This window comes from Chionomys nivalis, chromosome 4 (assembly GCF_950005125.1).
Source record: "Chionomys nivalis chromosome 4, mChiNiv1.1, whole genome shotgun sequence".
Classification (NCBI taxonomy): domain Eukaryota; kingdom Metazoa; phylum Chordata; class Mammalia; order Rodentia; family Cricetidae; genus Chionomys; species Chionomys nivalis.
This window is the reverse complement of record NC_080089.1, coordinates 55,267,026-55,411,204: the sequence shown is the minus strand read 5'-3', so window position 1 is coordinate 55,411,204 and position 144,179 is coordinate 55,267,026. Positions and strand designations below refer to the sequence as shown.

Here is a 144,179-nt window from a genome sequence, read left to right as displayed (position 1 = left end):
AATGCTCCAGGGTAGGCCTGGATGAGTCTGGGACCAGTTCCATACTGATCTGGGAGCGAGCAGCCTCCCTGAAAGCCCTTCTTGATGGCTGGATGTTGGTCAATTCGTAAACACAGTCTTCCTCTCCTCCAGCTCCCTCTTGCCTTTGAGGCAATGAGACCAGGGACCTTTCAAAAAGTTTTCCTGAGAGGGTTGTGCAGGGTCTTAGGTGGGAAGATATAGGATCTCCTGTGTTCTGGGGACATTTCCAGCATTCACCATGTATAGTCTTATATGGGTCACATAGTCATCTGTACATGAATAACACATATAATGTATATGCACATACATTAGACACACATGCTCACACACAAATGCACACATGTACATACACACATTTGCACAACATATATTCAGCACCCACACAGTACACTATACACACACGCATGCTTGCACACACATGCGTGTATGTGCGCGTGCACTCACACACACACACACACACACACACACACCATTTGTACCCCCAGGCTTGAGTTTCAGACTCATCTATCCTTACGTTTGCCCATATTACCCTCGTTATCCGTGGTCCCTGGTGCAGACACAACCCCCTCTGCAGTCTTCCATTGCCTCCAAAAGCCAGGGTGACTCAGTCAGGACACATCGGTCTGGCACCCCATTCTAGGTACCTTCATCCCCGCACACAAAACCGAGGACCACAGTGAACAGAGGAGAGCATGGGGGTAAGGTAGCAAGGAAATGGGTCAGGCTGCTTTCCCAATTCGTAGATGAGTCCATTTGAGAATCCACCGGGGCAAAATTCCATGTTTATGCTCATCGCAGACCGGCCTTTTCCAACTGAAGGGAAAGCCCAGGACCCCACAGCTAGCAGCATCCGGAGAGCAGCAACAGGAAGCAGCTCCATCTGATCTGGGGCTTGATGGATGGAGAGGGTCCAAAAAGATAGTGACGATAGGGGCAATCCCTGCAGGAGGAGGAGGAGGTAAAACCCAAGAGTAGGCCCCACATGCCTTCATGTCTTCCCTCACCTCCTGCTCTCCTAGGGACTCAGATGGCAGTGGTATGGCTCCCACAACCCTGGTCACAGAGATATACGTATCCTTATAGCCCAGGCTAGACAGTCCTTGCTGGCTCCCTGATGGTGAGCAGTTCCTGGGAAAGGGAAGAGCTTAGGAGAGCCAGGCTGATTGGCAGCAAATGGGGTGGGAGGCCATAAATTCCGCTGTGCAAGCCTACCCTGCTGCTCTGCAAGGGAACTTAATTTAACCACTGCTGTCACAACAGCTTTGTGAACCTGCTCACCAGGCCCCTGGAATTTATGACCCCAGAGAGACCTTGTTCTTCAGGCATTGAATGCCTGCCCCACTGAGCCCAAGGTCTGCAAGGGCTAAAATCTTGCCCTTCAGGGTGTCTCGGACAAGCGCCATCTCCCCTCCTGAGGCGCCCCAACTCTAACCACATCCTGTTACTTACAGCAAGACTGAAGGTCTCTAGGATGAGGTGCAGTCAGATGGCTCTGCTAGGCTCCATTTTGGGGTACATAGTGTGTGTGGGTCCTCTTCCATCCTCTCCAGGGCTCCTCAATGTGCCTGGCCTCCCTCCCCATCTTGCTTCTCCTCTTAAATGTGGTCCTTCTCATGGGGCTGCAGACCCTTGTCACGCTGGGTCAGGGAGCAGAACATTCATTGACTGCACTGGCAGCCAGAGGCCCGCAGCAGCTCCTCGGGCATCCAAATGAAGTTCCACCAGGCCTGCTAATCAGGCTGGATTATCTACATAATCCTCTCCATCCCAAGGCCCCACGCCTGCTTCTAAATGAGGAACGATGATGTCTCCTGACCTTGGGCCACAACAGGGAGACCAGGAATACTAATGCTTTGTTGTTCTTCCCTAAAGTCACCTGAGCTTCCTGACACCTTCCTCCCCATGTGACATCCTGCCTAGGGTACCCCTGATGAACAGTAGCAGCGTGGAGCCTGGCCTTGCAAAGCTTCTGTTTGAACTTTGCAAGCTTAGATGTGCATCCCAGCTTCGTCTGTCTTTTGCTATGTGACCTTGGACAAGATGTGCAGCTATTCTAAGTCTGTCTCCTCACTGAGAGAATGGAAGGTGAGGTTTGCTGTGAGGTGAGAAGCCCAGGGGGCTGGGATATCATGGGTGCTCAGTGGACACTGCTCCCTTTCCAAAGTGTAATAGAATTACCAGGTGGGCTGCTTTACACTAGAAGACTACCGGAAGCAGCTATACTTGCTTCTGTTTCTTTAAACCCAGCAGGTGGGCCAGGCTAGGCTTGCCCAGTACTGCCAGGTCTGCCATCCAGCCCTCTACCCCTCCACCAGCTTACTGATCTTTTGTTTTGTATTTGACAGGACTTACTGTCTAAAACAGGCCCTGACTGGCCTTGAGCTCACTATGTAGACCATACTGAGATTCACCTCCCTCTGCCTCCCAAGTTCTGTGATTAAAGGAGTGCCCCACCACAGCTGGACAGAGCCCACTAAGCTTGAGTGGACCCAAGACAAGAATCTAAAGCAGCAGGAAAGGAGTGCAAAGACGGAAGGGTGGAGCCGGGTGCATCTCCCTACAGACCTGAGGCTCAGCTAAGCTGATCTCATCTGCAAGAGGTGGGGAGTGCTTGTGGTGGGAACCTGGGCTTCCTTCTACCCAACCTCTGAATCTATTATATTGAAGCCCTGCTCCCTGTGAGAACAGCTCTCTATAGGCTTCTGAGGGAGCCAGCGGGGTGGGGGGGGGCATGGGAAGCATCTGCCTTGGACCCCACATAGGTACAGGTCACCTCACCTGTCGGCAGCATGAAGAGCTTGGGCCACAGTGAGGGCTGAAGGACCCAGGGGACAGCTATCCCAAGTCAGCTTCCGTGCAAAGGCAGAAGAATTAGTGGATGCAGAGAAGACAAGATCTGAGAAGGGGAGGGATATCATGAATTCTCCTTGGGGTGCCACCCACCTTAAGGGAACAAGATCCATGGGCTTCTCAGAGGGGACAAAAAGTGTCCTTACAGTCACAAGCTCTCCAGGGACAGAACCAGGACCCCTGAAGCGCAGTTGGAGCAACATAGCTATACCTATGCTGAGAACAGGGCCAGCAGGGAAGGTGGAGCTGTGGAAGGGGCAAAAAAGGAGTCCACAAAACCCAGCGGGGCACTAGCATTACCCTTCCCTGCCCTTCCTATGGGAAGGGAGGAAGCAGAAAGCTCCGGGGAAGACACTGGGGTGACCGAAGGGTAGGTGTAGGTGGGGATGGCTTCTCGAGGCCTGGCCTCCACCCCCAGGCTTTGGGAGGCTGGGAGGGAGGGGCTCCCCAGCCCCTCTAATAGATTCCTCTTTGATCATGTTTTTGTGACCTTTGTAAAAGGCAATTTAAATTCTAATTGTCCTGTGAGTACCAAAGGAATCAATTAGAGACAAGAGCGGCTAATTGTGTGGGGGAAGCAAGTCCAGGGCAGGAGGTACAGGGAGGTACAGTACCTCCCCTCATCCCCTCCCCCAGGAGTCGCCCTACAGCCCCATCAGTCTCTCTTGCCCAGTATGAAGGTACACACACCCAACTCAACTCAAGTACTCACCATGTGCCAGGCGCCTAATCTAACACTGTGACGGGCAAGCTCCTGTTAGTCCTTATGATAGGCCCATGGCTAAGTGTAATCTCACCCCCACCCTACAGATGCCAGGACTCAGGGCCTGTGATCACACAGCTGAGGAAAGCAGACCCCGAGGTCTGATCTGTAGGTAGTCCGGCTGCAGAATCTAGATGCTTTTCACATCATGCTCGTCTCACCAGGGAGTATAGCGTTCTGTCTGCAGCCAGTAGGCTCAGGTGAGCTGAGCAGGGGACGGGATGCAGGAACAAGGGACCAGCGCAGTCAAGACAGCAAACACTTGTACCCGGACGACACTTGTCCTGCGGATTTCTGCTGTAACTGGGGAGACTTGGCAGGCCTGGGAGGGCCCTGATGCCTCAGCAGTGACTGAAGGGCTTTTACACAGCTGTTTGGGGGTGATCAAAGTTCCAGCATTCGCATTGTAAGAAAGCTGGATTGGCTGGGCTGGTATACCATGCGTGGCTTATCTGTTCCAGATCAGCCCTTCTTGACACACCTAGTTCTCCATCCCCAGGGAGAGAAAGGGTGTTGGGAGCAAGATGGGCCTTACTGCAGTCTTCAACCCCAGAGGCCAGTAAAACCTTCTCTCCAGGACAGGGACAAGGACCAGGGCTCAGTGTGTGATGAGGGCTATCTCCATGTATAATCAAGACCTGCCGCAGGGTGTGTACAGGATCAGGTTGGATGTGTGAATAGATCAGGGTTCAGTGTGTGACCAGGCTGGGTACTCAATGTATGACCTGGGTCAGGGCTTAAAGTATGATCAGAATCAAGACTCAGTATGTGACCAGGCTCTGGGATCAATGTGTAAGCTACCTCAGGCACCTACCTATTCTCTGGTCTTCCTCTCCTCTCCAGATGACAATCAGTACACTTGGTATTGATTTTGCCTAGCAAACAAGGTGTGAATGCTAGGTTTAACACTCCTCCTTCCTCTCCCATGTCCTCCCATGACCTTCATCTGTGCACCATAACCCAGGCCCTAGCATGAAGTCGCAAATGGCCTCCTTGCAATACAGATAATCCGTGTCCCAGAGGGACACCACATATTGGCTCTAGCAGTTTGGGCAAATCACCTACCTCCCTTCAGTCTCACTGCTCCTGGAGGTCCCTATAGGTATCTCAGCCTCAACCCCATAGCGTGAATGTTCCCTGAAAACCTGCTTCTCCCTGACATCACCAATATCAGTCAAATGCACCTGATCATCCAACTTGAAAATGACCTGGCCTAGAATCCCTCCTTGCAAGGCCTACCCCCTCCCTTCTGCAGCAGGTTTGAATATTTTATCTCTTAGATTCAGGCCCCCATCCACCGTTGTCTTCTGCCGCTGTCTCTAAACCGCATCCAGAGCACCCTTTCCCAAGGGTTCATCTGACCATGTCACTCCCTGGAGGGACCCAGAGAGAATGAAGCTAAATCAGCTAGTTGGGGCACATCTTCTACAGCTCTAGGAGGGGGGACCTCCCCTAGGAAGGGGAAAGTGGGCAGATATCTAAGTGAGAGGGGGAAGGGAGACAGGACATGCCCTGGGGCTTTTTATCTCAATCATTTCATTACTGCATAGTAAACGTATAAAATAATTGGTTCCACATCATACATCGAGGTAATATAACTACCATATTAACCCTCCCTTACCGACATTTATTCCCCATTTTTTCCATCTGTTGGTCCTCTTCTTCCCAATTTCTTCCCCTTCCACTTTCATGCCATATACATATCCATAGGAATATAGTACACACACACACATATTTATCTCTATACATACACCTCTCTATATATGTATATATATACATATATATACATATATATATATATACAAACATACATACATACATACACACACACACAGGGGAGGCGGTAGATGCCACAAAGCAGAGAAAGTGTACGATGCCGTCTTTCTTCTTTCTGAATCAGGCTTATTTCACTTATCATGATTTCCAGTCCCAACCATTTTTCTGCAAATGCATGATTTTGTTCTTCTTTTTTCTTAATCCAGTTCTTAAGGTTCAAAAGAGGGGTATAGCTGTGAAGGAGAGGGAGGAGGGAGGAAACGCGCAGCCCAGAGCCAGAGGCATGATGGCAGAGGAGGAGCAGGAGGTACGGGAGGCAGGCTTATTCCCTGCCCACACTCTCTGCTCTCAGTGGCGTCTCTAGGTTGCAGACAGCCTCAGTGGTTATCCTCTAGTCAGAGACATCAAGCATGGTAAGGAGAGGAGAGAGCTGGGGTTGGGGCAGTGAAGAAGCCAGCCTGAAGGCAGGTCTGGCCATGCCAAAGGGGCACAAGGTTATTCATCTTGAATAAAGCAGAGCCGGTTTCATGAGCAGACTCCAATCCCATGTACTTGCAGCATGTCTGCCCTGATCGCTCTCTACCCCCCTCAGTGCCCAGCTCCCACCTGTGTGCCCTTGAAGGCTCATGCTGGGGGAGGTGACAGAAAGTGACATGAAACAGATGGTCAGATTCAGAAGAGGGATGCCAGACTAGCTCAAGGTCACTTGGCTAGCTCAAGGTCACCCATCTGCCAGTAATTAATCCTGGGTTAGCATGCTGGTCTCCTGTTCTGGGCTGGTAGCCTTTGCTCTAGCAGCACACAGAGGAGCAGAGACTTGGAGGGAGCCTGAGGTGACACTGGAGGACCCCGGGGGTCTTAGGCTTGTGAAGAGCTGAGCAGGGACAGAGAATTGTTTATTCAGCTTGGTTGCCATCAAAGTCCAGAGCTGTGAAAACCTGGCAGCTCCAGGTCCCAGACCTGCCCCCGCCTCATCAAGTGATACTGGGCCCTTCCCTGTCACAGTCAACCCTGCAGGCCTGCAGGTGTGACAGAGGAGACAAAAATGAGCAGCTCCCAAGGGCCTTCCTGCCGCAGCTTGCAAGAGATCACAGGCAAGGGTCAGTGCAAGCCTCTCTGGACAGAGCAGAGCTGGGAGTCAGGGCCGCGCCAAGCCGGCAAGCTGGCAGGCATCGCTTGCCACGCTGCAGCCCTTCTGTCTGGGTGGAGGACACGGCTATGAAGTGTAAGTAAAACCCAAGGCTAATTTCCTCGGTCAGAAGGAGGAGGCACTGCAGCGTTCTCAAACCCTAATTAAACCCGCTCGGGCGGTGGAACACCAAAATCAGTTCCAAGATCAATATTGCTATTCATTTAGAAGTGTAACAAGGTTAGAGAGGTGAGCAAAGGAAATAATTAACTCATTTGCAGCCTTTTTAAACAGAAACAGTCATTTTAATCTCCAGGGTAATTAGCTATGCTCTGTCCATCAGTCATGACCACCACCATTATTTTAAGTATTTGATTAAGTAAGGAGGGAGGGGACTAAGGCACCCTTCTAGCCCCCAGTACCGTTTTCTGAATCTGGAAGGACCCCTGAGCAAGCCTCATAGGGTCACAAAGGGGCACTTCACCAAGGGTCAGCAAATACTGTGCTGAGAGTGACCAGCGGAGAAGGACCACCACATGGCAAGTGTCGCCAAAGTCAAAGTAGGCTGACAGGTGCAGGGACCCCCTCCACCAAGGGGTCATTGTCTCTTGCCAAAGAACAATGCCCCATCCAGAGACTGGAAGTGTTGAGGTCTCGGAACCCCAAGTTTCGCTCTGGTAATTGCTCCTAACTTTCTGAGTGACAGCAACACACCCCTGCCTCTCCTCATGTCCTGTATTACTGTAGATGTTCCTGGATAGTCAGAAATTGAAGATTCTAAGTGCCCGGGGGCCTCCAGCCACTGGAGGGCAGCAGAGGCCCAGGGACCCCAGAGCCCGGGGCTGGGCAGTCTCAGGCTGTTCCAGACCCCATAGCTTCTGCTCGGCTCTCACTGTTCAAGATCCCGTGGCTCAGTTCTGGGACTTGGACAGGAAGCTGAGTCAGACAGTCCTCTGACCCTGCTAACAGCCCAGGCTTGGTCACCCTGGCTGTTCAATAGGAACCACAGGCCCTGGCCCATCTCCCTCACATTCCAGATGGAAAGACAGACCCACGGAGAAGCCGGGTGTTGTTATGCTAGCCTTCCTGTTTAGTTTTTGTTAACAAACATGAGCATAAAATTCCTGGCCTGAGGAGCTTCCAGGTGCCCTCAGGAGAAAATTGTAAACTGTGACTACCAAGCAGAATGAGAAAGCTGCCAGACAGCCGGCTTGGGAGAGGAGGCCAGCAGAGGCAAACCCCAAGCAACCCGGACAGTCAAGGAAGGCTTCCTGGAGGAGACACCACTCCGCTGAATTCTAGTGAAAGGCAGAACAGAGTATTCCCCCCCCCCGGGGGGGGTGTAGAGGCCCAGGCAAGAGTGTGAGGAGGTTGGGGGTGGCGGGAGACACATATATAACTGGACAGCATAGGCCACTCCAGAGACCTGAGGGAAGAGAATGGGGCAGGCCTGCAGGGTAGCTATGGGTGTCTCAGGATAAAGGAGCTGGGCACTGGGTCTGGTGGCCACTGCCTTGCAGAGCCTGCTATGTCTCCCTGTGCCCAGCACTGGACCTGCCCCGAGGTCGATGATGTTATTTTCTCCAAGAGCCTCTCCCTGATGCTGTCTTCTCTGGGACTCATATGGGATGTGTGGAGCCTCTGGGAAGGGAAAGAGTGGAACTGTGGGGACAGAAAAAAAAATTACTACGGCTGAGAGAGACAGAGGGGCAGGTCAAGGCTATGACTGCCCTGGCCCATGCCAGCATGGCCATCATAAAAGCGTCCTCTTGCAAACCTCCAGCCCTGGGAGAGCGCATGCCCTCAAATAGTCCCCTTCATCTCTAGAGTCACCCCCTTTCTCTGTAGTTGCTGACTCTGTTCCTGGGGTTTGCAGAGAACTCCACTTGGAAGTCTAGTACACCCCTGGTACCTCCAGCCCTCCGTCTCCAGCCTGCCTAGCTCCAAGTCTGCTAGGCAGGTAGAGTACTGACCATGTTCATTGGTCACCTAGCAAGTCAGAAAGGCCAGAGAGCTTGGCTGGATCAACCAACTGGCACGTGACCTTCTGGGGGAGTTCTGGGTCTGAGCACTGGCTCCAAGGTTGGGGGGAGGGAGGAAGAAGAAAGCAGAAGTCCAGAGGAAAGGGGGAGGAGGGAGGAGGATCAGGCTGGGCCTGGAACTCTGTTGCTAGGGGCAACAGCATTGCATCCTGAGGAGGAACCAGATGCCGAGGAAGGCAGCAGATCCAAGGCTCTGCAGGCTTGAGGGTGAGGAGGGTGCATTCAGCCAAAAGCCCAGGAAGAGGCTGGGAGACATGCATACTGTGTGTATGTCTGTGTGTGCATGCGTGTGTGCGTGGTGTATGTGTGTGGTATGGTATGTGGTGTGTGTGGTGCGTGTGTATGTGTGTGTGGTATGGTATGGTATGTGGAGTATGCATGTGTGGTGTGGTGTGAGTGTGCATGTAGTATGGTATGTGCGTATAGTGTGTAGTGTGTGTGTGTGTGTTGGTGGGAGATCTTGAGTACTGTTCTGATCCAGGGCAGGTATTTCCAGTGAGGAAGAAGACAGAGTCTCCCCTCTACATTTGTAAGATCCTCTCGGCTCTCAGAACTATAGTGTCTCAGGGTCTCTAGAATTCAAGAGGTTGCTGAGGAGCTGGGGCTGGGGAATCCTGCTTGACCAAGCACAGGTCCACACCAGACTCCAGCCTGAGCCCCACCCCCACCCCCCATGCATGTCAGCCCTCCTGCCTGCTGAGATCCGGGAGAGGGTAGACAATTGTGGAGAGAGACAGTTCTCTGATGTCTTGATCTCAGACCCTTCCCACTTGGGTCCCTCTGTCTACTGAATAATGCACGCAATCTTGTCCTTTATTAAAATTGACCCACACTTAGGTCAAATATACAGAAGGGTCCCTTGTTAAGAGAATAAAAATGGGGGCTGCAGAGATGGCTCCGTGGATAAGAGCACTGCTGCTCTTCCAGAGGACCTGGGTTCAATGGCAGCTCACAACTGCCTGTAACTCCAGTTTCAGGGTACCCGACACCCTCATACAGACATACAAGCAAAATATCAATGTACATGAATAAAATCTTTTTAATTAAGAAAAGAGAATAAAAAAGGACCAAAATGATATATATAAAAAAAGAAGAAATGTTACTTTGTCCTGGCATTTATTGCAAAGCAGGGAGGGGTAGGTACCATCATTTTTCAGATTTGCAAACCAAGGCTTAGAGACAGAAAGCGGGCTAAGGGGATGGAACTGTAACACACACACACACACACACACACACACACATACCCCAGAGCCTTCAGGGAGCTTCTTATTCCTGCCAGAGCTCCCCCAACATCCAAACATCACCCAAATCCTGATCACCCATATGCCCAGTCCCTGAGCACTTCATGTAACTCAGTCATTGATCAGACAAAGTCACCGCTCCCCTCCCCCAGGCCTTTGAGTCTCCACCCCAAATCTGGTTAATGCTAGGTCCCCACCACTGACCAGCCTGTTGGCTTCCTGCCTGTTTCCTAGTCACTACAGCCCAAAACTCAGTGGTGTAGCCAATGTTCCTTTCCCTGTGCTCCTGTAGCTCAGGCATTTGAATGGGTCACAGAAGGGACAGCTTATTCTGCTGCGTGACATCTGGGGCCTTAGTGGCTGGGATCAAGATCATGCAGAAACTTGCCTATACTCCTCTGGCTGGAAGCTGGGCTAGGTTTCCCCCAGAAAACCTGTCCAAGATCTCTTCACTCAACCCAGACTTCCTCAGGGCACAGTGGCTGTGTTCTAGTCAGCACTGACGGGTTGGGCTCCAAGGGAAATGTCCCAGATAAGGCAGAAGCCACAGTGCACTTATGGCCTGGCCTCAGAAAGCCCACGTGACACCTCTGCAGCTTGCCTGATAACTCAAGAGAGATACAGGCCCATATGTCCAGGAAAAGGGAACAAGGCCACACTTGTTCAAGAGCCTGCGGGGTTGGCACAGGGTGGTGATTGTGGCCCTGCTCCCTCTCTCTTTGCCACATTCATTTCCTTCTTCTCCAAGCCCTGTCCCCTCTGTGCCCAGATCTGCCGTGTCCTACAACAACCTTGCCTAGACTGAGTTCCCACATGTCAAAGCATATTCACTATGCCTCTGGGGGAGGGGCACTTGTCTCCCCTACCCCACTTCTTGCACATGTGGCTACCTACTGGCCTTTGCTTTCCAGGGTGTTCTGCTGTCTTGCTGAGAACTCTGTGAGAACTCTGAGAAGCTTAGCGTTGCAGAAATCGCACCAGCATCTCTTTCTGATGACTACAGTCAGGAGCTCCAGCTCCAACTTGCCCCAGAGGACCAGGTACCTTTACCCACCTGCCAGGTAGATTAGCTTCCCACCTCCCCACCTTCCTTTACACTCAGCACAGCCCCAACACAGCTCCTTCTCTTTCCAGCCTAGGCCACACCAGCTCTTTCTTTCTCCACAGGGACCACCCAATCACCCCGCACTCAAGCCAGAGCACCCTGTGTTCTCCTGTGCTCTCATGCCCAGGAGGCTCTCCTGCCCTAGATGCTGGCTGCTGCACCCTTCCAGTAGGCAACACCCTCCAGCCTTGCAAGGCCATTTTTCCAAGTAGGTACTTCAAACAAGGAAAGCTGGCCTTGCTTTGTCTCTGCCATCTGAGTTCTTCATGTGGAGCTCTGTGGACCACCACCCTCTTCACACTTGGTCTCAGGGTTCCAACCCCTCTAAACTTTGAAGCTGTTCTGTGGGACAGGGCCACCTTTTCATGACCTCACAGAACTGACTGCTAAGCTTTTCTGTGGCAAAGGTCATATTCTATCACTCACTATCCAGTGAAGTGGTCATTGGCCATTTAAATTATGGCCAACTGTGACTAAGGAAATGAAGTGTGTGTGCGTGTGTGCGTGTGCGTGTGTGTATGTGAAAAGGCCAGAGGTTGACTCACCAATTCAACTAGACGGGCTTGTCGGCAAGCTCCGCACATCTCCTGCCCAGCACTGAGAGTACACACAGGCACTGTTGAGCTGAATTTTACACGGATGCTGAGGATTAAACTCAGGTCACCACGCTTGTGCAGCAAGCACTGTACCCACTGAGCCACCTCCCTAGCCTGGGGAACTGAATTTGTAGCTTGTGTTTCATTAATTTGAATGTAAAATGGGTCCCTACTGGCTGGTAGCTACTACCTTGGACTGTGCCACTCTGTGACATGTCTTTTCTTCCAGTAAACCTTTCCTGACCACCAAGACTGTTCAGAATGGGCTGGAGAGATGGCTCAGCCGTTAAAGGCTAGGCTCACAACCAAAAATATAAGACTGTTCAGAATGTACTAATTCCCCACTGGCCTGAGGGTTCCTTTGTCATGGGACCACAGTCCTTCAAGAGTCTCACAGAATAGGTGCATTTTCCTGACTCAGATCTAGGCACAGACTGGACCTTCTGAGTGTGGATATGCACACACACACACACACACACACACGTACATATGCATACACACATATATATATGTATGTATATATGTATACATGCATGCATGCATATGCAGGGAGTTTGCTAGTAGGCATGTGTGTGTACCCTTCTGACTTTGCCCGTGTGGTCTCTGGCCAGCTGAGAACCAGGGTCTCCCACACAGATGCTGGCACCCTAGGCTGGACAGGAAATGTGCCTCTGAATTGGCCTTTGTGAAAATCCAGTCCTGTTTTCATTCTAGTTCCTCAGATGCTCATCAGCATTGCAGATGAGCTCTCGTGAAAGCCCGGTAGACAGCGTCCAGTTTTCTGTGGGGACCACCTGCGCTTCCACACTGTGTGCAAACAGTTCCCTGGGCAGGCCCAGGTCACTAAAATGACCTTCTAAGGCAAAGACTTGGCTTGGGCTTGTGATCACTCTTAAACTAAGCTGTTGCCTTTCTTCAGGACAGAAGCAGGAGGGGGATTTTCACCCCACCTGCTGCACTGTGGTTCTGGGAAGGACTCTTGCATCTGGCCATCTCACATTTCAGGGGCAGGTTCAGGGCTAGAGGAGAGGCAGGCATGAAGCCCACCCTGCGGAGCTTCCTGGTAAGTGTTTACCTTCCTCAATTCCCATCATTTCCTTGAAAAAATGGTGTGTGATTTAAAGGAGGGTATCCCCCAATGACTCAACATTTGAACGCCTGGTCCCCAGCTGGCGGTGTTGGTTAGGGAGATTTAGGTGGTGCAGTTTTGCAGGAGGAAGTACATCACTGGGGGGTGGGCTTTGAGATTAAAAGGCTTGTACCACTTCCAATTGACCCTGCTTCCTGCTTGTGGTTGAGATGTGAGCTCTCAGTTTCCTGATTCTGCCACCAAGCCAGCTGCTTATTGCTTTGATTCACAGCTATGAAGGGCAGTCTGAGTCAGGGTTCCTTCTGGAACTGTAAGCCCAAACAAGCTCTCCTATTAGTCAAGATGTTTTATCACAGCAATAGAATCGTAACTAAGATGAGGAGACTCTTAGAAACCAGACGCTGAACAGGATTCCAGAGACCAGATCCATTTCCTATAGCATGAACAGATAGACTTAGATCTGGGTGTGCTGGGCCCTGAACAACAGAATGGAATGGGGGAGCCTCAAGTTAAGACTCACTCAGTTAAGGGTTCTAAACACCACAGCCATGACCCCATCATGGACCCCTCCTTGATGTCCTCCATCCCTCTTGTGGGGAGGGAGTCCTTGTCCTGCCTGGCACTGGGTGGTGGGTAGTTGCCCTCAGCTAGGGCCTTACTATCCAAGAAGGACTTCTTATGAAAAAGCAACAGACCGTAGAGGTGTCACTCTGTAGGAGAACACTTGCTTATCATGTAAGAGGCCTGGTTTCGTGTCCAGGAACCACCTCCTTTCAAAAATAGACCATGAATTGTTGCCCTTTGCAAGGCAGTGACCTCCACTTTAGGGGGCAGTGAGCAGGACAGCAGCTGCTGCCTCTGAGGTTGTCATTGTTTTCTGAGTCTCAAAATGACTGAAAATGTGAGTGAACGAGGAAGAACACAGAGAGAAAAATACAGGGACCTGAGAACAGAGAGAAGCTTCTCACCTGGGACTTTTATGCTGGGACTGAGGGTCAAGGAGCTTCTATACAACTGAAGGGAGGGACAGGGCTACTTGCTTCCTGTGTGTGCATGTGTGTGTGTGCTCTGTCTGTCTACCTGTCCAGACGCATGTGTGCAAATTCGTAAACATGTATATAGGTCTCACTACACAGCCCTGGCTGTCCTTGAACTCACAGAGATGCACCTGCTTCTGCCTTCCAGGTGTTGCTATTAAAAGTGTGGACCACCATGCTTTGCTACAGTGTGTCTTCCGAGACAGGGTCTCTTGCTGAACCCGAAGCTCACCGACTCAGACTGCCTAGCCAGGGAGCACCAAGGGCCCTCCTGCCTCTCCAGTCTTAGAGCTGGGGCTTATATGACCTGGGTGCTGAAGAACTGAACTTGGATCTTCACACTTTAGCCACTGAGCCATCCCCAGCCCTAATCCCTATCCATGTCTTATGAGAGGGTCTCCCTGTGGCAGCCCTATACTTGTGAGCCAAGCCCCACCCACAAAGGTCCCAGCTGTCTCTAGGATCTCCTCTTATCCCAAACAGTTTTACTGGCCTTGACCCCAAATCAGCTCTTCCCTGCCTCGTCCTTCCTTCCTCCCTTAGCTGCTCAGAGACTGAAGTCCTGAGCGCTAACCTGTGCTATAGAGCAATGGGACATCTTCTGTTCTTTTGTTTTGCTTTGCCGGCTGGGGGCAGAGATCCACCCTCAGTCGTCCAAACAGAGTAGCGGGTTTCCCTGTCACGTCCCATTACTTTTCCCGAAGGCGGTCTCCTTGAACAGACAGCAAAGCCACCGCCAAGAGCAGTCACTCACCAGCTGGTGCTGGGCAGCTCAGAAACTGCTCCCTCTAAACCATGTGGAGGAAAGGCAGGTGGGGGTCTAGGATGGGGTCATGGCTTCATGGATCAGCTCAATAGCTTTCCTTTTCCTCCTAACCTAAAGATTGGAATCTACCTCTGGGTGGAGACATCGTTTCGTTTGCTAAGAATGAATCCAGTTGGCAGGTCAGTCACCAGGTCAAGGGGCTACCAAGTGGGTATCAGATTGGCCGTGAGTCATGCTAAAGACATGGGTGGGAGGGTGCATATATCCCCTTAATGAAATATTGTGCTTTTCTTAGACAGAATCCTTGCTCTCTATATGGTTACTACAAGGCTGCCGTGAGGTTCTGTTAGGTCTGCACAGCTCAGTAGGCATAATGTTTCTTTTTTCTTTTTTCTGCCTTTTTCTTTCAGGCAAAAAGAAAAAGAAATTTAGAATTCAAAGAGAGAACCCAGGGTAACATGTGCCCCAAAATGAGGCTCCCAAAATTTCCAGTAGCATTATTCTCTACATATGCTTTTCTTTCAGATGCTGACAAGTATATTTTCTCTGATACTTAGAGATTTTTCACTCTTTGTTCTATGAAGGTATCCACCTCCCTTACACACACACACACACACACACACACACTTTCAGATGGCATGGCTTTCTCCTTTTCCTTCTTTCTTCTCTGGGCAGTTTTGAGATTTACAGATTTCCTGCCTGGGTTTGTTTGTTTGCTTGCTTTGTTTTGTTTTTAATTTTTTTTTTTTTTTGAGACAAGCTCTCACTATGTAGACCAGGCTGGCCTTGAACTCACTGAAATCCCTGCTCCCGGAGTACTGGAATTAAAGGCATTTGCCACTATGCCTGGCAAGGGATTTTCTGTTAAACTCTAGTAAAACTGTCTTTGAGATTCCTTTTAAATCTATTCTTAAAAATTCTTTTATTAATGAAATTTAGAATTCAAAGAGAGAACCCAGGGTAACATGTGCCCCAAAGTGAGGCTCCCAAAATTTCCAGTAGCATTATTCTCTACATATGCTTATCTTTAGTGTTGCTTCGTTTTCCAAAATGGTTTATGGGCCCAATCTGTCTTCATTCCAGGGAAGCCGGAAAGTGGAAAAAAACCCATGTTATTTTTTTCTCCCCCTACCCCGGCCCCCTACAGGGTTTTTCTTTGTAACAGCCTTGGCTGTTCTGGAACTCACTCTGTAGACCAGGCTGGCCTCAAACTCACAGAGACCCAACTGCCCGGCTTTAAGGGAAGCTGGGAAGTATAGTCATTTAGCTGGGTCAGTTGCCCTTAGAATAAAATTAGGGTTCTGATAGTGCAGTATTTTGAATAAGAAGGGTTCATATATTTGAATGCTTGCCACCAGGGAGTGGCACTATTTGAAAGGATTAGGAGGTGTGGCCTTATTGGAGCAAGTCCGTCATTGGAGGTGGGCTTTGAGGTTTCAAGAGCCCAAGCCAGGGCTCTTGCTGTCTGCAGATTTGGATGCAGAACTCTCAGCTCCTTCTCTAGCACCGTGTCTGCCTGTGTGCAGCCAGCTTCCTGCCATGTTGATAATGGACTAAACCTCTGAACTGTAAGCACACCCCAGTTAAGTGCTTTCTTTAATAAGAGTTGCCATGATCATGGTGTCTCTTCACAGCAAGAGAGCACTGACTAAGACAGACACCAAGGGGGGGCGGCGGGGGCACACAAAACCCAGAAGGCCTAGATAAAAGGTTTTCAGACTTGGTATCCAAGGAAAACACTGAGGCCATTGTCTTTTGGGTGAAATAACAACATAGCAAACAAACATCAGGATGGTGGGGGTTTTAAGGAGAGTTCAGGCCCACATGGCAGACAGGAGGTCCCTTCTCATAGGTTTCAGAGGAAGGGGGGAATCTGTTCCACGGGATTGACGCCCATAGACCATGATGTAACCAGGCTGGGCAACCTGGGGAAAGGAAAGGTCTTGTATTTTAAGGAAAGACTGTGTGACCTTGAGGATGGGGGTGGCAGGTGAGAAGAAGTGGCCCACTTAGTTCCTGTGAATCCCTGGTCTGGGCTGTGACCGCCCACAGGAGCTGGTAGCCTGGAATCTGTATACAGAATCTGCTGTGAGACAGGAAAGAGAAACCAATGTAGGGCAGATGGCATGTGTGAGCTGCTTTTAGTCTGAACTCTAAGATTGGAAGTGCAGTCTGTCATTGCCTCCTCGTTCTTCTGGAACCTGGGGACTGATTGGAATCTGAAGCGATCCTGACACAGTGTTGGGCAAGCTCCCTCACTTCTGCAGGATTCTCGTTTTTGTTGTGAGATGCCTACATTCCCAGCACGTGGAAGGCAGAGGCAGACAGTACGGGAATTCAAGAGCATTTTCAGCTATTTAGTGAGTTGGAGGCCAGTTAGGAATACATAAGAACCCAACTCAAATGTGCACATTTGTTTATGGATTTAATGCTGTTTGTGTATGGTGACTATGGTGAGGGTCACGTTCCTCTGTATGACCTCAAGCAGCAAGTAGGTAATACATTTTAACTGAGAAGAAATGGGCTCAGAAATATGGATTGACGTCTACAATGATTAAATGCAAGGCTTGATTTGTTTGTGAGCCGAACTTGATCCCAGGCCATACCTGAGACCAGGCATTGCTTACAGACTGAGCCATGATCCTGACATGAGCGACATATTAGATCTCAATTTTATTCCCCCATTTTTTAAAGATTCATTAATTTAATTTATCTATTTTTAAAGTGTCTCTGTGTGTATCTGGGTTCCCTTGAAAGCCAGAAGAGGGTGACCTTTAGACAGTTGTAAGACACTTGATATGAGCGCTGGGAACAGAATCCAGGTCCTCTGGAAGAAACAGCAGCTCCCTTAATCACCAAGTCTTCTCTCCAGACCTATTTTGATTTGGTTGGTTGGTTTTGGTTTGGAGACATTGTAACTTATATCATGGAATTCAGTATGTAGGCCAGGCTGGCCTCAAACTTACAGACATTTGCCTCCTCAGCTCTGGAGTTAAAGGCAGGAGCCACTATGCCCAGGTCAGACATACATATGTATTTAGACATTCATCATCCTTCTTCTTCTTCTTTTTCTTTTTTTTTTTTTTTTTTTTTTTTTTTTGAGATAGGGGCTTGTATAGATAGCCCTGGCTGAGCTTCCCACCTCCACCACCTCCCAAGTGCTGAGGTCATAGGCATGCATCACTACACCCGATTTGATCTTAGTTTTGGAATGAACTTTGACTCCATTCCTGGACCAGTCTAAGCTCTGACCCTGCTCTCTCTCCCTAATAAGGAGATCCAACTTCTGGACTTCTGGGCTCTTGCAGGGCTTGTATGGACAAGGTTGAGTTTCAGGCCGGAAGGCTCAGTCCCTCCAGACCTCCCAGAGCAGGGCAAAAGAGCAAACCCATCCTGCGGACCCAGCAGAGAGTCAAGTGGATGCTTTGGGAAGCAGAAGGAACTGGCCAGCTTCTCCCCAGTAATTTTCCCAGTGCAGACAGCTGTAATAGGGAAAGTATTGAAATTTAAATCCAAACCCAGCCTAACCTCTCACCGCCTGCCCGCAGCCGCCAGCCTGTAATCTTGAGCTGGCTATCTCCTCCTGGGGAGAACGACAAACCGACTCCAGGAAAGTGATAAATTTTCAATTTTATTTTAAAATATACCAGATGGGAGATTTTATTGGAGCCGTAAATATGTCAAGAGCAATGTTGGTGTGTGCTGGGCGATGCCCCCTCCTCAGGGCCTCTCTCCCTGTTTAGAAATTCCATCAGATTCTTAATAAGAGGCTCGAGTTCGGCTGCAGCAAAATAGTCTGTATATTAAAGCAATTGAATTTCCATTTGCCAGACAGCTTGCGCTCTAAGCTTCCAGGTTCCAGGGGTGTGAGGTTGCTAAGCTCATCCTAAATGAACCTAAACTAATAACTTCGGGCTGAGGTGGGGGAGGGGAGAGGGAGGGAGGGAGGGCGTTGGCGACATCAGTCCAGACTCTGGGGAAGGAAGGAAAGATCCGCCTTCATCTCTCCTGCTAGGACATCAACCAGGAATAAAACTCCTCACCAAGCTGAAGGGCCAGCTCCCTCCATTCTCTGTGGGGGAAACTGAGGACCAGAAGTGCAGCGACACCGCTCATTGGTGGCCTCTCTTCCCCGACCTCCAAGGCTTTCGCTGATGTCATCATTCGTCTGGTTATTTTGCTGGCCTCGTGTGGAGCGTGGGAGTTCAATGTGTTTAGAGGGCTGTGGGGGAGCCTGCTTCATCTCCTGGGTTGCCCCCCACCCCGAGACCCCCTTCCAGCATAAGTATCTACTTTGGAAGGTTGTTCTCCATCCTGGTTGCTTTCTTTCCAGCCCCTCCTCTCCAGGTCTTTCTGTGCACCTCCAGGGAGGGCAGGTTTTCACTGGATTTCAAGCATCCGGCCCAGAGACATTAGAGACGGTTTGATAAAAGGGTAGGAAAAGTGAAGTTCAAAAAGGGGGCTGGGAATATGATCCTAGAGCAATTTAGGAGTGGGATCTACAATCGGTCTGCTCAGTTTGCTGTGGCTGGCTTTAGTCGTGGCTCAGTGGCACTTACCCAGGTTAGACACAATCTCCAGTGTCCAGGGTCAGAGACTCAGCCAGAACACAGCCTTGCTTCTCAGCTTGAAACCTCCACTGTCAAAATGGGTTTACACTGCTAACTTCCAACGATAGTGAAAATTGTGGGTGTGCGTACCACTGCTGACGCTCCCAAATGTTGGAGATGAACCCCATCAAACACTGGGCATGATGCTGACTCCTAGGAAGTGTTCCAACATAGCTCACATTTCTGTTGTCACCAGGATTCGTAGTCCTGGATACATCTGTACTCACTGCCCCTCCTCGGGGGTCTGGGTCTCTAACTTATCTGTTATTACATCTGGAGACAGCAACTTCTAATTGAACAGTTTTGTTCACATTGGGAATGATATAGACCCTGGGAGCTATCAGAAGATTATCACATCCTGGCTTTTGCTTCTTTGCTGTATATACCCAGGGTCTGCTGTGATGGTTTGCTATGTCGGGTCCCCCCAAACCTCACTGGTTTGGTTTCCTTGCAATGGTGAGCGTTGAGGCTTTTGGGAGGTTTAAGTATGTGCCTCACAAGAACGATGACCTCATCAATATATTCTTCAGCTGACGGCTTCATAGATCGATGATATTATTGGAAGGTGGTGGGAACTAGGAGGGGGAGTCGCATTGAGGAAGTGAGTCGGGTCCCTGGGGTTGTGACGTAGAGGGATATACTTATCCCTGCCCTTTTCTGTACTCCATGGTCCCCACCATGAGATGCACAACTTTTCTTCATAATATCCTCCTGCCACGATGCTCTGCTCACTCTGCCTATAAGCAATGGCACCAGCTGACCATGGATTAAAATTCCTAAACCAAGAACCAAAGCTAACCCTTCTGCTTTGTGTTGATTTGCTCGGGGATTTTTGTCCCAATGACCAAAGTCTCTGTTTCTTCACTATGAGTGAGAGATCAGTGCTCCCCCTGTGTGTGTCTCCCTCCTTGGGGAGAAGATGAACGAATGTGAACATGTGCCCAAAATCTCAGGTGCTCCAGAGCAGACTTGGGACAGAACAGCCGTCTCCTCAGGACACACAGAGAGCCATGCAACAGAACCTTCCAGAAACATGTCAAATTCACAGTAGGTGCTGGATGTAAAGGACTGACTTGGAGTCCTTATACTGTCCAATAGGCTCCTTTCCCTTTCTGAGCCTCTAAGCTCCCTGCTATTGCCATGGTCCTCTGCGTGAGTGGCCCCTTCCTTCTCCACGAGAACTGGCCAAGGACAGTCCAAAGCTGGAAGCTGAGTGAAGGAGACCACGTCCTAAGCACAGATCCACATGCTAGCCTTTTCATACAGGCTCCATCTGTGGAGAGGGAGCTATGGAGGGCCAGATAAAGCAGATGCATCTTGTGGATGGATGTACCGTCTACCCATCCTGGCTACAGAAACCATATCTCCTAACACTATCGTTGATGAAGAAGATAGGGCATAGGTACAGTGGGGAAGTTAAGCCTGTGAGAGCCTGTAACCTATTTTCAGCCTCCCCGCAAGAACAAGGAAGGGGTGTGTCTTCCTATACTTTGTTTTATGACCCTTAAGAAAATGTTAGCTTATTCTGCTTTGAGACTCCCAGTAGCCCAGTAGCTGTCTCTTCTGTTTACTGCCCAGATCCTTATCTAGTACCTACTGTGCTAGGCATCACACGGTCCATGCTGACGTAGTCAGCCTTGAACAAGGCTGTGAGGTCCCAGCTCTGCTAGAGTTAGACTTCAGTGGAGAAGAGAGAAACGGTGCAAAGAAGCTCAATTTAAAGAGACGGAAAGTGATGCATCTGTGGGCTATAACAGAGTAGGGACCGAGGATGGGAGGTCAAGAGGAAGCAGTCTGAGGTGCTGTGGTTGGGGCAGGCTTTTGTGAGGAGGGGAGATTCAAATGAGACTGATTCCATCAACTCACAGACAGGGTGTGGTGGCCCAGGCCTATGATCTCAGCACTCAGGAGGGACAGGAGGTCAGAGGCATTCCTGGTTACATGGAAAGTTGGAGGTCAGTCTGAGATACAGGACACCTTGTCAAAAGAAAAAAAATCCCACAGAATCATATATACTATGTCCAATATAGAGACACCTAAGTATGTCTCTCTTCAGAAGCCCCCTCCCTATGCTTAAATCTAAATCTAAAACCTGTAGTATAGGAATGTGATGTTGGACCCCAGCCTGTGCTCAGGCCTCCACACCGTTACTTACATCACTCTGCTGGGACACTGTGTGTGAATCTTTGAATTAGCCCACTGGCCAGGGAAACCACATCTCACCCTGGAACCCTGGAAGGGACTGCACATCCAAGGGGTACCAAACCCTGTTCCCACCCAAGGGGTACCAAATCCTGTTCTCATTCAAGGGGTACCAAATCCCGTTCCCATCCAAGGGGTACCAAATCCCGTTCCCATCCAAGGGGTACCAAACCCTGTTCCTGTCTCCGGGAGTTCCAGAGTCTGACTCCAGGCTATCGCTGGGAACCCTCTGTCATGTGGGCTCTGGCTCTCTTCAGAGGTCCTGTCATGCTGTCTCCAGTCCCCTATTTGTCTATAGTGCCAATAATTCTCCTAATAAACTTATGAACACCCAGAAATCCTGCTGAGTGTCTTCTTGAACCACCTGCCCCCAGCCAAAGCCTAACACATACTGTATTTTATCCTTATAAATGGACTGACTTTGCTTCGCTTCAACTCATCTTGGAGTTCTTTTCTCCAGCATAGTCAAGAATGCGGTGTATAAGTAGGAGGTAACTAAGAGGAACACTGTTCCTGCTTCTGGTGGCAGTGTTGGGCTGTTCTCTCTCTCTCTCTCTCTCTCTCTCTCTCTCTCTCTCTCTCTCTCTCTCTCTCTCTCCATTGCTATGAAGATGTTATCCTTGTCTCCACTCAGGGTGCATCCCCAACCATCCCCAGCTACTTCCTGGATTCTACTGCTCTTTAACGAGCTGTGTGGCCTGGGATAAGTTATTTAACCTCTCTGTGCCCTGTGCCCCATTTCCTCAGTTGCAACACAGGACTGATAGTAGCCCTGTTTCGTAAGGCTGCTGTGGAGACACTGAGTTCATCCACCTGACTCACTTGTACTCATGCGTGGTACCAGTTCAGTGTGCCCTTTGCTGTGCGTACAGCAGTAGGAGGTACTGTTCGGAGACACAGTGTGCTCCCCTACCCTGACCAGTTTGCCTTCCTCTCACACAGCCCTTATCATGGAAATACAGGGATGAGGAGCTGCCAGGCGGACCCCTGGACCTGGATCCTTGGGGTAGATCCACTCCTGTGGCAGAGGCTTGTCCCTGAACTGAACTAGCCCTCCAGATCCGCCATCCATCGATCGTTGTCTGTGGAGGCAGCCAACCAGACATGCTCTTTTAACAGCTTCTTAATGTGATGGAGCTCAGTGAGCTTAGAGAGAGGCATGCCAGGGGCTGCAGGAAGCTTTCAAGGTCACCCGGCACCAGCCTGACCTTGGAGCCTGCCGCTGGCAGGGAACAGCCCAGGGGCTGCTGGGATGGGGACCAGGAGTGCCTTTTCTCTTCTGCTTGTCAAGGAGGCCCTGGGGGCCTAAACTGAGGGAAAGCATAGGAAAAAAAAAAAGAAGCAAGAAAGAAAAAACCAGGAAGAGGTGTTAAGCAATTTAAAGAGGCAGACTGGGGACAAGGAGAAAAAAAATCATGCTGGGGACTGTATCACAGTCAAACCCCCAACACACACACACACACACACACACACACACACACACACACATTCTTTGTCACTGACCAAAAAAAAAAAAAATGCTGTGACCATGGAACAGACTGGCAGACTGGCTGGGAAGATAAATGATGGCCCTTCCCCCCACCCACTAGCTTGTCTTGGAAGGACCTGCTATTTCCTTTCTCCTGTAGACAGGATAAAAATCTGGGCAGTTCCTATAAAGAGGCATGGCTCAGCTACAGACCAGACTGGGTGGGTCTTGCAATGTTGGGGCCACCAGCCAGACCACCCACACCCAGCGTTTCCTAGAGAGCACACAGCACTCCATAGCGCCTCCTGGTTGCGGCAGCCTATCCAGAGATGCCAGCCCTTCTCGGCTGCAGCTTGGGCCAGTGGGTGGTACAACATCCCCTGCGGGTCAGGCCAGGCTGTTATGAGCCCATTTCACAGAGGGTGGGCTGAGGTGGAGAACTGGCATGGCTTCTCTGTGTCTGTTCAGTCAGTTAACAGTGGAGGAGGGATTCAAAGGTACATCTAATTCCCTACCTGAGGGTAGCCAAGTTGACTCGGGAGGAGTCTTGGGGTCCTCTCAGCTCTGGGTCAGGTTCTCAGGGACTAAAGGAGCATGGGCCCCATCATGCCAGAGTGGAAAGACCACACTCCTTTCTGCCTACTCTCCTTATGTCAGCCCAGAGAGATGTCCTGGGAAACTTGAGGTTCAGGGTCACCCAAAGTCTGCCCCAGCTCAGGGAAGCCCAGAGCGACAAGGGACTTCCAGTTCACTGCCAGCCTTGAGCTGGAGACCAGGTACACTGGCCCAGGTCTAGCACTACACTATCTAGAAAAGGCCTGGCACAATCTCTGTGATCTTTGACTCAGTTTCCCCATCTGAGCAATTGGACATAAAGAGTCCAGACTAGAAGGTGACTCTGGCTGGCACCAACTGGCCACCCTAGGCTGATGCCCTCCAAAACAATAGCTGGTGAGCTGAGCTCCCCTGCTCCAGGAATTGGTCAGGAACTCCCAGCCTGAAGTTGCAGAGCCCAGACAGTGTCCAGAGAAGCCTGGCAGGAAGTAAACAGAAAGCCATGTCCCCAAGACCTAGAGGTCCTGGGTCCCTCGTTGAGCGGTCCTGGGAAAGCAGCTGTGATGAACAGATTCTTGGCCAGCCTGTCTAGACTGGCATCTGGGCCCTGAGGGACAGCCGGGTGCTTCCTCCCTCCCCCTTCCCACTCAGACCAGAGAACATGTTCTGTTCCCTGCAGAGCAAACACTAATGGGCAGGAGGTGTGGACAGGAGCTGTGGCCAGCACCAGGAGCCCTTCTGTAGGCTGGCCCTTCTGCAGGCTGGCTCTTCTGCAGGCTGGCCCTTCTGCAGGCTGGCTCTTCTGCAGGCTTGCCCCTCTGCATGCTTGCCCCTCTGCAGGCTTGCCCTCCTTCATTGTCCTCACTGCCCCCACAAATACCATGCAGCTGCTGTCTCCCATGGTCTTTTTATTTACTTTTATTTTTAAGAAACTATTTATTATAATAAGCATTCCAGAAGTAGAGGCCAGTGGATCTCTGTTAGTTCAAGGCCAGGCCAGCCTGGTCTATATAGCAATTGAGTTCCAGGATAGGCAGGTTTACATGGTGAGATCCTATCAAACAAAATAAAACAAACAACAATAAAAACTTTGATGTTTTATTTTTGTTGCATTGTATTTTCTGAGTGTGTGTGTGTCCCCCTGTGCGCATATAGAGGTTGGAGGACAATTTGTGAGAGTCCTCTCCTACCATGTATTTCCAGGATTCTAATTCAGGTCATCTGACTTGGTGACAAATTTCTTTATCCACTGAGCCATCTCACTAGTCAGGTCTTTCTTATTCTAAGGTCTTTCCCGAGTGAAGAACTTAACCCTAGAACACAGCAGAAGATGGTCAGTTGGAGGACAGCTGAGGACGGCAGGCTGTCACAGGGACTCAGAGGCCTTTATTCCTGGCTTCTCTTTACATCTGTGTGTGATCACTCTTAGCTGAGGTGACCTGGTGCCCTTTCTAGGCTAGCCACTCAAAATCAGAACTTGTGGGCAGCCACAAGGTTTAGAGCCCCAGGCCTGGAGGAGGGGGACTGGCCTAGCCAATGCAAGCCAGAGGCAGAGGGTGGTGCTGTGGCCAGGCTGGTCTCTCTGAGCTTTCTGCAGGGTCTGATCAGGCCGCTGCATGGGCTTGTCTTCTGGCAGGCGGCAGGGAACTGAAGAGCACTGGGGACACAGAGCATGTGACTCCTTCCTCCTCTGCCCATAGAGTTCTGTGTCCTGTCCTCAAAGTTACAATGCTGTAGGCTCCGAGAACACAGCTAAGTGAAGCCATGTCCTACTATGATGTAAGGACCCCTCTGAGTTCTCTGCCCCTCTGTCTATGCTTGTCCCCAGCACAGGGCTTGCACACAGTCCCTGAAATCTGCCAAAAGCCAGACTATCTCTTTATACCCACACCAGTTTGCTATCCCGATGGACTATTAAAAGCTATTCTACTTCTAGACCAAAAGACCCTTACCAGAAAGGATGCCTGGGACATCTTGTGTCCCACGACACATGGCCAGATCTGTCGGGATCCCCACCTGGATTCTAGCTGAAACCTGTTCCATCTGTCTATGTCACCCTGTCCAGAGGAGTGGGTTCAGGTGAAGGATAATGCCAGGCTTCCTAATCAGCAGGACCCTCTGGGGTTGAGAGGCATGGGAAAGGGACATTAAATGGAGAGGAGAGAGCAGGGCCCTGCCAACAGTCAGGTTCTGCTGGAGAAATCAAGAATTGAGCCTGGCCAGTATCTGCCATGCTTCTTTGTTGCGTGACAGCTGGCAAGCTGTGACCTCTCTGGGCTCGGGTCTGTCTGTGAAATGGCCTGGGGGCTGATCTCCCTGGGCTTCAGGCTTCTGTGTGACATCACTGCTTTGTCTGTCTGGTCTCGGGTGTTCCTCTGGTGTTGCTCACCACCCCCTGCCCCCAAACACCTGACACATCGCTAGGTGCAGAAGCCTATGTGGCAGGACTGTGCACCCAGCTCCTCACACAGGCTGCCAGCGTCTCACCCTCCCAGCCTCAGCCCATGCTGCCCTGTGAGTTGGAGTTTTTCCAGTCCATGCAGCCGCATGGATACACGGTCATGCCGCCACAGGACTCAGAATCTATAACCCTTCTCCCTGTGGAGCAAGCTAAAGCCTTAATCCCTTTATACAAAACCCATAGAATCCTTCCTCTGTCTCCAAGGGGAGGAGGTGAGGTGCAAATTGGCTTAACCACTGATCCAGGAAGATGCTTGCTCAGAGGACCAATGCAGCTGGTCACTTTGGCCACACACATGGCTGTGGCTACCCCATACAAGCTCGGGAACTCTGGGAGTTCAGGGATAGAGACCCAGGTGAAGGGTTGAGCCGTCTGTCTGGCCCTCACCTTGTCTCTTTAAATCAGTGTATTGGGTCAGGTAGCTAAGCTTAGATGGTGGAGTCTGTTGGAGCAGTCTTTTTAAAAAAAAAAAAAAATTACCGTGTGTGTGTGTGTGTGTGTGTGTGTGTGTGTCTGTGTGTCTGTGTAGTGTACATGTGCATATATCTATGTGTTTGTGTGAGTGCATGCACACACACTATGTGTGCGCATACACACATGCACACACACAGATACACATGCGTGCACATGCACACACATGCGTGCACATGCACACACGTGTTCTATGGTGCTTGTGTGTAGAAGTCAGAGGACAGCCTGCAGGGATTGATTCTCTTCTTACATCATGTGGGTCTCAGGGATCCAACTCAGGCTGTCAGGCTTGCACAGCAAGTGCTCTAGCCCGCTGAGCCATAGTGTGAGAGACTCCTGCAGGGTGAGAGTGATGGGTGCAGTGCTGAGGTTCTGTGAGGAGAGGGAGGCAGAGCCCAGCACTCAGCATTTTCCCAGGAGCAGAAGCAATGGAGCAGGAGCACTGCTGGAAGAGAGGTCCGCACGAGCAGACCTGGAAGTGAGGCCTGGAAGTGAGGTGGCTGTGCGTGGCGGGGGACCACCAGCTAAGGGTGTACGTCAGCGGGGTAGAATATAGACAAACAAGGATTGTGCCAGCAGGGCAGACCAGGCTGCCACAGATCCACAGATCAAGCAGGAAGTGACTGGAGGGGATCATATCATGCCTCCCCCACCCCCCGTCACTGGCACTCCAGTATCCTTTGCCCTGTCTTTAATTACGCCCCCATCAGTGCCTACCTTCATTCCAGTAGACTCTATATCCATCCCTTGAAGGCCCCAAGTCCCTGCATCATCCATGGGGGCCTGTGGCCCCTCTTGCCGCTCTGCTTCTGAGGAGTTAATCCCGGATTATCCTGAGCCTGATTACTAACCTCCTAATCCTTAGATTGCCTGCTTCTCTGTAGGCTCTGAGCATCTTGGGGGTCCAGGTAGGTTTCACTCACTTCTGTGTTCCCCAGCCCTAGCATAATGCAAGGCTTGTAGCGGATGGCTAGTGACCAGCTCCAGAACGCATCTGACCCTCTGAGTCAAATGTGCCCAGTGTCCCTGACTGGGACGGAGGTGGGAATGATACGTCACCATTTCAGAGATTTGATGGCACAAACGCTGCCAATGGATGTCACACTTGGTCTCCCTTGGAAGCAGAAGACAATGCAAGAAAACTATGTATCAAATTTGAGCACAATTTCCTTCACTGTTGACAAATTCGAGTGTAATCCTGCAGTTTCTGGTTGGGACTGAACAACTGGGGAGGCATGGGGGAGGGGAGGTGGGAAACACTGGGAACCTCAGAGCTGTGTGTGACCCTGGGCCCTAGAGCCAGATCCTCATCCCCTCCAATGAGGCTCACTCCCCTTGCCTGGCTCACAGAAAGAGCCCAGGCTTGGTGGAGAGATGGCTCAGTGGTACATGTGTTTGCCGCCAAGACAGAGAACCTGAGTTCCATCTCTGGAACCTATTTGGTAGAAAAAGAGAATCAACCCCTGTTAAGTTTTTTCTGACCAACAAACCGCTCCACTGACACAATAATCCAAATCAAACCAGATTAGACTGAATTAGAAGATGGCCAGGTTTAATGGGTGCCAGCACTCCCAGGTGCCCTTGCTCCAGGAAAACACCGAGAGGGGGAAAGGAGAACCAAAATGACCACGGAAAACTGGGAGACCATGTGTTCATTCTCTGGGGGGCAGTTTAAATAGTTTAATAGTGGGAGTGGTCTTGACCCTCCCCAGGGAGGGGGTTACCATTTGGGGGGCTTTCTCAGAGGTGGAGTTTGGACTGAGGCACTCCCAGGGGAAGGAGCTCTGAAATGGAACTTTCCATCCAACATTTCAAGATGGATGCGAGGAGGCTGGGGTGAAACTCCCCAATCAAACGTCCCAGACTTTTTTGGATAAGGATGTTAGGGCTGAGGTGACGCTTCTGACCAAACAACTCCCACAGGTTGTTCTGACTTCACATGCATGGAGTGGCACTTGTAAGTTATCACCACCCATACATAAATGAACGAGAGAGAGAGAGAGAGAGAGAGAGAGAGAGAGAGAGAGAGAGAGAGAGAGAGAGAGAACCTCTGCTTGCCCAGGCCTCAGTTTCTTCAGTTTCTTCAACCTGTAAAGTGAGGACAGTATCTCCCTAATAGAGTTGCTGTACAGCTTTCCGTGCCTGCGACAAAGCCCTAGGGAATCCCTTCAGGTTGGAAAGGTTTACTTTGGTCCTCAGTTTCAGAGCCTTCGGTCTACAGTCTCTTAGCTCTACTGCTGCTGGGTCCATGGTGAAGCCAGACTTCATGGTGGAGTGTGGAAACTCTCTGCTCATCCCCAGTCCGGACCTCCCTCACCAGAGACCATGTTTCTGGGGTCAAGTCCTTCTAAGGGTGTTAGGTTGAGCAGCTGACCCCCAACAACATTTGAGCTATCTTTTGGTTTGACTTTGGGAGGGTTCATGGTGGTAGAAAAGTCTTTGAGTCCCTACAGAAGGGAGTTCAAATGAGAGACAGGGTCAGGTCTTCCAGGTTGGTGGCTAGCTTAGTTTGGATAACATTGCCCCTGAACCAAGCCTCTCTAGAGTCCTAAGGTCCCTTACTCAAGAAATATAATCTCATTCTGTGGTGACTAATCTTGACAGTAGCTCCTCAGTGGAGGAATTACTTGCATCAGATCGGCTTGTGGACATTTTCTTGATGGCTGATGAATATAGGAGGGTCCAGCCCACTGTGGGCGTTTTCATCCCCTAGCCGGTGGGCCTGTGCTATGTAAGACCTGACCATGATCCAGGGAGCAAGTCAGTAAGTAGTGTTCCTCTCTGACTTTTGCTTCAGTTTCTGCCTCTAGGTTCCCACCTGACTCCCTCTGTGACCTGAAAGTGTAAGATTAAAAAACAAAAAACAAAAACAAACAAAATCCTTCTCCCCTACACTGCTCTCTGTCAGAGTTTGTTTTTTTTTAAGATTTTATTTTATGTGTGAGTGTTTTGCCTTCATGTATATGAGTGTAGCCCATGATGCTTGGAGCCTGGCAGAGGCCAGGAGAAGGAGTTGGGCTCCTAGAACTGGAGTCACTGACACTTGTGAGCTGACTCGCAGCTCCTGGGAACTGAATCCTGGCTCTCTGCAGAACCAGCGAGTACTTTTAAACTGCCGAGCCATCTCTCCAGTCCTTGATCAGAGTATTTTATCGCAACAGAAAGCAAACTAGAATAGACCCCACTAGCCATGCTCCAGGCTGCTGGTGACAGTGTCCCTCTGTTTCCCTTTAGGTGGCCTGTGAATGGCTCCAGTGCCCATCTCTGCCCTCAGCCAATCACCCAGACCCCAGATACCTTACTCAACTCCTGACCCATGTTACCCATCAGCCCCAGCAAGAATCAGAGGCCAACTTCACATTGGTGTTATGTCTTAGCTTCCTGGGTCCACACCCATGTCCTGCCAAGGGCATGGACCCAGCCCCTTTCTGCACAGTGTCACATAGTTCTGTGTGGCTGCCCACAGTTTATCCAGGTTCCTGCTGTTGTACATCAGGGTTGCCTCCATGGTTTAGTCATTTTAAATAAGGCTAAAACTGGGTATAGTAGAGCACACCATTAATCTCAGCACACAGGAAGCAGAGGCAGGAGGATCTCTGTGAGTTTGAGGTCATCTTGATCTACACAGTTAGCTCCAGTACAGCCAGAACTACAGAGAGAGACCCTGTCACAAAAACAAACAAATAAAATAAATAAGGCTGATGTAGATATTTTAAAATTAATTAACTCGTTATTTTTGTTTTAACAAATCATTTGTTTTACTTTATGTGTGTGAGTGTTTGGCTTGAATATTTATCTATGCACCATGTACGTGTCTGGTGTCCTCAGAGGTCAGAAGAGGGTGTCAGTTCCTCTGGAACTGGAAATAAGGATTGTTGTAAGCTGCCATGGGGGTGCTGAGAATCGAACTCAAGTCCTCTGTAAGAGCAAGTGCTCTTGCTGGGTGGTGGTGGCACACACCTTTAATTTCAACACTCAGGAGGCAGAGGTAGGCAGATAGCTCTGAGTTTGAGGCCAGCCTGGTCTACAGAGTGAGTTCCAGGACAGCCAAGGCTACACAGAAAAATCCCTGTCTCAAAATACAAAAAAAGAAAGAAAGAAAGAAAGAAAGAAAGAAAGAAAGAAAGAAAGAAAGAAAAAAGCAAATATGCTCTTAACCACTGAGCTGCCTCTCCAGGCCCTGTTTTCTGGGGCCTTACACATATTAAGCAAACCCTACCACTGAGCTACACTCCAGTCCTTATGGACACTACTTAAATTTTAAAAAGCTGGAGAGAGAGAGAGAGTAGCAGAGCATGTGTGCGGAGGTCAAAGTTTTGAGAGTTAGCTCCTTCTTGCCATTGTGCGAATCCCAGGGATCTCAGGTTGTCAAGCTTGGCTGCAAGTGTCTTTACACACTAAGCCATCTTGCTGGCCCAGGCCTATAGAGGCTTTTAGCAAGCCCTAGTATGGGCCTTTATTTTTTTGGCTCGCCTCTGTTTTCCTCTAGTGACACACTAACCAGCTGTGCCCTTGTCCGCTCACACACATGCACAGGTGGACACAGCCCTGGGCTTTCGTGTTTGTAGGAGAGAACTTCCTGACCCTGACAGGGTCTTCGCTGGGAATGCCTGTGGCTGTCAGCTGTGTCTGCTCAGGTGTCCTTCGCTCTGGCTGTCATCATTTTACTGGAAGGGAGTTTACTAGCTATCTTCCTTCTGGCCAGAAGACATGTAGGTAGTGACTAGAACATGCATTTTCTGGGTTGTCTATGTTCTTGTCCCTCTGACTGTGTCTCCCAAAGCCACCATGCCTGGAGCCAGCGAGATGGCTCTGCAGGCAAAAATCATCTGCGTCTAAGTCCAAGGACTTGAGTTCAATCCTTGCAACTCACGTGGAGGAGGGAAAGAATCTACGCCCACAGGTTGTCCTCAGACACCCACATACACACCATGGTGCGTGTGCACCTCCCCCCTAGTAAAACAAAAATGTAAAAAAAAAAATTCCTAAGCACTCAGAAGGTTGATACTATATATAATAAAGGCTACTTCCCAAGGGATTCGCTGAATACACAGTCTTACTAATGCTCATTAGAGGGCCATAAACTCAGTCAAACAGAAAACAAAACCCACAGGCTTCGGGCTGGAGAGACGCTGCAGCTATTAAAGGCCAAGATTCTCAACTAAGAAGACAAGAGACGAGCGGCCTGGGGAGATGGCTTAGTTGCTGAATTGCTTGCCTTGTGAAAACAAGAACCTGAGTTCAGTTCTCAGATTCCTTATGAGAAAAGCCTAAGGGTGGGTGTGGTGGCACAGTCAGTGAGTTTGAGGCCTGCCTGGTCTACATAGCAAGTTCCAGGCTAACCAGGACTAAGTATTTAGAGCTTGTCTAAAATAAGAATTTTAAATTAAATTTTAAAATCCTGGTGTGGTTACCTACATTTGTAATCTCAGCATTGGGGAGGTAGAGATGGGCAGATTCCTGGGGCACTCTGGCTGATCAGCCTAGCTAACATATCCTTAATTAATTAATTAATTAAAGCAGTTTTTGATACTTGAGGAATGACGCCCGAGATTGTCGTCAGGGCCTCCCATGTGTGTGTTCACGCACCATCCTATTATACTCTAATCTGAGACTGGAGTGCCAGGTGGGGGCCTAGCAGTGTGGGTGTGGCATTCACAGGTTAGGTGGAAGCTTTCTCTCTCTCATGCACGCATTCACATGTGCATACACACATGCACACATACATGTATGCACACACGCGTACACATGTGCACTCACAAACAGACACTCATACACACACGCACACACAGACAAAAATTATGGTGAAAAGCAGAGAAAGAGGAGTCAATTACCGTGAACTGGAAAGAGAAATATAAAGGGGTCCATTTTCCCCCGAGTTCTTTGTCGCGGGTACAGATAGGAGCTTTAGGATTCAATAGAGGAAGAGCTGGTGCAGAGAACAAGAGGCATGTATCGTTAAGCAATCTCAAGGGTGCTCCTTATTCATCGTTGTCTCAGCTCAGATCCTGCAAGGTGGTCGCACAAGAAGTTGAGGAGTTGCGAATGACTGTCAGGGGAGAAGGGAGCAATCTGGTGTTCACAGATGGTCTGCTCCAGGGTATAGCCTCATCATCAGAGGTGACTGTCGAGACCTAAGGTGCTGTGCTGCTCCTGGAACCCAAGGTGACTGCAGGATCAGGACGAGGACTCTGAGTCTTCAACCTTGAAGAGGGATAGGATAGGCTAATGGTCATCATGCCTACAGAGTCAAGCAGGAATCTGAGCCACAATGAAGGAGACAGACACAGACTGGGGGCGGGAATGCCAGCCTTCCACCTGCTTTTAGCTTCCTCGTGGGTCCCAGTGAGGAGCTGATGCTTTATAGCTAAAGTAGCCTCCAGAGTCAGCTCCAGCCCGCCTCCCCAGGAGTGACACCTTCCGTCGCCTCGCTGGTCTGTAACTGCGATGAGGGCATGAATGAGGTGTATGGGGATAGTGTGGGGATGACCCCGAAGTGCCCCAAAGTGTCTTAACTGTGAGAAATAGGTGAAAACTGGCCCTTCCTCTGGGGAGCCTTCCTGGATGGCTCAGCCACTCACAACCCTCAGAGTCACTACCTTGGCTTATTGAAACAAAGGTCCCCAAGGAGTTAGAATTCCCCCAGGAAGTTCATGCTTGGGGAAGGGAAGGGACTGGAGCCTGGTGGCAGCCAGGGGAGGAACCTGTCTCCCAGGAAGAGATTCCATGCAGTTGTGATCATTTCCCAGATCACCTTTCAGGAAAGGCTGGAGCAGGGACAAGGAAGGGTCAACATGGCACATACCACACCTTGAGCCGGACTGCTTAGCTATGCGTACCTCTCTCCCTCTATTTAAACCTAACCCTCATGTCAGGACTTAGAGATGACTGCACCTCTTTATGTGTTCCCCCTTTTACCAGTGTGGTCACACTGAATAAATCTCTCTTTGCTTTTCCCTGTTGTCTCTTTGATTGATGTATTTAGAATGAGTGGCCAAGACTAGCTTGTAAAGGCTGTGGAGGACCACACTATAGCCTTAAAAACTCTGGTCATGTGCATATCAGTGAAATCATATGGTATTTGGGGTTTTTATTTGGTCTGGATTCTTTGCTCAGGAATCTGTGGGAAACCTTATCCTTGTCTGGCAAGACTCTTAGTTCATTCCAGCTACTTGCGGTATAGCGGTCCCTTGTATAGCTACACCACTGTTCATGAAAGTCCACTGTCAACAGGTATTTGAGTCCTACTACTCAATCTGTTGGAGACAGACGTTTAAGGAATTTATTAAGGTTAAAGGGTGTCATGATATGAGAAAAGGAAAAGACCCAGGGTACACACGCCCAGACTTAAGGTCCCATGAAGACCCATAAAAAGGCAGCCGTGACTTGTGTTGAGGAATATTATTTTAAGGTGTGTGACCTTTGTTTATGTTGCATTTGTTTAACTTTGTGAAGCTGTGATTCTTTGCCTGTCTAAAACACCTAATGGTCTTAAATAAAGAGCTGAATGACCAATAGCAAGGCAGGAGCAAGGACAGACGAGGCTGACAGGCAGGGAGGATAAATAGAAGGAGAAATCTGTAAGAGAAAAAGGAACAAGAGAACTAGGGGAGGAGTATGTCAGGGGCCAGCCAGCCACAGGGTAAGAGTGAAAGCAAGATACACAAGTAAGAAAATGAAAAAGTCCAGAGGCAAAAGGTAGTCGGGATAATTCAAGTCAGAAAAGCTGGAAAGAAACAAGCCAAGCTAAGACTGGGCATTAATAGTAAGAATAAGTCTCCATGTGTGATTTATTTGGGAGGTAGGTAGAGGGCCCCTTAAGAGTAATAAGAACAAAAAACATCACACTACAGACTTGGCCAGGAAGAAAGGTGCCATCAGAAACTAACTTGGCCTTTTGATCTTGGACTTGAGCCTCCAGAACTGTGAGAACAAGCAGTCTGCTGTTTAAGCCTATGGCTTTCTGTTAGGGCAGCCAGAGTATAGCAGCACAGGTAGACCTTGGGGGCCATGACAGGCAAAGCTGCTTTAGAATATCCTCCTAAAAGACCATTGTAGGCACGAGCGCTTCTTTCTGTCGCATATGTCTCTAGGAGTATTTCATAGAGCAGACATGGGAAGGGACAGCTGGGGGACCATTTGAGAGCAAATGAAGTCAAGACACTGTCACTGTGTTCCTAACAATATCTAATCCATTGACCCCTTTCCAATTCCACTACGATGGCCTCTCCATGGAGAGGTTCACCTTTGATCACTTCTTGATTTAGTTGTCAAGTATCTTTAGCTGCCTTCAGTCCCTGGCAGTTCCTCAATCTTCACTTTCGTGACCTTGACACTTCTGAAGATTACAGGCTGGTTCTTTTGTTCTTTGTCCCCCAATTTGAGTTTTTCTGAATCTGTGTAGGTTCAGATGAAGCGAAGCAGTGCCCTCCTCACTGAGGTTGCCAGGATACATGTGTTCAACTTGTCCCACTACTAGTGATGCTGAGTTTTTATATCTATTTGTTGATTTTGAGTCAGGGTCTCACATAACCTCACATAACGTGGTTGTCCTGGAACTCACTATGTAGAGCAGGCTGGCCTCAAACTCACAGAGTTCCGCCTGCCTCTGTTTCCAAGTGCTGGGATTAAAGGTGTATGTGCTACCACACCTGGCCTGATACTGACTTACAAAAAAGATTTATTTTTGTTTTCTATGTGTGGGTGTTTTGTCTGCATCAGTGTCTGTGTGTCTGGTGCCCATGGAAGCAGCAAAGGATCATCAGATGCTGTAGAACTGAAGTTACAGCCCATTGTGAGCCACCATGTGAATGCTGGGAATTGGATCCTCTGGAGGAGGAAGAGCAAGTGCTCATAGGCACGGAGTCACCGCTCCAGTTCTGTCACGTTAACTTCCATCCTTAGGTTAAGATGGAATATGCGAGTTTCACTACAATTAACTAATCAGCATTTCCCACTTACCGATTTATAAGTAATTAATAAGCATTTTGTAGGAAGGCAGTTTGAGATTATGTAGTATTCTGTTTCCCATCACATCACCTAACAACCTTCACAGCTGTGTAAGTCACTTCTTGTGCGACGCAATGCTGAGAAAAACAGCAGTAAGGACTCACTGTTTCCAGGGTTTCCAGGGTCATTGGCTCCACTCTTCACTGGCTTGTGGCAAGGCAGAACAGTGTAATGGGAGGACAAGGCAGAGAAGAGCCAGACAGGAAGCAGAGAGAGACTGAGAAAGGAAGGGAGGACGGCAGGATATACATTTCAAAATCATATCTCTTTGCCCTGCTTCCTCCATCCTTGCCCAGAAACAGTATTAAATCATGTATTCCTCAGTGGATAAACCCACTGAGAAGCCAAGCCCTCATGATCCAGTCACTTCCCCAGACCCCATCAGCAGACAATCAACTCTTTAACACATGAACCTTCTGGGGGACATTTCAGATTCAAACCATAATGAACATTAATGATTCTAGCTTGAGTCAAATATTTCTATAATTGCAAAAAGCTGATTTTTCTACTTTTTTCCTATATTTATTAGTTTTCATTTTGCCCTAAGAGCTTTTCTTTTCTCACTAGTGGGTGTTTATTTACATGTGCATACATGTATGCTGCTGCACTTGTGGTACACATTGTATATGTGTGTGTATGTTCCTGTGCATGAGGAGTATGTATGTATGTGCACATATGCATGTTTCTGTACATGCGGTACACACATGTGCATATGTAGGCAAACACATTACTGTACACTGGTGCACATGTGTATATGTGTGTACATGCACATTCCCGTACATGTGGTACACATATGTGTATGCACACATGCTCCTTTACATGTGGTGCACGTGAGTATGCATGCTCTTGTTTATGTAGTGCTCATTTATGTGTGTACTTGTGTACATGCATGAATGTTCTCGCATATGGTGCATGTATGCGCATACATGTTCCTTTACATGTGTGTGTAGGTCTGTGTCTGCAGGGAAGCCAGAGGACCATCTTGGGTGTTTTTCTTTCTTGGGTGCCATTCACCTTGATTTTTTGGGAGAGACTTTCTCACCAGGACCTGGGGATTGCTGATTGTGCTAGATTGGCTGGCTAGGAGCCCCAGGGATCCATTTGTCTCTAACCCTTAGTGCTAAGATTACAAGTGTGGGCCAACATGTTTGGTTTCTTAGTTGGTTTCTCGGGATCAAACTTGGGTCTGCAGCAAGCACTTTACTAACTAAGCTCTAAGTCCCAGCCTCAGAGGCTCACAGGCTTTCTAGGACCACCCAGCCCCGCTCAGGAAGGGAGCAAATCCTATGCACTGGAGATGCCCCTACCTGCTGGAGCCATGGAACACTCGGCAGACCCCTGGAGGTGCTGGGAACAGGTAGGATAAGGATGACAGAAACCTGGGTAGAAATCTTCCAGAAAGGCAGGTCAGATCTTCTAGAAGGCTGCTGGGTACCTTGTGGTTGAAGGAGTCTGAAGCTTAGGTAACCTGGGCATGGTGGGTTGCATCTGTAACCCTATACTCTCAGGAGGCAGGTTTCTCTGAGTTAGGGCAACCTAGTTAGTCTACATGGTAAATTACAGGCCAGTTAGGGCTATATTATGAGCCCCCTACTTCCCGTTCCAAAAAAAAAAAAAAAAAGGAAAGGAAAATACCAAACTTGAATACAGAATTAAGTAGAAGACCTTGGAGTAAGTCTTGAAGCACAAGTTCCTTAGTTGACCCAGGCACGTCTCCATCCTCACCTGGAGAAGCCCTTGGCCAGCCGAGCAGGGTTGAGGAGTCCCCTCTCTGCAGAGTCTGGAATCGGCTCATTTTCTGCTTTCCTTGAGCTCCTAAGGGCAGGTGAGATGTCTTCTTTATACCTGTCTCCAGTAGAAACAGCATAATAAGCACGGAAGGGCAAACAGGAGGAAGCAGGGCAGGAAAAAGTAATACGGCATAAGGGAGAGTCATGTGTCGGGCAGCTTGGGGAGACACCCGTGGTAAAGTGATTGTCTTTGTACGTGTGGGGGCCTGAGTGAGCCACAGCACCACGTAGAAGAGCACCCCTTTAATCCTAGCGCTGGGGAGGTGGAGACAGGGGGCTCTTTGGGCTTCACTGGCCAGCCAGCCTAGCTGAACTGGGGAGCTCCAGGTCAATGAAGAGAGCCTGTCTCAAAAAACAAGATGGACAGCTTCTAAGGAGCAACACCACAGGCTGTCCTTTGACTTCCACACACGTTGCACGCCCCTCACCCACCCACAACTGCTTCACACAAATGACATGCCAGGCTGTGTTCTAATAATCTCAATGGTGGGGTTTGATCATAAAGTGTCCCCCAAGGAGGCTCATGTGTTGAAGGCACTGTCCTCAGAAGTAGGCCATCTCACACTTGGGAAGGAAGGTGACCACTGAGCAGTACTGCCATCCCTGAGCGTCCGGCTGTCCTGGCAAGGCACTCAGCTTTATTGATCAGAAGTTCTCAGCATTTTACAGTTCACAAAGTTTGTAGATGTGATCACCTCCAAGAACAAGTTGGAAAGATACATGTTTACTACTTCTTAAGATGCACGGGGCGGCTGGTGGAAGGCTTGCAACTCATCTTTGCTGAGTTATAAAGGGTGAGCCTGGCCAGCAGTAGCAGCCCCTCTATGAAGCCCTCCTGTGAGCCATAGCTGGGCAGGACTGTAAACCTGGAAGCAAATAAGGAACACCTAGTGACCATAAGGAAATAAAAACAAAGCTAGGCCTGAGCCACAATAAGATGAAAGAAACCTTATAGTGTTCAGTTTTTCCATTATGACCTCTTCAGAGATTTTTTTTTCAAGATGGGTCATTTCTCCAAATGTCTCACTCAGGGTGTGCCCTGTTTGGCTGGCGCCAGAGCACATGCATAGCTTGTCCAGCGGCCCTCCCCGTCCCACACTGGTGCCACCACCTCTTATCAGTTCCAGTGTGGACCCCAGGGCACAAGGTCTCAGAGGAGCAGAAGGACCTTCGGGGCAGGGCTTCACAGGTCTGGCTCTGAGCAGGGTATCTGTCTCTTACCGCTGTTCCCTGCTATAGATACCGGGATCAGTTTTCCTCGTCAGAATAAGCAAGTTCCTGGTAGTTGCCTCATGGGTACCCAGGGCACAGGCTTGGCATGTAACGAAATGGAAGGTAGTAGCCAGTGGTGGCAGAGAGCACCTGCTGTCTGAGGGCTCTCCAGGAGCCTCTGTGTGCTTTGTAGAGCAGAACCGTGGCAGTCGCCGGATGGGCTATGGGCACGGTGGGCGTGGGAGTCATAGTCTTTCCCACCCCTGGTTTGGCTCAGTGGCGGGCTCAACCTTAATTCTTGGCCCAGGTTCAGCCCTCAATCCCTGGGCCTGCCCCTCCCTCCTCTGGCCACCCTGGGGATTAGTCAGGAAGTATGCACAATGGGTCTATTGTTACTAGAGGAAGACAAAAATAGTTTGGAACTGCAAACTGGCAGGGGTGGGATGGGATAACCGGTTACAGCTCTAGGGAGCCTATTTTTCTTGAGGGGAACGCATACTTAAAAGAGGTGTGTTTGGAGTGGGTCACTCAAAAGCAATACCTCCCAGCATGCTCTCCCCTGCTCTCCTGACCTACACCTCAGCTTATCGTCGACCTGTCCAAGCCCCTCCTCGTGTCCACTGCCTTTGCCCATCTCTGCACCTTCACTCTCATTAGTCAGCACTCGTATCTTTGCAGGAGGATGGCTCATATCATCAAAACTACTCTGCCTGCACCCAAACAGAGTGGGCAACGCATGTCCCCTGTGTTTGAGAGGGTAGCAGAGACAGGCATGTCCCCTGTGGTTGGGAGGGTAGCAGGGACAGGCATGTCCCCTATGGTTGGGAGGGTAGCAGGGACAGGAATGTCCCCTGTGGTTGGGAGGGTAGCAGGGACAGGAATGTCCCCTGTGTTTGGGAGGGTAGCAGGGACAGGAATGTCCCCTGTGTTTGGGAGGGTAGCAGGGTAAGTGCCTCAGCCTTCTTACCTCTGATGATAGCATCTCCATGTGCCCAGGCTTCCCTGAGTCATAAGGACAAAGCCACCCTTCCTGGTGTTTTGTTGGTTGCCACACCCTTGCCTGGCATGGTTCCTCTTTGCTGACTTCTACTTTCCGATTCTGCCGTCTTTTCCCTTTTAGCTTCTCCTTTCCTTTCCTTTCCTTTCCCTTCCCTTTCCTTCCCTTTCTCTCTCTCTCTCTCTCTCTCTCTCTCTCTCTCTCTCTCTCTCTCTCTCTCTCTCTCTCTTTCTTTCCTTTCTTTCTTTTTTCTCAAGACAGGATTTCTCTATGTAGCCCTGGCTGTCGTGGAACTTGCTTTGTAGACCAGGCTGGCCTTGAACTCACAGAGATTTGCCTACCTCTGCCTCCTGAGTGCTGGGATTAAAGGCATGTGCTACCACTGTCTGGCCCCTTTCAGCTCCCTAATAAATTTTTCAGTCTGTTTCAAGATCATCTGACCTAAGATTGTCCCCAACCACTGGACCAGAGGCAGAGGAGGGAAGTGTCTAGAAGACATCAGTCATAAGCCTGGTCTTTGGAAGGTACTGGGGACTTCAAAGGAAGGTGGAGGGAAGAGGAGGGCCTGAGTTAGTCAGGGATATCCAGAGTCACGTACATAAACACAGAGATATCTTTAGTAGAAATTACTGGAGCCTGGCATGGTGGCACATGCTGTAATTCCAGCATTAGGAAAATGGAGGCAGGAACTGGGACTATATATATCTTTCAAAATACCGAGGCCTGGGGATATCGGTCCATTACAGCGCACTTGCCAAGTGCATGAAAGTCTCTGGGATCAAACCTGGTAACACACACACACACACACACACACACACACACACAGGAGGTGGGAGGTAGAGGGAGAGAGAGAGAGAGAGAGAGAGAGAGAGAGAGAGAGAGAGAGAGAGAGAGAGAGAACTGGCTTTCCAGATCATGGAGGCTAAAATAACAGAAATGAAAACAAAAGGCCCTAAGAGAACTGTGGTGTAAGTTCCAGCCTGAGAGTTGAATGTGAGCACAAAAATGACCAGCACTCTAGCACGAAGAAGCAGACTGTGCATTCCTGCTCAGCTGTCCCTGGACCCATGCACCCCAAGGACGGCTTTGGCCTCACCCAGGTTCCCATTCAAGTGCTAGCTTCCTAAACACACCTAGCAGCAGTGCTCAGCCAAACATCTGGGTACCTGTGGTCCCAGCAAGCGCAGTGTTTGGGTTACCAGCTCACAGCTTGGTTAGCTGCTGTTCCTCTACACAGTGTCTTCATCCTGTCCCAGCACAAACCCATTCCACAGGCCTGAAAAACAGGACTCAGTGCCCATTGGCGGCGGGTGTCCTCCCAAGCCAGGCTCTGCCTTACAGCAGCACTGCCCAGACCCTTGGCTTTCTTCCTGTGGGGATCTAGAGAAGAATAAACCACGTTACGTGTTCATCAGCAAAGGCATAGAGGCCAAGTGGCCATAATGAATAGCACAGTCAGGAGTCAAGAGGGTGAGCCTGCACCACAGCCAGGGAACCAATTGTCGGAGGGCATGCTATGCTGGATCCCAGGGAAGAGATGAGTGCTGGCCAGGAAGGAAGCAGAGTGGTGGTCGTCAGGGCTGCCTGGGAAGGACACCAGCACTACTCTAGTGTGTGGTACATGCCTATAATCGCAGCACCTAGGAAGCATCTTCGTATATAATCATAGCACACGGCAGGAGTGTTGCCTAAATCCAAATTCAGCCTGAATTATATAATGAATTCAAGGATAGTCTTTTTTACATGATGAGATTCCTGCCTCAAAAAAAAAAAATGAAGAAAAGGGGGAAAAAAGAGATGTGAGGCTCTGTAACCTTTGGCAGTTCTTCCTAGTGAGAGGTTAGCTAGAGGACGGGCTAGATTTCCAAGAGAATACACAAGACACTCAGTTGAAGTTGAATTTCATTTTTAAAAACGGGAATTTTTTTCATTCATGTGTGTGTATGCATGTGCCTGAGGATGTCAGAGGCCACCGGATTCCCTGAAACTGGAGGTATAGGCAGCTGTGAACTACCTGACAGGGATGCTGGGAATCAAAGTGTTCCAACCACTGAGACATTTCTTCAGCCCCTGAATTTTATCTTTAAAAAAAAAATGTATCGCCAGACATAGTGGTATGGGTGCTTAATCCCCATACTTGGGAGGCAGAGGCAGATGGATTTCTGTGAGTTTGAGGCCAGCCTGGTCTAATAAATAGCAAGTTCCAGACCAGTCAGGGTTGTATTGTGAGGCCTTGCCTCAAAATTTTAGTTAAATCTATCTGTCTGTCTGTCTGTCTGTCTATCTATCATCGTCTGTCTGTCTATTTATCTATCTATCGCTCATTACACATGGCTTTGAGCTCCAGAGAACCAAACACACACAGTGTAAAGCACTTCCAAGTACACTCAATACCCAGCAGTGATACTTCACTATGCCACATACTTAGGAGGCAACAGACCAAAAGGCCTGCAGAACTATTTGTAGTGGATGAGTGGTAGGGGTCGACACTTGAGCCCAGGTTCCTAGCTGCAATTTTGCTGTCTTCCCCGCCCCGCTCTGTCTGCAATGCTCAGCTCTCTGCTGCTAGTTCCCCAACAGTCTCCCACGTTTCTCCAATAGTTTTCCTTGTGTAGATGCCCCTGCAGCCACCTCACCAGAGCTGCCCCTTCCTGCAGGCCCTTCTTCTACCCTGGCATTTGCAGAGCATCCTGTGGTATACAATACCACCCACAATATGTCTTGTCCTGCTGACTTCCCCAACTGTGACTTCAGCCCCAGACAGGAGCACCTGTACTTCTTAGTCCATGCCAGAAGGCAACCCCAAGTGCCAAGGGTTTCTTGTAAAATGTCAGACTGTTCCAATCAAGCAGAAACGGGCCCTGAGCTGGCTCAGCTGTGGTCACTGGGAACAGGGAGCTAAGCCCTCCAGGCTTGTCTTTGTATCTTTTTTTCACAAGCATTGTCCCTTCTTAGCCTGTGAGTGAGGACACTATGCATTAGCCACTCTGGAAGCTCTAGACCGGAACCTAGATGCCTTTCCTCATTCCTTTGGGATGAAGCTAAGTGCTTGGATGCCTTCCTATGTCTGATCCAAAGATGGCTAGCAGAGAATGCCTGTCTGGCCAGCAGTAAACTTACCCTTTCCAAGTTCCCTCTAGACTTCCAGGGAGCCATGCTCCCATTGGGAAGCACTTTTGACAAGTCCTAGCTCAGTCTTGTAAATACAGCACCTGAATCTGAAGACCTAAGTTTAAGTCCCACCTCTGCTGCTTCTGAGATGTGTGTGCTAGACTGTCATGGACAGCTGCACAGGGTGTCCACTATCTGGCTATTAGGAGTAGGCTCTAAGGATGGCCGCACCCATATCACCTAGTATAGAACCTCCTTACTGCCCCAGAGAGAACGATTAAGACTTGTCTTTTTTAAAATTTATTTTTATTTCATGTTCATTGGTGTTTTCCCTGCATGCATGTCTGCTGTGGGACAATGGTTTTACTTTGTAAAGATTTGTTTCTTGTACTTGTTTAATAAAATGCTGATTGGCCAGTAGCCAGGCAGGAAGTATAGATCAGGCAACCAGGCAGGAAGTAGAGGCGGGACAATGAGAATAGGAGAATTCTGGGAAGAGGAAAGATTCAGTCTGTAGTTGTCACCCAGACCTAGAGGATACAGATGAGAATGCCTCGCTGATGAAAGCCACATGGCTAACACAGACAAGAATTATGGGTTAAGAGGTAAGAATTAATTAGTAAGAAGCCTGAGCTAATAGGCCACCCAGTTTATGATTGATGTAGACCTCTGTGTATTTCTTTGGGACTGAATGACTACAGGACCGGGCAGGACAGAAATCTCAGTCAAATTATGTCTGTGTGAGAGTATCAGACCTGAACTAGAGTTACAGAGAGTTGCTAGCTGCTATGTGGGTGCTGGGAATTGAAACCTGGTTCTCTGGAAGAGCAGCCATTGCCCTTAACCACTGAGTCATCTCTCCAGCCCAAAACTTGTCCTACAAGGTGAGTTAAATATCAAAGTTTCAGAATCACTGAGGTGTTATGACCCTAGGGCCATGGTGTGCGGACTCACCTGGAATCCTATGATATGACTCTGCCTGGGAGGGAAAACTCACTTTTCTCTGGCTCTTATTTCTCTGTCTGTCAAACGGAGGTAACAAAGCCTGTCTCTCAGCTGAGGGCTGGGTTGAGAGGCCTGTTTGACACAGCCTTTTTGGAGACTCAGAGGAACTGGCTGGGGTTGACAAAGCCACCCCTCCTGGGAGGTGAGCCCTACACTTTTCTTGTCCCCCAAGTACTTCCAAGAAAAGTTAATCCTTAGACTGTGAGTCTGGAGAGGATCTTAGTGCATCAAGTAGATACCTTTTTTTTTTTAATTATTTTATGTGTGTGAGTGTTCTGCCTGCATGTCTGTCTGTCCGTACACCATGTATGTATTGGTATCCACAGAGGCCAGAAGATGGCACAAGACAGATGTGAGCTGCCATGTGGGTGGGGGAACCAAACCCAGGTCCTCTGGAAGAGCCGCTGAGTGCTCTTAACCACTGAGCCATCTCTCCAGGCCCAGATAGCTTTTAGTCAATAGTTTTACAGATGATAAAATCAAGGAAGAGAATTGAATAGCAAAGCTGTTGTCGGTGTGAGCCGAGCCGGAGTCTGGCCCGCTGGTCTTCATTCCCATCAGTCCCCTGCAGATTTACAGAACTGTCCTTGCAATTTACCTGCCTCTGTCTTGTCTTCAGCACCCTGTGGGGATAAAGTAGAGGGAGCTTGAACAAAACCTCAAAATAGAATCTTCCTTGAAATAGGACACCTAAGCTGGGCATGCATGGTGGCTCACACATGTAATCCCCATCCTGGGAAGCCTAATGCAGGAAGATCACCATGAGTTCCTGGGCTACAGAAGTGAATTCCAGACACACCTGGCTAAAGGGTGAGACTTTGTCGCAAAAAATCAGAAGAGAATATACAAGTAGATTCTGTACAGATGCTATGGGGCCGTCCCTTCTCAGACGTAAGTGAGTGTTGGAAGGGAGATGATTCAGAAAGGAATGCTTTTCTTTTCTTCGTTCTTGCTTTTTTCATTTGTTTTTGAGACAGGGTTTCTCTGTGTCACCCTGGCTGTCCTAGAACTTGCTCTGTAGACCAGGCTGGCCTTGAACTCAGATCAGCCTGCCTGCGCCTTGCGAATGCTAGGATTAAAGACGTGTGCTACCACCACCTTGCTAGGAATGCTTTTCTAAGTGATGTGGCTATGCTTTGTGCTGGGTCCTGCGGTACATGTTGATATATTCCAGTTATGGGACCGTAAGACACCAGCCCTGTCCTCACACTGGTCCCAGGCTAGGAGGTCATGTGACATATGTACCCGAAAAGCAGACAACAACCAGTACAAGGCCCTGAAGGTAAGCCCGCCATCTCTAGGTGTTACTAGAGGGGCATAGATAAGCACGAGGAACCTCTGGACAGCACAGTAGAAGATTCTAGAAGATGTTGAAGGGATTTGGACTGAAAGAGAAAGAACTAGAAAGCACCGAGTGTGTTTGGGGACAGGGGGACTGGATTGGAGAGGGCTCACAAGCTTCTTCTAAAGCAGGCCCTAGAGTGACTGACTAGTTTGGGCTTTGCAGGCTGTAAGGTTTCAGTTTCCAGCCCTCAGCTTTGGCCTCGCAGCACAAACCAGAGACCGTGACAGGAAACAAATGGCCAAGGCTGCGTTCCACACTTTACAGACACTCGAGTGCCAGATCTCAGTGTCTTACGCGTCATAAAATAGAGCCCTCTTTTGTCATTTTTCCAATCATTTAAAGGATCAAGAAGAATGCAGAAGAATCAAGTGGCATAACAGTGCACACCTGTAATTCCAGGCCTCAGCGGTTGAGAGAGCTGGAGTTTGAGGCCAGCCTGGGCTATATGGTGAGGCTCTGTCTCAAACAAACAACAACAAACTAGAAGATAAAAATAAATAAAGAAGAAGCATTCTTTGTTTGTGGGTTGTATAGAACATGTAGACAGATCTGGCTCAGGGAACCTTACTTAGCCATTTCCGACCTAGGGGCAAAATAGAAGCTGGTCTGGGAAGGTTGGCTGAGGCTACATTCTGGGCACTTAAGTCCAATCTATAAAAAAAAAATCTAATTTTTTTTTTTTAAAATCCAAGTCAGAGGTTGGAATCTATAATATGTAATGTGTGTGCATATGTGGAGGCCAGAGGTTGACATTAGGTGTCTTTCTCAATTGCATTTCACTTTGTATATTGAGGCAGGGTCTCTCACTAGAACCCAGGATTTGCAGATTTGACCTAGCCTATCTAGCCAGCTTGCTCCAGAGTGCCTGTCACTGCCTCCTGAGTGCTGGGATCACAGGAGGGCTGCCATGTTCGCCAGCATTTAGGTATGTGTCAGGGATCTGAACTCTGATCCTTAGACTTGTGAGGCAAACAAGACATGTCCCCATCTCCTGGGATCTATAATATTTGGATATCCCTAGACTGGACCCCTCTTCCAAGAGCGTGGCTGTCAAGATCCCAAGGAGGGTGTGTGTAGACTGTATCTTTTACTGAAAGGGAAGGACTGAGGGGGGAGAGGCTGGGGTGGGGGTTAAGTTTGAGCTGCCTGAAAGACGTGTAAGTGAGATGTCAAGTTGACCACTGACGTCTGGACCTCGAGCTGAAGCTGGAGGATGTAGAGACAGGAGCAGCTGAGCCTCACACAGAGGATCCAGAGAGCCAGAGAAGTGAGGACACCCCCAGCAGGCAGCTTGTTGAAAGCCAGGAGGAAGGTGCTATTTCAGAAGGGGGCTAACTGTGTCTAGCACTGCTGAGACCCCGAAGGTGAGCACTGGGGATGTTGGTAGATCTGGTAATATGGAGGACTCTAGTGACCTCACTACCAGCAGCTTCAGTGGGGAAGTGGCTGTGGAGTCACGGAGGAAAGAGGTGACGTCAGCGAGTCTTCAGAGACAGTCTAACCTTTGCAAGATGGTCGAAGCGAAGCATTAGTCATCCGGACAAGTGATTGACTAACCGAACTGGTACTGAGCACCTCCTGTGTCCCAGGCACAATGCCAAGGTCCCCGAGACTGTAAAGACAGGAGACACCTGCAGAACCACACTCCAACGTACTTAGCCCAGAAGGGCATTAACAAGCAGGTCAGCAACAGGGATGTCAGAGTGTCTGGCTCAGGACCAGGAGCACAGAGTTGGTTCTGTGGGACCCGTGCTTGCAGATGCTCAGCAGTGGGACAGAGGCTTCCAAAACCCACAGAGTCGTAAAGGAAAGGAGGGGTTAGAAATAGCATGTGGTCAAATGTGCACACAGGGCAGAAGGGAGCTACGGAAGGTGGATCTGAGGAGTAAAGCGCTGCCCACCTTGACCTGCATGCCTCTGTACTTCGCTCAGGAGCAGCGGTTCTTTCTCAACCTTCCTCACGCACAGTTCCTCATGTTGTGGTGACCCCAACCATAAAATTACTTTTGTTGCTACTTCATACCTGTAATTTTACTACTGTTATCAGAATCATAATGTAAATATCCAATATACTACCCCAAAGGGGTCGTGACCCACAGGTTGAGAATCACTGCTCTACAGTACCACTTCTACCTGAGTGTGGTTGTGCACCCTTGACATTCCAGGTTTTGGGAAGTAGAAACAGGAAGATCAGGAGTTCAAAGTCATCGTCAGCTAAGTAGTGAGGCCAGCTAGGACTAAACAGGACCCTGCAAAGCAAGTGGGGGGTGGTGGTGGGAAGGGAGGGGTGGGAGGAAGAAGAAGAAGAAGAAGAAGAAGAAGAAGAAGAAGAAGAAGAAGAAGAAGAAGAAGAAGGAGAAGGAGAAGGAGAAGGAGAAGGAGAAGGAGAAGGAGAAGGAGAAGGAGAAGGAGAAGGAGAAGGAGGAGAAGGAGAAGGAGGAGAAGGAGAGAGTGAGAGAGAGAGAGAGTGAGAGAGAGAGAGGTTCTAAAGAGAGGAATAAATGGAACACAGCATGGATCCACCAGCTGCATTCCTGGTACCGAGCTTAGTACCTTAAATATTTTTTGTTTGTTTTGAGATATCGTCTCACTAGTTGCCAGAGTTGATCTCAAGCTCATGATCCTCCTGCCTCAGCCTCCTAAGTGCTGGTGCTCCTTAATACTTTGAATAAGTATTTGAAGTATAAGATAGACCTAAGTTTATAATCTGAATCTAAGGTGTAATTGCTTGGGTGACCTTGGATCCTTTAACCTAACTTAGTTTCAGTTCATCTGCACAAACAGAATTTTCCGAATGCTTAAATGGGATGGCAAAGGTAAAAGAAGGGTTGGGTTGTTGCTCTAGTATGAGAAAAGCTATGGATTCCATGTCCAGCACAGGGGGAAAAAAGAGTAAAAACAAAAGTCACAACTCTTATCTTATTTGAAGCAGAATGATATTTGAAGGCATCTTGCATCTTAGAAGTATTGCTTGTAGGCTGGCAAGATGGCTCAGTAGGCTTGCTGCCCAGCACAATTACTTGAGTTTGATAGTGGGATCCTGTTGTGCAATATTAGTTGAAAATGTGTTCCATTCATTTATTCTATGGAATGTTTAATGATACAATGATGTGTTGTATTCTTTTATGGTGCATTTGCTTAACTATGTGAAGCTGTCTTACTTTGCCTGTCTAAAATACCTGACTGGTCTAATAAAAAATTGACTGGCAAATAGCTAGGCAGGAGAGAGAATAAATAAGAGAAGAAGAAGAGAGAGGGAGGAGTGAGAAAAGGAGGTGAGGAGGATGCCAGGGGCCAGCCACCCAGCCACACAGCCAGCAAGAGAGGAAGAAGTAAAGAAAGGAATATGGAATAGAGAAAGGTAAAAGCCCAGAGACCAAAAGTAGATAGGTTAATTTAAGTTAAGAAGAGCTGGGTAGAAACAAGTCAAGCTAAAACCAGACATTATTAAGAGTAAGTCTCCATGTATTTATTTCGGAGCTGGGTGGTGGGTCCCTAGAGTCAAAGAGTAACACAAAGTGGAAGAGGACACTCCTAGAAGCTGTCCTCTGACCTCCACATACATGCTATGGCACATGCATGCTCCTGACCCCACATAAAATAAATAAACAATACACATAAAAAAATAAACAATAATGCTTAAAAATTTTTCCAAAGAAAGAAATGTTGCTGTTAGCTTGTGTGCATGTCTGTGATGCTAACACTTGGAAGGGTGAAACAGAAGGACTGAACTTTAGGCAAGCTTGGGCTACAGAAAGACCATCTCAAAGAATAAAAGTGAAAACACTTTAGTGATAAACAAGACATTGTCAAGGGCCTGAGGAGGGAAGGTAAGAGCCTGACAGACCAAAGCCAGGTGAGGCTCAACTGCAGAAGTGTTGAGAAACGACAAAGGAGGTCATGAGAGCCAGGGGCCTGAAGATTCTAACAGGGGAGTGATGGAGGGGAGAGGCATGGAAGGGGGAGGCCTGAATGGGAGGACTCCTTTCTGTGAATGGACTGATGAGGGCAGAGAGCCCTGGGCAGAACCGGAGGAAGTGTGTGCAGGGACTCACGGTTCTCCAGCTCCAGTGTCTAGTGGCAGGCACTCTTCACTAGGCTGTCAGATCCAGGGAGAGGTGTGGGTGTAGGGATAATTTGTTCTTCGTTTTGGACAAACTGAATTGAGGAGTCTCCAGGACAACAGATGGAAAAGGCCTGAAGGAGACAGAAATAGATTAGGAAGTCCAGAGAGGCAGATCCAGGATGTCCACACGTGGGAGGAGAAACTGGACGTCCAGATGATGGTCCGCAGGTCTGGGCTTGTGAATTAGCTCTGAGAATAATAGAAGGTAGAGCTCACATATAGCTAGCATACTTTATTAGTATAACACATGCCTTATTTTTTAAATTTATGTATGTGCACCCTGTGTGTGCAATGCTCTTGGAGGTCAGAAGAAGGTGTGGGATCCTCTGGAACTGGGGTCACAGGCAGCAGTGAGCTGGGAACCAGATGGAGTCCTCTGCAAGAACAGCAAGTGCTCTCACCCACAGAGCCGTCTCTCTAGACCCTGTTTTGTCTGTTTTGATGCAGACTCAGAGATTTAGGCTAGCAGGGATCATCTGGTCACTTCTGTTACCAGTCTTCCAAGGAGATAGACGTGACCAGCTGAGAACCAGAGGACCTGTGCCAACAGCTTTTCAACGTTCATAAGGCAGATAGATCCAAATCCCCATTTAATAGATGGCAAAAACAAGTCTACAAAAGAGGCAAATCTGTTTCAGGCCACAGTAGTGTTAACAATGGGAAGCAGCTTCCGAAGTGCTCAGAACTTTGGTTGTCCCAGCTGGGAAAAATGCTAGGCCTGCAAAGGAACTTCATGCCCATTGGAGTGGCATGAGGAGGGAGGAAAAGCACTTCAGGTTCAAGTTGCTAGTTTTGCAGAGTGTAAAATTACCGCACAAGTCCTAGAGAATAAACAGAGTTAACACCCCATTAAATACAATGGACTTTCGCTGTGCGCGCCAGACGTGCTAGGACTGAAACTAGCTGAGCAGGAGGGAAATGTATCACACCCGCTGCCTTCATGCTTCCAAAGAAGAAAAATCCAGAGCAGGGGGAAGAAAGCGCCGGCAGCAGCTCTGCAGGCTCGGGGCTGAGGGCTGGTAATGAAGTCTTTCTGGAAGGTAGGAAGAGCTGTGTGCAGTGTGCTATTTTTAAACCTGCTGTAGTGGCAGTTGTATTCCTGCCCTGGCACTTTCTCTTGCAGAGGAGGGGCTCGGGGACCGCAGCCAGGAATTTAGATGCTATTTATTGTATTTCCTTTTATCAGTCAAATGATTTTCTTATTTCCCACGTAGATAAAGATCTCGTGCTCACAGCTTCGGCTTGTTGACCTTGTCAGGACTGCTGTGCTGTCTGGAAATTGGTCCCAGAGAGAGAAAAGGGCATTGTTGTTAGGGGCTGCTTGGTGGATTGGGTTTTCGGTTCTCCCAGCAGAGAGGAGCTCACTTTGCCAAATATAAATAAATAAAAACCTTCTCAAAACAGAAACTGATTGTCTTATGCCTTCCTTTTTCTCGTGCAAAACTGAAAGGTTGTCCAATAAGTTTGCTTGAGTAGCCTTCTGCACCTGGCTTTTCAGGAGCACACACACACACACACACACACACACACACACACCACATACTCACACCTCTCTCCCGTCTCTCTCTTCCTCTCTCCCTCCCCTCTTTTTCTCTCCTCCATCCCCCATTCTTTCTCCCTCTTTACTCCCCCTTCCTCTTCCTCCTCTCCCTTCCTTCCCCCTCTCTATCGCTCTCTTTTCCTCCCTCCCCTTCCACTTTCTACCCCTCTCTCTTCCTCTCCCTTCCCTCCCCCCTCTTCCTTTCTACCCCCCACTCCATAACACACAGCGAATCTAGAGTCTCCTTGGCAGGAAACAGGGCAGAGGGGCGGGGCCCTCTCTGTCTGGCTTGCCAGCTCCAGGCGGTAGAGATGCCAGTACGCCTGAGCTGAGCCATGGCAGCTTCCACTCTGCTGGAAGCCTCAGAGCTAGCCAGGCCTCTGCCAGCATCTTCCAGGGGCACAGTGAAGCCGCAGGGCTGCCTCTCGGCCGGAGGACTCCTCGTGGGCACGCCACCCCTATTGTCTCGCCTGGCTGGGGGCTGCTGGCCAGATTCGCAGGCAGAAGTCAGCACCACTGCCTCTCACCTCGGAACTAGCTCAGCAGATGCTGCGGAAGGCTGGAGTTTTATTGCAAATCCTCATTTTTGGCTGGCTCACAGCTACAGAATATCAAAAGAACCAGCTAGTCTGAGGGCAGCCAGCGCCTTGCAGGCTCGCAGTGGGAAGAGTAAGGAGGTGCAGGCCTCCTCACGCTAGGGTGAGCCGAGGTTTTTACGAAGGCCAGCTTTCCAGACCTCACGGGTCCTTTTCCTCCACCGCGGTGCTTCCTGGTTGGGACAGCAGAGGGCGCTCCCTCCTCTGACAGCACTGCAACCCGGCCCGCCTTCCCACACATCTGGAAATGGGCTCTACCACTCTTACGAAATACCAAAGGGCCAGGGATCTGTCTGTGTGAGATGTGCTGGCACCCGAGTGCGCACGCATACACATCACTAATTCCACTTTCTCATGAGTTAGATTTCCCGTGAAGAGCTCTTGTGGAATGTGGAGAATTTGCCTCGCCAAGGCGGCCAGCACATCCTATTCTTGGGCTTGTCTGGCCCCGGTTGCAATGCTTGGACGCATCTCCTCTGGTCTTGAAGCCTTTGCCCTCCCCTCCCACGTGCAGTGGGGAAGAAAAACAGGAGGAGACCTCCCAGATCTTTTCCTCAAGGAAAGAGAATTTAAAAAGTTCAGCGCTGACCTTATAGTTATAGGCCTTCCTGATGTGGAAGTCCAAGACAACATCTTTCTAATTACAAGAGATTAGGCACGCCAAAGTGACAAGCTAAGGATGGAGGAGTGCGAGGCTGAAGCCAGCCAAAAGCCCTAGTTGCTATTCTGAGACTGCACCCCAGACTTCTGAAAGCTGCATGCATTTAAATGTCCACATTTTCTGCAGCCAGGAATCTCAACTTCTCTTGGCCAAACAACACATCCGTCTAATATGGTGTGGGAGAAATATGTTACATTCTTTATGAACAGAACGTTAACATCACCCAGAATCAATATTTATATCCAAGAACACAATGAACTGGCTTGTTTTGTACTGCATGAGTTTAAGATAGGGACATCGTGAAAGAGTGGGGAAGGCAGACAAGATGAGGTTCAGGCATCCCAAAAGGGTCCCCACCCCCACCCCCCAGTCCTCCTGCCTCTTGGGATTGAAAGAAGAAAGTAGAACAGCAAGCAAAGCAGGAACCAATGCTGAGGCCCAGGATGTGAGGCAGCATCCTGTAGGCAGGCAGGTCAAGGCCTCCTCTTGTCAAGTGAGGAGAGGAGGGCCGGGGCCAGGGCTGTATCCGGCCTTTCTTGCTGAACTCAGACTAGGTGCTGACACAGAGCAGGACATCTGGAGGAAAGTGACGCTGCTCCCACGGAGCTGCTGTTTGTGGACCAGGCAGTTACTTTAAGGTGAGGCAGGGACTGGGAGAGAGACCTAGCCTTCCTACAGCCATCAATGTCTTCGTTTGCTCCTTCACATTGATTTTTTTTTTTTTTTAACTTTTCTTCCTCTGGAGACAGCTTGGAGCCCGGAGTCAGCTACTTGTTCCCTGCATGTAAAATCTTTACCTAATTAAAACAAAAACAAAGGCCTTTCCCAGAAGATTTTGTGTTTCCCGGCAACATAGATTCTCAAAATGGGAGCTTCCTCTCCATCCTCAAGGCGAGGACTCAATGGGGCCTCCTTTTGCAGAGCAAGCTGGTCCTCTTCGTTTTCAGATGAGGCACTGGCTGGTAGCCCTTGCAGCAACAGTACTTGTCTCTTGTTAAATACCTGGAGCTCATTACCGTATATCCTGCAGCAGTCTTTAGGGCCTTAATAGGCATGGTCGGCAGGAAAGGTCCTTTGGTTTAGAGGGAAGATTAAGGCCTGATTAATCTTGGCCCTATTTGCTGTGGGCCAAGTCCTCAGACAGAGAAACCCCTCTTGGCAGAACCACAACATACATACATACATACATACATACATACATACATACATATATATTGTAGTCTCTAGCCTTTCCTGTGTGTTGTTAGTGTTTAGTTGTTACGGTGTGCTTGGTCTGTCCTGTTATTTTCACCCAGTTCTTTTCTGTTTTGAGACAAGGTCTCACTCTGTGGTCCTGGCTGGCCTGGAGCTCACTATGGATGCCAGACTGGTTTTGAACTCAGAGATCAGCCTGCCTCTGCCTTTAAGCGTTGGGATTAAAAGCTTTTGCCATCATGCCCAGCTTTTCATTCAGGTCTGGCAGATGACCAGTAAATATCCCAATCATATTTGCTTTAAAATCAGGTAAGATAAACAGATACTGCCATGCCAGAAGGAACGTTTAGCATGTTCTTCCCAGATGCACGCTTCCCTTGCTCAATCTCTTGCAGGAAACTATGCAAGCACATGCTGTAGCCACTGCAGAGATGCCAGCGATTTAAGCCAGTAGAAAAGCTGCTGCTCTCCCGTGCTCTTCTGGTGTCGAGGAAAGGGGAAAATAGTCAAGGTGGGCAGTAAGACAAAGCACAGAGCATGAAATCCTTACCCAGGGGTGGTAGATGTTGCTAGATGACTTTGCCTAAGCTTCTTCTAAGTCATCCCCGTGCCAACCCATGTCCAAACTTACCTCTCCAGCACTAGCCCATTCATAGAGATGCCTCCCTGACACTCACACCTTTATCTCCAGCTGGCATGCCACAAAGACCCCTCACTTTGGGCCACTTCCATCTGTGCCAGCCTGCCTTTCTCTAAGCTCTCCAGCTCCATAACTGGACCCTACTCATCAAAGCGTCTCTTTCCATCCCTCCCACCTCTAACCCGTGCTCCATTTCGTTTTTTCTTTACCTCTATCTGGGATTACAAGCATTCTCCACTATGCCCATCTTAGTTATGTTATTTAGGACTTTGTTAGGAAGCACAAACATGCCTGTATAACACATTTTTAATATTTTGAAAGCTATATTTTAATATAGTAGATTTCTTAAGGTGTTGTGAGACAGGGTCTTGCTCTGTAGCCCTGGCAGACTAGGAACTCACTCACTTTGTAGACCGACTGGCCTCAAACTCAGAGAGATCTGCCTGCCTCTGCCTCTTGAGTGCTGGGATTAAAGGAGTGCACCATGCCTGGCTCTTTTTTTTTAATGTAGTTGAAAACACACTCTTGGAAGAGCTGTTCACAGCCCTCACTGGATTGCCACAGGGATTCATGACAAAAGAAACCAATGGCTGGGAACTTGTGAGCGAGTTCATTATCTTCTCATGCTGCTGCTTTGCAAAAACAGCTGTGACTGTTTTTTCTTCTGCCTCAGATTACAAGTGAAGACCCTTAGCGCGGCATCTGAAGCTCATTATAGCCTACTTCCCTAATCTTTCACTGTCTGCAGTACCCGGGAAGTACTCGGGGGCCCTGAACATCGCTAAACAAGAGCTCACCACAGAGCTACCTGGCTCTTTCTAGTTTCTTTAAAAACATCAGCAACAAAACTATCTTGCTGTAGTGCCCCACTTAAATATGTCATACTGGCAAAGCCCTTTTGTAGACCTCCCTGTAGCAGCACACCATTGAATTCTTTATTTGTATTTTCCAGAACACTTGGCTCACAGCCGTTTGATGATTTCTTGGACCCCATTGTAGTCAGCTTTTGTATCTTTTTTCTTAATTCTTGTTGTATTATGAACTAGCTCCCAGAGAAGAGGGACTTCCTCAGCTTTTCATCTGAAGCACACAAAAACATTTGAATGGAATGAATGACTACATCTAAAACATTATTTTCCCAAGCGGTGAGTAAAATCCAGTGACCATATTAGTCTGCCTTAAAAAAACCAAACAAACCGAGAACTTCTTTACATAAATAGAAGGCTTCTTAAAACATCCTCCAGCCTGGAGATAAATGGGTTACCACCTCACATTCTGCTGCACAGGCCCAGCTGACGTGAGGAGGGCCATGTCATCGCAGCAGCCCGTGTCTTCTCATGTTACCCTTCTTTGAATGATGCCCAGGATATTTCTGGCCAGTCTCCCCGGCACACGCTTCCTCTTGCTTCCCAGCCTTTTCTAGCCATCAGCTTATGGTATGATTTTTATATCCTACACCACTCAGCTGCTTTTGGCCAATCTTAAACAAAGGCAGATGTGAGGTTTTATATTTTCTTTTCCTAAGGAGCTTGAGGAATTAAAAAGGAGGCCATTCCTTAATTTCATAGCTGAGTGAGCAGCTCGAGTGAGCCTACGTGCGTGTATGCACTGAGTATGAAAGAATGCTCGCCAACAGTGACCTGAAGTTAGCAGCTCAGGGAAACCACAGGCTTTTAAGAGCTGAAAGGAATTTTTTTTTTAAACTGATAGCAGAGAGATTTAAGCCAGCTGCTCAGGGATAATCTCAAATTTAGCTAGCCTAAAATGAATTTTTGTTTTGTTTTGAAAAGTGTCTCACTCTATAACTTACCAGGCTGACCTCAAACTCTCTTTCTAGCCAAGGATGACCTTGAACTTTGGTCCTTTGGCTTCCATTTCCAGAGTGCTGGGATTACAACTATGTACTAACAGTCAGTTTATGTGGTGCTGGGATGGAGCCCAGAACTTCATGTATTAGGCGAGTACTCAACCAACTGAGCTACACCCCCAGTCTTAAAACAGAATTCTTCATCTTTCCTTCACAACATTTTATCTCCAAGTCTGCCCCATCTCAGGTAATAGCACCCTGTTCTTGGCCTAATTGCTAAAACCCCAAAGCTAGAAATTAGTGTGTGTATGCATGTGTGCATATATGTGTGTGTGTGTGTATATATATGTATATATATGGGTGTGTGTATATATATATGGGCATTGCTGGGGTTCAAACTCTGGGTTTGTGTATGCTAGGCAAATGCTTTAATACTGAGTCACATTCATGGAATAATTTTTGATTTTTTTTTATTTATATACAATCCTTTAGCACCTTTGGTCCATTATAATTCTAAACTAACTTCAATCTATTGGACTTTTCCACCACCTGAAACTCACTGTGTAGACCGGGCTGGCCTCAAACTCGCTGCGGCCTCCAGTGCTGGGAATAACGGTGTGCACTGCTACTACCCATCTCTGTGCAGGGTTTTCTAACTAGGCTCTTGAGTCTTCCCTGGCTTCCTTGAAATTCTCCTCACAGCTGTGAAGAATCCTTAAGCAGCTATCTGCCCCTCACTAGTGTTGAAATCTCTGCAGACGATACTCACGTGGAGTAAGCTCTTCGCCGTTCCTCATAAGCTCTGCGTGACTGTAGACTCCAGGCCTTCGGCCTCACATGACTGTTCCAGCCTCATCTGTCTTTTTCCTTCTTCCTTTCCCGCCTCGGGATTGTGACCTTTGGATTCCCACAGTCTTACTGGCTCCTTCAAATCAGTTTTTCTCTAAAAGATAGTTTTTGAGAAAGACTTTACCTCTCCCATAGTTCTATCACTTCTCATGCTTGGCCAAAGACTGGGGGTGGGGGTGGGGGTGAGCGTGTGAGTACTTTACAGATCTCTCCTCCCAGTGGCAGATAAACCCCAGGGGTCTGGGACCTGGAACAGCTGGTGACATAAACATTCAATATCGTGTCCAGTTCTCAGACCCACCAGGCTCTGATGTTGCCCTGAATTCATACTGGTCTCATTAAGTATCTCTGGAACAGCCCAGCATGGTGGAACACATCTATAATCCCAGCTCTCACCAGCTCAAGACCATTCTTGCTACCTAGTGAATTCTAGGTAGGCCTGGGCTATATGAAACTCTAACTCAAAACAAACAAACTGACCCCAAAACAAAAACATTAAAAAAAATCTCAATAACAGTGTGGTTATGGTAGAATGTGGAGTTAGATTAAATATGTATAAAAAACTATTTAAATCATTGAAAAAACCTCACAGTTAGAATGTTGGATGTTGGTGGTGCACATCTTTAATCCCAGCACTCTGGAGGCAGAGGCAGGTGAATATTTAAGTATGAGGCCAGCCTGGTCTACAGAGCGAGTCCCAGAACATCCAGGGCTATACAGAAAATAACTTGCCACAAAACAAAACACAAGACCACACTTGGGGCTGGTATGGTGCCACAGGCCTCTAATCCTAGCATTTAGGAAGCAGGAATCAGCAGATCTCTGTAAATTCAAAGCCATCTAGTGAGATCCTGTCTCAAAACAAAAAAACCAAAACAAAAACCTTGTTTCTAGTTGCATAACTATGCAAATTACCTATTATCCCATTCCCCATCTTCATTTACTTAACTATAAAATGAATATAATATAAAGTTCTGGTAGGAATTAAATGACGAAACTCATGAAAAGTAGAACAGACTACTTAGTTGGCTTACCCAGTGTGTCTAGCTGTTGTTTCTCTTGCCTGAGTGCCCTGTACTTTATGACGGGCACTACTATAAATGTTGTCCATGGATAACCAGTTTAACTCACATAAAAACCCCACAGTTCTCAGGTCAGCAGCACATACACTAAACGGGAACAGTACAGTGAGAGCAGGGACCCTGTGCAAGGGTGACACAGGAACTTGTAGATCATTCCAGAAACAAGCAAACAAAATAAACAGACTACATAAGGCTGAGAGCGTAGCTCAGCAGTAAAGGTTTGTCTAGCGTGCCTGAGAGGGGACATGTTGGGAAGGAGAGGTTTAGGAGGAGTGGGAGGGGACGAGAGAGATCAGGGCTGAAAATGACCAAATTGTATTCTAGATTTATATAAAATTGCCAAAGAAGTTAAAGAAAACCAATTTCATGTATACAGATGGTTTTCTCTACATGTATGTCTCTGCATCAGCTGCATGGCTGTTGTTCAAGACCAGAAGGTGTCAGATCCCCTGGGGCTGGACTTATAGGTGCTATAAGCCACCATGTGGGTGCTGTAAACTGAACTGGGGTCTTCAAGAAGGGCAGCTAGTGCTTTTAACCACGGATCTCTCTACATTGTCAAAAAATTTAAAGGGAAAAAGTTATCTCAGGGCTGGGGAGATGTTTCAGTTGGTAAAATACCTGCATGAAGACCTGAGCTCTGAGTCCTAGCATCATGTAAAAACCCTGGTGTAATGGGCATGTCTGCAACCTTAGCTTTGAGGAGAGGGGAAAGACAGGTAGATACAGAGCATGCTGGCCAAGTTGCTATGTTGGAACCCTGCATGACCTTGAGAGAGACAGTAAGTTGTGATTTAGACAGGGCTTCTATGCCCTGCTTCTTTTGGCATCTCTCTCTCTCTTTTAATGAGACACACTTCGTATTTAAGTCATTGTTTTCTATTGATCTATGGTCTCTCCACACACACACACACACACACACACACACACACACACACACACACTGTCTCTCACAGTTACTTCATTTGAAATTCTTAATTAGAGCTGCCCTACATCAGAACTATTTAAGTACGTTTGTCCTTTCTATTGGTCTTCATCAGACATACATGTATGTATGTAATTTTCATACGTGAACATGTATTTTGCCTGCAAGTATATCTGCGTGCATGCGTTGTGCTGAGGAAGCCAGATGTCAGGTCACCTGGAACTGGAGCTACAGACAGATGTAAGCCACTGTGTAGGTGCTGGGAATCTAATCCTTCTGGAAGAGTAGCCAATGAGCGCTTTTACCCACTGAGCCATCTTAACACAGAAACACACCTTATGAATACTGTTGTAGCACTACACAATAACCTAAAGTGCAGTGGAAAGATGCGCTTGTGAATTCGGGTCACATGTAGAATGCTCATCAGTTTCACAGCTTCCCACCAATCCAGCAGTACAGATATTCTCTCCAGAAATTTGCACTGACTGCTCTTAATTTCCCAATGCCATTCCTATGTCCTCAGGCTCCTCTTGAGAACTTCCATTCCTGTTTCTGGCCAGAGTCTCTCCACAGACGCGTTCCCAGAAGACGTTTCTAATTCATGTTCATCTGCTCCTTCTGACTCTCCCTCCAACCCTCTTTCATGAGCTGGCATGGGAGGCCGTTTAAAGTTTATGTCCGAGCGCAAGTTTCGTGAAAGAGGAAAACAAACAACTCAGAGAGAAAGGCCCTAACTTGGACTCCTGGTCGGGAGGCAGGAAATTATTTCAGAGAGCAGGAAGTAGTTATAGCTTTTCCACCAAGCACTATTTCGTCATCCCCACCCTCAGGGCGCGACCATCCTGGTGCAGAGCGGTTAGAGAAGTGTTCATCCTGGGCAAGCATTACCACCTGTTTCTCTTGACTTTTTCCAGGCCTGTCCACCAGCTGCTGAAGCTGGGAGAGAAGCTAAGGTGTGAACAGGAAATGCCAATTCACAGTGAGATCGGTCTGTTTCCCAGCTGTTTGAGTTCTAAGAGTATGTGGTTATTTTCTAAGGGCGAAGAAGCAAAGGGGAGACAATGTGTCATCTTTAACATATGGATTTCTGCTGCCTACTCTGTTCCCTTCTTCCTCTTCCTTACTAAAACTCCTGTTATTGGGCAGTAATATCCACATAGTGATGATGTTTCTAGGGGTCTTTAATAGCCAGCTATAGTGATGTGGTTGGAGGTGTTGAGTGTGATTTCCAGGGAGACGGGGAAACCAGGCTTGCTGGTTTGTCTTGCTTCTCTCTCTTCACTTCATGCTGCCAGGAATTTCAAAGGGATGGCTGCTGGCCAAGTAGCTATGCTGGAATACAAGGTGACCTTGAGAGATACACTATGTTGTAGCAGACAGGAACCTCTGTGTCAGTCTTGGCCTGGCTTCTTTTGGCATACCGTTTTACGAGAGAGACACACTTCTGACTTAAGCCACTGTTGACTTGGGTTCTGTTAAATCTAATCAAACCCAGTCTTAACTCAGATGCTGTGATGATTCCTGGCACTTTTCAAAGTATGGTGGTGATTTCTCTTACCTAATTCTCGCCTTCTAACAACACTGTAAGACAGCCACGGCACTTGTGATGCCACAAGAGGAAGTCTGAAGTGACACAATGCAAGAATTGCCCAGTGCCACACACCTGGCTCCCAAGGAGGGGACTGGGCTGCCTTATCCTGAAGATTTCAAAAGCATGGTAGAAATTGACAATCCCCTTTAAAAATATTTTGATTGGTAAGTGTGGTTATTTTTAAAAAGCAGGAATTTAGGCACAACATTTCTTCAGTCAAAAGATCAACTAACAAGGGACTTCAGAGTCACTGACTTAAAAACATCCTTCAAGTTGGCTCCAGAATACTACTGCCATATAAAATTAATCAGAACTCACTGTATTGTTCCGATGCACACCGAAAGAGTGGCACTGTCAAATAGGTGAAGACGTTTTGAATGAGCCATTAGTAAAATGAACGTGTGACTCCAAAAGCCTTGCAGACTTGATCAATGGAGAGTCGACCAAGTCTTTCAGAGGAAAAAGCAGAAGTAGAACTTTTTTGTTATGATCTAAGCAAAACTGGTCACATGGATTCAACATAAAAAAGTTTTAATGAGACAAATGTCAAGCAAGCATATCAATTTCTTAAAGAAAATCTAAAAGTTTAATTACAAAACACTTGCACAGAAACCTGGCAATTCAACAGTTCCAAACACATGTACACAACATTTTTTTTTTCTAAAACCTGTCAGAAATAAAACCCCTCATCCCTTCCCCAGCTGATCCTGTGTTTTAATAAAAAGCAAGAAGGAAATGTGTAACACTGAATAGGTAACCGCTTATTTCTAGAGGAGAACATGTAGGTGCAGAATCAACCTACGAACCTATTGGAAAATAAATCCTTGTGCCAGCCTGAACCCTTCTCACCTCTCGGTGATGAGCATGGGGTGAGAGGAGGTGGCACAGACAGCTCTACAGAACATGACTGAATCCCAGTCACCCTCCAGGCAGAGGGCAAACTACTGGGAGAAGCAGTATTTGAAAGCAAGCTACTGCTTTGACATACTGTAGGATTCTAGTAGATTCTTTCGTTATCCTCTTGAATTCTGGTTATGCAAACGTAACTAGACAAGATGAGGTATCACATCTAGAAAGAGGGGGATGATGATCTTTGGACCAAGTCACAGTCTTATCTGGCCACAAAATCAGTGCTATGGGAGCGGTACAGAACTGCACACAAAGAGAAACAGCAATATGAGGAGGAAGGAAGAAAGGACAGGAAGCATCTGGCAGACACAAACTTCCAGAACCAGCTTGGGTGTCCTTCTGCTACAGGCAGTGAGTTCTACATGGGTTCAGCAGGCAAGCAATCTAAATGGCAAAAACAGGAGATGAGGGCAGGGAACCAGAACAGTACCCAGGCAGCAGAGCTGGTGGGCTGTACAGCAGTAATGGAGTCTTTTTCTAAAGGACTGCTATGTGTGGGCTTCAGTGCACGAAGTTTGGTGTGTTCACATTACTCTCTATTGTTACGATTGCTGTTCCCTTTGGACTAATAAAGCACACAGAAGAGAACACAGTGCTGAGAAGACAGTATGGTGCAGTCACAGGACGGAGGCTCTGGACTGTGCCCTGGCTTATGGGCATACTGTGAGGGACCACATTTCATCCCCCTACCTTTGGTGGCCTAGTGCTTAGATATTGGGCTCAGCATGCTCTGCTTTGGTTCCAAAGATCTCAGCTGCCACTTTTAGCCTTGTGCTCTGGAGCATAAAAGAAAAACCCAACCCAACCCCAAACCAAACCCCCAAAACCCCAAATCCAAAACCAACCCTGAGGAGAGAAAAAGAACCTGTTTGTTTTACAGTTAAACAAAAATCCCTTAATAAGGAGAGCGAAGGAAGGAAGCCTGTCTTTTCCAGATTCCACGGATTCGGCAGTTAGTGGCTACAGAAGGAAGACAAAACACAAGAGGATTCCACTGTGCCCTTTTGTCAGCTCAAGAGACTACTTCCACAGAAGTCCCCATCACCTTAATGCACAGATCTGTACACTGAAGGCAGAGCTGTGCACTTTCCACTTAGTTAGACGTTGGGCTGCTTTCCAACACCAAACGTGTACTACTTTCCCGTCCTCCCTCTTTACCGATGACCTTTTTTTCTTCAGCAAAAGTGCTCCAAAAGACACTGCCAACAGATGGGGACTGAAGAGCCTTGCTGTGGCGGGGACTCCATGTCAGAGCACGAGCAATGCTCAGAGAACAGCAGGCAGGACCAGGAAGGAAGGAGAGAGCATTGTCCTTCAGGGCAGCAATCACAGAGCCTGCTGAGGGCTGGCACCCACTGAGCACCATGTGGGGTGTGAAACACAGCCTCACTCCACAGGGTACCCTCAACAAGAAGCTCCCATCTTTGGAGTCACAGCGGGGCAGTGATGGGAGAAGATTGGGCCCATCCAATGAGAATTCTCCTTCAGAGCCCCACCGAGCAACAAAGCCCAGAGGTCAGAAAATGGAAATGTCTAACTTGGTGGGAGTGAAAGGGAAGCCCCAGAGGCATTTAGAAACGTTGACATCTAGGTAAGAAAACTGGAGTGGAATTGTAACAATGAATCTTCCTTTCTGCTGCAGAGGGAAGGAAGATGTCAGTCTCAGGGTCACCATTGTCAGAGGAATGTATGCAGATCCACTTCAGCAGAAATGGAAATAAGAGGAATCTAAGAAGTCTTGGAAGTCGGTGAGGGGCTGTACACTTTCAAAGCTTCACACAGGGCCTTCTACAGTTCACACATCCAATTTGCTGCTCCCTTATACAGCTTCCTGGGGTGAAGGCATTTCACTTACTAACAATTCTTTCATACGGAGGGACCTGTAGTCCTCTGAGTTCAAATGTTCATGGATGGCTTCTCATTTTGCACAAGTGGAATCATTACATCTTGGAGCACTAAGATCTGCAGAAAAGGAAAAAATACCAAAAAGGTAACTGCTGATCTGACAGAGTTAGGATTACAGATTTAAAAATGCTTTGTTTGACTTTTGAGAGGATTATAACAGGGGAAAATATGAAATAAAGATCTCGCAAGGCTGCACACAGGCATCAGTGAGATGTTTCAGACAACATTTCAATGAGAAATATGGCCCTGCTCTAGTCCTGGATCCAAGGGAGTCAGAGGCTGTCATCAAAATGCAACAATCAGACAAATCTGTGAGGGAAATTAGCAACCTACTTCAGTGCAGAGAAAGTAAGGCCAATTAAAAGCAGTTTTCTTTAAGCATAAAGCTAAGGCTATCTGCCTGTACAGGAAATGTGTCCATGTGTGTTTTATCAGCACATTTTTTTACTGATTTAAAACACAGTCATTGGGCTGGCAAGATGGCTCAGTGGGTAAGGCTGCCAAGCCCAGTGCCCCGAGTTCAATCTCTGGGACCCACATAGGGGAAGAAGAGAACCAGCTCCTGTAAGTTGTTTTCTGATCTCCATACCCACAGCGTAGCATGTACATGTTCACATGCATAGACACATACACACACACACACACACACACACACACACACACACACACACACACACACACAAAATGTAATGAAAATACAATACATAAAAAAGAATATCTTCTATCTTCAAACAGTCGAGTTATGTGGTTCAATAATACTGGGCAATACATGGATTGTTAACAGTCATAAAAGTGACCAACTCTCAACAGAAATAGCCTCCTGGTTCCATTTTTGTTTTTAGGGCTAGTTAGCGACAGAGAGGTGACAGCTAGGGTAATTCTTCTATTGTATATCTATAAAAATAAATTTTAAATGGCTAGCCAAAAGTCACTAGCATCAAATCCCTGTATTTGCATTAATGCTTTGTTCTATGTTTGGAGTACCTTAGCCCTACCTAAGAGCTATGCTTCAGAAGCCTCTGGATGACAGTTTAGACTGGCATCACTTACTCAAGTATCTTCAGACACTACATCTCACCTCTTTGGGATTCAGTGTCTGCATAACAGAACACTGGGTGAGCTGGGGAAATAGCCCAGTGTACCCAGGCATGAGGACTGGAATTTGAATTCCCAGGAACACAAAAAAAGCTGGGTGTGGTGGTTCACATCTATAATCCCAGTGCCGATGAGCCAGAAGCAAGTAGACTGCCAGAGCTCATTGGCCTGCTAATCTAGCCAAACGGGTGAGCTCTAGATTCACTGAGGGTGACAGAGGATGATTCCAGAGACTGGTCGCTTTTCACACGTGTACACTTGAAAGAGTGCACTATACATTACACCCACACCCCATGTTGGATTTCTAAAGGTCTTTCCAGCTCTGATATGTTCTCTAAAACTTGTAAACTGTGGCTACTAGCTTCACTTTATTCACTGGCTCCTGACAGGGAATGAAGCCTTTGCCAAGTTCATTCCAGAGTAATTAATTATACCATGAGTGCTGGGGACATGAGGCTAGCTGTCTGTCCATACATATCTGTATAATGAGATCAAGCTAGTATTAATCACAGTCTTTTTAATTGTTTCTTTTGATGGCTTGGTTATGTGTGCATGGGAAATTGTAAGAATCTGTAGTAACAGAACAGTTCACATTTTCAGGCTTTTTTTTTTTTCAAGGACAAAATACTTTCGGTTAAAATCAAGGAGACTGGTAATGGCCTAGGTTTTCGAAAGACTCTTCCGAGAGGAGCACTACAGCTTATAGCCTTATGGTATACAGCTTTAGGAAAGACGTACTGGCATATGCTCAAAGTGAAAAGCCACTTTTGGCTTCATACTCGAATTCATTGCCCTCTCCTTAGGTGAGGAGACTCCATGTTATCAATTACTGATTTCTTTCGCAATTGTCCTGCCGAGTCTCCCAGCTCTCTCTTTTTAAGCCTACAAGAGTGCTAATTGAAAACACTGTGTGAGAAGGAAGACGAGCTCCTGAGAATCCCAGGTCTAGATTTACAAGCTGTTCCCTTCATAAGCGGCAGCAGCGATGCCACTTCTTTATCCTATTGGGAGGCCAGTCATCTCTTAGAAGTAAGTCCACTCCATCTGGCAGCTCGCTAGAAGGACGATAATCTTGTTCTCCTCTAAGGATGACCAAAGTTAAAGTATAATGAATTGTCTTGTATGGTCACCATCCAAAGACTCAAACAAGATGGATAAAGACTATTGTCTTTGTTTCTGCTAGCAAATGCTACCTCTTTAGATGAAGAAATATGGGCCTGATGTATCCCATGTTTTGCTCAACTCTAAACCAAGGAAGAGTCCAGGTTATGCAGATGAGGGTGCTCCGTGCCCGGAGGAGATGCAAACCATGCCATTCCTTAGGAGCATTTTGCTACACTCCTGTGTTTTAATATATGGCTATATCACGATGTGGTTCAACCCTAAAATTTCCACCTGGATTATAGTCAGTGAATAAGAAACAATTTAATCAACAGACCACAGGGCTGCATATTTTGAAAATGCCACATTACAAGAGCATCCTACCTTTACAAATTGAAGTAAACAAAGCCCATTTTCATTTAAGAAATGTTATCTGGCCAGATGTGGCCACACAAGACACCTTTAATCCCAGCATTTGGGAAGCAGAGGTAGAAGTAGCTCTATGAATTTGAGGCCAGTCTGGTTAACATTGCAAGGTCCAGATCAGTAAGAGCTACCATTGAGACTCTGTCTTAGAAAGAAATGATATCTGATGAGTGGCCATTAAAAGTCTCCATGGGCAGTTCTCTTTTGGAAATGTACTTCCTGTCCCTTCCTTCAGCAGGATGGAACACTTGCTGCTACTCATCTGTTGACTTTTCACTTGGGTGTGTGTGCAGGTGTCCACAGAGGCCAGAGGAGGACATCAGATCCCTTGAAGCTGAAGTTATAGGCAGTTGTGAACGGCTGTGTGAGGTGATGGGAACTGAACTTGTGTCCTTTGGAAGAGCAGCCAGTATTCTTAACTGCTGAGTCAGCTCTCTAGGCCCCCTTTCCTTCCTTTCCTTTTTTTTTTTTTCTTTTCTTTTTTTTTTTTGAGACAGGTTCTTTCTCTGTGGTGCCGGCTGTCCTTGAACTCAGAGATCCTCCTGTCTCTGCTGGTATTAAAGGCATGAACTACCATGCTTAGCCTCCTTTTAAATTTTGTTTTAAAGATGGGGTCTTGGGGGCGGGGGTCTGGAGAGATAGCTCAGAGCTTAAGAACACTGACTGCTCTTCCAGAGGTCCTGAGTTCAATTCCCAGCAACCACATGGTGGCTCACAGCCATCTATAATGAGATTTGATGCCCTCTTCTGTCATGCAAGCATACATGGAAGGAATGTTGTATACATAATAAATAAATCTTAAAAAAAAAAAAGGTGGGGTTTTGGTTTGTTAGCTTTGGAGCTCACTATGGAGGCCAGGTTGACCTTGAACCCCTGGCGACTCTCCTACCTTTACCTCCTAAGTGCTGGGATTACAAGCCTAGCTTGTTTGTTTTATTGTGTGCATATGAGAGTACGTGGGTGTCTGTGGGGCTGCACATGCAGACTAGAGGACATCTAAGGCTGTCATTTCTCAAGAATCATCTATCTTCCTTTTTTGAGACAGGTCTTTCATTGGTCTGGAATCACCAATTAGGCTAAGCTGACTGGCCAGCAAGCTACAGGAGTCCACTGTCTCTTCCTCTTCAGTTCGAGGATTAAAGGTACATCACCACACCTGGCTTTTTTATGTGGGTTCTGGGATGAAAACTCAGGTCCTCATACTTACGCTGCCAACACTTATTGACTGAGTTTCTTCTCCATACCCTTTTGTTTGCTTTTTCAGACAGTCTTACAAGTGCTAGGCCATGATGGTCTTGAACTCACAATCCTCCTGCTTCAGCCTCACAAGAGCTGCGATTGCAGGGGTGTGCTACTGTGTTTGGCTTGCTTGCTTCCTTCCTTTCTTTCTTTTTTGGTACTTGGAGGGACAGCCGTGGGTGCTGGGAACTGAACTCTTATATTTCTGGTTGTGAGCCTAGCCTTTAATGGCTGAGCCATCCCTCCAGGCCTGGCTTTCTTTTTTTAAACTTTTCAAAAATCAAGACATGAATTGCTTCACTGAAGTTTAGTTTATACCAACAGTTAACATACAACAGTCATACTGCTATTGAGTGGTGAATAAGAACATTTCTTAGGTAGAATTAAATATACACATTCCCATTAACTAATAAATTGCACTAATACTCATCAGGAAAAAGCCAGACTCAGGTGAATGCTATTAATTTTGTTCCGAGAACTTTTTTGAGTAATTTACATTAAACGTTCTCAGACTCCTTAGGAAACCAGTAAGGGGCAAAGCTAGAACTGAGTTCTAACAACAAAATCATGTTGCTTCCATTAAACAGGACTGACACATGTAAGAGAAACCAGCAAGTCTGTTTTTATATTACTGAGAAAGATGTCTAGCGATTACACAGCAGGGACCTAAGTCAAGTCTCCACCTCACTTAGTGCAGTTCCAGACTAGCAATCTTGATGGTCTGAGGACACCCCACTTTTGAAGATGGGCAGGCATGCAAACATCCTATCAGTGTGCACTCACCAGCATTTAACGATCAAGCCTGTTCACAACCTCTCGGACTGTAGCTATGAAGTTTTCATTGTCTTGGGGATTAGCTAAAATTATGCTGTGCAGTCTGTTCATATATGAGTCAATGGTGTCCACTGTTGGCATTTCTCCACTTCCTGAAGTGAGATAAGAAGACACAGTAAGAAAACTTTCCTCATGCAGGTCAGTTACGCCAGCTACATATTTAATGAATCCATGTTAAAAAAAAAAAATCATGACACTAACATGGTTTGCCAAACAGACAGATTTTAATTGCACAGGAGAGACTTTCAGACTTCAAAGGTCGGGAACTAATCTTCGTATTTTGTGGTAGTCTGGATAAGCAATGTCCTCTACAGGCTTATGCATTTGTTGGGGACTGTGGACCCCCAGACCCTGAATTTCCTGTGCCGGTGTAAACAACTTGTTTTCCTGATGGCAGGGAAATGGTTTCTGATGGCCTGCAGCTGAAAGATCCCGAGAACTGGGGCGTGGTCAGAGCACTATATAAGCTGCCCCTGAACACAATAAAGGGGGCATTCTTGTTTTAAGGATTACCCATGTCTCTCTCTGTGTTTGTCAGTCTCCAGCCCCTTGTCCGGCTCGCGAACCATACCATAGTGTGTAGCGCGTAGAACAGGCGTATTGCTTTATATGCATCGTTTCTATTTTTTTCCTCCAAGACAGAGTTTCTCTGTGTAACAGTCCTGGTTGTCCTGGACTAGCTAGCTTCGAACTTACTGAAGTCTGCCTGCCTCTACCTCCTGAGGGCTGGTATTAAAGGCGTGTGCCATTACCGCCTGGCAGGTTTATGTATTTCAATACTTGGTCCCTGGTTGATGGCAGTGTTTCAGGAGGGTAGGGAGCCAGGTGGAGGCTAGCTAGAGGAAGATGTTATAGGGAGAGGGCTTTCTGAATTTCAACTGAAGTGATCTCTAATCTTCCTGCTCTAGCCACTATGCCTGTCACCTGCTACCACACTTCCCCACCATGATGGACTCTTACTCCCTGGAACCATAAGCTCAAATAAACTATTGCTTCGGTAAGTCTCTTTTGGTCATGATGTTTTATCATAGCAACAACAAATAATTAATGCATACTCTAAACCAGTGGTTTTCACCTGTGGGCTTCAATTCTTTGGGGGTTGAATGATCCTTTCACAAGTGGTCACCTAAGACCATCGGAAAACAGATAATCTGATTTGTAACAGTGCAAAATTACAGTTATGAAGCAGCATTCACTGAAAATAATCTTATGGTTGGGGTCCCCACAACATGAGGAGCAGTATTAAAGGGTTGCGCGTTAAAAAGGTTTAGAACTGATGATCTAGACAGATGGGCAATATAATACAGTGTCTACTTCTACTAGGAGTTGTATAACAAAAGATTTGAGACTGCCAGATTTTTCCCATGATCATAATTAAAATGAGAACAAAGGTAAGAAATTCTAGTGTTGTTTTCCTTTCTACTAAAACACCACTAAATTCAAGACAAACATACGTAGAAGAAAATGTTCTTCTCAGGATTTAAAACTTGATCACCCAATGGTTATGAATAGGTTTAATAGTAAAGAATACATTAAAACAGAAGTGGACAAAAATCTAGATGATCAGTCTGGATTATTTTAATAAATATGGATATTCTATGTCTCATTGAATTTTTTTTTTTTTTTTTTTTTTTTGCGAGATGGTTTCACTTTGTAGCCCTAGGTATTCTGGAACTCACTAGGTTAGACCAGGCTGGTGTCGAACTCATAGAGATCCTCCTGCCTCTGCCTCCCAAGTGTTAGGATTAAAGGTGTGGATCATTATGCCCTGCCTAGCTCCCATTGATGCTTGGGAGGCAGAGGCAGGCAGATCTCTCTCTGAGTTCAAGGTCAGCCTGGTCTACAGAGTGAGTTCCAGAACAGCTAGGGCTGTTACACAGAGAAACCGTGTGTGTGTGTGTGTGTGTGTGTGTGTGGCAGGGGAGGAGAATGTCTTGATGGGACATGTCCCCTCTTTATCTCTTGAGAGACATTTCAGTTTCTCCACATTAACAGCACAATAACATAAACAATACCCCATCCCCACCCCGACCCACTCTCCCTACCACTGAAAGTGTATGGAGAGGATGACATTACCAGGCAAGGGCATGCTGGCAAAGCTGCTGGTCAACATCTGTCGCAGGGTCTCCAGGTGCTGCTGAAGGACAGTGTTCCGGCTCCGCTCCTGAATCACATCCACCTCCAGCTTCTCTACTGCTGTGCGCATGCTCTCCACATGCTTTTGTAGGGCTGCATTCCTTTCTTCAAACTCCATGTTGGATTTACGAAGCTGGCGGAGCTCTGCCTCACGAGCTGAGGACACAAGCCCCCGCCCCCAGAACACATGTGGTAAGAGAAGGCGCCTCTGAGGAGTCCCAGTAACCCTCCTAAGGAAGTTCTGCTTAGCTGTCTCTCATTAGCTCCCTCCTCATCTCCCAATTCTCTTAATGACATTCCAGATAGCAATTTCAGCAATGAAACGCCTGGCTCCCCAGAGCTATTTCAATTCTTAAAGCAACACATTCTATACACAAGATTGCAACAAACAGCGGCAATTCCCAGCATTTTGTTAGATTTTGCTTTATAAAACTGCACGGAGAAGCCTGAAGCATGGCTCTCAGGGTGTCCAGGACAACTGGCTAAGCACAGCGGATGCCCATCTTTCTGGCAATGAGAGCAGCTTTGCCATTTCTTTTCTTCTTTCTTTCTTTTAAAAAATATTTTATTTATTTTTATTTTATGTGTATGGGTATTTTGCCTGTACGTACATCTATGTACCATGAATGCTTGGTGCCCACAGAGGCTAAAATAAGTGCATTAGATCCCTTGGAACTGGAATTACAAATTGCCAAAAACAAAACAAAATAAAAAAACCAAAAAAGTCAGGTGATGGTGGCACATGCCTTTAATCCCAGCACTTTGGAGGCAGAGGCAGGTGGATCTTTGAGTTTGAGGCCAGCCTGGTCTACAGAGTGAGTTCCAGGATGGCCAGGACTACACAGAGAAACCCTAACTTGAAAAGCCAAAAACCAAAACCAAAACAACCACCACAAAACAAACAACAACAATACTAACAACAAAAAACAAATCCCAAACCCCACAAAAACCAAAATCAAAAAACAAAACAAACCAAAATCAAAACCAAATTGCCATGTGGGTGCTGGCAATGGAACCTGGATCCTCTGGAAGAACAGCCAGTGCTCTTAACCACTAAACCATCTCTCCAGCTCCCAATTATGCAATTTCTTATTGTGTAATCTGGACTCCCATGCAAACTTTCATTTATATAGAGGGTTCTAGGCTACCTATCTAAAAACACTGCACTAGTGATTTATATTTATTTCTTTTGATCCAGTAACCAAAGAAACTTTGGCTGCATTGGCCTCGCTTTTGCTCACTGGTCACAGAGTGAAGTAACAGACATTGTTTGCTGCAGAGTCCTTTCTAGTCCTAAGGAGGGCTATCAGCCTTGCTTTTGAGCAATGAACTCCTGAGACTAAATCCCCTGTCAAAGACTCAAGGAACACACACACACACCCCACTGAAGTAATTACCTTTGCTGTGGTTCAGGAATTCTTCTGTAAATATAGGGATGTCAAAAACAGAGCGCTCCTTTACCTCTGTTTCTTTCTATGAATCAAGGTACAAAAGTTAGTTCTTAGAAGTTAAATTAAATAATAGTGTCCAAGGCACAAGGATCATGTTTTCCTTCCTTAGAGAAATAGCTGGTGAGCAGGAATCAGACCAGGAGAGCCTGGAGGGAATATAATCATTCATAAGAATGGAACTTCACAGAGCTGGAGCAGTTAGTATCAGAACTCTAGGTATATGACTGCTAGACAGTGAAAGACTAAAACAAACCCAGATGCATTTCACTAATGAAGACAACAGAAGCCCTTTCTTAGTACTGTGTTTAAATAGTCTACAGTAGAGAATTGTGAATGTGGCTGGATCAAGAATTGAAAAAGGGTATTTTAGTTGTTCTTATTGGTTATGCATTTAAGCACCATCTGAGATGGGAGTACGCAATGAAAATTTGCAGAGTGGAGAATAGGAATTCTAAGCAGAGATGTGCCAGCAATGAACAATAATAATGGCATTCTGTTGGTACTTCTATCTATTTATGAAGGAGTAGTTTATCTTTGGGGCTCCTGTAGACTTTTCTTCAGACAGAGGAAAAACAAACAAACCCAAGAATTCAGAAATAACCAGGCTCTACATATTAGAAATCTAAGGGTTATGTGAGACAGAAAAGAGAAAGAAAGCTCCAATTAATCCACCTATCAACCATTAACAGCAAAAGTATCATAAACTACTGTAAACTACTTCCAACCATGAGCTTTAAGAACAGAGCCAAGGGGCTGGAGAGAAGGATCAGCAGTTAAGAGCATTGGCTACTCTTCCAGAGGACCCAGGTTCAATTCCCTGATGGAGGGTAATTTTACTACGTTAAAATTAAAGCCTTTCTTTTTTGTTTAAACAAAAAAAAGGGGGGAAATGATGGAGGAGTTACTTTCATTTAATAAAGAAACTGCCTTGGCCCATTTATAGGCCAGCTCTTAGGTGGGTGGAGCAAACAGACAGAATGCTGGGAGAAAGGAGCCGAGTCAAGGAGTCGCCATGATTCTCCCACTCCAGACAGATGCAGGTTAAGATCTTCCCTGGTAAGCCAACTCGTTGTGCTACACAGAATATTAGAAATGGGTTAGATCAATATGTAAGAGCTAGCCAATAAGAGACTGGAACTAATGGGCCAGGCAGTGATTAAAAGAATACAGTTTCCGTGTAATTATTTCGGGGCATAAGCTAGCCATGCGGGCGGCTGGGTGCCGGGGACACAGCCCTGCCGCTCCTATTACAACAATTCCCAGCACCCACATGGCAGCTCACAACTATCTGTAACTCCTGTTCAGGAGAGCTGACATCCTCACACAGACATACATGCAGACAAAACACCAATGTACATAAAGTAGGAAATAAATAATTAAAACAACAACAACAACAACAAAAGAACAAGCCAATATTTGCCTGACATTTCTGTAATGAATTTGAAGTTGACGGCATAATGAATATAAGCTATCGGTGTTTTATATTCAAAATCTTGCATACCATAAACAGAAGAGTAGAAAGTGAGGAATCTATTGTGAAATCTGAAGATTCCAAAGCCTCTCAATAAGAAAGCAGTAAAGAAAACACCCAGAATTCATTCCTATAAAAATGTTAAGGGATAACATGTATCCTTTTGCCAAGTGTGGTGTCTATGGTGGATTACTATGAGTTCTAGGCCAGCTGGGGCTTTATACCATGTCAAGTTTCCCCTCCCCTTCCAACAAATTGTTTCTACTTGTTATCACTAACTTTTATCTTTGAATAAAAGAATGAATTGATGCCCAGTAAGCAGTTCAGCTGTGCGGAAACCTGAGTGCAGGGATCCTGTCTCACACTGGTGTTTGCCTAGGAAGGCGACAGACTGGAGAAACTGCCTTCTGATGGGAAGAGATCAAGACAGGCATTTAAGATGGGGATCTAGTGGTTCATATGCGTAATCACAAAACTTGTGAGATCCCTCTAAAAAACTGGATGGAGACCTGAAAATTTATGTGTTTACCTGAGGAACATTTCATTTCAGAGTGCTTAATTTTTACCACATTCTTTTGTTTTCCTAATGGAAGAAAACACCTTTATCTAGAAGAATTTAAAAATAAACAGCTGGATTACCATCAAAAGCACCACATTTAGACATACACACACCTCTTCCCAAGACAGTTCATAGCGGAGTTCAATGAGACTTAACTAATGTATGGGCAAGAAAGACTGGTTCTGAAAGGGATCTTAGCCACATTCCCAGTAGCTGTCGATAGACTGCAGGTTTCCTGTATGCTTTAACTTTATTACCTGGTTGTGACAGGAAACTTATGACACACAACCCCAACATACACACAGTGCCATAAGTCCAATCCTAAATATACAAGTGACTTAGGACAGAGCCCTGTAACTTTAGTTCTCTTACCTTGTTCAATTTCCCACTCAGTTGCACATTGACCTCCCCATGGGCCCGAGTATTTGCCATTCAGAATGCTAAGGGGTTGGTTGCTTAGCTCTCATGACTATGGCACAAAGGGACTTTCTCAAGGTCTTTACTCTCCTCAGAAAGGTAATTCTATTCTATTCTTTGCCAGAACAGTCCAAACTCAACTCATTATGTAAGGGCAGAGTCTAGCAGCAGTGAGGTGCAGTATACGCTGCCCCTTGGTACATATTCTTAAGAGTATAAAAATAAGAAACATTAAAGCAATTAAATGAAACTGTTCAGTCTCCCATTGCAACAGAGACATTCTACCTAAAGGAAGAGTGGTAATACAAACCACCAGCATTCCTCATTACTGAGTCCATTACTTGGCACAGAGAGGCCCCTCCTGGGGGCTTGGATATACTAAATGCTCTGAGGATTGCTCAAGGGATTAAAATCATAAGGATTATATTACCTCCTCATTGAAAGGGTCTAATTTGTTCAGGCTGGGTGTCACTTTGTCATTTTTCATAAATTAAAGGAGAAACAAAATTATGAGATGAAGATACTTTCTAGAGAATAAAGCTCACAGGCTCCTGCACCTAATGGGCTTTCTTTCTTTGGGAAGGGGTTTCAAGTTTCAAGACAGGGTTTCTCTGTGTAGCCCTGACTGTCCTGGAACTGATCCTCTGTAGACCAGGCTAGCCTTGAACTCAGAGATCTGCCTGCCTCTGCCTCTCTGAGTGCTGGGATTAAAGGTGTGCGCCAACACCGCCTGGCAGTGGGCTGGTTTTTGATCTGAAAAGACAAGAATATTCTTCACTTTGGATTTCCATTTTGTACACTCACCGAGTGGAAGGAAAAAGAACAGAGGGCTCTCTGAATGGAATCTATTTCAGCCTGTGATTTAGGACAAGGCTCAGGGCCAGAACTACAGAGAGTATGCCATGCATCTCTTGAGTGCGTTTTACTTGAGGACCATTCTTATTATCACGAGTCAGGATGCAGTGCCTTCTGCTATGCAGAAAGGCTTCCAGGAGAGCATTTGTCAGCTCTCAGATGATCCTGCTACTTCTGTCCAGGCATCAATGACTTAGGGAATCTCAGTCAATTTAGAAATAAGATCAGCTTCTTCACTATATGGAAACTGGTAAATCTGTCTTCACTAGCATCTGACTGACATCTCAGATTTATACTTTAACATGCACTGTGTTGCCAATAGTGGCTAACTGGGATGCAGGAAGCTACTCTACTGCCTCTAATTTAACTTCTTATCTTTTAAAATTTAGTTTATTTTTATGTGTATGTGTATGTTTTGCTTGCATGTGTGGCCATGAATCATGGGTATACAGAGGCCAGAAAAGGGCTTTCCTGGGACTGGAGTTACAGACTGTTGTGAGCTGCCATGTGGGCGCTGGTAATTGAAACCAAGACCTCTGCAAGAACAGTCAGTGTTTCTTGTTTCTGAGCCATCTCTCCAGCCCCTCTAACTTAAGTTGAATAAACTCATTTATCCTAGGTAAGTCATCCCGCTCACTAGCAAAATGGGGCAGCTGAGACTATGTCTGAGGCGGTAGTATTCTAAAGACTAAAAGTCTGTTCCATTGGAATCCCACTGCACTCTTCATAAGAGAACAAAGTACGTATTTAGAATCCATGATGTTTTAGGTATTTTATAAGAAACATTCTTTTTTTTTATTAACTCACTCATACATCTGCTGAAATATTCCAAATACCATAGCACATGTGAACATCGGAGGCCAACCTTGGGTGTCATCCTGGCCAGCCACTATGGTTTTTTTGTGATGGAGTCACTCTTTGGCTTAGAACTCGCCAATTAGGCTAGGCTAGGAGGCTACCATTACCTAGAGCGGTTTTGACGTGGGTGCCGAGGATCTGACTCAGGCCCTCATGCTTGCACAGTAAGTACTTTATCAACTGAGCCATCTTCCAGCTTGAAAACCGTGTTGTTTAAATTCCCACTACTTTTCTGTTATCTTTGGATTCTTACAGAAAACCATGAACATCATGCTGGGTGGTATGGTATTGGATAAAAATGTAATCCAGAATGTGAACAAGAGAAGAGCTTGAGAGAGTCACCAGGTCAGCTTGGCAATCTATATGGGAGAAGTATAGCAACTTTGAAGGTTGAAGCAAGCGAGAAGAAATAAAAGGAGCTAAGGAGGAAATGGAACTTAACAGGGCTTGATGACTTCAACTTTGAGAAGCAGAAACAGGAAGATAGAGAGAAGAATGTCTGAGGGTAATCCTGTGAAAGAACAATAGGAACACAGACATGAGGCAGAGGAGGATGCCTGGGAGATGGTGCGCAGGAAATATTCTGAAGGTGTTTGAAATGAGAAGACCCTGACTGCTGTGCTTGAATATGATCAGAGATGAGTCCCTGACATTCTAAAGCATGGAATGACCAGAGATTTTATTTTATTTTTGTATCCGTATATTTAACCACCTACCTCTATATCTGAAGCATATAAAAGCAACATAGTCAAACATACAAACTTATGTATTAAACACATACAGGCTGAAGGAAACCAGAGGGAAGAGGTCAACAAATAAGCACATGCCAGTGAGATGAGGACAGGAAAGGAGGTGCAGGGCCTGAGCTCCAGCCCACTGTGTGCTACTGACTAGCTGAGACTCACTTCATCCAATGCTGGAGCTCCTAAGCAACCCCTTTCTGAAGTGGATGACAGCATTTGTTGATGATAAACTATGGCCAAGTTGCAGCCTCTATCTGGCTTCCATTTCTGTGTCTGATTCTGAATCCCAACCATTTCTTGGCATTTAAAACTAATGAAATTCTTAGACTACAGGAACAGACTGGGGTTAGGAAACTGCAGTTCAAAGGCAGATTCATGACATAAGTGTCTACCATATGTTAAGAACCCCTGAGCCAAAGCAACTCAATCTGAATTATGGGAAAAAAGAGTCTGTACCATTTTTGAAAAAAAAAAAAAGAAGTAACAGCATTTCAAAAACCAATACTATTATAAGTATATATGGGTATGCAGACAGAAGGTTAATTACCTCATGATCGTGAGTGGCCTGTCGGGCTGCATCTAAAAATATGAAAGAATGAAAAAAAAAACATTAATCTGAAAAAGAAAACAATAACAAAACCCAAGTAGATGACTGTGCCAACCACAAAACTTGCTGGTATCTGCAGACTTTCACAACATATGATATTTTTATTCATGGCATAATTAACTGTCAGTCAACAAGAGTTAAATGGCAGGTATAAGGAGACATCAGATAGTTCTTACCTTTGAGGGAACAGGGTGTGAGAGCAGGTAGGAAACACATGCCAAAGGTCTGAGCAACCTAAATGTGCAAGTGTGGAGAAGATGCTGTGGCTAAGGGATGACAGACCAGTGTGGGTGGTGTGCCTTTGGCAGTGTTTCCTGGAGAGGGGAACTGGAGCAAGACTTGTGAGGATGTGATGTACCATTTCAACAGAGAAAAAAAAAAAGATCCCGTGAAGACATAGATGCCATCTCATTCACTATCACTCCCTCAAGGCCCACAACAGATCTGGTACTTAAACAGAAGAAGCTCAATAGAGCGTCCTTTGAATTCATGCATGAATAAATGATTAAATGGAGAGGATCATGGAAGCAGAGAAGAAGAGCACAGAAAAGGCTCAGAAGTGTTAGGGCAAGTTAGTTACATGGTTTCGTAGACAGACTTGTTCAAAGGTAGAGAAGCGCCTAACTTGGAAACTAGACCAAGAAAGGCAGCTAGGAAATAGAAGTTTTGGTGCATCAGCCAGATTGTTGATCTTAAATTCAAAAAACCAAGCAAAGTGTCAAAAGAATGATGTGATTTTGGTAAAATTCTAGGGTGAGGCCTCTAAGTGAATACAGGACAACAGAGAGACAACAGAAACACATCTTTCACATTTGCCACCATAACAGTTAGAATCATAATACTCCAACAAGTATGACAAACTGCACTTGGTTCTGATACCTTGCCTATGAGATTTGCCTTTCTGACGGTCCTGGGTTTTCCTACTGAAGACCTTGTAGGCCTCGGTCTTCTGATACTGCTCCAGTTCCTTCATGTAACGTTCCTTATCTCTGTCTGCTTCATCAAGGTAGCGCTAGAAAAGAAGTGTGAGATTATTTTCAATAAAATGAAATTAGCTTTTTAAAGAAAGAGTACAATTAAAACAAGAAAAAAGTATACAGTATGTTGTAGGAGAATCTGAAAGCAGGTATAGAATAAAATCTTTTTTTTCCCCTCCGAGACAGGGTTTCTCTGTGTTTCCCTGGCTGTCCACTCACAGAGACCTGCCTGCCTCTGCCTCCCAAAGGCTGGGATTAAAAGTGTGCACCACCAATACCAGGTGGAATAAAATCTTTCAATCATAAAACAAGCAAGGGCTGTTGAGGAGACTTGGTAGGGAAAGGTTTTTGCTGCCATCCCTGACAACTGCAGTTCGACCTGGGTGACAGAGACAACTTGTGTCTGAAAGTTGTATGGACCTCTGCATGTCTACACACACACATTAAATAAATAAATAAAACAGATCATTAGAGAATAAACGAGTGATTGACTTTCTAGACTGTGTATTGTTTTTCCTAGTTTAATGAAGGTAAGTTCTATTGAGAGCACCAACATAAAACATTCATGAAGATTACAGTCAACCATCTCCCTAGCCTTATAGATAGAATTTCACGTGGCTACTAGAGTTCTTCAGAGGTCTGAACTCCATATAGGCACATGTTCCCAGGGGAAGGGAAGGAATATTAGTGTGTTTTTCTACTCTCAACTCATTTTGAGGGAATGATCTCATACATCCATTGGCCCTTTTAAAAGCCAGATGAGTGGAACACTAACGCTGGAGAACACGAAAAGAATGATCTCATCCGATGGGCCTAAAAGAGACTACTCTAAGAGAGCTTTAGCTCTATGCTTTGATCATTCTGTGCTATTAATTATTTAAACAAGTTCACTGATCTCCAGAATTGTTTTGCTTAATGCTTTGTCCATTTCATTCATCAAATTAGGTGTAAGAAAGTATAAAAGGTGCTGCCTGTATATGAGCAATCAGATTCAGAGGTTATGTTAGAAATCCCCCCACCCCACAGATATAAGGGGTTGGCTAAATCTGGGATAATTTAAGGAACAAATAAAGTATGGTAATAAATTATAAACTGCTGAAAAAAAACATTATATCATAAATAAACTTTATGATATGAATTATTTATGATCATACCAATAACAAACAGAATACAGGCAACTGTTCAAGAGGAGGGAACAAGGCCCCTGTATAGATCAGAAAGTTGAGGACCAACTGGTAACTGAGTGTGGAATGTTGGAATTAAAAAAATTACCATTGTGTAAACATAATGATAAAGATTAGAAAAAGTGAAACTTATCTATAGATATTATGTCTAAGGGGACACCTTTCTTTTCTTTTTGTTAGCAATAGAAGCTGTTTTAGGGTTTTTGGATGTTCTTGTAATATTTTCATGTTTTTAACTTTTTGTGCATTTGAAATTACTTCAAAATAAAGTTGACCAAACACATATAAAAGCCTTCCTAAACAGCCAACAGTGGTTATCATTAGAGAACCACTGTTATTTCTGCTTTCTGTTTACACACTTACTACTACCACAAAAAATAAAACTTGAGCATGCATTAACCTTGAAATAAAGATAAAAAGGAAAATAATAAACTGGCAAGGTATCTGATGACCTCCTTGTTATAAACTGCTTTCTGTCAGCTTGCCTACCACAAACACAAAGCTTCAAATTGAAATTTAATCTTATCTCTTTGAAAATTTTGAATTAATTCCCAAGATATATTTTTCAATTTAGTTTTAGTCTTTCTGAAATCCATTTTAAAGAGTGCAAGCCACAAAAGAATTTAAGGCATAAAAGAAATATAGATGTTTCCGATGCCTGGAAGAGGGGGCTTTTACTGCAAAGCCCGTCAGCCCCGTTTCCATCCCCCCTGCGCAGTGGTCTTTCACCCAGTGCATGGCTATCTTGTGCTTGATTCCTTCAATCTCTCGAATGAAGACACTTGTTTTAGTTTGGCAACACGGTTAGTTTCTGTCTTAGAGGAGAGCGATCAAGTAGTTCTGCTTTATTTTCTGTTGTGGTTAAATTTGCTAGAACTCTAGTTAAAACAATCGGCAAAGCAATAAGATCTTTTTCTTAAATAAAATTCTTATGTGAATTGAAGAATTTTGGCAAATGATTTTTCCCTTATTTTTATTCATGACTTTCATTTAGCTCAATAGAATACATTACTTTGATAGATTTCTTAATTTCTTAAATTGAACCACTTTTCAAAACATTCTTCTGTGAACTCAGTATACTCATCAAATAAAATGTAGCTGCTTTGGTTGGGGGTGGATTCTAGAGTCCTTGCCACTCACAAACCTCCAACAACTTTTGGGACAGCGTCTACTCACTGTGCCAGAGAGAGGAACTACATGGACCCTGCTATTATGGTCTTCTATTCCCTCCCCATCGAGTTTCTGGTGCTTTCTCTGTTTCCATATAGAAACGTAATTCCTGTTTCTGTCTCCCTCTTTATATGACCCTCCTTCTATGAACATATTATTGGATCAGAGGCCATCTGAACCAGTTTGACCTCTCCTTAGTTAATTACATTTGCAAAGGCCTTGTTCTGAGACTGCAGACACAGATTTTAGGGTACATGCTCTCAACTTCAGGGCACAAGGCCAGCAGTCTGAAATCTCCAAGATGTGGCACTGGTCAACTGCCACAACATCTCAACATCTTCCTTATAGAGCCTTTTCAACATGAGATTGAACCGAGAACCCACATAAGGTGGTCAAGTGCTCTGCTCTAAGTTACCACTCAAACCCTTTTGTACTTTTCTTTAGTTTAAGATGGTCTCTAGCTAAGCTAGCCTTAAATTTATTCCGTAGCCCTGATGGTTCTGCCTCAGTCCCCAGGGCACTGTGACACAACTAAAGAATCAACTGTCCACCTTCTTGGCTTTTCTGATAGAAATATTTTAAAAAATATTTATATCGTACTATGTCCCCCCCCCCATGTATGAACATATGTCAGACCTATGTAGGTGCCTTTGAGGCCAAAAGAGGGTGTCTGATCAGTTGGAAGCTGAAGCTACAGGCAGTTGTCAGCCATCTGACATGGGATCTGGAAAATGACTCCAATTCTCTAGAGGAACAGTGAGTGAGCACAACCACTGAGCCATCTTTCCAGGTTCCAAATCATTTTTGAGATATAATCAAAACAAGCCAAGGGCCAGAAGCAAGAACCATCACCTGTTTCTCCTCAGGAGGCAGTTTACTCCACTCATTGCCCAACATTCTTGTGATTTCTGGAAATGGGACCTCTGGTCTCTTTGCTCGAAGCTGTTCTCTACGCTCGTTCATGAATCGAACATATCCTGTAAGGGGGGATTTGGGTGCATTGCTGTCTCGGAGAGGTTTCTTTCTTTTTCTCCCTTTGGACCAACCTCCTCGTTTACTTCTTTGCTATAAAACAAAGCAAAATGAAAAACAAAAACAAAACAATAATCACTCAAGTAACCCATCAACAATAATAACAAACACCAATATCAAAAGAGAATTCGAGCTGCATCTTCCCATGAGGCCCTGGAAAATCAAAGCTCCCAGATCAGTCAGGTACAAAAGACTACAACGCTATGTAAAGAGCTTCAGATATTTCAACTATAGACCCTTTAAGGCAGCAGTTCTCAATCTGTGGGTCGAAACCCCTCTGGAGGTCAAAGGACCCTTCCACAGGGATTGCATATCAGATGTCCTGCATATCAGATGCTTACATTATGATTCATAACAGTAGCAAAATTACAGTTATGAAATAACAATGAAAATAATTTTATGGTTGGGTCATATAACATGAGGAGCTGTGTTAAAGGCTGCAGTATTAGGAAGAGTGAGAACCACTGCTCTAAGGCATCGTGCTGCAAACTAGGGAAATAGAGCGCTATTAAATTTTATTAAATTTTATTAAATTTTATAAAAACAGGGTTTTTATAGGTAGCACAAGATGGCCTCAAACTCACTATGCATGTCAGGGTAACTGCAAATTCATGGTGATCCCCTGCCTCAGCCTCTTGAGTGCTGGGATTCTAGGATGCATCACCACCCTTGGTGTGTATAAAGGGCTATTTTGGTGCCAGTCCCAGAAGATGAGAATAGGATACCACGATCATGCAAGCTTTGGCTTTCCTTTACACTTCCTAACAGGGATTTCCACATGAGAAATTCAGCAGCACACACATGCACTGTGCCACAAAAGCAGACACTGTGACAGGAAACTAGAATAAGATGTCACATGCACCAAGTGCAAGAAGAGCTGCCGCATGGAGATTAAAAATAATTCACAAAAGTGTTGTTCACTGATACTAAAGACCAGTTAAGCCGGGCGATGGTGGCGCACGCCTTTAATCCCAGCACTCGGGAGGCAGAGGCAGGCGGATCTCTGTGAGTTCGAGATCAGCCTGGTCTACAGAGTTAGTTCCAGGACAGGCTCCAAAGCCACAGAGAAACCCTGTCTCGAAAAACCAAAAAAAAAAAAAAAAAGACCAGTTAATTTCCCATAGCAAATAACATATAGATATTTAAATTAATATTTAGGTATCAGGAAGCTATCAGTAACATATAAAATGAAGACAAATTCTTCAACCTAATGATTTGTTCCTTAAATTAGAAGTCTTTATATACAGATCAAATCAACTTTTAAGATGCTTAAAAAAATACTACATTGTCACTGATATTTTACCACAGCCTTTCTTCTTAGCCTTCTGAATGAGACCTAAGCATATCATGTTTTTGCTCCATAATCTAACAAACATAGTCTATCAGTTAATGTACCATGGTTATAGAATTCTTATTTCAGAGAAGAAAAAGGTAAACAAGATTAAAAAACAATAACAAAAGCATCTATTTACTGTTTTACTGCACTCTTTCAAATATATGTGAATGGTGATAGCCCTCCATTTGGCAAATAGTGTATTAGAGATTAGATTTCCAGTTTTTGTTTTATGTTTTTGGAAACCTAGGAGCATGAAGCTACTAAGGAGCCTAGAGATGTATAGCTCAGTGGAAATGTGCTTAGCATGAATCCCCAGCACTATACAGTCACACAAACACCTGTAGTGGCATTTCACTTGTATTTTCATGAATAAAACGTGCCTGAGGATTAGAAAAGTAAAATGGCCACACTGGCTAGCCTTATAGACCTGGCAGCAATAGCACACACCTTTAATCCCAGTACCATACTAGTTTGCCATGGAAACTAGAAGGTAATGGTGAACGCCTTTAATCCTAGAACTAGAGAGGACTATAAAACAGGAGGAGACAGCTCTCAGACACAGTCTCATTCTGAGATTTCTGGAGGTAGGATCGCCAATACAGACTGAGGTCGAGTTAAATAAGAGCCAGTGGATGGCTGTTTTGCTTTTCGGATCTTCAGGTTGAACCCCAATATCTGTCCCTGAGTTTTTATTTATCGTGTATCAAACACTCCCCAACACACACGTAACAAGTCAATGAAGAGCTGCTAGCATTCATTATCTTTATGAATGCTAACGGGGTAAACAAACAAACTAGTCTTTTCACATAAAAGAAAAAATTAATGATGCTTTTTTTTTTTTTTTTTGGTCTTAAAATCAAAACAGGGAAACGTGATCAGTCATCTATGAGGAAGTCTGGAGGTCCAACAAGGACATGACTGCTTATACCCATACTGAATCTTTGTGTGATTTAGAGAAAGATGGACCCTTTGGGGGGGAGGAGTCATTAAGTGGTCTGAATCCTTTGGTTCATGCAACTTTGTGCTGCCAGGGCTTGTGAGCAGAGTATAGCCATGAACAAGAGCATGAAGACCTTTCAGTAGCTACCTAATTAATTCATTCATTCAAAAAACTAATATTTGTCAAGACTGAGCACGGTGGGTACATCTGCATTACCACCCTGCAGCTTGGGTGCCTGGACCTTATATCAAAACAACAATAACATCAATAAATAAAAACAAAAATAACACAACTCCTGAGCACTGTGGAACATTCCATAAGAGGCAGTTACATTTAGTTAGACTGAGGATAAAGAGACTCTGTTTGTTTTTTTTCTTTTTTCTTTTTCTTTTCTTTTCTTTTTTGAAACAGGGTTTCTCTGTAGCTTTGGCGCCTGACCTGGAACTAGCTCTTGTAGACCAGGCTGGCTTTGAACTCACAGAGATTCGCCTGCTTCTGCCTCCTGAGTGCTGGGATTAAAGGCCTATACCACCACCGCCCGGCTAGTAGACTCTACTTGTAACTGTGCCATTAAAACCATTGATATGCCTCTAGGTATAACTAGAGATAGGTATGAGCAAACTGGGCAAGTGTCAGCCTAGGAAACTAAGAAGTGAGGTGGCAATCACTTCATTCAACAACCCCTTATATGCCTGTTGCTTTGGAAGCCCCACAGGACAGTGACAGAAATTTTTTTTCTTCTCTTTTCTTTTTTTTGGCTTTTTGAGACAGGGTTTCTTCTCTGTGTAGCTTTCTGTCCTGGAACTAGCTCTTTTTTTTTTTTTTAATTTTATGATTTATTTATCTTTATGTTATGTGCATTGGTGTGAAGGTGTCAGATCCCCTGGAACTGGATTTTCAGACAGTTGTGAGTTGCCATGTGGGTACTGGGAATTGAACCCAGGTCCTCTGGAAGAGCAGTCAGTGCTTTTAACCATTGAGCCATTCCTCCAGCCCTGGAACTAGTTCTTAAAGACCAAGCTGGCCTCGAACTCACAGAGATCCGCCTGCCTCTGTCTCCCGAGTGCTGGGATTAAAGGCGTGCACCACCACTGCCTTGCCATGACAGGAGAATTTTAGCTTACCTCATCTTCATGTCTCTGCTCATTGCCTTCTGCAGCATTGGAAGACTCACTCTGAAGCATCTGGCCCTGGGAGAGATCCTCCACAAATTCTGGGTTGTTGGTGGATGATGTGGCTGCGCTGCTGTATGGACCCTCGGGGTGTGTTAACCTGAGCAACAGGTAGAAGTATGTAAGTTTGGTATGGAAGGCAGCAAAAGTTTCTCTCATCAGGCTGAACACAAATTTCCCTGCCACCAAAAGCACATGTTAGTACTTGAATTACGTCCAACACCACAATCTGTATGAAATATAATGTTTCTGTAGACATTTCCTAATAAAACCAACTCTAATCTCTGTCCAAAACAATGACCCTTCCTTTCAACATAGACTTCATGTTTTGTTCTGAGTATGCAACAGAGCTTGACTTTTATATGTTACCTTTCATGTATTTCCTAATGGACCAGATGAGCAAGAATAGGGGTTGTCTAGGTACTTTGGTCCTTATCATAAAAGAGCCATTTCTTAAAGAGCACAGGAATAACTCTTATGGAATATAATAGAGGTTATAATTTCTTAGATTATAGATTGAGTAACAATTAGATCATTTGACTATCTGGTACAACACATTTAAATATAATTTTTTTTTTGTGAAGTATTAGAAATCAAGCCCAGAGCCTCACAAATGTTTGACAAGGCTTCTGTTCTGAGCAATAGCCATAGCCCAAGTATAAATGTTAATTAGGCAGGTAACTATTCTCCTTCCAATAATACACTCCTACTGAGTTCTTCTAAGAAACAGACAAGAAGGGTACAGAGAGATGACAGATGAATCTAAGACTTGCATGTGCTAGTAAATTATTTATTTAATTTTTAAAGAGGGATACTGGAAAGGTAAGAGAGGCAGGAAAATGGATAATAGATGAATATTTGATTATTACTCTGAAAGAATACACACTCTATAATCAGCAATAATCATAATGCAATGTAAATACTGCAATAGATGTTTAGAGAAAATGTCATAAGAGGCACTGGAGAGGGTCAGATAAGTTTTCTGTATGTGTAGAGGCTGCTAAGTAAGATCTTGAAAGATGAATAGGCACCTGATGTGGGATTCCCCTCTGTATGCCATGAATGTTTTATTCCCATTGGCTATTAAAGAAGCTGTTTCGGCCAATGGCCTAAGTAGAGTAAAGCCAGGCAGGAAATCCGAACAGAAATATAGAGAGAAAGTAGGTGGAGTCGAGGAGACACTATGTAGCTACCGAAGGAAAAAGATGCCAGACGCCAGCCAGAACCTTACCAACAAATAGGCCACAGCCTCGTGATGATACACAGATTAATAGAAATGGGTTAACTTAAGGTGTAAGAGCTATCTAGAAATATACATAAGCTACTGGCCAAACAATGTTGTAATTAATATAGTTTCTGTGTGATTATTTGTGTCTGGGCAGCCGGAACATACAAGCAGTCTCCGCTTATAGGCACAAATCAGGTAAACATCATCATCCTATGCAGAAAGAACAAGGTCTAAGAGAACAAAGGGTCCAGTTAATTAAGAGCTATGCAACACATAAAGGAGTTTAAACACAAGCAGGACAAAGAACAGAGGAGCAAAAGCTAAGAGACACAAAAGGTGGAGATTGGAGAGAACTGAATGAATGTATGATCATGAACAGTGAAGGAAAAGCAAGAGTCCAAGGTAATTCCCAGGTTTCCAGCAGGTGATTAGGAACTTAGTATTATCATGGACAGAATAGGATATATGGATGAGAAGATACACAGATGAGATGATGAGCATGAAATTCTTACAGCATAATCAGTGGAAATATCCTATGGACAACTGGGAAACATGTCCTGAGATACAGAGCCTGAACTGGCCATCTTCTGTAACCAGGCAAGGCTTCCAGCAAAGGGATTGGGACATCAACCCAGCCACAAAATCTTCCTTCGACCTACAGTTTGTCTACCCTACAAGACATAATGGGGTAATGGTGGCACAGAACTTGTGGGAGTGGCCAACCAATGAGAGGGAGCCCATGCCTGACACTGCCTGGATGGCTCAGTGACCTAGGACAGAATCAAACACAATTGGCTAAATAAATAAAAGTCAATGAAATGATTTCTAATGATATTCTGCTATACTCAAAGACTGGAGCCTACCCTAATAATCATCAGTGAGGCTCCATCTAGCAACTGATAAGAACAGATACAGAGACCCACAGCCAAACATCAGGTGAAACTTGGGGAACCCCACAGAAAAGGGAAAGGAAGGATTGTAGGAGTCAGAGGGGATGGAGGGCACCAGGAGAACATGGCCCATGGCCCACTGAATCAACTAAGCATGGGCTCATAGGGGCTCACAGAGACTGAAATGACAATTATGAAGCCTGTATAGGTCTGAGCTAGGTCCTCTGCATCTATGTTATGATTGTGTAGCGTGGTGTTCCTGTGGGACTCCTAACCATGGGAGTGTGTAACATGAGGGGGGCCTGCTTGTTTGTTGGGTTTCTGTCTCACCCTTTACCCCACAACTGTTTAGCCCCAAAGAAAAATCACACATAGGTCTCCATAAATTATAAGCTGATTGGCCCATTAGCTCTAGTCTCTCACTGGCTAACTCTCACATCTTGATTAACCCATTTTTCTGATCTATGTTAGCCATGTGGCTCAGTACCTTTTTCAGTGAGATAGATCACATCCTGCTGCTTCAGTGGTCTGGGCAGGAGTGGTGGGAGGAATCAGCTTCCTCCTTCCCAGAATTCTCCTGTTCTCATTACATCATTTTTACTTCCTGTCTGGTTTTCCCACCTATATTTCTTGCCTGACCAATCAGCATTTATTTAAAACATGATTGACAGAATACAAACAATTCTCCCACACCAGGAGTATGTGTGTGGGGTGTCTATGAATCTTTTGCTCTTGGGATCTTTTTTATCCTACTGGGTTGCCTTGCCCAGCCTTGACATGAGGATTTGTGCCTAGTCTTATTGTAACTTATTATGCCATGTTTGCTTAATATCTCTTATAAGCCTGCTTAAAGGAAATGGAGGAGGAGTGGAGAGGGGAAGGGGGGCAGGAAGGAGAGGAGGGAGGGGAAACTGTGGTTGGGATGTAATGTATGAAAGAATGATAAAAGATGGTGCAAGAGCTGCAAGGCAGCATCCAGGGGAACAATTGCTGGGAATTCTCCAGAAAGGCACTGAGAAGAAAGGACTCACAGAACACAGTCAAAATAATAGCAATTTAAAAGCAAGTGTTAGAAAGAATTAGGAGAATGCTACAAGAGAAAGGACAGGGAGACTTTAAGGAAGAAAGGGCAGTAACTAAGAAAAAAAGGCGTTAAAGTCAAATAAGACAGGTTAGCTGGGTGAGGTAGGGGATGCTTTTAATCCCAGCACTTGGGAGGCAGAGGCAAGAGGATCTCTGTGAGTTCAAGGCCAGCCCGGTCTATATTATAATCAGTTCCAAGTCAACTAGGCTACCAAGTAAGACACTGTAAAAAAAAAAAAAAAACAAACAAACAGACAGACATGCTAAAAACATTCTGTTAAATTTGGATCCCTGAAGGTTATGCAGCTTTAGGAGAATATAATTTCAATGGAACTATGGAAACAAATATCAGATTACAGTGGATGGAACAATGAAGAAAAGCAGATGCATACTTTATTGTAGATGAAAGAAATGATCTTTTCTGGCATTTTCTAGGAGACATACCAATGACTTTATATAGGAGGCTTCTAGATTGTTGAGGTCCTTTAATAAATGTATATTTAAAAAGTAACTATAAAGCCAACATTAACCATGCTCTTTAAAATGCAGTGCCCCTAGGGTAGGAGAAATGGTCCAGTGGTTTAGAACACCTGTGCTTTATCAAGGACCCAGGTCCAATTACCAGCACCAACACAGTGGCTAACAACCATCTCCCCAGGCACCAAGTATGCATATGGGTGCACTGACATACATGTAGTCAAATCATTCATACACAAAAATAAGTCCCATAAGAAGTGATCCTGAGATCTAGTTTGATCTTAGCAGGCATTACTTTTCAAATATTTTAATTAATCTGGCTGTTTAGGCTACTCCTGCTTTCCCTATCATTCATTTCAACTGTCACTGGTTTAGTACTTCCTAAATTTCAAACATTTTTCTTCCAGCAAAATATGCAAATCAGAAAGAATAGCAACCCTACAAATTCCTGACAGACATAGGCAGGTATCTGAAGGGACTAGTCACAGGTGCCCACTGTGCATGCTCCTAGCTAAAGCAACAACCCTTCCACTTCCACCCTTGACCTCAGTCCCCTGGCTGCTCAAGGGCAGATTTTCAGCAATTCTGCCCCGTCTGGCATCACTAGTTCTCTTTATAGGACTGGTATACTCTGTTAAAAGCGTGATTGTCTAATTCTTAAAGCAAAAGAAAATAAAAGGAAAACACTGTTTCTACCCAGCTTCTGGTGAAGGTCTTCATTTGTTCCTGCCCTCAACTTCTAATGTGCTAGACAGAGCAGGTCATATTTGCAAATTCAATTTTCTCCCATCCTCTTTTAAAGGCATTTCAGAAGGGATGCAAGTACACAATTCTTATCTAGGTCACCAGTAAATATCTTGTGAAATCCAAAGCCATTTCTCATTCGTCATCCAATCTACCAGAAGGATCTGGGACAGCCGTTAGTTTCTTGCCCCCTTGTGTGTCTGTATTCTGCTGCCTCTCAGCTCTCACTGTGATTTTGGCTTACTATTGCTTCTCTGTATGTCTTCTAGATGCTGGAGTCTCCCAGAGCTCAGGCTCTTTAGGGGTTTCCCCCCTTCCTTCTCTGCACAGTGCTCGGTCCTTTGGTGATTTTTATCTAGTCTCATGGCGTTAATTCTAGCTAGATGCCGATGATCTCGAACTTTTCTCTTTAGCCTAAAATGCCTGAAACATCAGAAACTGGTATGACACCGCCTGATTGACATCCCAGCTTAGAGCTCTAACAAGCACCTCGATTTTATTGTTTCCTGACCAAGTTTCCTTCCTAAGTGAGAGGTGACGCCATCTTTCCAGCTAGCGACGCCAAAGTTTTGAAACTGTCTTTGTCCTCTTCTCCCTTTTTACATTGCTCATCTGGCCATGCAGTCAAATCCTGTTTGGTCTACTATCAAATTACACCTAGAATTCTACACTTCTCACTAACTCCATTCCCACATCTTAGAAATACACTCCAATGAGGAGTGTGGTTTTTTTTTCTCCTTCACAATCTCACCAAAAATGTTCTTGTCAAGGCTATGAGTGATGCTCTTCAGGTTATCATGTCTCCTTGCTCCCTTCGCCCCACTGGAGTACAATGGTCAGATTATTAAGAAGTCAGTCAGATCTTATCATTTTCTTCAAACTCTCCAGTGTTTAGAGTGAAGCATCCAGCCCCTCCTACTCAGAGTACAGGCCTGTCGGCATCTATAGCATTACCTGCGAGCTTGTTAGGAACAGAATCTCTGCCTCACCTTAGATTTTCTAAATCAGAACCTGCATTTTAATAAGGTCTCTAGGCAATTCATTGGCACACTAAAGAAGCACCCATAGGGCCCTCTGCTTCCCCTCATCCTTTAATCGGCTGCTTTAGTCACACTGCCTTTCTAGCTTTTTCTGCAAAGTAAGAAACATCCTTACTTCTAGGCTTTTGACTTGATTGCTTCCTCTGCCCACAAAAATCTTCCTTAGATAATAACATGCGAGTGACCTGACTTCTTTTGGGGAGAGAGCACATTACTCAAATCACATCCTCATTAAATGCTTTCTTGGTCACTGTCTAAAACTGCTCCCCTAAATCTTCCTAGTCCCTCCTTCCTACGTTATCTCTCAATCCATACTTCCTAGTCACATGACTAGTGTTCTACTGACGTATCCTATGTACTGTCCCATTTTTCTGTCGGAATTTGAGCTATAAAAGGATGAAGAAACTGATAGGCACGGTGGCACAGGCCTTTAATCCCAGCACTTGGGAGGCAGAGGCAAGAGGATCTCTGTGAGTTCGAGGTCACCCTGGTCTACAGAGTGAGTTCCAGGACAGTCAGAACTGTTAAGACAGAGAAACCCTGTCTTGAAAAACTAAAAACCAAAACCAAACCAAACTAAACCAAACAAAAAGGATGAAGAGGTGGCCCAAGCCTATAATTCTAGCACCGAGGAGGCACAGACAGAAGGAGTGCCTCAAGTTTGAGGATAGCCTGGTCTACAGAGTGAGTTCCAGGATAGCTTGGAACACTTTCAGGTATACAATTGGAAAAAATGTTGCTTTGAGACAGGAGTTCGTTATGTAGCCCTTGCTGGACTTGAACTCACAAGATCAAGTCACAGAGATCTGCCTGCCTCTGCCTCCCAATGCTGACCTTAAAGGTGTGGGCCACCTTGCCTGGCCATACTAAATTCTTTTCCTGAAAGTCTAGGAGAACAATTTTATTTAAGCAGTGAGGTCAAAAGGCAGAGATATTAATGAGGTTGAGAAATGAATGTGAGAGAAGACAGAAATATATAATGAGTTATTTTTAAATAAAGAATATAGAAATAATTCATCTTTGGGATTAGCTAGTACTTGAATGTACTAGTGAATCTATTTCTTCTTTGGCTTCTAAATATCAAGAAAAGATTAAAAAAATAAAACCCTCAAGTAAAGCCAGGAATGGTGGCACATGCCTTTAATCCCAGCACTTAGGAGAAAGAGGCAGGTGGATCTGAATTAGAGGCCAGCCTGGTCTACAGAGCAAGTTCCAGAACAACCACAGTTACATAGAAAGGCCCTTCTCAAAAAACCAAACCAACCAGTCAAACAAAAAACAAACAAACCCCCAAAGCCAAAAAACCCAAATCAAAACAAAACAAAACCCACCTCTCAAGTGGACCAGAGAATTTTAAGGCAAGAGGTAGGTGCTGCTGTTAACTTCTCTCTAAATTCCTTTATAGGTTTGTTCAATGATTCCATGGAAAAGGGATGGAAGAAACTGTAGTATAAAGGAGAGCGGGCCCTTTGTTCCGTCCTGCCCGGCTAGCTTACACCCGAAATAACAACACGGAAGTTGTATTAATTAGATTACTGCCTGGCCAATTATATCTAGCCTCTTCTTGGCTAATTCTTACATCTTGATTCAACCCATTTCTAATAATCTGTGTAGAACCACGAGGTCGTGGCTTACCGGGAAAGATTCAGCATATCTGACTCTGGCGACTTCATGGCGGCTCTCCCTGCCTGCCTTCTTCCTCCCTGCATCCAGTTCTGTTTTCCCCACCTATCTAAGTTCTGCCCTATCAAAAGGCCAAGGCAGCTTCCTTCTTTGACCAATGAAAGAATCACATAGAAAGAAGAATCTCCTACACCAAGAAACAAGAAGTTGGTTAAAGCATCAAAACATCTTTTTTTTTTTTAATTAAAAACTTACTTATTTTTATGTGTATGGGTGGTTGTGCTTGTGTGTATGCCTCTATACCATATGCACACGAGGCCCTCTGAGGCATCAGATCCCCTGGAACTGGAGTTGCAGAAGGTTGTTGAGCTAGGAATGTGGGTGCTGGGAACTGAACCTAGGGGTTCTGGAAGAAGAGCCAGTGCTCTTGAGCACTGAGTCACCTATCCTGCCCCAGTTTCTAAGCACCATGAACAAAGAACCATATTAAAAAGCTAGAAGTTGGGCTGAAGGGTGGGCTCAGTGGAAAGAGCGCTTGAGGCAGAGTTTGGATCCCAGCACCCATGCAAACACTGGTAATAGCCCTGTGCATACCTGCAACCCCAGCACTGAAGGAAGCAGAGGCTGCACTGGGGCTTGCTAGTTAACTCCCTAGACAAAAAACTAGTGCATATCCCACATGCATGTACAAACCACACACAAGTCTAATCTCTGGGGAAAAATTTTAATAACTGTGGCAGCTTACAAAGAAAATACATTTGAATTTTAGAGTATTCCCTGTACCAGGTCCACCAGGCTCAGTTCACTGGCAGAAGGCTGAAAGCACATTACAAAGCAGGTTACAACGGCTCTCTTTGAAAGGCCCAACAAATGCATCTTCTACTCTTATGGTATAAAACTGCCTCGTTGGCACCTTATACTTTGTCAGAAACTGTGTTTTGAAGCCTCTGCAGAAGCCCAATGTTCTAAAGCAGCTGCTTACCCAGTTGCAGCCAGATCATTACTCTCCTTGGAGCCGTCTTCATCTGCAAAGAGGGGCGGCAGGGTAGAGCTAGTCATCAAGCTTTCCATCTCTCTGAAAGGAAGAGATAATCATAAAAAATTAATGGCTTAATTACTTCTGGTCCAAGTTCCACTAATTTAAAGACCCACCTTTTTTAGCTTCAGTACATCAGCAACAGTATAGAAACTGACCTAAATGTTTGTTTTCTTGACTTGGACACATCAATTTAAACTCCGTGGTTAATGGGCTTTTAACCGCAGTCTTTATCAACTAACCAGACTTAAAAACAAATTGGGGGCTTAGTGGGTAAGACTGGCAGGTGTGTAAGCAAGAGGACCGAGTTTAATCCTCAATGCTCACATACGGTTAGGTATGGCCCCGCAGAGTGCCTACAAACCCAGTGCTGGGAGAGGGGGCAAGCAGGAGAGTCACGGGGCTTACTGGTCAGCCGGACTAGCTGAAATAGTGAGTTCCAGGTTCAGGGAGAAGCCCTGTCTTAAGGGATTATGTAGGGAAGTGATAGAATAGGACATCTGATGGTCTTCTCTGATCTCTGCATGCATGCATGGATGTGTACAAGCACATACATGTATATACCCCACACATACATACACCACACACAGACACAAATAAAAACAAATCCAGTTTTAACAAGCACACAAATAAAAACAAGTCCAGTTTTAACAAGTAGGACATGCTTTGGAAAACTTTTTATTTATCCTCCAAAGTGTTCTTTAAGAAAGTAAAGCAACTTTTTATGTGTTATTGTGTGCGCGACACATGTGAGACGGTGCACGTAGAGGCCAGAGGCTCTGCTTCCACTGTGGGCCACTGTGAAGCCTGCACAGCAGGTACTTTTCCAGCTTCACCATCTCCTCAGTCCTTCACAAGTCTTTGTTTTGTGGAGATTTTTAGGTGGTGTGACTCACAATCACCGAAAACCTTGAGCAAGATATTTTGATCAACCACTTTTAGCTAACGTCTCAGCAGCAGACAGATGAAGGTACTGATTTAACTTCCGGAGTTGTTGAGAGGGATTGAGCTGAGCGTACTTCACAGACAGAGAAAGGCTAGGACAGCAAGTGTTCTGAGTACTGCTATGTATACAGTGTTGTTGTTACAACATTACCAGCTCTTAGTCCCACATGAATCACGCTTGGATCAAATGGTGACAAACCGAGCCCTTAAAAAAGGAAATAGTGCAAAGGAAGTAGAGGATGGAAGGCATACTGATGTGGTTCTGAGTCAAAGAAACCACACTTCCAGGTCAGAACCGTGCAGCACTTCATTGTCATAACCCACAACATAAACAGCGTGCACCTGGGTGCAGGAAACAGCTCTGCTTAATTGAAGAAAACAAATAAATCACAGGAACCTGAGGTTATCGAACTGCAAGGATAAAAGGACAAAGTGATAAAGAGAGTAATTTCATTTAGCATATCTCTACAGAGAAGGATTTTTCCCTTTCAAGGTTTACCACCAAGGCCTTCACCCCATACAGCTAAAAGCAGCAGCAGTCAATTCATCCTGAAAGTGATATTCACACAAAACACTCAATAGTGACCCCAAACATCAGCCACTTAAGTGGAACTGCGAAGCACTCAAGAGAGAAGGCCTCAATCAGTGGGCGAATTGAGAAGTAAATGATGCGAATTCACTGAGGAGGCCCTTGGCAGTTCTCTCAGTGCTGCTATTAAGGGGCTCTAGTGAGGAGCGGTTAAAGGCGACCACAGCAGCCATAGTGAGCCGGTGTTCATCCCACTGGGGGAAATAGGCAGAAACTGCAGGGGACACCGACCAGCATTCTTAATGTTCAGTGGAGCAGTTTACTTCCCAAATACTAAAACTGACGCTTTATTTCTTGCTCTTACTTAATTTCACTTCTAAATTTATTATTTAGGAGACTAAGATCCATAAATAGTTGAATGTGACAAAAAAGCTTCTCTGCATTTATCTTATGAATTATGGCATACAGAGTCTAGAAGGCTGAGGAAGGCATTTATTCATGTGATGTGCAGGAAGGCCTAAGAACCATTTTCAGTTTCTTCAAGACAAGGTACTTAGAATAGAATGGCTCTGACAAATACTATAGAATTCCATTTGTTTTCTAGAGTGATTCTAACTCAAATGTACTTACATTTTAATTCATATTATATAAGACCAGATGAAAGCAGGGGCTTTCAGGGTTACTAACGCCAATGTACCTGATTCCTTCCCCACAAAAGGATAGATACCACAGACTGTACTGAAGAAACAGTCACATAGCTCCGATCTAACAAGGACTTGGTTGATTTGTTCCTATAAGTGTCCCTAGAAGTCACTGGCCTCTCAAGAACCTTGAAACTGGGCATCTGAAGCTTTTGGCATGGCTCCCTCATCTTAAAAGGAGAGACATTATTTGGCAGGGAACAAATGAAGTGTTTTTTCGTTCACTATGTCAACATGGCCTCTTAAGAGTGTTCACCAGAGATCTTTAGTCATTTTTTGAAATGTAGAGAGACAGCTGGATAACACAACCTTAACAACATATAAACAGAGCGCATAAACAAAGGAAGTTCAGAGAACACACATTTCTTCTTTTTCCCCCACACTCTTAAGTTTGTATTACTCAACCCATATGGCTTCAGATACATTTTCTTAGTGTTACTGAGCAATCAGGTCCCTAAGAAATGAGTAATAAAGTGGGTGGAAGATAAAGGGGCCAAGATCAACAAAAGAAGGAAATGAAGAAAAGCCCAGTGAAACCCAGAGGCTCTAAAGTAGTTCAGTAAGTTGGAAAATAAAATGATTCTCAAGAACATGCTCGGGTCCCATGGGAATGAGCTCTCATCTAGTCCATCAGGGAGGGGTGATTCAAAGTGAGTCACGGCTACTAAGTCACTGGATGCCAAAAGCCCTTCAAGTGCATCATCTGTGCCTGATAATGGACCAGTACAGAGGTCACAGTGAGCTTTAAAATCCCATGCAAGGCATTTAAGAAATTTAATGAATGCTACTCTGGAAGGAGAAGGAATTGTGTACAAAGGCAAAGCAAATACATGAATTTGCTTCTTTGCTGCAGTTTATATAAATATCATGCAAGATACTTTCTGGCAGAGGGACTTACCCAAATCTGGCTATAGTCCTAAAAACTCCTATTATTTCGAGGTTTATGCTTTGAACTAAGTCTGTATCTTAGCTTTGGAAGCCTAAAAACTCTCTCTATACTAACTACTCACTTAGCTAAGAACTAATTTAAGATTTCTTTCTTCCTTTTTTTTTTTGGTTTTTCGAAACAGGGCTTCATTGTAGTTTTAGAGTCTGTCCTGGAACTAGCTCTTGTAGACCAGGCTGGCCTCGAACTCACAGAGATCTGCCTGCCTCTGCCTCCTGAGTGCTGGGATTAAAGGTGTGTGCCACCATGTCTGTCTATTTCTTTGTCCTTTTATAGCTCAGTGGATATAGTATTTTCCCCACCGAGAATGAGGATCTATGTAAAAATCTAGCAGATGTGGCAGTTGGGAGGATGAGACAGACTCCTGGGGCAAGGTGAAGCTAAAACTAGCTGAAACAGTGAGATCTGGTTCAACTGAGACACAGTCTCAATTGAAAAAAAAAAAAAAGAAGAGGAGCAAGCTACCTAAATTCAACTTTAGGCTTCTTCATTCATGCATACACATATGCATGGCCACTTATACACACATGCAAACAGGCACACACCACACACAATAGTAAGAGGAATGTAGCTTTGGTTAATAAAGGGCAACAAAAAAGGAAATTGGATGAAGTTTTAAAAATGTTCTTGGACCTGGGAGAAGCTTGGCAGGTAACAGTGCTTGCCAAGCAACTCTGATGACATGAGTTTAATCCTAGAAGCCATGGTGAAAGACAGATTCAACCCCTGAAGGTTGTTCTGACCTCCACACACACAATGTGAACACGAGCACCTGAAGGGCAAAAGTGCCTGTTGTGTGATCCCTGATGACCGAATTGGAGTCCTAGAACCCAGAACCAACAAAAAGTTAGATCCAGTGGTGTGCATCTATAATCCCAGCACTCCCACAGGAAGATGGATGGGAAATGGAGACAGTAGAACTCTCTGGAAGCTTAAGCTTATTTATTGGCAGTTAACCAGGAGTAGTATGCAGGATGGCAGAAACAATGAGAGACTCCGCCTAATGGAAGGAGCAAACTTCAAAAGTTGTCCTGTGACCTCTCCATCTGTATTATGGTACATGTGTATCCATATCAACACCCCTCTTATAAAATAACAAATAAAAGAGGGGAAAAAAAAACCCTCAACTCTGTAACACCTGCAAAAAAATCCACTTTAAATAAAAAGACATATATAAAAGGAAAGGGGGTAGATAAAAGTAAACCATGCTAACAGCAATCAAAAGGAAGCTGAAGTAACTAATAATAATTTCAGATTAAAAATGTTTGCTCTGAAAAATAAAATGTCAAAGGAATGAAAAGCAGGTTTTAAACTGAGAGAAATATTTATATAAAACACATTGTAAAGACACCAAAAAGTTAATAAAAGTACAATTTAAAAATGAACCAAAACAGGCAGAATAGAACCTTATCAAAGAAGATAGACAGATGTCAAATAAGTACATATGATATGCAATGATATGCAATGTCATATGTCATTAATCAACTGCAAATTAAAACTACTACTATTAGTGGTCACAGTCCAAAACACTGACTATATTAAGTGCTGACAAGGACAAGGAGCAAGATTAGTCTCCTCCATTATTGATGGGAATGCAAAATGGTAGACTTGGAAGAAAATTTAAGCTTCTTACAAAAGGAAATATACTCTTACTGTATGATCCTGCATTCATGATCTTTGGTATTTGACTAACTGAATTAAAAATTATGTTCATACAAAACCTGTTAGACATCGGTATTTACAGTAGTTTTATTCATAGCTGCCAAGCCTAGATATAATCAAAATATCCTTCAGTTGGTAAATAAAGTGTGGTGTAACCAGACAATGGTATGTTATTCAGTAATATAAAGAATGAGGCTGGACATGGTGCCGGACCGGTACCTTTAATCTCAGCACTCAGGAGGCAGAAGTAGGGGTGGATTTCTGTGAGTTCAATGCCAGCTTGGTCTACAAAGTTAGTTCCAAGACAACTAGGGCCCTGTCTCAAAAACTAAAAGAAAAGAAAGAAAAGAATGAGCTAGTAAGTCATAATAAGGTGGGAAAAAAACAATACATATTACTAAGTAAAAGACATCAATATGAAAAGGCTACATACATACTGCATGAGTCTACCTATCTGATATGCTAGGAAGTAAAAATAAGTAGTTGTTGCCAGAATTTGGTGTGGGGAACACCACACCAAGTGAATGCAGAGGATTTTCAGGGAATTGAGATTGTCCTGAACGGTAATTCAGTGGGAGGGAAAGATATCATTCTACATCTGTCAACAATCACAGAATGTATACCACCAAAAGTAAACCTTGATGTGAATTATGGTGATGTGACAATTTGGGACTGATTGCAACAAATGTACCATTCTGAGGAGGATGTTAACAGTGGGGTTGGCTGTGGATGATGTGTGGGGTTAGTGAGTACATAGGATTCTACTTGCCTCATTTTTTCTGTGAGCCTAAAGCTGCCTAAAAAAGTAGAGTTTATTCATCTAAAAAATACTGTATTATATATTTAACAATTATATTATTTATATATTTTTTGGCATATAACCAGATTGGGCATAAATACAACTGACTTTGCTATGCACACACATTAAAGTAGAAGTGAAAGTACAAAGGCTTGCTAGAGCATCATCTACCAGCTGTGAGCACTTAGCTAGGAACATTCAGTAGGCTGTAGGCATTAATCAGTATGTTTTACAGTGGGGACGAGAACATTGCTAATCCCACTTGGCAGTTAACTGGGGTTCAGTTAAATGAAATCCAGTAAAGAACTCTTTCGTTATGGTCTTAAATGGGGATGAGAAGAAAAAAGATAGAACCAGGTAACCTGGGACGGCTGAGGTATAGGGAGACAATCAGTATGGGCACAGCTGGTCTTGGACCTCAGTAGCTGAGGGTTTGCCTAGCATATCAAAGGCCCTTAGTTAAAAAGAGAAAAAAAGAAAAAAAGAATAGAGAAAGAGAGAGATGGCATAGTTAGGTGTGGTGGACATGCTAACCCCAGCACTTGAGGGGCTGAGGCAAGACAATCACAAATTTGAGGCCTTGACTTGATACAAAACAAACAAAAACCTGGTGTGGGGTGTGTGTGCTGGAGAGATGGCTCAGGGGTTTGCAGAGGATCCAGGTTCAATTTCTAGCACCCACACCACCACAGCTTACAATTTCTGTAATTCAGTACCAGAGCCTCTGACGCCCTCTTCTGGCCTCTGTGGGCACCAGACACCACATAAACAGGGTGAACAGGCACAACACTCACAAACCAGTAAAACAAAACAAAAACCACCAAACAGAGATTTAAAGCTTTCCATCCGAGAAATTGGGAGGTGGCACTGTAGGATCAATAGTTCAAGGACAATCTCAGCTATACAATGACTTTGAGCTATACAATGTGATCTTGCCTTCAAAAAATTAAAAAACTAAGCTGGGCGTAGTAGTGCACTTTTAATCCCAGCTCTCAGAGGCAGGTAAATTTCTGTGAGTTTGAGGCCAGCCTGGTCTACAAAGCCAGTTCCAGAACAGCCAGGACTGTTACACAGAGAAACTCTTGTTTTGAAAAACCAAACCCAAACCAAACCAAAATAACAGAAAGATGATGGCTGGGTAGAACAGATAGAAAATCGGGCTCCTGTTTCTAGAATTTCAGCTTAGGCTCCTAGGACCATTACTGACTTAAAGAATGATGGAAGTCTAGCCTAAGGAAAAGATGGCAGGAAACCAAATCATTCATTTATTCATCCACTAAACAAACATTCACTGTCCACCTACCATTCTAGGCTTTTCTATACATTGGGAATAGATACAATGACTGTAATAGGCAAAACTCCCTACTCCCGGGGGATTTACAGAATACTGGGGAAGACAGACCAGAACTACTGAGTAAAATGAATGGTGTTACATAGTGAGAAATGCTTAATAAAGAAGCAGAGAGAAAGTTTAGGGGCTCATGGAAAGGGGTATTTTATACGCAGAAGCTAAGAAACCTTCAGTGTGGTATTCTTTGAGGGAAGGAGTTAAAAAGACACAAAGGGAAACTGTGCGAGGCTTGTGAAGAAGGAGCAGTCAATAGACAACTAGTGCGGCTAAAGGTGGTGGCAACAGGGCTGGACTGAGTCAGCAGCAAAATTCAGCAGTTTGAGAGCTAACCACAGCACCAAGCTCTGAAGCTTATATTAAGGATTTTGGCTTTCATTCTGAGAAAGGAAGTTACTCTAAGTAAGGCATGAGAGCTAATATTCTTATAGGATCATATTGGCTGTGGGTAGGTGGAGAAGGAAAGGGGTAGAGATCATGTAGGAAGCTTCTGTAAGAACCAGAAGGGTAATGGAGGCTTAGAGGGAAATACTAGTGTAGGTGTGAAATAGTTAGATTCTTGATATATTGCAAAGGCGGAACCAGTATGGCAGTTAAAAAAAAAAAAAAACAATTAGGAATAAAATCTATAAACCGTGACCTATGTAAATATTAACCGTGGTCTGTTGATCTGATTAATAATTAAGAGTACGCTGTACTGGAAATATACTACTTGTAAGTTTTTTGAAGGAAGACAGGTATTTTGCTACAAAAGAAACAACTCAGCTGCCATCTACTACAACGCCTGGAGCTCATGCCTTTTCAACAAGCCTGTGCTGCTTCTATTTCCTGTGGGATCCAGACTGTGTTTGCTGCCAAAGTGGGCGGCTCTGCTTTACAGTATTTTACAGTATGCAGTCTCTCAGGCTAGAAACGCTGTTCTTCAAAACCAAGAAGGAAGAGGCCAGAGGTAGAAACATAACTAAAGCTGCCACCTTGTTTAGGATGTTTAGGAAATAATAGTTTTGCCAATTTAGAAATCAAGTATTTTCTAAAAAAACTATGAAGGTACTACATAATAAAAAGAAACTCCACTCTGTTTCTTTCTAGACAGGTGAATTCCTGTATACGATCATGAACCCCTTTGGCGGAACCCTGTTACTATTAAGACACAAAATGTACTGGAAGGAAAAAAATCCCCAAGGAAGGAAAGGAAGCAGTGTTTTTTTGTTTTTTATCAGTTTTATGTAAGGCACTGTGCTAACAGGGAAAATAAAAACACCACTTTCCTCTGTCAAAGCAAAACTTATCATTTTAATTGAAGAGGATACCAGAAAATGGAAGGATCTCCCTTGCTCTTGGATTGGGAGAATCAACATAGTAAAAATGGCAATTCTACCAAGGGCAATTTATAGATTCAATGCAATCCCCATTAAAATCCCATCAAAATTCTTCACAGATCTTGAAAGGACAATAATCAACTTTATATGGAGAAACAAAAAACCCAGGATAGCCAAAACAATCTTATACAATAAAGGAACTTCTGGAGGCATTACCATCCCTGACTTCAAACTCTATTACAGAGCTACAGTAATGAAAACAGCGTGGTACTGGCATAAAAACAGAGAAGTCGACCAATGGAATCGTATAGAAGACCCGGATTTTAACCCACAAACCTATGAACAACTGATTTTCGATAAAGGAGCTAAAAGTATACAATGGAAGAAAGAAAGCATCTTCAACAAATGGTGCTGGCACAATTGGATGTCAACCTGTAGAAGAATGAAAATAGACCCATATCTATCACCATATACAAAACTCAAGTCCAAATGGATCAAAGACCTCAATATCAATCTGAACACACTGAACCTGATAGAAGAGAAAATGGGAAGTACCCTACAACATATGGGCACTGGAGATCGCTTCCTATGTATAACCCCAGCAGCACAGACATTAAGGGCAACATTGAATAAATGGGACCTCCTGAAACTGAGAAGCTTCTGTAAAGCAAAGGACACTGTCATTAAGACAAAAAGGCAGCCTACTGACTGGGAGAAGATCTTCACCAACCCCGCAACAGACAAAGGTCTGATCTCCAAAATATATAAAGAACTCAAGAAACTAGACTTTAAAAGGATAATTAACCCAATTAAAAAATGGGGCACTGAACTGAACAGAGAATTCTCAACAGAAGAAGTTAAAATGGCCAAAAGATACTTAAGGTCATGCTCAACCTCCTTAGCGATCAGAGAAATGCAAATCAAAACAACTTTGAGATATCATCTTACACCTGTCAGAATGGCTAAAATCAAAAACACCAAGGATAGCCTTTGCTGGAGAGGTTGTGGAGAAAGGGGTACCCTCATCCATTGCTGGTGGGACTGCAAACTTGTGCAACAACTTTGGAAATCAGTGTGGCGGTTTCTCAGAAAAATTGGGATCAACCTACCCCTGGACCCAGCAATAGCACTGTTGGGAATATACCCAAGAGATGCCCTATCATATGACAAAAGCATTTGTCCAACTATGTTCATAGCAGCATTATTTGTAATAGCCAGAACCTGGAAGCAACCTAGATGCCCTTCAATGGAAGAATGGATGAAGAAAGTGTGGAATATATACACATTAGAGTACTACTCTGCGGTAAAAAACAATGACTTCTCGAATTTTGCATGCAAATGGATGGAAATAGAAAATACGATCCTGAGTGAGGTAACCCAGACCCAAAAAGAAGAACATGGGATGTACTCACTCATAATTGGTTTCTAGCCATGGATAGGGGCCACTGAGTCTATAATTTGTGGTCCTAAAGAAGCTAAACAAGAGGGTAAACCCAAGGAAAAACATATAGATATCCTCCCAGCTATGGGAAATAGACATGACTGATGGGCAAAAAATTGGAATCTTGGGGGTGGGGTGGGATGGGGATGAGGGGTGATGGGGAGAGAAAAGTGTGAAGGAGAGGATGAGGGGAACTGGGGGAATCGGGGTGATTGGGGATAAAGGAAGGTTCGATAGGGGAGCAGGGAAACTCATACCTTAGGTAAGGGAGCCACCTAAGGGTTGGCAAGAGACTTGAACTTGGAATGGCTACCAGATGCCCAGGGCAATGTCCCCAGTTAGTTCATTGGGGCACCTGAGGATAGGGAACCTGAAATGAACCTATCCTATAATCATACTGATGAATATCTTGCATATCGCCATAGAACCTTCATCTAGTGATGGATGGAGATAGAGCCAGAGACCCACACTGGAGCACCGGACTGAGCTCCCAAGGTTATAATGAGGAGCAGAAGGAGAGAGAACATGAACAAGGGAGTCAGGACCATGAGGGGTGCACCCAACCACTGAGACAGTGGGGCCAATCTATTGGGAGCTCACCAAGGCCAGCTGGACTGCTACTGAAAAAACATGGGATAAAACCGGACTCTCGGAATGTGGTGGACAATGAGAGCTGATGAGAGGCCAAGGAGAATGGCACAGGAACTTTCATCTGGCGATAGATCGAGAGAGAGACAGAGACCCAAATTGGAGCAACGGTCTGAGCTCTTAAGGTCCAAATGAGGAGCAGAAGGAGGGAGAACATGAGCAAGGAAAACAGGACCACGAGGCGTGCACCCACCCACTGTGACAGTGGAACTGATCTATTGGGAGCTCTCCAAGGCCAGCTGGACTGGGACTGAATAAGCATGGGTTGAAACTGGACTCTCTGAACATGGCGGACAATGAAGGCTGATGAGAAGCCAATGACAATGGCACTAGGTTTCGATCCTAATACATGAACTGGCTTTGTGGGAGCTTAGCCTGTTTGGATGCTCACCTTCCTGGGCCTGGATGGAAGTGGGAGGACCTTGGTCTTCCTGTAGGGCAGGGAATTTGGACTGCTCTTCAGTATCGAGAGGGAGGGGGAATGTACTGGAGGGAGGAGAAGAGGAGGGGGGATGGGGGAGGGGAGTGGGGGGAGGGGGCAATGTGTGGGAGGAGGGGGAGGGAAATGGGAAACGGGGAGCAGTTGGAAATTTTATTAAAATAAAAAAAAATAACAGAGAAAAAAAAAAGAAAAAAAACTTATCATTTTACAACATGGTATTGTCTTTGGAGGTTATGATCCATTTGTCTGGCTGTTTTATGGTGTCTGTTGGTCTCAAACTGCCCTACCTACATATCCTATCTAAATACTGCTTTTATTAGCAGTAAACAAGGAAGTAAATGACCAAGACCAACTTGGACCCATAGTAATCCCATAAAACTTGGCATTCCTTCCTTAGTGTGGTGTACCTTCCTCATTTCCTGGTATACTATAGCAGTAAAAAGGCCATGTGACAGCAGGGATGTAGCTCAGTTGACACACTGCTTACTTAGCAGGCATGGAGGCCTGGTCTTGTATTCATCACACGGAAACTGACCACACTGGCACAGGAGTGTAATCTCAAATTTGGGAGGTGGAGATAGGTAGATTAGAAATTCAAGGTCACTCTTGTTGGTAGTACAACAAGCTCACATCCTTTTATTCTTCACAATTAGAGACAGGCAAACAGCTAAAAAGTATGTAGAAAGGTGGTAGCGGCTAACGTGTGGAAAGGTATATATTTAAGTACACGAGCATAACAGGGATAAGATACAGAGATAGAGATGAATCCAATGACTAAGTTAAACAGCTAAAGTGACCTTCAATTATCACTGAGCTTTTACCCGTGCACTGGAGAGCTGAAGGAGACAAAGAACAGCTGAACAAACTATCTGACAATGAATAGTTAGCCTGGAGCACTTAGCTATTGAGAAATCCAGTCTCACGATAAGGTAGATAACACCAAAACACTGGCTCAAGGATGGGATTTTAGGAAGGCAACACAAGAAAGCAGAAGCAACACGCAGGTCTCAGTAAGAAACGTGAGACAAAGCTCTAGGTGCAAGAAACCTCCTCTATCTTCTATCTTACCCACATTTGCAGGCTCACCTCTGCAGCAGTGAAACAGCTGAAATGAAGAGGTGGGAAAATGTTTCTTTCATAGGCAAGAAATTCTAAATCTTTTACTGTTTCAAAAGCCAATTCGGCCTGGGATATAGCTTAGCTGTCCAGCATGCATGAACCACTTGGTTTAATCTCAGCCACTTCATAAAAAGTGCGTGGTGGTTAATGTCTGTAATCCCAGCATTTAGGAATAGCTGCAGGAGGAGCAAGAAGTTCAAGGTCATTCTTGGCAACACTGAGTTTTGAGCTGGCCTGGGAAACGTAAAACCCTGTCACAAAAGAAAACAACAATCTAAAAAACACTCCGAAGGACATTGGGTAATACAGACGTCCTCAACCGAAAGATAGAGAAACAAATGAATTTAGCAACAAGGAGGCAACAGTACTGTGTTCACTAGCATTACAATAAAATGGTTTTCTTCAAAAGCAAACAGGCCCCAGTGCAATGTGCTTAATAGTTTAAACAGTAGAAACACCCTCCATTACTTTTGCTTCTAAATTCCAAAGACAAGTGACTAAATAGCCACAAATCCAAATTTGATGTATTGAAAGCGTTTAGAATATTAGTTTGCCTGCTCTGAGGCCTCACTTTTCACACAGAGAGAAACCTCTCTGGTTTGTAAGCTATGGATTTAAGGCAAAAGACTAAAACCACATTAGCTTTAACAAAAGAATAACAACACTAATTTGGTCACTCCAAGAGTCTTCATAATTTCTGTATTTACTAAAATCTGCCATAATATGTATTTTTGGAGTTGTCTAACCAGAATCCAAAGGACTGGAGGTAGCAGAATGGTTTGTCTAGCTCTTCTCTCTATATGAAAACACATCCATTTACTTGTGTTAGCATGTCCTTTTGTCATAAATTGAAATCTACTGAAGTCCCACAGAGAGGATTTCCGGAGGACTGCTGCGCCCCACACCCCCAAATGTAAAATGGGTCATTTTCCTCAAAGGGATGTTGTAAAAATGAAATGAAAATAGTTCATATGTTCTGCAGACAAGAACACAAAAGCTACTTTTTAACTGCTACAGTGTCTTCAATGAAATATTTATGAGGAAGTATATTATAAATATACATAAGAAAAAAAGATCAAAACAAGCTCCAGAATGTTCTAAACAAGTTAAATTAGAAGGTGGCAGAATTATGAATAATTAATTTTCAGTCTTTTAATGTTCTAATTTTCAGAAATACTGTTGTTATCTTGATAAAAGTGGAAAGTCAGGTAAGGTGCCTGTAATCCTAGCACACAGGGGGTTAAAGCAGACCCACTGCTGTGAGTTCAAGGACAATAGGGTTCCAGGAAGGAACCCTGACTCAACAACAAATGGAAAGATGGACACTACCATCACAACTGGAGACTATTCATTTATGGAGATGTGGTCACACCTAAAACTGCAGACTAGTCTTCAACTCTATGTAGTTAATAAGATCTTGAACTTCTGAGCCTCCTTCTTTCAACTACCTAGTGGAAATATACTGAAATTATCCTGTTTTCTTTTTTTAACTTTTAAAAATTTTATTTATTATGTATATAGTGATCTGGGCACCAGATCTCATTATAGATGGGTGTGAGTCATCATGTGGTTGCTGGGAATTGAACTCAGGACCTTCGGAACAGCAGTCAGTTCTCTTAACCTCTGAGCCATCTCTCCAGCCCTATCCTGTTTTGTTTTGTTTTTTTACTGGATTTGACCAAAATGCAAATATAAAATTCTCAAACAATGAAAAAAAAACACCAAGCAAACCAGAAAACAGTGTTTCCTCAAAGAAAAACTATAGTCAGTACATTTTATCTAGTAAACGTTATGGCTTTGAATCACGGTCTACACCAGGTGTGGCTTACTAGCAGTTTCCTTACCTGGATGCCTACTACTGCAGGGAGAAATGTAAAGCATACTATAACCAAGAGTCAAAATTTGGAGTTAACAAACAAACAAACAACTAATTATGGAAAACCCAGCCAGGACAATGCATTTGCTTAAAATATTTAATTTTGAAAATTATAATATAGCTGAGGTTGGTAAATATGCATTAATATTTCACATTATAAGTGTGTACCACCATGATTAGTTTATAGTGTTGGAGTGCAAAGCCAAGGCTTCATACACGCTAGGAAAATATGCTACTAACTGAGCTAAATCCCTAGTTTCAAACTAATTTTTGTTTTTTGTTTAAATTAAAATTTAACTTCATATTCAACATGAAAATACATTTAGAAATATGAACATGCATAGGACACAGAGGCAGGAAGATTTAAAGTTTCAGGTCACCTCAAGCTACATATCAAGTCCCTGCTTCACCCAAATCAAACCAAACCACATCACAAATATATATACACACAATTAAAATTCCTCCTTTAAAGTTTTATTTATTGGGCTGGAGATGGTTCATAAGTTAAGAACACTGTCTGCTCTTCCACAGGACCTGCATTCTGCTCCCAACTCCTAAGCTGAGGCTCACAGCCACCTTTCATTCCAGCTCCAGGGATGCTGATGTCTGTGGGCAGAAACCGGGCCCAAGGCATTTGTCATGCTGCCGCCCTCCTAGTACACAATCACCATTGAAGTGGATTTCAGTGTGGCCTGCATGATCAAAACAGCAAACCCTTGTTGACCATCTTTGGGAAAAGAGCAAAAAAGAGAGAGGAGGGGACGTGATTGACATTTTTGTGATTGTTTATTATGATTAGCAATAATCTATCCCATCCTAATTGATACCCTCACAGTTAACACATTCCAAATTCAGTGCAATTATCTACTTGTTCATAGTTAATGCCAAAAATGTAATAAGTTATAGAAGAAAACAGTACAATTCTATGCATTATCACCTTTTGGGCATATGAACTATTGAAAACACACATCATTAATTAGTTAAGACTAGTTTACTGTACAAATGTCTTTATGACCTTGGGCTAGGCAAAAATTCCTTTCAAAAGAAGGCAACAAGCCACAAAAAGGAAAAGTAACAGGAGTTTACTTAAGTTAAAAATGTCTGTTCTTCAAAAGTTCCCGTGAAAAGGAGGGCGAGATACGTTATAGACTGAAGTTACATCTGCAATAAATATATTCAGTAAAGATTCATATCTAGAATATAGAGAATGCCTACAAATCAAAAGACAAGTAAGTCAATCTAAAATAAAAGATATAAATCAAATAAGCATTTCTAAAAGAGACTACACAATCGATCAGTAATTAGGAGAAGACACTACTATATATCTAAAGTAGCTAAAATAAAGCAGAATGTCACTACAGTACTGGGCAAGGATGGGAGAAATTTTCTTCTCAATAGGAAAAAAATTTAAAACTTAGTACACAAAGTAACAAGTTTCATTATATTAGTAAACACGTACATCCATGCACACTGATTGGTTATATTTACCTCTCCATTACTCTCTGCCTCCACTGTCACTATCCCATTTTTGCGTTCATGTCTATTTTTAAAGTTAGATCCCATATGAATGAAATCATGTGATATTTGTTTCCCCTTCCTTCTCATTAGTCCCCTCCTTGTATAACCCCCTTCAGTTTTCATGTCCCGTATATCATTTCCTTTTTATATATAAATTCTGTATATGAGAAAATGTGATGTCTTTCTGATCTGACTTACATTGCTTTACATTATGATCTCCAGTTCTGTCTATTTTCCTGAAAATGGCATAATTCATTCTTTAAGGTGAAGTAAAATTTCACTTTGTGTGTATGTGTATCACATTTTCCTTATCCATTTACCTATTGATGGACTGACTGTGAATAGAATCACAATAAACAGGGCCTGTAAGAGTCTCTGGAGCCAGGTGGTGGTGGCGCACGCCTTTAATCCCAGCACTAGGGAGGCAGAGGCAGGAGGATCTCTGTGAGTTCGAGACCAGCCTTGTCTACAGAGCTAGTTCCAGGACAGGCTCCAAAGCCACAGAGAAACCCTGTCTCGAAAAACCAAAAAAAAAAAAAAAAACCAAAAAAAAAAAAAAAAAAAAGAGGGGTTTGTTGGCTTAGATTCCTTCAGGTATACCTAGAGGTAGTAAAGCTGGATCATCTAGTGGTTTTCTGAGGAACTTTCAGACTGACTTTCTTGTCACTATGAATTTAAATGGGCCCATCCCCTTGACAAATCATTTAACCAAACCTTCTAAAACACACTTTTCCTATCAACCACTGTTCTAATTTCATTTATTGCCTAGTCCTTGCATGGTTCTTCCAGGCACTTGACCTGACTGGAGAAGGTGAGGGAATGAAAGAAAGGACAGACACAACAGAGATAGAATCAGGTGGACTGGGCTCTCTAGCACCTGGAAGCAAGCATGTTTATTATACACAATTGAACACGGAGAAGGACTTATTGCATACAGCTGAACAAGGAGGCTGGTTTGGCTATTCTTGGCAGTAGTCTCTGTAGGGGCGCAGTCTTCAGGTTATACAATGGGGGTGAGGGTGAAAGCTATGGTGGACACTTTCCGCACATACTATCAACATCAGTGCATGAATCAGAGGAAGGCTTTGCCATCCCTTTGAACTTTAACCTGAAGGGGCGCTGGCTGGCTTGACCATTTTCCCCATGGATATGATGCTATGGTATTTGACTGATTATGACCATCTCAACAACATACATTCACTCAGGACTTCATTCACCCAGGGATTCCTCCACACCCCACAATTTCTGTTGCTTTGATAAAATAATCTAACTAAAAGCAACATAAGAGAGGCAGGGTCCATCTGGCCTATAATTCCAGGTCATAGCATAATATCCAGTCAAGAGATATCCATACTTGCTTCCTATGCTCAGTTAAGCTTCCTGACTCTTACCCAGCTCAAGTACTAGTCCATTAATTAAATGGTGGTGCCCACATTCATGGTGGGTCTTCCTTCCTCAATAAACAATCAAGAAAATTCCCCACAGACCTGCCCAAAGGCCAACCAGTCAGTGGGTTTTTTTCCCTCTCTCAGACAGGGTTTTTCTGTGTAGTCCTGGTTGTCCTGGAATTCATTCTGTTGACCAGGCTTACCTCAAACTCACAGAAATCTGCTTGCCTCTGCTTCCCAAGTGCCAGGATTAAAGGTGTGTGCAGCCACCACCCAGTTGTGTGTGTGTGTGTTTTAATAACCCCCCAAATCTATCCCTAAGAAGCGTCCTCCCTGGGTTCTCATCCTGTTGGGGGTGGGGGACATACCAATCTAGGCTTCTGTGCTTTTATCACTCCATATTTTTGCTCATTCACCCTTCTCTCTATACCTCACTGAACTTTAGATTTTAAGTTTTGTTTCAATTTGAGCAAATAATCAGCTTGTAGAAATTTTATTTTAAATAGGAATTTAAAATGTGTGTCAGTATCTGTAGCTGGCTATACTACATCTGTGTGTTCATAAGCATAAGAAAGAAGAGGGGCCACTGTTGAACATATTAGAAGACGAGTCCCAAGGTGTGGCTTACTGGGTTTGGCCAAGCTCACCCACCAGATGCTTAGACTGGAAGGATAGGAGCGGCATTTCTTACACAAAAGGTAAGTTGGTAAAGCTGGTAGCAATTATTTTGAACTAGACATTTGGAAAAAGGATGAATAAACAGGGACGTGACCATGCCTAAAGCAATGAATTGTAATAGACTTCTTGAGCAAACACAAAAGCCTGACCTCAAAGAGACAACTGAAGATAATACAAGTGTATATTTTAAGGAATTTAAAAGTTTTCACAAAATTCAACTTTAGGAGAGAAATGTAATGGTAAAGATAAAAATGAGGTTTTATTTTTTAAGGTAGAGGTTCATGTAACATAAGCTGGCCCCAAACTCACTATATAGTCAAAGATGACTTTGAATTTACTATTATTCTGCTTTCACGTTCCCAGTGCTGGGACCACAGGTATATGCCACTCCCATGTTCAATTTATACTGTGCTGGAGATCAAACCAGGGCTTGTGCGCGTTAGCAAGCACTCTACCAACTGAACTACATCCCCAGGCCCAATGTTCTGTTTTTTATTTCATAGACTGAAACAATAATTTAGACAGAATTAATTCAAGGTTACTGGCAATATGAATTATACAAAGTAAATCTTGACTCCAAATGTAAAATGTATTCATTTCATGACTCTGAGAATGGGAAAATTTGCTTTTGGCTGTGCTTTGCTGTACTCTGAAAGAAAAGGTGCCATGAGACTGATGGTTCTGTGAAGCTGTCATGCAAATGCGGACTAGAGAACATGCTTAAAGATAATGAAGATTATACATCAAACCAAGGAAAGTATCTACAAGTAGTGTCATCAGTAACATTAACTTGAAGGCTTACAGTGAATGTGGCTCAATGATACTCTGATTTAACGAAGCTAAAGGTGGGAGGATATGCTGAGTCTACCAGCTGACTTCTTGATTCCCTGAGCTACTGACTTTTTTATTCGTCTAACACTTGGCACTTATACTCTAGTATCAGGAATCTCATCGTTTTATGCTGTGATTTCTCATGTATCTGTGTTTTCCTAGCTTCCTCAAGGATCTTGGTTTTCTTACTATCATCTTAACCTCTCTGGTAACAAAGATTATTACTGTTATTTTTTTTATTTCAGATGTAAACACATAGTAGTTCTAAACGAGACCAAAACCAAAGCTTGTAAGAAAATCTTCCTTTTAACCACTGTCCCTTGACTTACTTGAAAGACTACTCTAAGCATTGCTTTTATCCAATCTGAAACCTATAGTAACCAGGTTTCTAACTTTATGGAATAGTTTCAGATACTGTTATCCACTGCAGTGCTCCTTTCTCTGGACACCTGTGTGTGCATGCATGTGTCTGCCTGTTCTGTGGAGGCCAGAGGACATTCCTTAGGTGCTATCCACTTTTTTTTTAAGTCTTACTTTTGGGGGGTGGAATGATGGCTTTTAGTGGTTAAGAACACTTACTGCTCTTCCAGAGAAACCAAGTTTGACTCTTATGTTAGGTGGATCATAACACTATAACTCTAACTATAGGAGATTCCATACCTCTGACATAGGCATCTGCACTCATGTACAGAGACAAAAACATATATACATGATTAAAATCACTTAGTTATTTTAAGTATATGAGTGCTGTGGAATAATCCTTTTGTACACTGTGAAGATTTGTCACTTGGATTGGTTTAATAAAAAGCTAACTGGCCAGTAGCCAGGCAGGAATTATAGTTTGGACAACCAAACTAGGGGAATGATAGAAAGAGGGGCGTAGTCAGGAGAGACAACAGCCAGCTGCCAAGGAAGCAGGATGTGTAGAAAATGAGGTAACAAGCCATGTGCCATGTGACAAAGCACAGCCAAGAGATATGGGTTAATTTAAATGTAATAGTTAAGTAGTAACAAGCCTGACCTACTGGCTGAGCATTTATAATTTATATTAAGTCTCTGAGTTAGGTATTTGGGAGGCAACTACTGGTTATTTGGAACAGGTGGTCAGGACAGGAAAACTCTGCCCACATGTGAGGGTTTTGCCTGTATGTACATATGTGTACCATGTGCCTATGTTGCTCATGGTGTCCAGAAGAGGAACCAGATCCCCCGAAACTGAAGTTATAGTTGGTTGTGAGCTGTCAAGTGGGTTCTAGAACCAAATCCTGGTCCTTTGCAAGAGCAGCTAGTGTATTAAACCCCTGAACTATTTCTTCAGCACACCCCCTTTAATGTGTGTTGATGTGTTTTTGTTGTGTGACTATTCATTTGTATGGGAACTTGTGTATATGAGTATGGTGCATGCATCTGTAGATCAGAGGACAACCTTGGGTGTCAGTCTTGACCTTCCACCTCATTTGAATCACTGTATCTTAATTACCACCGCATAAATCAAACTAGCTGGTCTATTAGCTTCCAAGATTTTTCTGTCTCTGCTGTAGATACAAAGGGATGAGGGATGAATGCTACCTCATCTAGCTTTATGTGACTTCTGGGGATCTGTTTTCCAGTCTTTATTCTTGATAGCATGTACTTAAAGACTGAGTCACCTCCCCAGCCCACTCTCCCTTTCTTCCTGCTTTTTCAGACAGGGTAACTCACAGGGTCACTTACTGGTCTGAACTCACCAAGAAATGAAGTTAGGCTGGCTATCCAGTGAGTCCCAGGAATTCCTTGTCTCTACCTCCCCAGAGCTAGGATTATATGACTATGTCCCACCCCCCATCCCCTTTTGTAATTTTATAGATTCTGGGTATCAAACTCAGATTCTTATATGCTTGCAAGGCAAGTACTGTGATGGAGGAGTTACTTTCATTGGTTAATAAAGAAAACTGCCTTGGCCCATTTGATAGGCCAGCCCTTAGGTGGGTGGAGTAGACAGAACAGAATGCTGGGAGGAAGTGAGGCCATCGCCATGCCTCTACTCTCTGGGTCAGACGCGATGAAGCTTCAGCCCAAGATGGATGCAGTTCAGACATGCTGAATCTTTCCTGGTAAGACACCACCTCGTGGTGCTACATAGATTACTAAATATGGGTTAAGCAAGATATGAGGGTTAGCCAAGAAGAGGCTAGATATAATGGGCCAGGCAGTGTTTAAATGAATACAGTTTGTGTGTTGTTATTTCGGGTGTAAAGCTAACCATGCAGGAGCCAGGCGGGATGAAAAACACGTAGCCCGCAGCTCTTTCTACAGTACTGTACCAACTGGGCTATCTCCCCAGTTCAATGACTACTTTTACTCTAGTTTCTAAATGGCATTTGATGTTGTAAATGACTCTTCAAATTCATTTCCCACTATTTCTTGTATACTTATATTTCCTATATATACTTCTTCTTTTTAATGTTCATTGGTGTTTTGTTTGCATATATGTCTGCGTGAAGGTGTTGGATCCTCTGAGACTAGAGCTACAGACAGTTGTGAGCTGCCATGTGGGTACTGGGAATTGAACCTGGTCCTGCGGAAGAACAGTCAGTGCTCTTAACCCCCACCCCCATATACTTCTTTTGGTTGTTTGTTTTTCGAGACAGGGTTTTCCTGTGTAGCTTTGGAGCCTGTCCTGGAACTCACTCTGTAGAACAGGCTGGCCTCTAACTCACTGAGATCCTCCTGCCTCTGCCTTGAGTGCTGGGATTAAAGGCTTGCGCCACCATTGCTTGGCTATACTTCTTATCTACATTCTTGCTCCCTCCCATCTCTAAGTATTATTTTAACCTTTGCTGATCTCTGTGTGCTTTCCTGGTGACTTTTCTTTGTTCCATTGTTTCAACAGCAACTTATATAGCTGATGTCTAAACCCATCTCTTTTAAATTCTGAGCCTGAATCTGAAATGGACTGTATTCCTTTGATGTAGTATAGAAATTCACAATGAACACACACAAAAAATGGAATCCATATTCTTTCTGTTAAAATGTGGCCCAGTGCCCATTTCTTCTAGAGGGCACTTTTTTTATTCAGGTAAAACCCCAAAAGTCCTTCCATCATAAACAATCCTTCATCAAGCCCCCAACCATGACTGGCCTTTTCTTCTAGGTCTCATTATTGTCACATTTAAAGTCTTTTCTTGCCCTGATTATTTAAACAGTCTCCTATCTGTCTGACCTGTTTCGAATCTGCTTCCACAAAGCAGTCAATAACCATATTAAAATACAAATGCAATTATGAATGCCAATCCTTATTTAAAATCATTCTAGTATTCCACTATCCACTGCTATCATGTGATTTCTTTTTTTTTTAAGATACTAGGTATTGAGCAGAGGGCCTCCTATGTGCTAGGCAAATGCTCTATATCTGAGTTACATTAATTCCTAGCTCCTCTTTTTTTTTTTTTTTTTTTTTTTGCCTATTTTTGGAGAAAGTGTCTCACTAAGTGCTCATGCTGGCCTTGTATTCACTCAGCAGCCAGCCTGTGATGGAGGAAGGTCATTGGTTAAAAATAAAGAAACTGCTTGACCCATTTGATAGGCCATCACATAGGTGGGTGGAGTAGACAGAATAGAATGCTGGGAGGAAGAGGAAGTGAGATCAGATGCAGGGCAGCTCCTCTGAGAGACAGACACCATGCTCTCTTCTCCAGAGCAGACACGATGAAGCTCTGACCCAGGATGGACGTAGGCTAGAATCTTCCCGGTAAGCGCACCTTGGGGTGCTACATACATCAACAGAAATGGGCCAAGCAGTGTTTAAAAGAATAGAGTTTGTGTGTCTTTATTTTGGGGCATAAGCTAGCCAGGCAACCATGAGCCGGGCTGTGGGAAGAGGCCCGCAGCTCCCTACTACAAGCCTGGGTTGACACTGAACTTGCTATCTTCCTGTCTCTGTTTCCAGAGTAGCTGTGATTATGGTCCAGTTTCCTATGTGAGATTTTTGCCTTTTCTTCTGAAAAACTTCACTGTTTAAAAGCAATAATGTTATGCTTTTTAAAAATGTTTAAACCATGAATGTTTTAATGTGTTATTTTATCATTTGAATAATCAATCAAACTTGGTCCCATATTAACTTGGTCCTATAAATCTTTAAAATAGTTTTGGAACCAAGAAAAACACTTTAAAAAAAAAGAAAAAGAAAACGAATTGGTATGTTAAAATGAAACCTAACATTAAAAGTTCAAAGCACTATATTAATAACAACTATATCTTCTCTTTCTGTATTCACATCTTTTGTATCCTGTATCTGTTCTTGAGTGAAAGATCTTACAAATCTATCCCTTTGGAAAGTAAGATCTGACTGGCTTACTAATAAATATAGTAAAAATGGCCACCCTATCAAAAGCAATCTAAGATTCAATGAAATCTCATCAAAATTCCAATACAGGGAATTCTTATCTTCCCTTCTGACTCACAGAGATCCGCCTGCCTCTGCCTCCTGAGTGCTGGGATTAAAGGTGTGCGCCACCACCGCCTGGCTCCATAGTTTTTTATATGCTTTTATTTGGTTACAGTTGGTATTTTTTTGTTGTTTGTTTTTCTTTTCATTTTAGGTTTGTTTTATTGGTTTTGGCGGTTTTGTATTGTTTTTTGTTTTATTTTTGAGGAAGAACTTAAAGTTGGGTGTGGGATTTGGAAAAACTTGGGGGAATGGAAGAATATGATTAAAATATATTTAAATTTAAAAATTATTTTAAACAATAAATATATATTGAGAGAGAGAGAGAGAAAAAAAAAGAATAAAACCAAAATGCAGCCTCAGGCAGATGAGATGGCTCAGTGGTTAAAGATGCCTGCTGCCAAACCTGATAGGGTTTGTTCTCTGAGACACACGGTAAAGGAGAGAACTGAATCCCGAAAGCTGTCCTCTGACCTCTATCTGCACACTGTCGCATGTGTTTGTGTGCGAACACACACACACACACACAGACACGCACACTGAATAAATTAATGTAATTTAAAAATCCTCTTTTAAAAACCCTGCAACTCTGTCTGATTCCCCACACCTCTTTAACTAAAGAACAAAATATATCAAATATCTTATGTTCAGAAAATAACCCAATAATTAAGAAGATAAGTACTGTAAGGTTTAAGGTTCAATTTATATAAGCACTTATGATCAGATTCACTCTGAATTTTTATACCAGGAACATTATTTTCCACAGAATCATATTTAAATAGATTTTGGGTCTTCAAATTAGCAGGCTATCAGATACAAGTTGTTTCTGATCTCCCTCAAAACCTCTTAATTATAACATCTACCTTCTTTCCTATAACACATTTCAGTTGCAATCAACTCTAAAGCTCTGGAGCGCAAATGCCACTTACAACTATTTCACGGCATTACCAAGCAAGGTCAGGAAGCTGTGAAACCCACTGAGATCCCACAGTGCCAGTTATATTTCAATCTTCTGCTAACTTCCAAAACACTTTAGCACTATGGAGGTAAAGTGGGTTCTAAGTTCTGGGAGATGTGCTCTGCTTGGAAGACGAAGAAAATAGTGTACAAAAGGCAGTGATAGGTCACAGCTCAGTAGTTTCAGAGCAGCAGTATGATTTATTTTTCTTAGAAATATGAAGTACTAGACAACAAATAGGAATATTGCTCAGAGTTCATATACCAGCTGGAACATAAGCCTCTTTTCTGTACAAGAGCTGAGTTTGGGGGAAAAAAAGACAAAACTAAAATCAAATTAATAAACGATTTAAGTATATTGGAGGAAAAAGCTCTCATAATGTTTATACTAAATGAACTTTATAAAGCAATGATTCACATACAGACTAAGCTGATCTGAAAAAATGTTTTGAATTTCATATATTTTTTTGTGTGTATGTGCACATTTGGATAGGTGTGTGCACAGGAATTTGTAGGCTAGTCAAGAGAAATATCGTTCTCAATCTCTACCTTATTTTCCAAGACAAGGGCCTCCACTGGGCCTGGAGCTCGCTGATGTGGCTAGAGTGGCTGGCCAGTGAGTTCTACAGAGCCACCTATCTTTGTCTTCCCAAGTTTGCCTGGTTTTAATGTGGCTGTTGGAGATTCAAGCTCAGGTCCTCATACATATGCAGCAAGCATTTTAGAATTGAGACATCATCTCCCCAGCCTGAATTTAATGGTACTCCCCTCTTCTCACCAGATGGGGTCTCTACACAGCTCTGACTGTCCTGGACTATGTAGAGCACACTGAGCTCTGTCTGCTTCCGCCTCCTGAGTGCTGGGATTAAAGGCATGTGTCACAATGCTGGTTCGGAACGAATTTCAAATCTTTGAATCAAGTATCCTTTTGGATGATGATCACCTATTAACAAGTAGTATATAATCTTTGAGATATAAAATGATCACCAATAATTTTTGCCAATGTTTTGCCAACTGGTAAGGCATTTTCTAATTTTTATTAAAAAGTTTTAACACCGATTGGTTGACTGTGTATCTGTATGTGGATATGCACACATATGACACAGTACAAACATGGAAGCCAGAAGACAACTTGTAGGAGTTGACTCTTCTATCATGGGAATTTGGAAGATTGAACTCTGGTCATCAGGCATGATGACCAGTGCCTTAATCCTCCGAGCCATCACATCAGTTCAGGATTTTCTAAATTATAATGACAAGGATGCGATTATACTAGTTACTTGCTAGTCTTTCACTTTGGAATAGCAACAGTCACCTAGAGGTCAGCCCTCCATAGCAAGGTGTAAGATCTGATACATCAGTGTGACTTTATTACAGGACAGACACTAAGCTACAACCAAAAACTGAATTGCAGCTAGGTTGGTGGTATAGAAAAAAAAAACCTCAAACAGTAAGTTCTGCTGTAATAAGGTTTTACTTACCTAAGTAAACATTAACTTTCTCGCTATCTCTCTTTCTTTTTCTTTTTTGTTTTGGAGACTGGGTCTCTCTACACATCTCTGGCTGTCCTTGAACTCAGGCTTGAACTCAGAGATTGACCTGCTTCTGCCTCCAAGTGCTGGGATTAAAGGCATCACTATCATGTCTGGCTAAATATTAAACTCTTTATAGGAAGAAAACAACTCTACTGATGTGGACATAATTATAGAAAGATAATAAAACCCATTTATTCTTTGTCAATATGAGAAGACATGTCATTGGTAAAGGCTGAAAGCTAGAAAGAAATAACTGACCCAACTCCTCTGTGTACAGTAAACAAGTCTATGTACTATCCTCAGCTTCATGTGTGCTAATATTAATTAAACACCAGGGAGGAGAAATCTGCAAATGAACCTTATACAAGTAGTTTGTTTTGTTAGTAAATAAATGACCAGCAGTTGACATTATATTTCTGACAAAATAAAATTGCTTTTTTTCTTCCTAGAAATGGACACAAAAGCACTCTATTACATTGCTTAAATTTGCAACTGACTTAAGAAGGCTTTAAAACATGACAGAGGGCTTTCTACTCAAGCCCCACTCTCTGGAATCCAAATGCATCATATTTGTATAATGCTACAGTATTAGAGACATAACTTTACCAGCTCAAGAGTCAATATTTTGCATTTTAAAAGCCCAGAGAGCGAGTCTGCAGGAGCAACCAGAGGATTATGAGTTCAGAAACTCGTTTAGCCATACTCAGCAGCAGGTATTTGTAAACTCAGGGGCTTCCAATTTTACTTACTTGAGAACAGCTATGAATCTCTTGTAAATTTGAAAATATCAATAAATACATGAAGTTTAAAAAACATTTCATTCAGAGAGAAGAAAATTTTGTTAAAGGTGGGATAAATAATATTAAAGTTGGGAAGTGGGGCTATTGTTATTCTTCCTCCTTCCCCAACGGAGCCCTACACCTGCTCATGTCACAGCAGTATCCACCATGTTTTCTCCTTTGCAGAAAGCTTCTAAGTATATTTCTAGACTCTAGGACTGAATAATACCTACTTAATGTTCATTAGGATATATGATAGACAGTAAACACATAGTAAAAATAAATTTCCTCTTGGAATGACATTTACTTCATTTAAAACTGGTGGCAGGGTTTAGAGAGACGGCTCAGTGGTTAAGAGCACTGTCTTGCAGTGGACCCAGATTCAATCTGAAGAACACACTTGATTGTTCAGAACTATCTGTAATTCCAGTTCCTAGGGAATTCCAGGCCCTCTTCTGATCTCTGTAGGCACAAAGTAAGCATATGGTGTACATTCAGACATGCATGAAAATATTCACATGAAAATAAAATAAAAATAATTATTATTAATAGCACCTTGGTAGTAAAGTGGCCTTTCCCCTCAAGGATTCTGAGAAATGCTAGTAGCCACAAAGCTATTTCAAACTGTTATATTTATGATTTCCTATCATATGTACAATTAAGCATTCTGTTTTACTGAAACCAGCTTTAAATATAGTAATTTAATTAAAAACTAGGTCTAACGGTTCTCAAAGAAATACAAATGGTCATTAAATATTTGAAAGTGTTCAACAACCTTAGCCACCAGGGAATTCCAAATTAAAACTTTGAGATTCTATCTTACCCCAGTGAGGGGTATCACCAAGAAAACAATAAGAGATGCTGCCAAGCATGTGGAGAAAGAAACCCTTATACACTGCTGCGGGGAACGTAATCTGGTACAGCTGGTATGGAAGTCAGTATGGAGCTCCTCCCAGCCCCAGCCCCAGCTGCAAACAACTAAAAATAGACCTAGAATATGATGGGCTCTATCATTCCTTGGTTTATACTCAAAGAACTCTAAGCACATCAGAGACACTTACACACCCATGTTTATTTCTTTACTATTCACAACAGCAAAGAAATGGAACCATCTTTGCGGCTCTTCAGCAGGTGGATGGATACAGAAATGTGGCACATACATGCAACAGGATTTTCTTCAACTGTTAAGAGTGAAATCATGATGTTTGTAGATCAGTTGGAGGTCGGTCACTAAGCAAGTAAGTCAGACTTAGAAATACTGCATGCTTTCTCTCATAAGAATGCAGACTGAAGTTTATAAACACCAGTATACACACATATATGTAGTACATGAAATCAGGGGACTATGAGAGAGGAGAAAGAGAGGGGAACAGAATCTATATGACAGGAAAGCTGACAGAAAGAAACTTATCTGGGGAAAAAAGGGTGCCAGCAAAGTGAGAAGAGTGGGGTCGAAGGTGGGATGTATATGAATAGTGATGATACAACACATGAAAATGTCAATAAGATTCACTATTTTGTATATTAAAATTTTTTTTAAATTAAAATGATAAAAACTCTAAGATGAAAAGAATGAATGTAAACACAAAGTACCTAAGAAAATGCAGACTATTTTTAAAAATCTGTGTATCTTACAAATATATGACAACATGAGCATTGTGAAATGTGGTCATTTTTGCTTTATTCTCATGAAAAGATATGCCATGTACTTACAATGATAGCACCATGGCATATTTATAATAATCTTAACATGAACAATATTGTCAATATTAGTAGCAAATAAGTATAATTAGATCGCCTTTCCTTTTGGGGCTGTTACGTTTTCTAAAGAACTGAATTCTAGAAAAAGAAGACAAATCGGTGAGCCAACATTGCCACTGAGAATTCAACCCTGCCCTTAGTTTTTAAACAGCTCCAACCTAAGAAATGCAGGCAAGTGTATATTCCTTTGTGGAGGCTTAAATAAAACCTGCCCACACTGCCAATTCAGCTCTGCACTGGTGAGACTGGCTAATCATCAAAAACTGTCTTCAGGCACCAACAATGATTACTCAGTGCCTTTTTCAGAGAGCACTTCTGAAGAGGACTGAACCAGAGGAAATAATCTCTTTATGTTCAGGGCACAGGACACAACTGTTAAATGTTCCCCAAAGTGCAGTTTAATATGCTGTGATACATTTTCTTGTTTACCATATGTAAATGGCTGGAATAGAATAGTAACAGTACCTGCCTTCACGAAAAATTTCAACTTGAGGTGTAAGATATTGAATGCATGTGTCAGTAAACAGTTTCAAAATTGTGAAAATCCAGCCGGGCGGTGGTGGCGCACGCCTTTAATCCCAGCACTTGGGAGGCAGAGGCAGGCGGATCTCTGGGAGTTCGAGGCCAGCCTGGTCTACAAGAGCTAGTTCCGGGACAGGCACCAAAGCTACAGAGAAACCTTGTCTCGAAAAACAAAAAAAAATTGTGAAAATCCTATGAAAGAATAGAAAGCTACAGAGTAGATGTCATTTAGACAAAGCCCATCTGAAGAAGTCACACATCACAGAGAGCCAAATGCTTAAGTAGGTCTTTTTCCACACTGAGGAACAAGTTATTAGACCTGATGTGAACAAACAAGTACCCCCCCCCCCAAAAAAAAAAAGTGGAGCAAATTTAGTGCTCCGGAGAAAGGCTGGAGAAAAATGAGCAGGAGAGGCAAGTAGCAAAGACAGATAGTCAGGAACCAAGTCAAGCGCACACGAGCTATATTACAGATCTATATTGGTTGTCTTCTACCATGTTAGTCCTGGGGATCAAACTCAAGTTGTCAGGCTTGGAGGCAGGCACCTCTACCCACAGAACCATCTCAAGGGCTCCATAATAGTTATGCTTTTAAAAGGATCATTCTGATTTCTATGTAAATAGTGGAAGAGAAAGAATGAAGGTAGACAGACCGTCAGGAAGCTGCCGCAATAGCCGGCCATAGTATGACAGTGGCATTGAACAGGACAAGGGCAGGGATCTGAGATAGTTAGGAAGCAGAAGCAATAGAGCTCTGCAGCAGTCTGGATAGGGTGTGTACGTGTACTGAAGAGTCTCAGGAATGATGGCCCCATGATTTTTTTCCTTTTTTAGATACATGTGTGATTGGAGAGATTGGTCATTGGTTAAGAGCCCTGGTAACTCTCTCAGATGACCTGGAGTCCTCATAACAGTTCACAACTGTCTGCAACTCCAGTGCAGAGGATTTAGTGCTCTCTTCTGGCTGCCATGAGCACCAGCCACCCAAGCGGTGAACAGATGTACGTGAAGGCAAAACACCCATACACATAAAACAAAAAAATTAAAAATTTCAGTTACCTTTATTTAGCTTACGTGTATATATGTCATGAGGTTTGTGACAGTGTGTATGTGGAGGTCAGAGGGCAATTTTGGAAGTTGGTTCTCTCCTTCCACGTCTTAGGGAGTGAACTTAGGTTGCCACACTTCTCAGTAAACACCTTTCTTTGCCTGGTGGGCCATCTCAGCAGCTCTGATCTCAAGATTTCTAATTTGAAAATTAGTTGTTTGAGTTGTTAGAAATAGGAGGAAAAACCAGGAGTTTAAGATCCAATATATTCTTCACATAAAGCCAGCCACTCTGAACTTTAAAGAAGAGAAAGTGGGAAGTACACTTGAACGTACTGGAACAGGGAACCACTTCCTAAATATAACCCCAGCAGCACAAACACTGAGAGAAACAATTAATAAATGGAACCTCCTGAAACTGAAAAGCTTCTGTAAAGCAAAGGACAAGGTCAACAAGACAAAACAACAGCCTACAGAATGGGAAAAGATCCTCACTAACCCCACATCAGACAGAGGTCTGATCTCCAAAATATACAAAGAACTCAAGAAATTGGGCACCAAAAGAACACATAATCCAATAAAAAAAAAATGGAGTACAGATCTAAGCAGAGAACTCTCAAAAGAGGAATCTAAAATGGCTAAAAGACACTTAAGGAAATGTTCAACATCCTTAGTCATCATAGAAATGCAAATCAAAACAACCCCATCGAAGATCTGAGAAGGAAAATAATGTTACCTGAGTAATTAGGAAGTACAATCAAACAACTTCCAAAACATGCAACAAATCACAGAGACAACTGGGCAACCTGGGCAATCACCCAAAGCTGGTTGTGGTGGCGCATGCTGGTAGGATTTGCTGAAGGAGGCAGAGGCAGGAGGATAATGAGTTCAAGGCCAGCCTGGGCTACACATTTGAAAAAAAAAAAGAGTAGTTGGGTGTGGTGGTACACACTTTTAATCCCAATGCCTGAGTGGCAGAGGCAGACAGATCTCTGTGAGTTCAAAGTGTGGTAGCACTAGCCTTTAATCCCAAAGCTTGGGAGGCAGAGGCAGATAGACCTCTGTGAGTTCAAAGTATGGTAGCAGACACCTTTAGACTCAGCACTGGGAAGGCAGAGACAGGTGGATCTCTGTGAGTTCAAGGACAGCCTGGTCTACAGAGTGAGTTCCAGGACAAAGATACACAGAAACCTTCTCTCAAAAAGCCAAAAATTGAAAATAAAAGAGTTTAAAATAAAGACACATAAAGATGGAAAATACACAGAGAATCTTGATACTGTATGTTATTATGCTCTCTTTGAATCGTTTGAATGATTAGAAAGGAGCAACAGCTGCTAAAAGATATGTGCTTATAAATGCTGCTAGATTAATCCAAGATAGGTATTTTGAAAAACCTTGACTTCAAAATTGAAGTCAAAAGGTATGTTACTTTGGAAAAGAGATTTTGCTTTTGTTAAGTGGTGTGGGAAAATTGTCTGTAATCTGTCAATCATGTTTTAAATAAATGCTGATTGGCCAGGCAGGAAGTATAGGCAGGTCAACCAGATAGGAAGTAGAGGCAGGACGATGAGAACAGGAGTATTCTGGGAAGAAGGAAGCTCTTCCCCCACTCCTGCCCAGACCACGGAAGAAGCAGGATGTGATCTGCCCTGCTGAGAAAGGAACTGAGCCATGTGGCTAACATAGATAAGAAAAATGGGTTAATATAAGCTACAAGAGCTAATAAGAAGACTGAGCTAATGGGCCAATCAATTTATAATTAATGCAGACTCTCTGTGTGATTTTCTTTGGGACCCTGCCGGCTGTGGGGTACTGGGTGGGACAGAAACCCCAACAAGCTGGCCCCTCATGTTACAGAATGGTACCCAATGTGGGGTGCCAGATAAAGCGCCAAACAATCCCAAACCAGTTTGGATTCAAAGGGTTATTTTTTGAGGGGAAAAACTTACAGAACACCTTCCTACACAACAGCCAGGAAAGGAGTCTAGTCACTGGAGCAAGAGAGAGAGCAGAGGGATGCAGCTACTTTTTAAAGAGAAAGAGACCACACCCAGTGGGCTGGTATCTCAACAGCTATTGGCTAAAGGAGCAGAGGAGCTCCTGCAGCATAGCCACACCAGGATAAAGAGATTATTAAAAGGCAGAAATTCCCTACCATATGCCCCTTCTGTGCATTATCCTTGCAAAAGTACGCATTATGATACCTAATACTACAGAATTTGTTTTGCCTGTTTTTGAAACTGAACTCATGCAGTATGTAGTTATTTTTTGTCAGGGTTCTTTTGTTCACATATACACGATAATCATCTGTTTTGTTATAGAAGGCATGTGCTAACCCATTCTACCTTGATGGGCATTTAGGCTGCTGCTATGAACATTCTTGTCCATTCCTGTCTTTTGGTCTTCTGTTGACTATTACATTGAGAGATAGTAAGTCTAGAGGAGCAGCTGTAACTTTTAGACTGTCTTGCCAAACTAATTTCCACATGGGTTGGAACAGGTCTTGAATCTACCAGAAGCATAAATTGCATTTCCGTATCACTAGTTCTTCAAACTGTTAGTCTTATTTTTATTGGTCATTTTGGGGTTTTTGAGACAAGGTTTCACTATATAGCCATAACATGTTTATGTAGACTATGTAGACCAGGATGGTCCTAAATTTGAAAGGTTCCTCCTGATCCAGACTCCCAAGTGGCAGAATTATAGGTATGCAGCAACACCCTGAGCTATTTCCAGTCTTTTTAATTTTAGCCATTATAATAATGGGTATGCAATGGCTTCTCATTGTGGCTTACATCTGCAGTATTCTGACACCAATATGATAATTATAAACCTTTGAATAATTTCTTTTGTGGAGTGTTTATTCAAATATTTTGTCATTTTGATGTCTGATTGTCTTTTATATCTATTTGCGAGAGTTTTAAAAGTCCTTCATTGGCTTAATTGCCTGGAGAGTCTTTTAGATACCTGTATCCCTAAATAATATACAAACAGACTGGCCTATTAATATGTTTTCTTAAAAACATCACTGCCTAGTTTTCACATTAAGGGTTTGCCAATCTAATAAAACAAGTTACATTCCATAGAAGAGTAAAGCTGGGCTTATTTCTCTTTAAAACATTTTTTGTTTGCTTTTTGAGACAAATTCTTATTATATAGCCCTTACTGGCCTCAAACTCACAGAGCTCTGTCAGCCCTTCCCTTCCAAGTCCTGGGATTAAAGGCATGTGCTGCTGTGTCTGGCCTAAACATTTTTTTTTTAAGACTTCAATAATATAGCCATCACTGCAGTGCACTAACTGCCTCTGGGAAAAGAAAAAAACAATTCACTGATAAAGCCATCTAGGTTGGAGTTTCTTCAGGAAAAACTTAAACGGATTAAATTTAACAGATAAAAATAAGCATTCTGCTATTCTATTTTTCATGGGCTAATTTGGGTGGCATGTATTTAACAACTGTTCATTTTGCCTAAAATTTAAAATTTATTCATATGATGTTTTTCCTGTCTCTTTACCCCTTTGAACATCTATACTATCTGTAAAAGAATATCTTTTTTCAGCCAGATAAGGTAGCTCATGACTCATGTCTATTATACTGAGGATCATGGTTAGAGGTATAGTGATGTTTGTCTCAACAACTGAAAACAAAGATACGTCTCCTTTTTGTTCCTGATAATGATAACTTAAACCCCCCTGCCTTGATTGGTATAGCTAGAGGGCTACACATTTTCTGAATCTTTTCAAAGAACCAACTTCTGGTTTGGATATAATATACTGTACATTGTCTTCTATTTAATTTATTTGTACTTTTCACTATTTCTTTTCTTCAATCTCCTTGGGTTTGGTTTGCCATTTTTTCCCCATGACATAATTAAATCACTGATATTTGACATTTTTCTTCTCTAATATATACATTCAAGGCAGTAAATTCCTACTAATAGCTCTAACTAATTTACATGTAGTTTGAGGTGTTGTATCTTTATTAGCATTTTGTTACAAGTATGTTCTAATTTTCTCATCCCTCTACTTACATTTATTCTAGACTTTCCCATCATTTCCCCAATGCCTCTGCAATAGCTTTGCATTGCTGTTTTAACAAATCACTTAAGACTATTAGCTCAAAGTAACATAAAGTGAGTTTTATTATAGCTCTGGACCTTGTGCAACAAATACTTTGAGGAGAAAATAAATTTAGACTAGTGGTTTCTTAGCTTCACTGTGGGAGCTCAACCTCTTATGTCCTTGTTATTTGAATTCCTCCTCCAAACTTCATATTGTAGCAGGCTTCTTTGGACCACCAACCAGCTCCCAAATCATGAGACACAGACTTGTTATTAGCTATGAAAGCTCGACTTATCTTAGCCCTTGTTTTAATCTGTTTCTCTTTATCACATTTTTGCTTCGGGGTGGGGAGGTTACGTTTCTTTCATTCTGTGTATCTTACTTTCCTGTCTCATCAGTGTCTGTCTGTCTGGCGGCTGACTTCTGACCCAGAACATCTACTTGCCTTTCTCCCTTGTTCTTTCTTCTCTCTCATTCCTAGATTCTTCTTCCTATTTATTATCTCTGCCTGCAGCCCTGCCTATCCCTCTATTGCCTAGTTACTGGTCATTCAGTTTATTAGACCAACCAAGTGCCTTAGGCAGGCAAAGTGAAACAGCAACACATCATTACATAGTAGCAGCAGCAGCAACAACAACAAAAATAACTAATACACTATTTCCACAAGACCTAGGGCTTCTCTGTTAATCTGATAAAATGTTTAATCAAAATAATTAAACATTCATTCAAATTTTCTCTTATGAATGGTAAAAAATAACAGTCTCATAAGGTTCTTATGAAAACAGGAAAATTAAATGTAAGATGTCTGATAACAAAACCACTGGAGGGCTTACGTGCACAGACCCTTCAGATTAATTCAATGTAAACACAGTATTACCTCCCTACTTTTCTTAAAATTTCATTACTTACTTATTCTACATGTGTGTGTGTTTGTGTGTTATGCACATGTGCAGAGGTCAGAAAACAACCATGGGAGTCAGTTCTGTCTCTTCACCAGATGGATCCTGGGATTCGAGCTTAAAGATAAGTGTTTTTGCCATGCAGGCATCTCCTCACTTCACCTCTTTCCTTTATAAGACTACATAGTAAGAGTACAGCTAGGATTTGACTCTAGAGCAGTAATATTCTCAGTAACAGTGTTTTCTGTAATACCGTTTTTTAAAAATTCGTATAAATTTTACTTTATGTGCTTTGGTGTTTTGTCTGCATGTATATCTGTGTGAGGGTGTCAGATCCCCTAGAACTGGAGTTAGAGTTGTGAGCTGCAATGTGGGTACTGAAAAATGAATCTGGGTCCTCTGGAAGAGCAGTCTGTGTTCTTTACCACTGAGACATCTCTCCAGCCCCTATAATACTGTTTTAATACTGTCCCTGATACCAGTAACTGCACAGTAACTCTCTTATTATAAATACAGAAAATATAACTTTCAGAAATATATGCCAATCACACCAGTTTTTCTATTTTGTTTTCTTCTATATTTAATTTTCTCATTTTTACTTTAGTAAAAAATGCCTTATAACACCTTGAATGTATTTCAAAAGAAATTATTGGGGAAAATGAGAAGATGCATAAACTGCATAAACATTTACTTAGTTACCTGCTGGATACTTAAGTGCTTTTAATTTTTAAACACTGTTATTATTTTTTGTGTGTATGCAGGGATGGGTATATATGTACATGTGTATATAGGTGGAGGCCAGAGGTTGCTAACAGTTTTCCTCAATTATGTTCCACATAATTTTCGGAGACAGGGTCTCTCTCGCAACGTGAAGCTTGCTTTTTCAATAAAGACTGGCTGGTTAAGAGGTCCCAGGAATCCTCTTGAATCCTCTTTTTTTTAGGATTTTCGAGACAGGGTTTCTTCGTAGCTTTTTTGTTCCTGTCCTGGAACTAGCTCTTGTAGTCCAGGCTGGCCTCGAACTCACAGAGATCCGCCTGCCTCCTAGTGCTAGGATTAAAGGCGTGCGCCACCACCGCCTGGCCCCAGGAATTCTCTTATCTGCTTCACCAGGGCTGGGATCTGGGGCTGCAGGTGTGCATTGCCACACCCAGCTTTTATGTAGGTGTTAAAGATCCACTTTCCTGACAGTTATTTTCCCAGCCTCTCAGATTTTTAAAAGATAATATAAGTATTAGTGCTATTAACATTTTATTTTATGCCTTACATATTTTCTTCAGTTGCAATATTTTCTCAGAATAAAGTAGAAATGGAATTATTGGCTCAAAAGTATGAACATTTGGCCGGGTGGTGGTGGTGCATGCCTTTAATCCCAGCACTTGGGAGGCAGAGGCAGGCGGATCTCTGTGAGTTCGAGACCAGCCTGGTCTACAAGAGCTAGTTCCAGGACAGGCTCCAAAACCACAGAGAAACCCTGTCTCGAAAAACCAAAAAAAAAAAAAAAAAAGTATGAACATTTTATTAATGCTGATACACTGCTATCCCAAAAAGCTGTAGTAATTGTGATGTCACAACAACAATTAAAGGTCTATGTCAAGAGAATAAAATTAAAATTATAAAATGGAAAAATAAAGGACATGTGGAGATGGGAAAGAAGTAGGAGAAATGAAATTTGAGGCTGGGAAAGACAAGAATGAAGTAGTTGGATATTTTTTTAAATCTATTTATTTATTGTGGTTGTTTTTGAGACAGGGTTTGTCTATGTAGCCGTGGCTGTCCTGAAACTCTGCTCTGTAGACCAAAGTGGCTTTGAACTCAGAGATCCGCCTGCCTCTGCCTCCCAAGTGCTGGGATTAAAGGTGTGTGCATCATCACCTGGCTAGAAATCATTTTTTTGAGACATATAATATTGTAATAAAAGGGAAAAAGATGTGTGCCACCATCACCTGGCTGAAAATTATTTTTTGTGACACAGGATATTGTAATTAAAGGGGAAGAAACGCAACAAGAGGCTTGGTTTTATCAAAAATTTAAACGTTTAAATACAAAGACAAATATATACCATTACCATCAAGGAATATGTTTCAAAGATCTCTGTTTCTATCCCAACAATAAAATCTTACACATAAATATTTATGTTTAGGTAACATAAACCTATTTGATATATAAGGGTTCAACCTAATTTTCAGTTACCTCTTGTCATTCTAACCTATAGGCAAACATTTAGTAATATGTTTTGTAGACCTTTATTATTGTTTTAAGGTACACAGAGAAATGATTTTTTGAACACTAGAGGTGGTGGTGGTAGCAACATGACTTAGTGGGGTAGGGCATTTGCCATCAAGGCTGATGACCTGAGCTAGGTCTCTCTCTTTTTTTTTTTTTTTTCTTTTTTTCATTTTTGGTTTTTTGAGACAGGGTTTCTCTGGCTCTTGTAGACCAGGCTAGCCTCAAACTCACAGAGATCGGTCTGCCTCTGCTGACCAAATGCTAGGGTTAAAGGCATGTGCCACTGCCCGGCCTAAGCTAGGTCTCTAGAACCCACATTATTGGAGAGAACTGACTCCCACAAGTTGTCCTATAACCTCTGTGTGTGTCCCTCTGGACTCACCACCAGTAAAATAAAATGAAAAGTTCAGGTCAGCAAGGTAATGAACATACTGCCAAACTGCCACTCTATTGCAAATAGGCTCTAAGCCTTGTTTCTGTAGTCTGGTTCATGGATAAAAGTTATTTCTTTTCAAATATGTATTTTCTTTTTGTTATTTCTTTCTCCCTTTGATTATTCTTTCTTTGTTCTCCTTCCAATAGCAAAATTCTTTCTATTCTTTCTCTCTGGCCTCACTTTCCATCTTACTCCTGCTGTCTTTTCATTTCTTGGATAGTTTAACCATTCTTTAGCTTCACAGGTCTCATCCTAATGTTTCAGCCCCCACTTTTGTTGTTGTAGAGAGTTGTGGATGTTGCAGTTGGCATCTGCCTTTACTATTTGTATATCTGGTTTGCCTGTACTTGTCTGTGTTTCTGTTACTTGTTTTCTCCATTCTACACAATATGGGTGATTCCAAGACACTTGGAGCGTGTTATTTAGATGCTCTGCCACTGAACTATACCCTCAGCACATCTAAGCACATGCTCTTTTATATATATTCATCTGCCACTTAAACTCAAGCAAATACTTTAACTCCATAAACTGAGATGATAAAAGCCAAACTGACAATCAGCCTCTGATAGGCCAGGGTGTTTTTTTTTTAGTAGGGACCTGAACACCTACTGCTGGCCATCTCCTACTATAGCAAAGAACAACAAAGGACAGTGGGCAACATCAGTGAGGGACTACACACAGGTCACTCCCATCTTCCCACAGAGATAGATGAAATGCTACATAAAGAATCCAAAACAGTAATATTCTTTTTGAAAGATCAACAAATTTCAAGAAAACACAGAGAAACAACAGAACAAATTAAAGAAATCAATACAGGAAGTGGGTATGAAATCCATTTTAAAAAGTGATTTTGGAAACATAACAAAAATCTTGGTGACAAAAAATTATGAACAGTGAATGGATGATCTCTGACATGATTAAAAGACCAAAGGTCTATTTATTGGTGTAGAAGGTGCTGACGTGAAGCCTGAAGACATAGAAGACCTATTTGGTGAAACAATAGCAGAAAATCCCCAACTCTTCAGGAAGATATGCATTTCCAGGTACAGGAGCATTCAGACTCCCACTCCCATTTTATAGTTAAGATGCAAAGAACACACACACACAAAAAGAAAACTGAAAACTGTAGAGAAAAACACCACCTCACTAATAAAGGAAAACCCCTCAGATCAACAAATTTCTCAACAAAATGTTAAAGGCCAAGAACTCTCAGAATGAAGTATTTCAAGCCCTCAGAGAAAACACTGCTGCAATAGCCAGCAATGTCACCATTCAGAAGCACAGGAGAAATAAACCTAGGAATTCATGACCACTAAACCAGCACTGCAGAAGACAAAGATATCTTATGCACAGAAAAGAAAAATAAACATATTGTGAAAACACAGAAAAGGTTTGTTCCCAGTAAAAGAGTGAATATACAACTAAAAATCAGGAAAGAATCAAATTTTAGAAAAATGAGATGACAGGAATTAGTAATGTTTTTCCATCATAATTCTGAAAATAAACATTTTTATTTCTCCAATTAAAAGACACATGTTGAATGATTTTTTTTTTTTTTTGAGACAATGTTTCTCTGTTTAACAGTTCTGGATAAACTGTCCTAGAATCTGCTTTGTAGAGCAGTCCGGCCTCAAAGACACAGAGATCTGCCTGCCTCTGCCTCCTGAGTGCTAGGATTAAAGGCATGTGCCACCACTGCCTGGAGAATGGATTTTTTTTAAAAAAGGTCTGTTCATTGTGTATAAGGAACACTTCTCACTGGCAAAGATAGACAAACTGAAAATGAAAGAAAATTATATCCTAAGCAATGAAATTCAGAAGCAAGGAGTAGCTATACTCATATTTGATAAAGCAGACGAAGAGAAGAGATAGAGCAGGTCATTTTATACTGGTAAAGAAAATAATACAGCAAGAGGTTATTATAACTTGAGCTGAATGTGATAATGTATGCCTTTAATCCCAGGACCCTGGAAAAGAGACACAGGTAGGTCTATGTAAGTTTTAGGCCAGCCAGGGATATACAGAAACACTGTCTTGTAAAACAAACAAAAGATATAACTGTAAATATGCACAAAAGGTAGCCATACAATTTTATGCTAAAACACTACAAGACAAAATGGGGCTGGCAGGTCCCAATTCAATAATACTGGGTGATTCAGAGGGAAAAAAAAATGAAGACAGAAACTTCAGAACACAGAAGTCACATTACAGATGTACAGACATCTACAGAATATTCCATATAACAACTGTAGAACACATTGTTTTTAGCATCTCATGTAACTTTCTCCAAAGTAGATTATATTTTTATCAAACATAAAATATCAAAATAGGGCTGGAGAGATGGCTCAGCGGTTAAGAGCATTGCCTGCTCTTCCAAAGGTCCTGAGTTCAATTCCCAGCAACCACATGGTGGCTCACAACCATCTGTAAAGAGGTCTGGCGCCCTCTTCTGGCCTGCAGGCATACACGCAGACAGAATATTGTATACATAATAATTAAATAAATATTTAAAAAAAAAAAAAGCTATTCAGCACAAAGACCTAAAAGTAAAGCTCTTAGGAGAGAAAAAAAAAAATCAAAATAATCTCTTCTATCATATCACATCATAAAGGAGTAAAATTTTAAATTTTCAATAGCAAAGGAAACTCCATAAACATAAAGACTGAACAGCACGTTGGTGCAGGACAATTGTATATATTCTGTCAATTATGTTTTAAATAAACACTGATTGGTCAGTAGCCAGGCAGGAAGTATAGGCGGGACAACCAGAAAGGAAGTAGAGGTGGGTCAATGAGAACAGGAGAATTCTGGGAAGAAGCAAGCCCATTCCTCCCCAGTCCTGTCCCAACCACAGAAGAAGGAAGATGTGATTACCTTGCTGAAAAAGGTAGCAAGCCATGTGGCTAACATAGATAAGAATAATGGGTTAATATAAGTTATAAGAGTTAATAAGAAGCCTGAGCTATGGACCAATCAATTTATTATTAATATAGACCTCTGTGTGATTTCTTTGGGGCTAAACAGCTGTGGAACCTGGTGGGAGGAAAGAAACTAGGCAGGATAGAAAACCTCATTCAACAGCACGTTTTTGAACCATCACTGGAACACTGAAGAAAATGGAAGAATTAAAACAACAACAACTGTGAACTCATTTTTTTCTTCAGCTTTTTGTAAGATGGCAGAACAGAAGCTGCGAAGAGTTGAAGGAGAGAGAGTCAGCACGGACAAAGGAAAAGCCTCAGAGTTTCACAAAGCTGGGAGAGGACAGCTAAAAACAGCAAGGAAAGCACTGCTGGAACTAGCTGCAGCTGTTGCTCCCCAGCAGGGGGAGTTAAGTCAGACAGCCCTGCTGAGAAGAGATGGACAATCCTGTCCTTGGAACAAAACACAGGAGCCTCAGACCCAGCTGCAAGTTTTAGTTAGACAGTGATTCCATTTTATAGCTCTGTATGACTGAGATTGTAGTAGTTAGGCACCATTTTGAGGAGGAATCTATTGCTCAAAACTGAATTACCCTGTGGAAGTGAGAATGGGGAACAAGCACAAGCCAGGGAGTCTGAACCTGCCCTAGCTCCAGGGTAAGAGACATCTGGGGGGCAGTCTGGCATACAGTGTGCCAGAAACTAAGTTGAAAGGTATATATACAGCAGGGTTTTGACTCAGGCAGTGAGGTGCAAAATCCAACTATCCACTATCTCCAAAACACACCTCACTGGCAGACACCCATGGGTCAAGAGAACCAAAGGATGAGAATCAACCTATCAAGCAAATGGAAGATGAAAACAAGCTAGCATAGCTATTAAGATGGTTGGAAAAGTAGATTAAAAAAAAAAACAAACAAACCATTAGTCTGAAGAGATAAAGAAGGCCATCATATATTAATAAAAGGGCCAACTGAAGAAGATATAACAGTTGAAAATATAGATGCACCAAATATTGGTGTCCTAATTTCAGAAAAACAAACAATGAACAAAATAAGATCACATAAGAGGTCCTAATTTAAAAAAATAGTGGGTTCCAATACCCTACTGTGCTATCTATCATCTATCTACCTAAGTTTTTTTTTTTTTTTGACAAAAGGTCTTACTATATAGCTTAGGCTGTCCTCAAACAATCACTGTGTCTTAGCTCTTGAAGGCTAAAATACAGGTAGGTATCATTTTGCCTGGCTTCTAACTCTCCATCTTTAGATAGGTCACCTGAACTCAAGATGAATGAAGAAAATTCATAGTCATAAACCAGGTATGGGAATGCATGACTATAACTTCAGCAATTGTAAGGTAGAGGTAAAAAGATCAGGAATACAAGGTCATCATCAACTACAATAAGGAGTTTGAAGTAAGCCTGGGATATATGAGACTCAAGAAAAATAAACAATTAGCCAGTCAATCAACCAACATCAAAACAAAAACTTTACAGCATAGATCAAATGGACTCAATAGATAATAAGCAAAATATCCCATCTAAAATATACAGAATACACATTTTTCTCAGCAGCTAATGGAAGCTTCCCTAAAATATACTACACTCTAGAACATAAAACAAATCTTAACAAATACAAAAAATAACATTTTTTGTGATCTTATCATGGTAGACTAAATCTGAAAATCAATAGCAAGTAAAAACTTTGGAAATTACATAAATACATCTGGACAATACACTCTTAAAAAGCCAGTGGGCCACTAAAGAAACCAGAGAAGGAATTTTAAAAATTCCAAGTATTAAACAAAAGAAATAGATTCTTTGAAAAGATAAACATTAACATATCCATAGGTAAATTAACCAAAAGAAAGAGAAAAACCCAAATTAATAAGATAAGAGATGAAAACGAGGAGCTAAAACAGACTCCAATGAAGTCCGGAGGATTGAACAGTTCGAAACTTATATTCCATACAACTAGAAAATCTAAAAGAATTAATAAACTCATAAGCATATATGAATTGCTAAAATTAAAGCAAGAAGCCACAAACAAAATAAAGAGGTCCATAAGAATCTAAAAATAAAAAGTCTTACAAGGAAATAATAGTGGTTGGATTCACTACCAAATTCTCCCAAACCTGTAAGGTAGTAGCACTAAGAACACTAATACTCCTCAAACCTTCCCACAAACTAGAAAGAGAAGGAATACTGCCAAACTCATTCTACAAAGTAAGCATTGCCCTGATGCCAAAACAGGGTAAGCACACAACAAAAAAGAAAAGTATACCCCAAGTTCTCTGATGATTATAGAAAACAAGAATTCTTAATAAAATACCTGCATACTGAATTAAAGAACATAGTAATAAGATCATACATGTGCCAGGTAAAAGGTTCAACTGATAAGGGTGCTTGCAGACAAAACTTGAAAGCCTAGGTTCAATCCTGGAACCTATATGTCAGGAGGAGAGAAACTCCTACAAACTGTTCTGACTTCCACATGTATTCTCCCCAAACAAAATAAATATATCTATGGATAGAAGAGAGTATATATCATGATCAGCTTTATTCAAAGATATAAGGCTGGTTCTACATATTCAAATCAGTATATAAAATATATCGTTAGACTTGACAGAAATAACATGATGTTCTCAGTAGACACAGAAAAGGCCCTGACAAGGTTCAACGCCCTTTCATGATAAAAGTTGTGGAGAATCCAGGACATGAAGAATCATTATTTCGGCAAGGTGGTGTGGTATACACCTCTGATCCCAGCCTTTGGAGGCAGAGGGAGGTGGATTTCAGTGAGTTTGAGGCCAGCCTGGTCTATAGAGCGAGTTCCAGGACAGCTAGGGCCACACAGAGAAACCCTGTCTCAAAAAATCAAACCGAACCAAAAATCTACTCCCAAAACCAACATTATTTCAACCTATAGCCACCATTATGCTAAACATAGAAAAACTAAAAGCATTTTCTTTAAAATCAGTAATGAGACAAAGTGGCCACTTTTACTGTTTTTATACAGTGCTCAAAGTCTTAGCTGGAACAGTAGACAAGGGAAATAAATAAAATAGGGAAGGAAGAAGTCAAAGCTGTTGTAGAGCAAAGAAAACAATCATCAGAGTGAAAGAGACAGAACAAGGAAAAATTTTTATCAAGTATACATCAGACAAATAGATTAAAAAAACTGCAAAAAATTAGGCACTGAAAAACAAAATCATTCAATTAACAAATGAGCTAAATTTTCTAAAAAGAAGAAATATAAATAGCTCTTAAATATTTGAAAAAGCAGTCAATATCCTTGGCTTTCAGAAAAACACAAAATTGTCTTGAGGGGCAGTTAAGAGCACTGGCTGCTCTTCCAGAGACCCAGGATCAATTCTCAGCACCTATGTGAAGCCTCACACTTGTCTCTAACTCTAGTTCCAGGGGATCCAAAACCCTTTTCTGGCCCCTGCAGGTACCAGGCACTCATGTGGTATAGACATGAATGCTGGCAAAATACTCATACACATAATAGAAGGAAAAAAAAATCTGTTTTGAGATTCTACTTCACCCCAGTCGGAACTGCTATCACCAAAAAAACGTCAATGTTGGCAAGGGTATGAGGAAAGAAGGCAGGCACAGGGCTATGAGGATGTAAGCTAGTGCATCCACCAGCAAAGTCAGTGTGTGTGGGGGGAGCCTTCAAAAGGCTAACACTGCGGTGGGATGACTAGTTTTAATCATCAACTTGACACAAGTTAGAACTGCCTAGAAAGGAAGTCTCAGAGAGGGGTTGTCTAGATTAGGCTTACATTTGGGCATGTCTATTGATGGAGGAGAGTCTTCTGTTTTGTGTTAATTTTATTGGTTAATTAATAAAGAAACTGTTTGGCCCTCTGATAGGGTAAAATTTAGATAGGCGGAGTAAACAGAATGCTGGGAGGAAAAAGCCGAGTAAGACAGTCGCCATGGTTCTCCCACTCCAGACAGACGCAGGTTAAGATCTTTCCTGGTAAGCCAGCTCGTGGTGCTACACAGAATATTAGAAATGGGTTAGATCAACATGTAAGAGCTAGCCAATAAGAGGTTATAACTAATGGGCCAGGCAATGTTTAAAAGAATACAGTTTCTGTGTAATTATTTCAGGTAAAGCTAGCCAGGGGAAGCAGCCCCGCCGCTCCCACTACTACATGTCTATGGACAATGATCTTGACCAAGGAGGAAGATCTGCCCACTGTGGGCATTGCTTGAATGTGAGTTTCTTGACTGAATGTGTGGAAAAAGCGAAACACATGCATGCGTTAATCAGTGCTCTCTGCTTTTCGAGCTCCTGCCACTGTGACTTTTGGCCATGATAGACTGTCACCTGCAACCGTGAACTGCACAAACCTTTCTCCCTTCAGCTGCTTTTGTCAGAGTGTTTTATCACAGCAACAGAAAATGAGAGTAAATCACAGGGGGATAAGCTAAAGATATAGCTCAGTGGAGAAAGTGCTTGATATGCAAGCATGAGGACCTGATTCTTATCCCAGCATCAACATAAAAGCCCAGTTTCGTGGTCTTGCAGGAGGAACAGAGAAAGGTGGATCTCAGGGGCTTGCTGACCACCTGAAATAATGAGTTAGCTGTATGTGTGGTGAGAGACCTTGCCAAATAAAATACAGGTTAAAAAAAAAAAAAGGACATAGAATGATAGAGGAAGTCACCTAACACTGACCTCTGGCTCTGCAAATGTACAAATGGGACACTGGAGCACACACGTGTGTGGACACCCCCCCCAAACAAATTTCCATATGACTTGAACATTCTTGGGTATGTAATTAAAAATGTTTGCATATCCATGTTTATTGATGCACTATGTATGATGCACATTGGTAAGCAATGGAGCCAATCTAGAAGTCCATCAACTGATGAATGAATAAAGAAGATGTGGTGTACACACACACACACACACACACACACACACACACACACACACAAAATGGAATTTTATTCAGGCATAAAGAAAATAATCAGGCCAGGCGGTTGGCGCACGCCTTTAATCCCAGCACTCAGGAGGCAGAGGCAGGAAGATCTTTATGAGTTCGAGGACAGGCTCTAAAGCTACATCATGTAAATGAAATTCCATGCCATCCTTCCCAGCAAGATTATCATCAAGAAAGCAAACAAACAACAAAAAAGACAGCCAGTGTGATTTGCCTTTAATCCTAGCACTTGGAAGGCAAAGGCAGGTAGATTTCTTTAAGTTCAAGGCCAACACGGTCTATATAGTAAGACCCTGGCTCAAAAACAATGATAAAAAAATACACCCACCTACAAACAAAAGTAGCACATGATTCAGTTATACTACTCCTGGGTCCTATCTATCTATCTATCTATCTATCTATCTATCTATCTATCTATCTATCTATCTATCTCCCTACCTATCTACCTACCTACCTATCTACCTACCTACCTATCTATGTATCTATAATGAAATAATACTTTATTAATAAGGAAGAACAGAATCATGTTGTTCCTACTAGATATCACTATGTTAAACAAAAATAAACTAGACTCAGAGAGGCAAGTATCACGTATTTTTTCTTGTATGTGGATTTTAGGTGAGGGAGAATACATGATAATAAAAAGGGGACTATCTGTTAGGAAAGAGGAAAGGGCTCAGGAGGAGAGAGGATAATAGAAGGTAATGGGGGAAAATATGATCAAAATGTTTTCATGCAAGTAAATGTTTCATTTTAAGCATGTAAAATGCTTAAAAATCTACTTAGTTTCTGTGTTTGAACAACAGGGAACTCTCTCCCAATACCATGTGTGCTGATCTTCCCATCACTCACTTAGATGAGTCTACATGCAAGTTACAAATTACTTTTTATCAATTACATGACTGCAGAGATCAATTCTCAGAGTTATGAACATGTATCAGGTGTTTAATATATGACAGTAACACCATGGAATGCTTATAAATGGGAACATAATGATTTACCACACATTCTACAGATGTATGAGTATCTATTATATACTGGCCATAATCTTTCATGCTGAGCATAAATAGTAGATAAAAGTTACATATTAATTTCATTACAACCCTAGTGCCAGTTAAACTCCATATATATTAATGCAATGCCTATGAGAGACATTATTCCAGGTATGACAGCGAACCCAGAGATGAACAGGGTATAGTCTATAAGCCTTCTCTGGGAGGACATTTTATCTATATAATAATAACTAAAATAAACATCAGGAACACTGGATATTAAGTGCAATGATAAAGACATAATTCTCTGGAGGATCAATAGACAGAACATAGATGATTTGGGAGTAGAGGGAGACACAGGCAGACATCAGAAAACATTTCTTGATGGTAGTATGTAGATGGTAGTATGTAGATGGTAGTATGTAGATGGTAGTATGTAGAGAGGTAGTATGTAGATGGTAGTATGTAGATGATAGTATGTAGATGGTAGTATGTAGAGAGGTAGTATGTAGATGGTAGTATGTAGAGAGGTAGTATGTAGATGGTAGTATGTAGATGGTAGTATGTAGATGGTAGTATGTAGATGGTAGTATGTAGATGGTAGTATGTAGATGGTAGTATGTAGAGAGGTAGTACGTAGATGGTAGTACGTAGAGAGGTTGTATGTAGATGGTAGTATGTAGAGAGGTAGTATGTAGATGGTAGTATGTAGAGAGGTAGTATGTAGATGGTAGTATGTAGAGAGGTAGTATGTAGATGGTAGTATGTAGATGGTAGTATGTAGAGAGGTAGCATGTAGAGAGGTAGTATGTAGATGGTAGTATGTAGAGAGGTAGTATGTAGATGGTAGTATGTAGATGGTAGTATGTAGAGGTAGTATGTAGATGGTAGTATGTAGAGAGGTAGTATGTAGATGGTAGTATGTAGAGAGGTAGTATGTAGATGGTAGTATGTAGATGGTAGTATGTAGATGGTAGTATGTAGAGAGGTAGTATGTAGATGGTAGTATGTAGATGGTAGTATGTAGAGGTAGTATGTAGATGGTAGTATGTAGATGGTAGTATGTAGATGGTAGTATGTAGAGAGGTAGTATGTAGATGGTAGTATGTAGATGGTAGTATGTAGAGGTAGTATGTAGATGGTAGTATGTAGATGGTAGTATGTAGAGAGGGCACAGGCAGAAGGTTAATAGACGGGGATTCCCAGAAAAAGTGGAAGTATATCCGACAGGACAACAAGAACAAAGTGAGAAAGGCTGGGTATCGTGCAGAAATTTCCTCCTCAGACATCATTCAGTTTCAAATACAAAGAAAGACATGGTCATAGTGTGAGGGGCCTTAGTAGTTGGGAAAATTAATTTAAAGTATTAATCATTAATTTAATGATTCCTTAATTTTTGGAAACATTTCTACTAAGTATATTTTGTAAAATAATTGAAATTTGTGATTCTTTTCCTTCTCATAAGAAATAAAACCTTGACTACCTCATGAGCGTGCTGACAGAAGGTAGAATATCAATGAACCTACCATTGTATTCTTTATGTGAGCTTAAACGAGATAATGGGTAAATCCCAGGAGCCAGAATAGCTGAAGCAGGCCTAAGGGTTAAAGCAGTGGTTATCAACCTGCGGTTCTCAAACCCTTTGGGGTTGTATATCAGATATCATGAATATCAGATGTTTACATTACAATTCACAACAGTAGCAAAATTACAGTTATGAAGTAGCAACAGAATAATTTTATGGTGGGGTCACTACAACATGAGGAACTGTATTAAAGGGTCAAAGCATTAGGAAGGTTGAGAATCACTGTGTTAAAAAACAGCATCCTTCAAACTCCTACCACCAGGACTACAACAAGTGGTTCCCATGTAATAATACCCCTTTCATCAAGGAGTCACATTTAGATTAGGGAAACTGAAGGCTCATGGAAGCTAACTGCTCAAGGTGATGAAGCTAATAAAATACAAAGACTAGCTCTGAATCTAGGCCAGTCTGATCTCCAGTTTTCCCTACTGCTCACTCATACTTACAGAGTACAAAGCAAGTTAAAACAGAAAAACCATGACACGTGCAACAATAAAGGAAATATTAAAAACGAATTTTAGAATGGCTTAGAAATCAAGATCAAGAGATATCAAATTTAGGAATGCATCTTAATCCAACTTGAACAGTGATTATATTATAACACATATCTCACTTAAGAACACCAAGTAAGCAAAATTCTAGCTTTGATGTGTCTACTAAGAAGAGAGCTCCAAGAGAATATACTAAAGGGCATTTGTATTTCCTGTACTTGAAACAAAAACATGACTGATACACATGAGTATTGAGTTTTGTTAAGATCACAAAAAACCATGTAAGAGGATTTCTCACTTGAATACATAAAACGTTCAGAAATAAAAGACAGCAAAACAATAAATCTAAAACCATTAAACTGGTAGCCATTAACTACAAAGCAGAAACCAAAAAACCGCCACCACCAAGGAACGAAGTAAAGCCACCTGTTATAAAACACTAGCGTCAGCTTCACAGGACAGGGTAAACAAGAGGAAAGAGGCACCTCTGTGGATGATCAAATTTCAGTGCGATGGTCTTGAGAACTTTGTCCTACTGTTTTAATGTTTCAAACTGCTCCAAGAAGTGCATGCAATGCTGCTTTAAGGAAATAAAATGGTTACTTACTCCAGATACTCTAAAAACAATCAACAACTTCTGTATTATCGATGGCAAGCAGTGAAATGAAAACCTAAAATTTATTAAAGAAGCAACAGTATGTTTACAAATAGGTTTTCTCTTCCCAATTTTGTCACTAGGAACATGTTAAAGAAAAAAAAACAACACTAGGCAGTTAAGGGGGAAAATCCCTCAGAAGAAGATAAGCCTTCCCACAGAAACACTTCTTTAGGAGGAGGAACGGGCTACACAGGCTTCCTTCTCTATTTTTCACCAGTGTATCTAATAATTCTTCTTTGATGGTACCAATGCATAACTGTCAGTTATCACAAAACATCTTCCTGATATGTACTTTCTATATTGCTTTCTTCTCAACAGACAGTTCTTCAAGCCGCACGAGTCTTTCCAGTGCAATTTGTCTTGTTCCTATTACACTGCATGTCTTCCACGAATATCTTCAGGATCAATTTAATAAACTCCTTTGCTTTCCAAGACTGTTCCCCAACGGCAATAGCAATATTGTACCTCAACCAATATTATACATTATCTTCTCTTTCTCATTTAGTTCTACCATCCTTCCATATTTCAATTCCTAACACTATGGTTAACTTTTCAGAGTGATTACATCTAGTATATTGCATTAATGTAGAACACAGTGAAGTGAATACATTCTCTCTAGTCAATTAATATCCCCTTAGTGCAGTGCACACGGTCCTAACTTTCTATCAACAAACACAGACAATATTTTGCCTTATCTTTAAAAAATTAACTACTGCAGCAATTTTGTAGTCTTTCAAATACTGATTTTAGCATCTCAGAATTTTTGTTATTGGTGGTGGTTCTGGAGATGAAAGGGAAGTCCTTTCATATGAGGCAAGTGCTCCACCACTCACCACATCCCCCCGCCCCCCAGCAGACTGATTTATTTATTATTTATTTTTGAGATGTGGCAGTGTATGTCTGGCTGAACTGGAACTCAATGAGATCTGCCTTCCTCTGCCTTCTGAGTGCTGGGATTAAAGAGATGCACCAACATACCTAATCAGGCTAATTTATTTTTATTTTCTCCTGTCAGTACTGGTGATCAGACCCCCAATCCAAGGGCTCATATTATATATAGTAGGCAAGTGGTCTATCATTTAGCTAACCTTTCAGTCTAAGAATAATTTGTTTCTTCTTCTATTGAAAATAGATTTTTCTCAAAAAAATATATATTGATTAGTTTTCCTTCTTCGCCCAGTCCTCCAAGTTCCTGACCTCCCATCTGAATCTACTCCCTTTCTGTCTTTACTAGAAAACAAACAGGCATCTGAGGAATAATAAAATACAACATAGCAGAATAGGACAAAACAAACCAGAAAAGGAGCCAGACACACACACATTTGGACACAGGAATCCCATAAAACCCCCAGACCGGAAACCATAACATACCGAAAACCATAACATGTACACAAAGAAAAAAAACCACTGAATCTCCAAAGATGCATTGAGTTCATGTTGTCTGGACCATCTACTGCTGGGCACGGGGCCTATCCTTATGAGTGGTTTGTCTGCCCAGTGAAACTCCTTCAGAGAAAACTAATTTTTCATTTGCAAATGGCTATCAATTGGAGATAGCTTGTGGGTTAGGGATGAGGGCATGTGTCCACTTCTCTCTTTAGCTCAAGACCCCATCTAGTGCAGATCTGTGCAAGCCCTGTTGATGCTGCCACAGTCTCTGGGAGTTCACATGTGTGCCATATATGTGTTTCTAGGACTAAGACTGATCTATTTTAAAAAATGTTCACATTAAGGTAAAAAAATTATTTTCATGTTTAGTTAAAATGTTTACTACTGTGAGTACAAACTGTGATTAGAAATACGCGCATCTAATAGTGGAAAACAGTGCGATTCCAGGTTCAACATATCCTGCATTTAAAAAGGCTGAGGTTTCAGAAAGTAAGGTCCAGCAAACATGCACTCATATGCTGTGCTGCTTTACAAGGGAAGCCACAGACTCAAACTGTTGTTCATTACCACTTCCGATACTGCTTCTTGTAAAAAAGAAAAAAAAAGCAGAATACAGGAAAGTAGAAAATTCTGTCTTATTCACCTTTTGTTCTTTGTGAGTTATTTTCTCCTTACTCAACATGTGAGCTGAACCCATTATCCTTGTGCTATGCCATAAAACAACAAACAGACCTCGGTTTTAAATCAGTGACAAATTCAATTAAATTACGGGGGGGGGGGCGCAAGGAAAATGCAACTTTCATAAACGCCACACATAAGCTACATGATAACGATTTTTAGGTTGACATTGTTCTCAGGCATGGGGCAAATCCTTCAGTCCTAAAGTAACAGGTCTAACTATGTAACATACTAATTACATCTATTAACGTAACACTATGCGTTACTGCACTATGATACCCTTTCCCTTTGCAAAAATGAAAATGCCTCGTAATTTATGTGAACCGTTCGGTACGCCAACTAATAAACTTTCTCCTTTACTGAGTGGGTAAAGAGTTCCTGCTTCCATGTCTAGGCAGAGACCACGCTAGTTGGCTCAGTTAAGAACACACTTGACTAGGGTCCAAGAGTGGGCACCTCACGAGTCACACAACAAAGTATGGAGGCTTGCAGAGAATTTTAACAAGGTGTTTTGAATTCTTTGGAGAAAGCATTAACAAAGTCTTGCTGTGGAGAAAATTTCCATATCATACGTAGAGACAAAATACAATTTAGATCGTGGCCTGGTGATTATCACAGCTTGGGGAAGAACCGAACTTGTGACCCCCAAGGCTGTAGGAACTCTCTCTGAGAATGGCACAAACCAACACCTTGTCTGGCTCTCATCAGCATGGGAAGTGGCTTGGACACCCCCCAAATATCATCCTACTCCACAGGAAGTGAGTTATGTTCCCCCCTCCCCTATGACAGCATGTCTCCCTTCCCCCAGCCGGAAGTGAGGCGCCCCCATTCAGTGGGCCTCAAACCAAGACAAACCAATAACAGCAGCAGCAGAAGAGGGATGATCTTCAAAGGGGGAAGGACATCTCGACTGTGGCCACCCCCAAGCTCGTCTTGCTTACTGACCTGCTGACGGTAGGGGCAGGCAGAGGCCTGGGGACTAATCAAAGTCCCTTGCACAGAGGACAATTCCCTCAGCCCCTCTCAATCGCCTTCACGCTTCACTCCGTCGTCTCACAGCTTGACAGAAATTCCTCCGCAGAACTTTATTTTGGTGTCTTTTCTTACTCTTTACCTAATCACTTAGTCACCTCCAGATAGTTAACTCCTCTTATCGTGGTTATATTTAGAATTGTTCCGGTGAGGAGAGACGTGAAAAATTATTCCCGATACTTTCAGAGAAATGAAGGGATTATTTTGCCCAATGCGGCGAAGGACTACGTGACTACGCAAGGTGAGACTAACTTTCGCGAAGGTTCTTGGGAAATGTAGTTTTCTTTTTCATAGCTCAGGCTCTCAAAAATAGTGGGACTTAAATTGGTAATTATAATGTACTGAAGTCTTTGAGAATACTTATTCTGTACTTTCCGACTGGCTGGTAAGGTGATTAGGCCCCAAAAAGGTCCAAAACTGCATTG

The 144,179-nt window shown here is 43.6% G+C and overlaps 1 protein-coding gene across 1 annotated transcript; it reads right to left on the bottom strand.

Moving 5' to 3' along the window:
* Positions 1–60,177: 60,177 nt before the first annotated feature.
* Hmg20a (high mobility group 20A) lies at positions 60,178–143,970 on the bottom strand. Its single transcript, XM_057767726.1, has 10 exons — positions 143,668–143,970; positions 92,148–92,240; positions 84,033–84,180; positions 80,453–80,665; positions 77,149–77,281; positions 76,210–76,241; positions 70,706–70,781; positions 69,249–69,464; positions 67,122–67,264; positions 60,178–62,534 (listed from the first exon to the last, which is right to left on the bottom strand). The coding sequence occupies exons 2-9, from the start codon at positions 92,234–92,236 to the stop codon at positions 67,128–67,130; spliced, it is 1,044 nt and encodes a 347-aa protein (XP_057623709.1). The 5' UTR covers positions 92,237–92,240; positions 143,668–143,970; the 3' UTR covers positions 60,178–62,534; positions 67,122–67,127.
* Between the last annotated feature and the right edge of the window lie 209 nt (positions 143,971–144,179).

Bases quoted from the DNA above. Each gene is read 5' to 3' on its own strand.
- Hmg20a (XM_057767726.1), bottom strand. From the start codon at position 92,236: ATGGAAAGCTTGATGACTAGCTCTACCCTGCCGCCCCTCTTTGCAGAT. The intron at 84,181-92,147 runs GTAAGCAGCTGC...CCTGTTGCTCAG, and splicing joins AATGATCTGGCTGCAACTGG to GTTAACACACCCCGAGGGTC. The intron at 77,282-80,452 runs GTGATGGTTCTT...CTTCTTTTCTAG, and splicing joins TGCCTCCTGAGGAGAAACAG to CGCTACCTTGATGAAGCAGA.